We start from the raw sequence: 116,112 nt of genomic DNA, 5'->3' as shown, positions 1-116,112 counted from the left end.
TGCAGTCAAGTCATAGAAGTGTCAAATGTCTCTTGTACAACCGTCGTGACCGCGATTCTTTTAATATAGTCTGCTTTAGCAGAATAGTGGTCAAAAAGTTAACCGGGTGGCGCTGAGACAACGTTATTACCTCTGACTGCACATTTCTTTAGACTAAGGTGATTAAGTTAAAATTAATTTTGGAACGCTTTTCAATTGACTTTCAGCAGAAAACTACCACCAATTGAGTTCAGCTGCTTAAAATTGTGACTTAAAAACATAGGATTACAAAAACTACTAAGTCGAACGCGAAAATTGCTTCAAAAAGTCAAAAGAGTCAATCAAACTTTTTGGATAAACAAGACACACCATTACAAAATGATTCAATCTTTATTCGTGAGTAATTTGTTATGTTTTTGCAACATATCAACTGTTATCAAAAACTAGCCAATCATGTCTTAAAGTATAGTTTGAGAAATCCTAGAGCAATTGAAGCTCAAATCCATAGAAGGTTGTGACCGAGGCTGAGTTCAAGTTGCTGAAGAATTTTCAAGTTATTTTTATAATTTTAAAGACTAAAAATTCCCTGCAAAATGTCGCACAATAGGGTGTTTTGCTGATAAATTGTAATTCATTTTGAGAGAACATCGCGCTAATAAAACCACGCGTATTTACATTGTTATTTTTCCCCGTTGAAATGCACACCCCTATTTCAAACGGACCGCAATTCGATCTTTGCATCAATCGTTGCGGTGCAGGTTTCCATCTTGGTTGGATCGGAGAGAAATTTTTTCCATTGAAACAAGGCATCTCAAGCAAATTCAAAAAGCTTTATAGTGTTATGCATTTGAAATTTTTGTTTCAAGAAAATGGCTGAGTCGTTCTCTCAATTTATGCAAAGCAATAACTTGTAGTCTTTGAATAAGTATTGATAACTCTATGAACATTCATAAAGAGTACCCCCGCAGTTGGTTTTTCGACTAAAATCGTCTTCAATCTATGAGATTTTCAAAAAAAACCTCAAGATCTCAAAATGTGAGGTATTAACTTCATAAAGGTTTCGTTTCTCATAAAATTAGGTCGAAGAAATGACTCTTTTTGAGTCTCTAAGAAAGTAGAGACATAAACCGATTAATGTGGGAGGAATTGCTCTCGAAAGACAGGCGGATGGAAAAATATTTGACCGCACCGGGATTCGAACCATTGACCTCCCGCTTTATAGCTATATGCTCTATCACCTGTGCTATTTGGCACTATACCAACTAGTTGCAAGATATCATGGTCTTATTAATGATAACCCCAAAAAGTTTCTCGCAGATACATAAATTTTGGGCGAAACCGGCTTAACGGGAAAAACCATCCATGTATAAATTTCCTCCACTTCAAAAGGGGTCAGAGGTCATGGCGACTTATCAGACTATACCATCAGCGAATCATCAGTTGAAAAGGAGAATAAAATTTGAATTAAACCCTCGATCAATCAGTGGCAGGTAGTACAATAGCACCAGAGGTTACAATTATTAAACGGATTCAAACAAGTAATGTTTCTTTTTGTCTACACACACGTAACTATACACAGTATCTATTTTTTGATTGTGGGCTATGCTGCATTGCCATTTTGTATATAAGCTACTAATTCACAACTGAACAATGAATTGGAAAACATCTAAAATGAAGCTCGGCTCTTGTTTTCTCTTCACAAATACTATCAAAAATTATCAATCTATTTTGGTACTTCCAATTAATGCCAAAGTTTGTTTTGAAAGCAAATCTCAATCAATTTTCACGACTTTTGCACTGTTGTTTTAACTTGGCACAGTTTGAACAGTTGAAAAGTTCCAGCTTAAGCTTAACTGCCGTAAGAAGAGATATAAATGCTGCAATAGATCAATTTTGTAGAACGAGACTTGAAAAAAAATTGCAACCTATATTAGCTTCGGAATATCTGAATTGTCATTCAATTCTAGAACCGAAAGCTCTATATTTGAATATTGAACAAAATATTCTCATCTTTTGAAAACAATCATACTTTTCATTACTTTCAGGAGTTTTTCACAGTTTTCAACTTATAGAACAAGATCTCCCAACAAGACATAGAGCTCCAAGTTTATAACATAACCGACTAAACGACTAGTGCGAGCTCCAATGAATTGCAGCCTGCTCCAGTCGGGGGAGTCTAAATGGGACTAATAAGTTCAATATTGGGCTTCAAATAACCACTTTATAGATTAACATATACCACTGTTAAGATTTAAAGTGAAAAATGGCACCAGTTGAGTTCAGCTGCTTGAAATTGTGATTGAGAGAGAATTTTAGACCACGCGAAACACAAAAGGTTCAGGGCGTAAAAGTCACTAGAAAAGTCAAAACTGACAAGCGAAAATTTTGCATAAAAAAGACACACACGTTTACAATTATTGCTATGAACTTCGTTCAAGAGCAATTAAACATTCTATTCCTTTCTCCGTGGATCTTGCATCAAGTAATCGGGCTCACGCACCCTCTTGTCAGGACACGAGATTCCGTTAAATTGTATCATATACTGAAAGAGCTGCCCACATAGTTTTTTTTGTGAATTTTTGGCTTTATCAGCAAATACTATCGCAGAGGCTTCCGTTCTTTTTCGGTATAAATTTTAGTTTTGCTACGTATGGTGTTTTAACATTAAATTTTAAAAGTTACCACCAATTTTTGTTCAACCGATTGATCTAGAAACATCATCAGGGAAGCTTATCGGTTCTGAGCTAATATCGAATAATTGTAACTTTTTAGTATTTGCGTAACCATATCGGACCAGGAATAAGCGAGAACCGAGCTATTTTCCAAACATTCCTCTGATTTTGCACTTCATTTTGTAAGCAGCTATGTTCTTTTTCGATTTAACAACAAAATATTTGCAGTGACTATCGAATATAGTTGATCGTTTATGCATCTAAACTGGTTTGTTGTGTATATTTGAATATATTGGTTTTAAGAGAGATTCTATTTATAGAAAGTAAACGTCATTCAAACAAAACATCAAATTTTCTCCAAATTCATTACTAAGCGCTTGCAATTTTGCTGAATTGTAAGCGTTTTTAAGAAAAGCTGACAATTTTCACAGAAATGACGAAAATCTTCGGCGAAATAGAAAAGCAGCTTATAAATATGACCAAATTTCATTCTCCATTCACAAATTTTTACTCTTTCCTTAAATTCACATTCAACTTTCAGCGTTTGGCTTTATTTAGCAAACAACTGCAATAGTTTCTGCCTCAAACACACAGATTGTCACTTCTAACTTGTTGATATTTAGAAAAATATATTTTGAGTTTTTCGTACAATTTCAATCTGATCAAGAATGGCCTTAGACGACTCCGATCTTCAACCACTTGTAATTGACAACGGAACCGGAATGGTCAAAGCCGGTTTTGCGGGCGACGAAGCCCCGAGAGCTGTTTTCCCATCAATCGTGGCCCGGCCTAAATACAACATGATAATGCCTGGCATGGGCTACAAAGACAGCTACATCGGCGACGAAGCCCAGCATCGAAAAGGCATTCTGTCTCTGAAGTACCCAATCGAGCATGGAATCGTGACTAACTGGGACGATATGGAAAAAATTTGGCATCACACTTTTTTCAATGAGTTGAGAGTAGCCCCTGAGGAGCATCCTGTGTTGCTGACCGAGGCTCCCTTGAACCCGAAAGCCAACAGGGAAAAGATGACGCAGATCATGTTTGAGACATTCTGTGTTCCAGCGATGTATGTCGGAGTCCAAGCAGTTTTGTCACTGTACGCCTCTGGCAGGACAACTGGGTGTGTTCTGGACATTGGAGACGGGGTGTCACATACAGTCCCAATCTACGAAGGGTATTCATTGCCGCATGCAATTCAACGCATGGATCTTGCTGGTCGAGACTTGACAGATTACCTGGCTCGAATTTTGACAGAACGAGGCTACAACTTTGTTACCAGTGCCGAACGCGAGATTGTCCGGGACATCAAAGAGAAGCTTTGCTATGTCGCTGCCGACTTCGACTCAGAGTTGAGTCAAGCTCAGACATCGAGCAAAGTTGAGAAAGATTACGAATTGCCCGATGGTTCTGTGATCACGATTGGCGATGAGCGATTCCGATGCCCTGAAGCTCTGTTCAAACCCCAACTTCTCGGACGAGAAGCTGGACAAGGAGTTGACCAGATGACATACAATTCCATCCAGAAATGTGATCTGGACATCAGAAGAGATCTCTTCACAAATATGGTGCTTTCTGGCGGAACCACTATGTTTCCAGGACTTGCGGGTCGGCTGTCAAACGAACTCCTATCTCTGAATGGAGAGAGGGCGAGGGTGAAAGTGATTGCACCCGATGAGAGGAAGTACAGCGTGTGGGTTGGAGGCTCAATTTTGGCATCGCTGACGTCATTTGAGCAGATGTGGATTTCAAAGGACGAGTACGACGAAGGTGGATCTGACATTGTCCACCGCAAATGTTTTTGAACTCTGACGTGATTTTTTTTATTTCTTAGCAATGGTTGATTTCATCATAATCTGTAGTTTAGTTTTTTAAAAATAGATTTTTAATTCAGATTTTCTGTACAAACTTTTTATTTGAGAAAGGAAGACGGTGTTGCAAACGTGTTTATGTAGTAGACAACCCAAAACTTGAACTCCCTACACAATTGGGAAAAGCTAACCGGAATTATGGAAAATTTCTAATTTTACAGAAGCGTTTTTAGTTTAAAATTACATGGTAATGTTGAGAGAAAACAACCACAGATATAAAATGAGTATGAGATAATCGTGACATGAAATTCTAGAAAATATAATTATCGGAATTTCACCCCAGTTAAAATTAGTCCTGTGCCGGAACAAACGGAAAAGATCCAGGGTTTCCGTCCAGGGTCAGTTTTCACAGTAGCTGCGCCTGTTTTGACCCCCATATCATATGACAACTCTTAAAAGTAGCTCAAATCAACAGCAAACTGTTTCAATTTAATTGTTGAAATTGATCTTATACATGAAGATGCACATTCCAGTTCAAATTAGAGCATTGTTGTGCAATTTATGACATTTTAATATAGTCAAGAAGGCTCCTGCGTCCGAGTGCACAGAATGATATAACACGCTTTTTCTCTTATAAAGACGGGTCTTAACGAAAACACTCTCGTCCACAATCTAAGATTTTCTGTCGAATCAACAGCATCTCTTTGAAAGACAAAAAAAGTTAATCGCTTTTCCCAATTAAGTTTTACACAAAATTGAGATCAAGCATCTGCAAATGACAATTGCATTGGAATTCTTGCAAGGTTAATCAGAACTAAAAACAGAGTTAGGATGCATGAACAAACATCAAACAATACAGACTCCTTCATGATAATGTACACATTAAATCGAATCTGATAAAAGTTAAGTACAGGTGAAAAAAAAACAAATTTTACCATTTGAAGCACACAGTCGCAAAAATCCGAATACTAAGCTGACAAGATTATGCAACGAATCTAAATAAAATAAATATTTTGAAATTATTTTGATTTTAAGAAATATTTCGTTAGACGTAGAAAAACTAGCGGACGGGTTTCCTTCAGGAAAACCTGTAATATTTGGCACTATATTCAGACATCGATTTGTTATTTTAGTGCTTTGGATTGAACAAAAGAGTACTTAATTTTAGTAGAGTTTCATTTTTGTTCATGTTATTGATCTGATAGTTCACATATCAATTTAGTGTTATGTTTATCGCGCTGTGAAACACTTGTTCATAATCAATAATTATATTTAGTTTTTTCTCCCACTTTTGTTTCGAGTCAAATCGGCCATAATAATCTTATTCCTGCTACTCCATTTCATATCTGTAGTTAAAATTCCAGCACTCTCGATTCTCTCCAAATTAGAAGACAGGGTTCAAGCATGCGTACTCGATGGCAAGATGACAACGCTAATATAATAAAGTTTGTCATATCCCAGTTAGCATCACACAAACGCACTCCGAAGGCGGAGTATTCACCTGGTCCTCAATTCAAGTGCGAAAGAAGGAGAGTGCAATTGAATATTGCACTTTTAGCTTGTCCGTCAACTATACCGCCGGCCGTCCGTTGTAGCAAAATTTTTCATTAGTAGAAACCCTTGCTATGGATTAGACCTACTGATTACAACTGGAGCTTCGGCATCTCATGGCGAAAGTTTTCATTCGCACACAAAACATTAATTTCGATCGCTATATTTTTTCCTGGAAAAATAAATAAAGATCGAATTGATCAAACTGTTCTAATGTGAGTTAAATGAAGACTCCGAAAATGATGGAGTTCTGGGTATATACTCAGAAAGGAGATATTAGATCCCAGGCGTGCACTTAATTTAGCAAAAAAGAAACTCAAGGAGAAAATTAATTACAGATGTCTTCACACAGTCGTGAACCAGAAGGCATGCTGTTTCAGTTCAACGACCACAGTGCAGTTCGAACCAACTACAGAATTACAGCAGCACTACTGCATGCATTGTGAACGACAACAATAAATTGCTATACCTGTTGTATCACTTGTTCTATAACAGCAAACAAAATTTATCACAAAGGGAAAACAAGTCATAGTTCTGTAGTTAGAAACAATATCTCAAGAGCCTGCAGAAAAGCACCAATTAATTCTTCTAAGAGACTATATATTAACCTCAATGAAATGGAGCCAGATACAACAGCTAAAAATTCCGTAAACTTCCTGCATAGTTTACTTTGAATTAAAAATTAAAGTGAAAGATGAATTAGCCAAACTTTTGGGATGACTTATTCAAAACTTGAACACTGCGCAGAGAAAAAAATTGTACGCAGTTTTGTAATTACCGACAAAAACGACCAATCCACAAAATTAGCTCTCAATTCAACAATTCAAAAGAAATAAACCAATATATAAACAACTACCAAATTCAAAACATCGACACCTTTGTTGATGTTGAGACTACGCTTAACTACTTAACAAATCAATTCAAAGTTGAACCATGCACTGAAGTTAGAATAGCACGACAAACGAAATTTAATGCTACATTCTATCGAAGCCAAGATGGTTTGTGCACTTTGTCAACACTTATTTTTAATAACTATAATTACTAAGTGATCATCATACATGAAGTGAAACTCAAACTCGAACAACCTCAATACCAGCAAACCATCAATGACACATATTCTTGAATTACGAAATCGAGCCTATTATTGCAACAAATTGAGCTCAAATGGTGTACGAGATACCGAATTTGGTATACGAACGACGGAGTTTACAAGAGACCAGTAGTGAAGCTCGCCCCAGTACTACATGGAAAAGATGTTTTCGCGATGGGAAACAGGGTCGGCGATGTGGCGGCTGAGCTTACTAACTCAATAACCAAATTGAATAGCGCTTCAAGGGCATTTTAAGCATTAAAGCTAGAATAGCATGAATAGCGAAATTTAAAGCTACATTCTGCTGAAGCCATACGGATTTCTTCAACATTTTTTTTTAGCAACGATTATTAGTACACAATCGTCATACATGAAGTTAAACTGAAACTCAAAACCGAACTACGCTATTATTGCCACGTATTCAAGTGTTCCCAATCTCACAAATTTAGCTCAAACGGAGAAAAAGATACCGAACTTGGCAAGCCAGATTCGATGAATTTTGCGATCTCCATACCGATTCAGAGAGTGCAGGGCAGCGTATAAGGTAGGTATCGCGAAACCCGAGCTCAGTTTTTTCCAAGAACCTTAAAAAATAGTTATCTCTATCCAATCAACAGTTCAGAATTGACATGTACAGCTGTATAAATAGCTTGAAAACTATCAAAATCAGTTAGCTGTGAACAGTTGAAATTCACGACTTTGGTTATATTAACCTGACATAGAGTGCGTATTCACCCACAATGTCTTGAGCGATAAGTTCTTTGCTATCGTGTCTTGTTTCTCTAGATCATCTTAGTTATTGTATAATTTAACTTAACCTAGAATTGTGAAAAGAGACAAAAGTTTGATATTATCCTTTTTTTCCTTTGAGCAGCAAAGTTCCTAAGTATAGAGAAAATTTGTGCAAAGCATAAAGTAAGTTTCATAACTACACTAATTGCGTTACTGAGCAACTGAGTGGGCTGAAAAGCCCAAAGTTCAATTTTTATTGCATTTGTTAGCTTTGATTATTGCGAAAAGTTCTCCGAAATTATTTATGATCTTTTCTGCTAGCGCCCCCGCTTAGTATGACACCCCCATTTATAAATGTTTAAACATATTGTTAAAGCTAAATAATCTTATACGTTAACACATATGAACAACATGCATTTACTACAAGCTAGCACAGCTATTGTTTTATAGTATTACGTATTCAACGAAAATTTGTTGCACAACGTAAGAATTAAAATAAAATTACTGTATTAGATCATTTTTGGTGTTATCGGCTGCGATAAGGTCTTGATTTTTTAAAAAGTTTTTAAGGAAACTATTCCCAAAAGTGCCTTCAATCTACCTAGACACTCTTGTTTCAATGAAAAACAGTTATCGCCGTTACAATTCGCGAATACTTAGATATTGGGGTATGCAAACTTTACGGCTATGTAGGGCTGGGGGGCGCTAGCAGAAAAGATCCAACATTTACACATTGGAAGTAAAACTGATTGCCCGAAGCAGCAGCTAGGAAAATTATCTTGAGCTGGTTGTAGGGATTTTGCAATTTCAATTTATATTTTGAGCTAATAAAATATTTCAAGCACAATTTCATTATCATTTTGAATTTTTTATTATTCTGAGAGAAATAAATTCGTTGAAAAGCAAAGCTGAACGGTTAGTTAATGAGAGTGAATGAGTGTTAAGCAATTCAACGGCAATTTATAGTATAGCGGATATTACTGTTCAGGATAGTTAACAAAAAAAGTTTTAACATGACAGATTTGAAACTGCTGAAACGAACGGGGCAGTGTAAAGTTTTCCTAGCCTTTGATTGGAGAGCAGCCGTTACATTTGGCCCACCGACACGGAGAGTGGAAAAAAATTGCTGTCCAATCTAATGAAGAGAGTGCCAAAGGCACCAAATAACCAAACTCAAATGAATAAACAGCAAAAAAGCAGTGAAGCTAATAGAAAAGTGCAATTCAAATAAGAAATTGAAGTGCTAGCCCTGCTTAAAAGAAAGAAGCAAAGCAAAAGCGAACAGAAACCAGGCACTTCATGCTTAACCAACTGATTGTTTACATTAACCGTACAGTATCAGCCAGTTAAAATCCCATAAGACAAGAAGCTTCAAGATTTAGTGGAAACACTAAACGAAGGCTTGGCAACAAAATAATTGAAGATTCAGAACGATCCAACATTTTAGAAAATCTCTATCAACAAACTGTTCGCCTTCTGGAGAAAGAAATACCCAAGCAACTGCAGCGTCGAAACAAGATTGTACCCTACACTGGAGATTTTTTGAAGAACATCTAGAAGAAGGGAGTTGAGAGCGAATTTGAACTATAACTGGCTTGCGTATATAAGCAAAAGCGCGCAACCAGCAATGAATGCAGAGCAAAGCAATCAAAATTCAAACAGTGAACGATTGCGAGATTAACAACAACTATCGAAAGGGTAACCCAGTCGTTCAAACAGTACCAATTGGAGCAACATCAGACGGCGAAGATACAGAGGACGTTTCGAAAAGATCTTCAGCAGAGCAAAAACGCGGATGACGAAATTCAATATCAGATTCGTAACCAAGTTGAGTCAAGAACAGGCACTGTTTAAAAGGAGAACACTTGAGATGGAAAAGCAAACGAAGGAGCTCGAATCCAAGCATCAACTACTGGAGGAAGAGCGTGAGCTAGAGTGCTGAGCGGAGAGCGCAAACAGCATTAGAAAATGAAGATGTTCGTACCCAATCAACCAGACGGAGAAGCTTCCCCTGTGCTGGTTCACGATAAAAAAAGGGTTTATTCAGGTAGTAGTAATATACCGAAGCTTAAATTGAACAACTTTGATTGAAATCATCTCAAAAGGCATGAGTGGTCTAGTATGTACAGTGGACCAACGACCAATGCCAGGCTCAGAGAAGATGAGCTATCTAAGGACTCTACTCACAGGCACGGCCAAGTCAGCTCTCTCTGGAATGGGCTATTCTGGACAGTTCTACGATGCTGCATGGTGCATTCTGGAGAGGAAATTTGTAAGGCCTCATGTGATCATCGACGCAAAGCTCGAGAGTCTCCGCAAGGCAAGTCAAGTGAATTCGATCAACTCGCCAGGTCTGATCAATTCCTCAGTTATTGTTTTTAACTTTGCAAACTTGCTCAAAGAGTACAAACAATGGATGGTCTGTAATCAAGCTCGACACTGTATTTGTTATCAGATAAACTACTTCAAGTTTCCAAAGAGAAGAGGTGGTTCTATGTTGATGGTAAAGATGAAGACTGGCTTGATCTTAATACTTTTGAAAAATGGCTATGTAGAATGGCATTCGTTCTTGAGAAGATTTCAGCTTTCAAGGGAGAGTATAAGGAGGAAGACAATTGAGCACAAACAGAGACAAACGGGTCTCGAAGACATCAAACTTCAGCGCAAGTTCAAATGTGAAAGAAACGAAGCAAATGCAAAGTGATCACTGTCCACTAGCTGATGATTTGAAACTGCCAACTATTCAGAAACATGAGCATGAATGACCGGTTGGCAGCACTGAGCAAGCAACGCTTATGTTACGGATGTCCGGGCAAAATAAATGCAATCAAAGATTGTAAATTCAAAGCTTGAGGTATCAATGAATGTAGCAAGAAGCACAACATATTGCTGCACTCTGAATACCGAATGGATGATGACAATCAGGCAGTCAACTGAAATGCAGCAACAATCAACTATGGTAACGAAGTTACGAGTTTTTTTCAGATAGTTCCCGTCTCAATAAAAGTTGGTGAAAAACGCAAAACATATGTTTTCCTCGATAGTGGATCAATGGTTTCATTCATCGACCAATGTCTGCAAGAGAAGTTCCGAGCTCAAGTCACAGATGTTACGCTCAACATAGCTAGCATACACGGAACAAAGGATCTGAGGACAGAAAGGGTTCCTCTCAAGATATAAGGAGTACATTCAAAGCTGCATTCAATCGAAGCGTTTTCACACTTGTCAATCTCACTGAGATACACAAACTATAACTACAACAAGCTGAAGCAAAGCTTCAATCACTCAAGTTTTCTACCCAGCAAAAACTTCAACTTGGTGGAAATTGGCATCATCCTTACTCCAGATCCTAATTAGCTACAACGCCCATTGGACAACAAGATAGGAACAAGAAGTGAACTTTCGCCGTTCTAAAAAAGCTTAGATGGGCGGCCAGTAATGCCACGAGGGACAAAAGGAGACCAAATTTTTGTCATTTCACCTTCAGAGAAGATGTGACTGTGGTTGAGAATATCCAACCTTGTTGGAACATCAAAGCCTATGCTTCCGAAGTAAACGTCGTCGGTCAGTCAAAGAAGGAACTGCAGGCACAAAAGATGCTAGAGAATACGACAAAAATTACAGGCGAGAGATACGAAGTAGCAATGCTGTGGAGTGACCCACGACCAAATGTACGAAACAACTAAAGCTCAACCTTAGTTCAGCTTTACTCAATGGAGCGGAGAATCCAAAGGGACCCAAAACTGAAAAGTTTGTATCAATAATCAATAGATACAGTTGTAGAAAAGATTTTGGACAAGTCCAAATTAAAAGGCACCTTCGGGAAAGAGTGTACTGGCCTTAACATCCAGTGCAAACCCGAACAAGTCTGGCAAAGTAAGACGTGTTTGTAATGCAGCATCAAAGTACAAAGAAGAATGCCTAAGTTTTTTTTAACTTCAAGAATTGTCGCAACTTCTTATTACGTTCGTCTAATTTTTTCCAAATTTTTATTTTGCCAAAAGGTTCTTTCTCTTGGCACTGGCTTCGTGATTAGATTATATCTTTACACGATTGTAGAGAAACCAAGAAGCTTTAAGGAATCTTCAGCACTTTTGCTAATTTCTATTTCAAATTTTGCTCTTTTTCCTGAATCTGCCTGCATTTGGTATATCAAACGAATTCGTTTTTTATTTAGAATTCTTTTGCCCGTTTTCATTTAAATTGTTGATAGAGAGCCTTGAATTTCAACACTTTTTTCCCATAAGTATATACAATTTATATGCAATTTTTTTGATATTTATCTCAATTATTGAAAGTACGGTTGTCTGTTCGGCTCGTTACGTTCAATTGGACAACAGGTCAAGTTGAGGAGTATTTATTTTTCAATTCAAATCTTGGGACTAAATTCCAGGACTTGTCCTGTTTTGTTTTAAAAACTCAACAAACTTGATCATTATTGGTGTGTTGCTTTTCTTAAGATCTGTTCAAATATTTGCTTCATTTTTGGAATCACATTGAAGTAGTTAATTTTGTGACACCGAATCAAGACAAAAAATTTTAACTCTGATCTTAAAGTAGAGTGAGAAAAAAGTACTTGAAGGAGAAATCGTTTTCTGGATTGTGTCATTTTGTTTAGCTATGGCAATTTTTTGAATTTTGTTAGAAGCCTATTTCATCAAAATGCCTTTTCAAATAAAGTCAATGCCAAATCCAGCTGTCGTCACCAGTCAAATTTCTTCCAATTGTAATGCAGAACTTGTGCTGCTATTATAACCCAAAGTATTGGGTTTGTATAGATAAGCTGTCTTTTTTTAACATCTGTTCACCCTTTTTCAGCTTTTTCACGTCAAGGAGAAGTTAGTGTAGTGTTTTAAGCACTTAAGCACGCAGGAATAGTCAATTGAGCGAAAAAGTCAGTAGCCGATGTTTTTCAAAGTACCTTTAAAGTGGTGCAACAAATTCGTATTTGAACAAAATTTAGGTTTTTGGAGGCCAACTTTCTTTTCAACGGTCGCCAATTCGACTTCTGTTTATAATGTTTAATTTTCTATTGAGTGCAATTAATTTGATACATATGTATTTGAATTGTGCTTGTTTTCATTTACTTGATTTCATCAATGCGTAGCTGATGTTTTTTATGACTTCACAAGATTTGTGGTCATAAAATGTTGGTGATTGTTTGATTTTGCCCTCTTTATCATTGGTGTTGTCTTTTCACTCAGTATCATTAGTGACAGTTTTCATTGGTTGCTAATCAGAATAAATGAACCTCATTACTGGATCATGTTATGGTTAGTGGTTTTCATGACTGAAAATAATTGTCCTCAATTTTTTTTGATAGTTTCTGTTTTCAGTATTTGTTTCAATATTTGTGTTGTAATTTTTCTTCTCTTACCATTTAACCTCAATAGGGACAAGTCAATTAAGCAAAAAAGTGGTCTTATCACTTAATGTTGTGTTACCACTTAATATCATCAGTGACAGATTTCATTGGCTGCTAATGACGATTGTGTGAATCTAAGAAGTAGCTTGTGTTCATTGGAGTCATTTTTAAGACTTTAATTTTTCTCTTCACTTTGTCTTTAAAAATAAGTATTCTTACTGGCCTTTTAGTGCGGCACAATTTTGGCCATTATATTGGCTCCAAGTTTAACCATTTTCTTCCATAACTGAGATATCGTATGTTTAGGAAAAAATTAGGTGAAGTTGTGAACCTTGCCTGCATTTGGAGTGCTATTGTCCCATTTTCAGCCATAAGAACTGCTGATATGTTTTTATGACTTCTAAAGTTTTATGATACGCTATGGTTGAAGATTTTGTCATGCAGCTATCAAGTTCATTTAGTTGGATGCTATTGGCTTTCAATAATGCTCTCAATTGTGCCACTTTCTTTGTTGCGTTTTTGCTTTGTCTGTTGAAGTTCCCCAGAACCTTGATGTACTGTGCACTCATTCTAAGGATGCATAGAGTCAAATTCTAAAAAAAATTTATTTAAGTGGTTCTTAAAACAGTAAATCTTAGAATGAACATTTAAATGTTTTTATTTTGTTATCTTTGCGCATAAAGGGTCGTCGATTTTGTTGACTGTCCTAGTTTGATATTGCCGTAGGACAATATTCGTGTGGCTATTAGTTAATTCAATTCTTTGAATTGTTTTCGAGGTTTTTTTCCTTCTTTGTTGTTTGATTTCGTCGTGCAGGTTGTGGTTACGACCATTTGATATCATGTTCCCTTCAAAAATGAGCTGCTCGTTCATTCATTCATTCATTCATTCACTCATTCATTCATTCATGCATTCATTCAGTCTTTTAACTGTGTTATGTGTGATATCAAATTTTGCACTTATAGTTTTATAGGTGCAATTTTTTTTGCGTATTTTTGAACGAACTTTGGTTTACACATTACTTTCAAATTGCCTTTCAGCACTCTCAAATTGACTATAAATACTTGTTTGACCAATTAAGAGGTCAAATGAGGGCAATTCAATCTATTTAAAAGTTAGTTTGAAGACAGTTTCTAAAAACAGGACTTAAGTCTATATTACGTCAAGACATGTTGTTTACTTTTAAAATTTTTGGTCTGTATCTTTTCATTGGTTTTTGAAGTTCCAGCTCTACAAAATTGTCGAAACTATTTACTTGCACTCTGTCAGCTATGATAACATTTTTGAGTGGGAAAACAACTTTTGTAACACAAATGAGGCTCCCTTGTTGTTATCATATTTATATAATGTTTACATATTGCAAAGCAAACGATGTGTTTCTGAAAGGCTTTTTTCTCCCCAAATATGCGCTCTTTGAATTTCAATACGGGAACGCATTTAAGAATAATTTGGCTTCTTCGAAGAGCAGCTGCGGACTACAACATTATTTTAAATTTAGCCATGGAATATTAAAGTTTTTTGCACACTCTCCTAAAAAATTTTTTCTGCAGAGTGACAAACATTATTGTGTTTTCGAAGTCGATTAGTTTTGTATAATAAATCAAATCATTCTGCAAAACTGGCACCTGTTATCCAGCACAAGTTTACTATTTTTGGCACTTGTTTTTTTAAATTTGTGCTGGATAACAGGTGTCACTTTTGCAGAATGATTTGATTTATGATACAAAACTAGCCGACTTCGAAAGCACAATAATGTTTGTCACTCTGCAGAAAAATTTTTTTAGGAGAGTGTGCAAAAAACTTCAATATTCCATGGCTAAATTTAAAATAATGTTGTAGCCCGCAGCTGCTCTTCGAAGAAGCCAAATTATTCTTAAATGCGTTCCCGTATTGAAATTCAAAGAGTGCATATTTAGGGAGAAAAAGAAGCCTTTCAGAAACACATCTGCTTTGCAATATGTAAACATTATAGACATTAGTAGACTTTTTGCTGAAATACTATAGCAATTTATTGTGTTCTTGACGGTTTTGATTTTGCCTTCATCAGATTTTGCCTGTCTCTTAAAAAATTAAAGATTTGTGACTAAAAAGTTTACGTATTGTTATCTTGATGGTTTACGTAAGAATTTTGGATCAATATAAAACTGTTTTCAATGTCTTCTGTTCACGGGCAGCCCATTGTTGTCATGATCAGTAGCAAAGGTGTCGATAAAGTTCTATCTGGACAATCGACAACAAACCTACTCGAAAAAAGAAAAACATCGAATGCGAGTTATTCACCTCGCCTTGTTTTAATTAAAATTTTATCCCGATTTTAGGGTGAAATTACTTCTGTGCACTGTCCCCTCAAACGCATACTAAAAATCCAAAACAATCCTTTGCTGGAGCCCTTGCGGAATAGAAGTAATGGAAAAACTCCAGAGAGCACGCACCACGTCCTTATAAATTTGCTTCCCAAATTCTAAGGGACGGCAAAAATAACAAACGCGGCTTGGCTAATTAAAACATATGGCTCCAAACTTATTAACGTGCAACTAGCTTTTGAAACAGTGCAGAAAAAACAATGTCTAAAATTATAAAACATACAAAAAAACGAAATAATTTTTTTTAATAAACAAATTGATCAAATTGAGTCAAATTCTAAAAATTTAAACATATTTAGAGATATATTTAAGTTTTTAGGACAGTTGGTTACATGCAAACTTTAATTAGAAATACAATGGCTATGGACTCACATTGATTTGCTTCCTGGATCTGGGTGTAAAGTATAATGAAATGCACACAACGCATAAATTGGCATTTTCATTTGTTCAAATTGATAGCTTTAAAATCTCATTTGAGAAATTTAAAAGCACAAAATTGCTTTCAAATTAAACAAATCTATAGAACACATTTTATGCATAAGTTTGAGATTTTTTTCAAACAACTTAAATTTTGACGTATTGTTGTTTTAAACGGAGACAATGTTACAAACAAAAAATATCCTGAGTGGGATAGATCAAGTATGAGCTATTTTTTTTTAAATTGATCAAAAATTTGGCCAAATTGACTCAAGTACCCGGGTTACCGCTCATACAATTTTCTTTGAGTTCGTACTAAGTCATAAATGATTTGCACGAAATCTTGGTAGTCATACAAGGATCATTTAAGATTTCAGAGAAATCATACAGGGATGGTACACAAAAATTCAAAGCCTAAAAACTAATTTTCATTTTCTATGAAGTTGAAAAAAAATATATAAATAAAATTGCTTCAGATCAAATCAAAACTTTAGTTATATATTTGGACTTACTGTTATTTAGTGCCAAACTTTGAAAACGATATTGTACGTTAGGGTCTTTTGGCGCATCACTAAGTGATACCGGGGAATCACAGGTGATTGCTTACAGAATAAAAATTTTTAAAAAATTAATGGTGCAAAATTTATGAAAAATAGATATATGATTCTTGGTATTCATACCAGGATCATATTTGGGATTTCATTGGTTTTCTACAGGTATCGTGTTTAGTCCTAAACCTATCTTTACCCAATTCTACATTTCTCAAACAGCGAAAGCTGTTATTTATTGTCGTTCTTGAAGGCAACAGAACAGCCAAAACGCATCAATTGGTTTCTGGGAATAGTAGTTGAGTAAAAATGTCGAATACTTACATGAAGTTTTATTTTTTTGGACTGGCATAAAGACACCAGCTCCAAAAAAATTGGGACTCTCATCCGCTAGGGATTCGCTAGATTTTACAAATCAAACCGTCCAAAAAAGTTACTGAAAGCCAAGGATATAAATTTAAGCCTCATGGCAGTTTTTTTTAGCTTGGTCACTCGGAATTACATTTCACGCTCTGAAGACGAGACTTTTCCAGGTTTTACAATCTTACTTGACATAATGACATATCTTCCCTACTCTACCAGAGGCTCTGCACAAATTCATCAACAAAAGAAGCAAGTCAGTCCCAATCTCTCACCTGAGTATTTATTTAACTCTCACTCACGAATTGCAAAACCAGATTAAGATCAGACTCAATTTTTCTCAAATTGGCTGAGAATAAATATAATAATGATATCCGTTGATAGAACAAAATAAAGGCAGTAGGTGTATATATGAAAATATAAGTAAAAGTTAAGATCAAGAAAGTAGAAAGAATATAAATGGGGAATAAAAATGAACCAGTAAATATCATTTTCTATACAATTTCAGCAATAAAATTGTATGATCTAAGACTAAATCTAATTTTTACTTGTTTAGTGAAAGCGCGATATGACAGAAGCAGCTAATAGCGTAAAACAGTTTACAGCGCACAATAAACCTAAGTTTGATTACTACTTTTTAGCAAAATTTTATCAAAAAGGGGAACAATAAAACCATCTTCAAGACAGTTTTCCTGGATTGAGAAACTTTGCTGCACACATCTTCATTTTACAATCAATTTAGCTAATAGGCACCAGTTATTGATAATACTTAGCGAACATTTTTGGACCAATAAATTGCCACGTTAGAAAAATTGTGCACTTGGGAAGAGTAAAGCATCAAACAATGATATATACACAACTGTTAACAAGGTTACTCAATTTGCTCTAAAACGATACCTCACGGGGGTTATTACATAACAGTTATCCCTTTGGCAGCTAACCCAAATATGTTAATGAACTAGTTGCTTAAATGATCAGCAACAGAAGAGGTTTTTGATAACATGTTTATGTTTTATCAATATTTCTTGAACACATATTCTGAACTGTAGAACTAAATAATGTTTATACATTTAATTGAGACAATAAAATCTACCTTCACTTAAAGCACAATTCGATTCGGCTCTTCCCCCCCCCCCCTCAGGAAAACTTTCTGGTTTCTTACGTCTGTTTGAACTTTTTTGAACTGCTTGAAACTTTGCTTGATTCCACGTTGCTAATGTTTTGCTTAGACTAAAAAGAGAATCGAGATTATCCATAAAAAATTACAAAATTCCATTTATAACAACGTACAACATCATTTACTTATGCTCTTCGGGACTCAGGGGCAATTTTTAATGCGACTATCTCTAGGATTTTTGGCTGTCATGACTTCTTTCTCAAAATTATACTGGCTTGCCTAGCCTCTTCCGCCGTCAGATTAGTTACACGGGAATTACTCATTATTCTCGCAAAGATGAAAAAAATCGACAGAAGCCTTCTTTTCAGCCGCGGCAGTTTTGAGAAATCTCACAGATATTAATGAACATATTAAGTAGAGCAAAGTTTGTTTCAGAGCAATTGAGGGAGGCCTTTCTCCTTGGTCAGTCCTGTGAAAACCTTTGAGGTCAATGTTTCAATCTCTAAGGATAATTCCTGAATGGAACTCTTTCCTCCCACACACAGCAAAAATTTTGATTCCGATAACAACTTTTGAACAAACTAATGCTTGTGTTTGCACTGATAATGGTTTGTATCGGTTATCAGGAGAAGGGACCGTCCATTACAATTTAAATTTACCACTATAAAGGAAAGGTGTTGAATGAATGAATGAATTGAAAATATTCAGCAAGTCAATCAAAATAATCCAATAAGAAAAACTTCCTGGAGGAATTACCAAAGCGAAGTACTGTTCATTAAAAGGTAACCTAGGAAGAGCTCAAAGGAGAATTTAGCTAGATTAAACGAATCTAGCTAAACTATCCTTTAACGATTAAACGTGTGAAAATAAAATAGCGACAATCTACTGTGGCAAAGGCATTAAAAGTATGACAAAGAATCTTATGAGCAGGAACAGAGTACTTCATGTTCTGACCTGATAACTATCCTTGAGAGCAAATTAAACAAAAATAGTAGCGACTGATGTAAATTTGTGATCTGAAGCAACAGTATTAAACAATGAATTATTAGTGCCAATGATCAAAAGCATCAGAATTGAATGTTTTTGCGGTACATAATCGATATTAATGATTCATAGTTCAAAACTGTTGCTTCAGATTACGAATATACTCGAATTGACGATACGATAATTGTTATTCACATCGGGCAATGGAAATATCAGGAAAAAAATTGATGGTTATCCATCTGTCAAGATATATTAATAGCTTAGTTATTATTAAATTCATATGTTAATTCATCCAAATAAACAAATGCCGCGGATCATACAATGCTTCGGGATGGCCAAATACAAGCACCTAAGGTGAAACTGTAGCAGTAAAACTTAATCTCGCGTACAGACTTAATTATAAGACAGATTAACAAATCTAACAGTTTTCAGCACCCGTGGGCTAAATTAATTATTGCGCATTCTATATTTCAAAGCCTCGGATCTTTTCGTAGTGATAATATGCTATTCCTTACCTCCATAGTAGTGGCATGCATACAATTCTCGTATGTGATATGAACTAGGACAACTTCGGAATTGTAACAGGACATTACGAAAAGATCGACAATAACTTATAATTGCCGTTGCTCAGAAAAATTTAGTTCAATTGAGTTCGAATAGTGGTCTGTTCAAGATCCTCCGCCTGTTGTAACTCATTCGGTGGCAAAATATCAGAATTGCGCATAGGTGCATTCGTTGTAGCACTGAAGTTGAACAAGATATTTTCCGCAGTTTCTAAAATGAAAAAAATATGCTCAATTGATCAGATTTGAACTACTGTTTTGTCAAAACCCAAAAATCAGTCGAATGCAGCCAATTTGACAATTAGCCGACTCAACGTAAATCATATCCATTCAAAACATGACCGACTAATATCGGACTAATTGCTGTCAAACGACCCGTAAGCGGCTGATTTCGGAAACAGCCAACTGGTGCTTAGGGAAGCTATCATTAGATTGTGCATCAGGGGGGATCTCGGAAGGGGGAGTGAGTAAATGGTGGGGGGGGGGGTCCAAGAATTACCTTTCACATCATGAATTTGTTTCGTCAAATTTTGGTGAATCGCATGCCTGGAGACTAGTAAGGTTGAGCTCGAGATCTGCTCAGCAACTTAAGCTTTTCAGGATTTACCTGTTTATCGGGTTTTTGACGACGAGAAGCAAAAAGGGTGAGACGAAAAATTGCATAAACAATACCACACAAAAACGAAGGTCTACCAACCATGTACACTGTCTCCTGCTGCAGTTCACTTCATGTCTTAAATGAAAACTAAAACCTCGATAGATTTTTTAGGTTAAACTAATAAAATCACTTAAATTCTTCTATCTAAGTGTTCGGCTTTTCTGTGAAACGTCTGCCCTCAGGAGCTTTGGTGCACCGTATATTTTGACAAGTGAAGCTCTACAACAACAGCACTGGGACTTAACGCCCTTCGAACACGAAGTGTAGTAATAATCAGAGGGAAAAACTAAGAAAAGCACCTAAAAAAACAGCCATTAGAACAACGGAAATGACTCCAAGAGACATGAAATATTGATTCTTAATTTACCTTACCTAAATCAGAAATATGAAATAAGAGCAAAAAACTTAAAATAACAACAACATCGGCGTTAGATCGCCGGGAAAAATCCATGTAAGACTCCCTTGAACTTCGTTCCAATTGAGACAATCAAAAAACATAAACCGAATAGCGCCGGACAAACTGCTGTCGAACGACAGGCGAGGCAATTTAATTTAATTCAGAATAGCCTATAGTGTTTTTACGGGAGCAAATAAACTCCACTCAGATTCAAACCCCAATCTCCAGCGTTGTAGACTGATACTTTTGCCACTCGGCAATCACGGCCTTCTCGCTTACCTAGCAATCGCTTTTCTGAAACAAATTTAAATTGTGAGCTAGAGCAATTTAGGTCACGCAAAAATCAAAGGAGAAAAAGTCAAAGTTCAACTCAGGAAAAAACTTATTTCAGTTAAAAAAAACCGGTAGAATACCAATACTCCTCTTCGAATCGCAACAAGGTACCAACAAAAACGAACATTGTTTGAAAGCTCTTGGCCCTCAAAAAAAAATTACGTCAAAATTGAGCAAGCATAACTAATTTACCTTAGCTGCATTACTATGACATACAAAAAAAATTACTTCAAGCAAACTCACTAACATGCATAGAATAATAAACTTATGAATCGCTACGTTTGGTTGAATTACACCCTTAGCTATACTTCTTTTAGAAAACAATAGGGAATCTTTCGCCCAGTTTTTGATTTGCTGAGTAACTCGTATCTGCAGATCTGAAAACCCCCTCAAACAGATTGTTCGAGAATATTTATTTTGTGGTATGAAAGATAGTATATCTAAGGAAACTAAAAGATTGAAAGGATCAAAAATTGTCAGTATTTGAGAAGTTTGATACCATTACGTAAATAAATCAAAAACTTTTGGAACAGCTGAGTGCTCTGGTGCCTTAATCTGAGGTAATTAGGAACATTAAAGTTCATAATCAACATTCTAATAAATGAAAGAAATTCCATTTTGATATAAACATCAGGTAGTTCATTGGTCGGCGTCACCTTTAAACAACATAAAGCTTAATTGCTCCAAACTAATTTAGTCGGAAAAAACTATATGCTCAGAAACTTTTAATGCCAAAATATATATTCCAGTCACATTTGAAACAATTTCATGTTAATGAAAGCGCATAATATAAACGCTAGTGTTGAAAAACAGAAAACAGTTCTTCAGGGCAATTAGAGTTCCAACATGGACACGGATGCTAATATCTGAGCGAACATTAGTACAGGGATGACCATTGAAGATGGAGTCATCTTTCAAGCCACGACAAACAACAACTGCAGAGTACAGCGCTAAATTTTGAGAAAATGCCAATCACTTCTCTAAGGAAAGGATGCTCTGAGTACTTCAAAAAACTGAAACTAAACACAAAGCTGCTCATGTAGTCACTTTCGATGCAAACTCGTCCCCAATGAATTTAAAGACGCAACGTCTAAGAAAATCCCAAAAACTGACGTCCTTTCGCTAAAAACTTCCAAGCATTTGTTGTTTGCTATGAGGAATAGCAATGAGCCAACACCGTTCAAATCTCTCAAGCTTTCAGCTAACACAAAAGTTAGTCTGTCATCAAGAAGCTCGATTTCCACTTTTTGCAATGAGCATTTTTGGTTCCAACTGAGAATAGGTGCACGGTATCAATGCGCAGGGTCTAGTTGGTACAATTTCATGCCAAAGTCTGAATTTTTCAAGGAAGTCAGCGAGAAGCGAAACCCCAATTTTAAGTTATTGTGATAGTGTCGAAAATTTTTGCACTCCAAAAATTTATAATTCTGCAGGGCTTCATCATATCGATTGTCTAAAATTTCAACAATTCTTGTCAGGAGTTATTTTTCCAGGCCACACCAATTGCAGAAAAGCGTAGGACTCTTCCTTGCTGCCGAGGAAACTGTATAAAAATACGCTTTTGGCAAATTTTCTTGGCTCTCATTGATTGAGTGCTTAAAACCCCGATAGTAGTAACCAGAAATCTTGCTGCTCAAAACAAATCATTGCTCAGAAAGCAGGTCAACTTTTATTTCTCACAATTGTCAAAACGAAATAAGTTTCTTCGGTGGTTCAATTGCTTAAATTTTTAATCGCTTTCAAGCGTCAGGCGCTTGATTGGCTAGAGGAAAAGACTCTGATATGAAGGTTACTCCATATGTTAATTTAATGTTTTGTTCTGCAACCTTTTGGTTACGACCAAAAGATTGGGATCAAAACGCCAAAGAAACACATGCCGTAACCTTTAAATTTTCAAATGACAATGATGAACAACTTTGATTTCCAGGTCGTCTTGGAGAACATTTGCTTTCACAAATGCAACACGGCTCAAAACATATGTCTACCATCAAAAGTTTTGCATTATCGGTCATTTGAAATTTTTGATGCCTTTCGCTCTACCTCTGCCTACCTTACTATTACCTCATATCCCCGGCATAGCAATTTTTTGCCGTTCTCGCATCCCGAACATCCACCAGAACAACTCCGCAATACATGGTATGCTGTTGTTCAATTACATGAATTGCCACAGCGCCACTATTCAGAGCACCAAGTTGCTAGTTAGAAAACTCCTATTTTGTACCACTCATAAATTCAGCGAGAGCGCCTTTAAGCAGCAACACAGAGGGTGTTTGACAATGCTAAATAAAAGGAGAAGCAGCGAAATTTTTTATCGCGGAAAACTATGAAGACATTGAGGAAAAAATTTTTTGTGATTGTTTTTTGAACGACATTTTTTCTCACATCGTGAAACTGTCTTCAAAAACCTGTCTACATTCATTATGAGACCCGTTACAGTTCTAAGCAAAGATTGATCGGTTTCTTTTCAATTTACGTTTTTGGGATATACAGGATAAATGATAAGAGGTTCTTCAAATTCAAATACATATCTTTCGTCATTCTCTTTTTGAAAAATCAAGTTTCGGCTGGAGGACAGTGACATACACTGTTTGTTTAAACTCAACTTGTTTGAATGATGAAAGTATCTTTTTCCTGTTTCTCCTGACAGGTCATTCCTGATTGTTCATTAATGGAAAAACTGCTGCAATGATAATTGCACAGCTCTATGCCAATCAGCTGAAGTCTTAGATGATCTACTCACTTCCAGCTACGCAAAAAGATCATTTTCTGTCAGAACCTGGTCAATATGCTAAAAGTATTAATCGGAGTCCAACTGCAACACAATTTCAATCTTATCGGAAAATAACAGTTTTTCATCAATGGCAGCTTTTTGAATTGAATTTGAAGACAGAGTGAGCAATTCATTGTCTAAGGTGTCCTCTTGGACTTCGCAAATTGTTGCCAAGAAATCAAATGAGAGCACCATCATAATTCGCCGCCTAATTGACGCTGATCCAAAATTTGTGGAAGAAAGCTTCCATCGACCTTCATTCTGCAACAGGCTAACTCTAAAAGTCCTTAATTAGGTCGAGGTTTGTTGCTTCACAGGGTTACTACCATGTATAAATTCGGCCAACGCGTTTTGTGCGCCATCTGAAAGCGCAAGAAATTCAGATATCGTTACAAGCTAAGGAAAAACGCTCATACAGTAACCATGGCAAAGACCTGTTGGCAACTAGTGCAACATGTTGGGACAAGTGATGGAATGAAGCTTCCGAAATTGGAAATTTAGTCCGTGATATATAATAGGATTTTTCGCTTTCGACAAATTCTTTTTGGCTGTAGAGAACGCACATTAACACTACCACCATTAGAATTTATCACTAGAATTATAGCTCAACGTCCCATGTTGACCTGGTTTTTGAGACAGAGAACAGTTACTGTCGCTTATCAAGCAAAGGATAACTGACAGAGAATGGATTACCAAATTCATTGGAAGGACTCATGCCGAGATATCCGGACACGTTATCTCTAAAATCAGAAAAAGTTAAAGAAAACATCGCGCTGAGCCTGTTTCCGCCATAAGCAATATGTTCTAGCCTGATGGATGTCACTTTTCAATATCACTACTTTTGAAATCTCAGCCCTAAATGAATTTGAACGCCAATCATGTCTAGCTCTTGAGACAAAGAACAATCACTGTCGTTTCACGAGCAAATGACAACAGCAGGATGATTTCTAAGCTCATTGGACGGACTCGTACCAGGACAACCAGACACATTAACTAAAATCAGATAACGTTACAGAAGAACATCGCACTGTTCATTTTTCCTCTCTCAGTTTGAGCTTGATGGATGACACTCCTCAATGTCACTACTTTGAACGCCTATCATGTCTGCAAGCTTGCTGCTGCATTTTTTTGTCTTTTCTGAATTCAGTTTATTCTCGCTACTGAAATCCACCTTTCTTGTCATCGGACATACCGTACCGTCTGGTGTTCTTTATTTAAAGACATTTTATCAATGTCGTTCCTTGATAAATTATATTATAATAGACTCGGTTAACGTTTGTTGCTTCAACCCATTATTTCAGACAAATAAGCTATCTTTTCCATTTTGAGCAGGGCCCCAATTTGGACAACAATGTCTTTAGTTTCAACAGAAGCAGATAAACTTAATTTCAATATTTCTCCCCGAAAAAGATTTCTGCGTTCCTAGTGTTTATTAGTTGAAAGTCAGTTTTCCAGGCATTAACGACATTATAAATCAGAGAAGTACGCTACCAGAGGTTAACAGAGCTCAATGGTAAGCAAAATAATTTGACATCTAAACATCGAAATCGAATCTAAACATCGGATCTAAACTATACATTCAATCAGACCACTAAATCAAAGACAAGAACAGCAAAAATCCTGGAGATTGAATACTGTACTCGTTTGAGAGTATATTTCTATGAAACTCAGTATTTGTTAAACGAGAGTCAGTTAAGTGGTCTTACTTTGCAGAACTGCACAAAGGAACTGGGATAGACAGACAAGTTCATCAACAGCAACTGGTGTTGCAGAGCCAAACAAACTAGAGGTTTAGGGAAATATTTGCCTTAAATCAGCAAACGATCCATCTATTTGAACACCGAGAGCTGGACTGCTCCTTCATTCGAGTGGCGAAGTTTGCGGTCTGTGCAAACCTGAATGAGGATGCCAACGAAAGTACATTCATTAAGGACGTACATAGATTAATGTTTCCCTTGAATTTTTTTTAAAAGCTTTAATTTGTATTTCGATTCGCCTGTGCAGTTTTGACTGTCTAGTTAAGGCATAGAGGTAAATTACACGCTAGATGAATGGTTTTTCGCTATGTTTCAATCCGATGAATATGATAGTTTTCAAACCAGATGACGAGTACATTACTCTGAATTGATTTCTCGTCTTTGTGGTCTTCAATCATAAAAACACGACCAGCACATTTTATTTCAAAATTTGTTTACAGAAAATTCTGGGATAAAAGCAAGGCAGCGCTGCTGACCACTACGGAGTTCCCTTGCCTCAATCTATACCATAGCCATCAAAAGGACAATTTTCTGCTGTTTACCAGATCCAATTTCAAGTGTTAGGAACTGTGGACTAGAGATCAAAACTCCTTTAAAAGGCATAATTGAGAGTTGAGAGATCTCAGAGAACCAAACTAGTAAAAGCAAGGATCCACGAAAAGACTTAGAATTACTGTTCAATTTTCTGTTTAATAAAATTGCTGTTTAATATTTGAAAGCATTTAATTCATTAATTGCATTTCACAAGAAGATGTCAATCGAGTCTTGAATCGTTCCTTCGTGGCCTTTTTAGTTTCATCATGCAGCAAAACACAATTCTGGGCATAGGAGCCAAAATACAATGGCATTAAAGAGAGACAAAGATTGAAACACATTTCTGTTTATTACGTTCCTTAAATCGAATGCTAAATTAAGGTCAAAACAACTTAAAACAAAATGGCAGTTATTAGGCCCCAGGAGGAGTTCTCAGAGACTCCGGGGCTGAATGGTCCCGTTTACAAGTAAACCCATCACTTGACACCGGCGTGAATTAGGCTAAGTCCTCGCCCTGAAACAAATTTGAAGAAAAACGTTCAGATTGAGCAAAAAATTGACTATCGTGTAACAAAGATGTTTCGTCGAATCGAAGATCTTAAGTGATATTGATGTACGTTGACCGCTTTTCTTGACCCACAACTTAAGAATGGATCATCTGATGCTACAGGGCCTCAGTGCTAAAGCGGGCAAAGAAACGACCAATTTACAGAGCAATTACTTAAATAACTGCTATAAATTCATCTTAGCAGCTATTAAAACAAGCACTAAAACAAACGAAGAAAATCAAGAGAAATAAAAAAAAGCAGGTAGGTAAAGAAAACCCAACTTAGGTAACAGAATGCGCACGTTGTGATTCTCTGCAAGCGCTTAGAATTTATGTCCTCATAAAGTTAACATTCAAGGCAGAAAGTTGCAATCGCAACGTTCCATAAAACAAAAAGATATATCGGACAAAAGAGCTACACAGAAAAAGATACGTAGGTCTGTCAGACTTGATCATGGTACAGACATATGTGGCAATGACAAAAAACATTCAGATCTCAAGCTTTAAACGGTTTTTGGGAGCTTAAACGTGCAATTTAGTGATAGAAAGTGCAGGGAACAGCTTCGGTTTGATTCGAAACGATTTCCATGGATTCCGTTGAACTGCGTCAATTATGTATTATATATATATATATATATATATATATATCCACTACATATGTATTATACATAAATATATATTTGAAATGAATCTAAAAGTGGAAGGCAGAACCCCTCATTTCTTACTACTATACTGGTAAAATAGCGGAGAAACAGACTTGTAAACCGCAGAATATGCAAACAGAAAAAATGGAGCTGAGTTGAAGAAAGTACCGGTTCATTCACTCCTTTTTTCTCGAAAAGTAAATATGAACAACCTTTATTATTTAGGAGTCCTCTATTGGCCTTGAAAGGGTTAACAATGACCTCAAGTGACCTGGATCACAATTTCAATCAGAGTGGACTGTCATTCATGATTTGAAAAACGTATTACGCAAGCCAGCTTAAAAACTAACTGCAAACTAATTCAACTAATGACATTACGCATAGAAAAACTCAATGAATGCCATGAAACTGCTTTCGAGGTTTGCAGCGTGAAATGTAAATCAAAAAATAACCGGTAGACCAAGACAATAGCAACAGTCACCATCAATTCACAGCGTCGTAGCTATAATTACCCTAAAGACAAAGCTGCTTCTAACTGCTTGGCCACATTTTTGCAATAGCCTCTCATCGCTTTTGAGACAGCGGATGATGACAAGATACGTTTGAAAATTTTGTAGCGTGAACAGACGATGTCATCAGGCAGTTGCCAAAAAGATTTCAACGCATTCAAAAGAATAAAATGGCCAGATGGAACTTATATTTTCAAGGAAAAAAACACAGGGGAAAATCAAACAGGCAGAATATTAAAACATACCAGGGGTGTGGCTCATAGGCCTGACACATGTTGGGGCTGGGGCTACATCCAGTTGCACGGCGATTTGACTAGGTGGATTAAATCCCCGATCTGTAGAGGGTTGCACGTAGCTGCGCTCAATCTGCACGTAGTCATCGTCATATGGAAATTGACTGTCATCAACATGACTTTCTCCCTCCTCGCCGTCTATACGAGTTGCGATGACATTTCTGTTATCCCGAGAGTGACTTGGATTGACTGTGATTGAGTCATACAGGTTAGGGGGATTATTGTTAGGTGTCTGATCACTCCCACTGTTACTTCCTCCGCCAGCGTATTGTACTTGCTCTATGTCTATTGGCTGCATAGGAATGTCAACGTTTTGGGTGCCGAAGTTATTTGGCCGCGTGTCAGAAAAGCACCAAAAAGTTTTTTTGATGGAATCCCTGACACCTGGTACATGGCGCAATCGTTTCCTCAATAAACTGACCAGGAAAATACAGACGAATATGGCGACGATTATGATCAGAAAAATCATAATTGGTGTCGAAATTGTGAAACTAAATACCCCTGCCGTTTTAGGAGGCGTTTTCGCGCTTTCGCCTGACAACTCGCTCGCATTTGCTTCTTGAGTTACTGCCATATTCGTTTCAAGAAGATTTTTCTCAGGCTCATACTTGTTAGTGATATTAAGATACTTGCATTGATTCTCTCCAATTTTTCCTTCAATATTTACAGTCGATATGTCATTTTTCATAGCACTTGGAATTACAAATGGCTTGCTTTCTGCACCTCCGCAACTCAGATAACTGTGTGACCAAACTTGGACTTTCTTAGAGAGGTCAACGTTTGTAAGAGGTAAAAGAATTTGCATTCTGGGCAAATAATTGCGGTGACTACCACCGAAGGAGACGTCTGCAGTAAGAAAAAAGTCTTCACTTTTCTTCGTCTTTGTCGAAAAGTAATTCACTCTAAACAAGATTTGTTTGGTCGTGTGAATAGTCTTGGATGGTGAATGCAAGCTTGCTTCTAAGTATTTGATGTCAGTTCCGTCTAGCTGTATAATTTTGAGATAGGATGCGTTGATTTGAGTCTGGCAATTGTAGTCAAAAAAATTTGTGTCTAAGTAGTGTTCGTAGAATTTACCCTCTGGATTGTCGTAGAGCACTGAAACAAAAATAAAATTTTAAAAGATAAATCAACGCCATTCGATTGATCGGCCATAATTCACAAGTGCTTTTTAGAGAATAAACTAATGCATGTTTTTACGCTAACATGAGTGTAGCCTGTGTATTTTTCCAGGAGATACCTACCAATTAATTAACATACACCACGATGAATGTGTATACAAATCAGTTACAGTTGATATTTTACAAGGGAAAACGCAACAGAGTCCACCGATTCTCTTTAATTGGACGCATACTTGTAAAACACCGTCAAACAGGTGAGATGCTTTAAAACACAAGTGTGATTGAAAGACAACAAACAAACAACAATCATTAAATTGTTCCCATCCCAATTAGAGGAGCTTTATGTTCACCTGGTGTTTTTTGTTTCAATCCGAGTTTTGACCGACCGATTTATTTGACGTAGAAAGGCATGTTGTATTATTAGAAAGCCCATCGAGCATAAAAATGCAAATTAAAAAAAATGTCTCAAATTTCGTTGTTTTCTAGGAGTCTTTTGAACATTGGCTTTTACAGTAATTTTGTTCACTTTCAACGTTATTTTGGACCAAATTTGTATATTTTTGCCCAATTATCTTAACACTACCGACAATTTCGTGTTGTTAATATCCACTCGAGTCATCAGAGAGGCTTTTTTTTATCAGTCTCATTGTCGTTCTTACAACAGAAAGGATTTGCATTATATTGATGAGCCTTCTTTTTTTTAAAAGATCGTCACTTTAAAAGCATGATCAACCCTTTATTATTTTGACTTTTTCCTATCTCTGCTTGATTTTGGTAGATATTTAAGCCTAGGATGTGGATGAGCGGTGTCGGAACATTATGTTAAACCGCACATTACCGAGTCTTCTTGTTATGGAAAAGTGCCAATGTGATAACATATTCTGAAATTGAGATAGTATCGAAAGAAACACTGTACCAAATAACATTAATTACCATTGGACTAAAAATCGAATTAAAAAGCACTAATGACAGCGCTTCATTTGTATATTTCGTTCAATTCAGTTCATAATTCAACCTTGATCGCCTTCGTTCTAGACTGCTTAGCTCACCAGACCTGAACAGATGAATAAAACTAGCATAAAAGACAGTCTCAAAAATTATTTACCACCAAAACTGTCAAAAGAAAAAACTACTTCTAAAATCGTTTTCAACTTCTTTCAAGACAGAGAAAAACTATTACGCACACAAATTAATTGGGAAATTGGATTATGGTTGCCTTTAAATAACTGCAAGTAATCGGAATTCTGCCAGTAGATAGATTGCTTCAAAACCCAATCTCAGAAATTGTTTGTTGTTTTTGGTAGCCAATTTAATTGCGATCAGTAGTTTCAATTCCCTAAGTAACATTTGAGGCTTCGGGGTTATTTCCTGAATTTTCAAACCTACATTGTAAGGCCACAGTTTTTTATTTCACGTATATTCTGTTCCAATTATTGTGGTCTAAAATACCTGTCAAGGCTACTAATTATTAATTTCGGGCTATTAAGAATTATTGAATATTATTTATATATTGTCTCTTGAAGAATATGCAGAGACAAAAATCCGGGTTGGAGCCAGGGAACTGGAATATTTGATGGCAATTAAATTAGCCATAAAAAAAAAGAAACATTAAAAACTCATTAATTGAAATTGGAATTGAAAGCAATCAATTAATCGGCAGAATTCAAATTAATGGCAACGATAAACCGTATCAGTATGCTGCCTCGTTCTCTTCCTTGTTCTTTAGATACAGATCAAAAAGAAACGTTATATTTATTCAACTTTGAGATCGCTTTGAGATAAATCGCTTCAATGATTCGTGGGAAAATTAAAATTTCCGGGGTCAAGTCGTAAATTTCAGCAATTCACGGTATTAATTAAATTTCTACCAATCAATTAATTGTTTGTCCCCTAAAACCGATCATTTTTCCAATTCCCTAAAAGTAAATTAGAAGAAAGCCCCTCTCCTAAAACTGTAGATCGTCAACTCGTGGGCGGAAAGGCAACTATATCAGCCTGAAGCGTTGATAAAAACCAGTATATCTATATTTTTATATCTATGTAATATAATACATATATAAAAATAAATAAAGGTTCGTTTCAACGCTTCTTTTGAAGGCCTCCGTCGCAAGGAGAGTTCGCCAGGAAGGCAGAGCATGGAGCAAAACATGAGCTTGAAACAACTATCCTGATATACGTGATCACGTCGAATACCGCCAGTCTGTGTATGGCTTTTAATGAAGACTGACCAGATCCTACAGCACATGATAAGATTGACAGAAGATGGTCTTCTCAACTTTAATTATCTGCTGCTAAAAATTCAGCTTCTTGATGGACTCGTGATATTAGTACGAATCCGGTATGCGTCTTGGGCAAAACCTATTACACCGATAAAATGATTCCACACCAAAGGACGTCCTGTTGAAAAGTGATTCGAAGACGTCATTCCTTGTCAAATCTAGTCAATCGTGGTCATCACTAGTGGCAATTTACTTGCGAAGCTTTTACATTACAAAGTCAGGAGACAGGCCCTGGACACATAATCGCAAACCTCGCCGAGTCGCTTGGTGAAAGCGTCAAGGATGCCATTGTGCCCTATATTCGTATATCCGCCTTTTAGGCAAAAAAGCAAGCGCTACATTAAAAAATTCTCTACATATCCATGTCGATGGCTGTTTTACGGTATCTCATGCACCTCGAAGGGCAACTCTATCTCTATCAGAAATTTAAATAGGTTGAATAGGACTGAATTGATATCTTTTCAATGAAAGCGCGTTTAGCCATCAAGATGGTTCTTTTCCATAGACAAATGTAAAGAACGGGCTTCGTTTTAATTGAAAATGATTCAACACCAATTTTTCAGTTTTCTTTCTGCTGTTCTGAAGGATTTTTTCCTGGTGAAACTCTGCATTTACAGCATTATCATCCAATAACGGCTCATATAAATACAGATCTTTGATATTAAATTGCTCGGTCTTAATAAACGCTGGCCATCTTCTGTAACCGAAAAAAAAAAGAAAACCATCCGGTATTAATGAATGCCAGAAGGATGGCTGAACATTGAAGGGATAGTTTTTCGCAATTATGCTTTTGCCTCCCATAGCAGAGTGCCGAAAAGACAATTTATGTTGTACACTCCTAAAAATATTTACAGATTTTGAAGTTCACAACTTCGAATATTTAACGAGTTTGTTCAGCATGCTAGAAAAATTCATGGCTTCACTTTCCTGAAATCATTAGCCTAATTGTGATTAGCCTAATTGTTGTGATAAACTTATTAAATAGATATATTTGATAAGTTTATCACGCGTAATTTCAGAGTATTTTGAATTTCTACTTCTGAATGGTCTTCATTGTGGGCGCCAGCTGTTTACGAAATGCCATCAACGCTGCTCCCTACGGGCTGAAGACGTTCCTGCGGCGATTCTGTTTCGCAGTTCCTGGACTGAGCCTCAACCCCTAGTCACGTAAGCCCCTTAAAAGACTGCAATATCTTCTGAAAGATACATTATCCAAAAATTCAACATTGTTATCTGGCACGATATAATTAACAATACTCTCACGAAACATCCTTCAAACAATAATCACGCTTGTCGCATTGACAAGTTGTTGAGTTTCATCGAACAATTCAAACCTCGACTAGCTGCTATTGTTTACACCGCGAGATCCTCGGCACCTAACATACTGGAGCAATTGAGGAATTCCAAGTAGTGACCATCGACGTCAGGAAACGTTTGCTTTCCACTCGAAAACGGAAAGATATTTCTATTGTTGAAGACATTCGCCGTGTCCATCCACCAGCTTACTTGGAATTGAAATTTCTTTCAACTATCCTAAAGAACTCGAAAGACCTTCGTTGCTTAGCCCGAGGAGGCGTGGTTATCGGAAACACCCATCTTCCAAGAAAAGAAACAAGGCACAAGTAGAAAGTCAGACAACGAAGACATCAAGTTAGTTCATTGTTTTGTTTCTGTGTTGGGTTTTCTGCGTCCTTGAGACTTAAGTGTTTCGAGGGCAACGAGATGGCGACTTCGGGACTTTGAAATGCATCCGAGATCCAACTCCATTAGGGACCCATGCGGTTATTGCGCACCGCAGGCCAAAGATGATGGACATGGAGCTCTACAATGCCATAGGTGTGACTTCTGGTTCCACAAAATGTACTTCTGTTCCAGCAGCCCTGTTAACTTACTTGAAAAAAGTTCAAGGATTGGTTTGGCTTTATGAGTCTTGTGAATCGCCAGCTAAAGAAGCACTCTCCATGTCATCTCCCAAACTTGACGAACTCCGGAAACTTCGTGAAAGCGTTGACGAGCAGAAGAAGAATTTCGTATCCGTTAACGAGATCAAACGTGAATTGACGGAGATAAAGTCCTTGGTCAATTCGTCTTCATCAGAGGTCAACATCAAAGTTGAACTGTCGAAACACAAGCCTCACCCACCTGAACCGCCTGCGGTGACGCCAAAACTTCTCGAAAACTCCGTTTCCGACCGCTCAATACTAGTATTTGGGATCAACAAACATGAGCCTTCGAAGTTGAAGTCTTCTCAAGACTAGAAAAAGACCTTTCTACAGCTAAAAATTTTATTCAAAAAGTACATCCGTCCATTTAGTCCATCAGAGACGTCCAACGAATTGGCAAGTTCATTCCCGATCATAGGCTCAGACCAATGGTAGTAACTTTCCAAAGTAAATGGGACAAACGGATGGCCCCGTCGAAATCTTATATCCTGAAGAACACCAAGTTCTTTCTGAAACCAAAGCTAACTCCGGAAAAACGAGCCCTGGAGAAACATCTGCTCAATTTGCGTTCCAAGCTATCAAATCTAGGCATCCCCAAACACAAGATAAAAATTTTGAACTTCAAACTTTGTCATCGGAACACTGTTTTGGACCACTCCAAAGCCCCAGATGTTCTAACAAAGCAAATTAGAGACAATTGACTAGCTAATGACTTTACGTTTTTCTTCCGAACTGTCGAGGAATGCTATCGCTAGAAAAACGAGCTGACATCGCAGCCCTACTGCATAAACACCAACAACACTTTGCTTTTCTCACCGAGACATGGCTAGATACGACGCTTGGAAACAGTGACTTGTCAGCTTGGGGATCGTCTTCAGTTGTTGGAAGACAAGACCGCATACAAGGTCGACATGGCGGGACTCTGATTTTGCAGAACACCTCCAACACATCAGTTGCGGAGTTCCTTGGCAATCCTGTCATAAGCAACGTCGACGTTTGTACTTCAGCCTTGATCAAAGTTGACGATCGTCTCCTCTTCATTTTGGTCTACCTGCCCCCACAAGGTAGTCAATATGGGGTCACAACTACATCCTTGGATAGAGTTTTGCATCATGGCTCGACATTTCTGCTGAGTTTTAATGAAAACATTGCATTTAAATACCGCCATATATGCCTTCTTGCTGATTTTCCGGCTGTTTTGACTGCCACGTCATTCCACTCACTCGGTTCTCAGATATACACAAAGTCCTCGCCCTCCTCTATAAGAATCCGAAATTATGCTTTTACTGAGCCAGGCATTGTCACTTTTTGATCACTATGGCAAAGTTACACCTTCTTCAACAATCCTTCTGCGGACACGGTCGCCGATTTCTATCACCATCTGCATGTTAGTGTCAAACAGTCTTTTCGGAGCGTAACCAGAAGAAGGGCGTCCTGCCAACCTACTACTCATCCCATAGTATGCATAATTTTAATGAACTGGCAACTAGCAAGAGAAAGTATCATTCTGGTCATGATGTCGTGCGGAACCTTGAAAAATCTTTGGAATTGGACACGGTGCTCTACATATCTGGGAAAGTTATTTCCAACCTGGATTCTTGCTTCAAACTCATCGAAAGCTTCAAGGATAAAAGTCTTCCACATCGAATGTTTTCCGATACATCGAAACTCGGTTCTTGGATTCACGTTGCAAATGATTTCAATGATTTATTTGCTTCGAATTTCAACACGAACTCGTACGAAACAAGGATACCAGATGACAGCCAAAGTCTTATTTTCTTCAATGATTTCTGTGGTACATTTAGCGACTTCGACACTCTTCAAGTAATTCTAAACAGCACCACTTGCACTTATGAGACCCATGATAACTTCCCGAATGGACTATTGAAGAATTGCTCTGGTCTTTTTGAAACGTTGTTCAGGATCGTCTTCAATTGCGTAATCCTGAACTGTCAATTCCCCGAAATATGGAAACCTTCATTTATTAAACCTATTAACATAGGAGCTTTCCGGAACGACATCACCAATTACCGTCCAAGTATTCTGCTGCCGAAGGTCTCATTGATATTCGAAAAATTAGTCCACAAGTTTCTTATTGATCTACCCAAGAATAAAATTTATCAGAGACAGTATGGTTTCTACGATTTGTCAGCTGCTAGAATACGTCAACTACCTCTATCTCAAAAAGGGAGACAAACTATTCTCAATATAATGCGATTACGAGAAAGCCTTCGATCATGTGCCACATTCCGTTCTACTAGTGAAACTCCGAAAAATTGGTCTGGACTCGAATTTTGTTTCCTTCTTTGAAAGTTACCTTCTCGGAAGATTTCAAGCAGTACGAAACAACGGGTTTTCTTCGATGCACACAAGAGTATTGAGTGGCGTAGCCCGGGGTTCAGTACTTGGTCTTTTTATCAGCGACCTGCCGTGTGTTCTTCTGGACAGTATTATGTGGTTATTTGCTGATGGCGCGAAACTAGTTTTCAACTCCCTGAATTTCAATGATGATCTTGTACAATTTTGCAATTGGAATCAAGCAAACGGGATGTTAGTCAACGCGAAAAAGAGCCTATGTATTTCTTTTGGGACTGTCGAGCCCATGTTAGAGTACACCAACATCACAATTCCACAAGAGTGCGTGAAGGATCTCGGAGTTTATGGCAACAGAAAGTTAAAATGGAACACGCACACTCAATGTAAAGTCACCAACAGCCGCAGAGCTCTCTACAAGCTTAAAAATACTATACCTTGGAGCACTACATCACAAGTACAAGCTCTACGTCGCCTAAGTTGTTCCAATATTCCACTATGGTTCTCAAATCCGTTGCTTTTCAATTGCAGACCTCAGGGCTTCCGAGAATATCCAAGAAAAGTGTTTGAGATAGTTTTACGGGAGTTCTAGGAACTCGTTGGACACTTCTCACACAAATGAAATCCTACCGATGGCCTTTCGATTCCAAGTTGAGGACTGCCGATTGTTCATTCTCTTGGCCCAAAGGAAGCTATTGAGCAACTTCTGTGATAATGTTGAAGTTTTATCTCTGGGTGTGACGAGAAGACGGACAAACAAGTTCAAACTCAAACGTTAAGTAGCCCCTGAATCTTTCTACGAACGGTCCATCAACATGATCAACTTTTTCTATTGTCATGGGATAATCGATTATGACTACTTCAAGATCAACAAAATTGTTGAACATTTTGAATCCATCATCTCATGTTTCAATCCCTGTTTTCGATGCTCATGGTTTGTTTGTTGAAATTGTCCCACTTGTACGAGCTTTGTAAATGTTAAATAGTAGAAATTAATTTCTTTGACTTTTAGTTATTGGCCCATAATCGGGAATTAAGTCTTTCTCTCTCGCTCTCTCTTGCAACAAAAATTAACTGAACCCAAAAAACGATGTCCCTTAATAACATTAACATCCAATGTCGCTAAACTTTATTGGCCTTCTGGGCAAATTTCTACCTAAAGGAAATTAGATTGAATATATCTTGTACTATTGTTTGATTCAAGGCTGTCAGCTACAGTACTGTCATCTGCTTACCCAGGTCACCTGGATTACTTTTTATCAATAAAAAAGTCTTCGAGTTTGTGACAGCTGTATAAATCTGCGGAAAAATCATTCTGATGTTCTATGGAGCAAGATCTCTCTTAAGGCTTTTAAATTCGTTCTTGGCATCAATCAGATAGCACGATCCTCAAGAAATCGACAGTGGAGTGCATGAATAGCATGTTTCATGCCACTCTTCTGTCTGAGGCACAGCTATACAATTCCCATCCCACTAATTGGAGATCTTGTTCAACGCACTGATCTATACTATTACCGACAACTGTTTTGAAGACCTCGCCAATGCCAGTTGATCAAACCCTGTGCATTTCTCGAGTGCAATCAGATCACAGGAAACATAAGAATTCAATAATGTAGTTTTTCGGCGGCAATTCCCAATGCATGTTTTGGACAGGGTTTTGCTTGAGGAGGGATTGCATGATGTCAAAAATCGTCACCATTCCCCCGCATCAAGACCAGATAGACCACCATTTGTTTCCATTGCGGCCCATTGCGCCTTTTACATAATCTGAAATGGATCTTAATGCATCCGCTATCTTACCCGTCTCTATTTTTGCCGCACCCCTTCTCGTTTACTATTTAATTTTCGTAAACGCTAATACCTTTGCCTCATTGAGCAGGTCCTCTATAAATTGGAAACATAACCGACTTACGTCGGGCGGATTGTTCTCAAACGCCCGGTGAGCGGTTGGGTTCGGCCAGCTTAATTGAAATGGCGTGAGGTCCATGAACGCAGCGTGGGAGGGGTACACCGCGGTACTGATGGGGGAGGGAGGGCAGCGGTGGGTCATCGGCTGCACGTGGTCACGTCCTTGACCTAAACGATGTGTAGGTGTGAGGTTTACGGGGTGAAGCGAAGGGGGGTGCTGTGGCAGAGGGGTGAAGTGGAGGGGGTAAAACTCTCAGAACCGTTCTCACGCCATGAGTGGACGTCTCCAAAACCGTTTCTGTGAATCACATACTTTAAGACAAGAGAACTGAGAGGGTCCAAGAAAACTTAATGTCCTCTGGGCGCTACCTGTTTATCCCGTTTTTCAGGACGAAAAGTCAGATAAAAATCGGTCAAGAGAAAAATCGCATAAAAAAGACCACAGGGCTAATATAAATGCTATAAACTTCATTTGAGAGCAATTAATCGAGAGCAATTAATCTGTTAATCCTTAAGTTGTCGCGGAAAGACAAAATTAAACTCAAGACTTGCATCACATTGCTAAAGCATAGATCCTTTATAATGCTTATTACCAGGGATTTGGAAAAATTAATTGGCTAGACAAAAAGAGGAGCAATTAATTAATTTAATTGGCAAAATATAAAAATCAATTATTGCAATTATTGATCAATTAAATTTGATGTTCCATCAATTATTTTTTTCGTAGATTTAGAAATAATTTTGCCTTGGTGTACCCGAAAATGAACGCAAATGTTTATATCAGAATTATTCAATTTCTAATCAACGACAAAAACTTTTTTAACACCCAAATCTATCAAATAACATGCGATCTCAGACAGAAGTGTGATCTGGGAATTTTTTCTCTGGTGGCGGGTTTGCGACCTGGCAAAATACTGCTTCAATTTTCGCCAATTATTGGGCAATTAATTGGGTCAATCCAATCAATTATTGCAATTAAAATAGGGTAACCAATCAATTATTGCAATCAATTAATTGCCAATTAATGCAATTACAATTAATTTTTCCAAATCCCTGCTTATTACATACCATTGCATCTAACGCATTCGGTTGTGCTGCTGATGTAGAGAGAGCACAGCTGGGCGACATCTTGCGCAATGGCATTACCAATTATGCCGGCCAACAGTACAATAAATTTACCGATGCAGGACTGCTTCATTGTTGCAGCAATATAAAGATATTCAGACCAGATCAATTAATCATAACAACCGTCAAGTCATGACCTGAAATATGAACACAAAATTAGCTCTTGTGAAATATCAGCCGGCTTGTTGACTTCAAGTGGCAATAGCGACAAGAAACAGACTGCGGAAGTCCAAAGACAATTCGGGCAGCGATTCAAAACCTGCATACATAAACAAACATACATTCAACCGTCAGAGAAGACAAGCTACAAAAAGAAACACACCAAAAGCGAACGTAGCAAATTACTTCGGGAACGGTTCAGCTTCCCTTCCTACAATTTTGCTGTTGCGGAATTTACGAGTCTTTCCCATTATAGCCCCCCTTAGTAGTCAGCTAACCAATAGCCCCCCAAAATGGAAGCATAACCTAATGGGGGGCTATAAATTCACGGGAATCTATAATGGGAGACGCGAACTTCCTATGTCAAGAGCGTACCCTAGCACGCTCCAGCCAAGAGAAATACTATTACGATTCTCAGGACACAACCTACTTACATAGCCTGTACATTGAATTTTAGAAGGCCTTTGACAAGGCATCTTTAATGGTTTTGGGGCATAAAGATTCGAGGGGGTTGAAAACTTTGACATCGAAAAAGTCCTAGAGGATTGAGTTTCCCAGAGTCTATTCGCCTTGATGTTCAGTAGAGCGTCCAGTCAGAAGTCAAGTCAGGGCCTCAGTTCTTCGGAGTTATCTTCACGGCAGACACCAAAAAGTAAGAATAAGAAACGTCACCTGGAGTGCCCAAAAGATCGTCATTTACCCACTTTTTTACTTTTTTAGTATACAACAAACAATCGACTAACGTCGGGCGAATTGCTCTCAAACGACCTTCGAGCGTTAGGCTTCGTCAGTAGCTAGCCACGGTTTAGTGAGGCTAATTTAGGTTAATTGAAGGGGCGTAAGGCGAGCGCAGCGGTGGTGGTGTAGGATCATTTTCTAAGAATCACCTTTCACACCATAAGTATGTTATTATATTATTATTATTATATTATTATTATTATTATAGGTTTACGCACCATTTACAAACTCAAAAGTGCTTTCGAAACCAAATATTAAATAAAAAATTTTCAGTTTATTACGATAGTCAAACTCATGGGGTATTAGTTTCATTTCAAATGGCAACTTATTCCATTCGAACGGAACAGCAAAACTGAATGAATTTCGCCCAAATGCAGTTGTGACATGAGGAACCTTCAAATTGTACGTAAATTGGCATCTAGTCACCGTATCATTTCTGAAAACTAAGGCGCCAAGATACATCGGAATTTTCCACGGATGGTGAACTAAACGGTGACCAAAAAGTAGAATTTTGTAGAGGACACAGTTTCATGGGTATCCAATGAAGCTCTTTGATATAATTTGCCGTTGGTGAACCAGAAGATAGCCTTAAATTGAGACATGCTGAGTTCATCATTAGCTAAAATTTCTGTATATTATACACAAGTAGTCCATAGTACAGTGAGTTGCAGAGAGAATATTTACCCGAACTACCTCGATCAACGCCTTTCTGTCGAATTTACCTCTGATAGAATAGATTTTTGGCTGGAAATAATAACCTCTACGTCACAGAGAGTTAACTTGTTTCGTATATGAAAGTCTGGAATCTATGTTGAATCCCAACAAAGTAACATTGTAAGAACAATTGACGTCGGTTGGAAGTTCAATATCGCTATTTAAACTATTCGTTCTACTAATGAACACGTACTCAGTTTTATGGAAATCAATCTGAGCTTAGCACCACTGAATCAATTTTGCAGCGTCGTAAGTGTCAAATCAGAAGCCCCCTCATTTATCGAAGCATGATAAGCAAAAAAGATAACGGAGTCATCGGAACAAAAATGATAATGGACATCAAGACGTTCATACAGAACTTCCAGAGGAACGAGATAGCAAGAAAGTAGAACGGGACCTAGAACAGATCCTTGAGGAACACCCGTTTTTATAGTTCTTAGCATCGAATATTCACCTTCAATCAACACTTTTTGAGCTCTACTACTCAGATAACTATTTAAAAAGCTAAGCAGTTTATTCTTGAAACCCAAATTTGTTTCAAGAATTGAAAGAAGTAATTCATGATCGAGAGTGTCAAAGACAGCTAATAGTTCAATTCCAATATAAAAAGTACTTTTTGTCCTATGTAGAATGACGAGCAAATCATTTGTCACATTACGAGGGCTCTTTCTGAGGAAAAAAATTATTTTAGGCACTTTGGGATTTGCTGAAGAGACTATTCTTTTATTCTTTTAAAGGTTATTGACCATTTCCATAAAAAAACCGCCCGTTCTAATATTTTTGAATTGTAACTTATGTTTGAGTTAGGTCGATAACTTGAAACATCTTCATTCTCAGAATATGCTTTCTTCAAGTGGGGCATAACAATTGCCATAGTAAAGGACTGAGGGAAAAAATTCGCCTTCAGCAAAAGATTATGAAGTTCCAGGAGGCTCAGAAAACAGTAATCTGGAAATGATTTTACAAGATGTGTTGGAGTGGTGACTAGAGTAGATGTACTGTTTGACAACAAAGAAATCAAATCTCTAAATCAATTCATCGACAACTCAGTGAACGAATTAATTGAATTAAATTCAGTTATCAGAATTTTAGGACGTGTCGCATTTGGAATCGATGCAATAATGCTTTCCACTTTAGATATGAAGAACTTGTTGAAGAGGTTTGCAATCTGTTTCATGTTTTCATATTTTTTGGAGCTGTTTTACATCTTGATACAGAAGCAATTTTAAGGGGGCACACTTTTTACGGCTACAATTTTCCATCACACGCATTCTCAATGTATAATCTAGGCTCCTCTAATAATTTTAAAATTTACATAGGGGTAACGTTTTCATATTCAGATTTTAGTACAGATGTTTTCGACTTTCTGTATTTACGCTGTGCTTTTTTGTTCTTTCGTTCCAAACTCAAAAGCTCTTCGTCAAACTTGGGCATTGCTGTTTTGTAAATGTTTTTAATTTGAATGACATCAAGGTATCCAAAATTTTCTACTCAAACTTTAGGTACATATCCCATGCCTCATCAATACTTGAGACAACATCAACCTTTAAGCACCGCTTCAATAACTTAATAAATCCTTCAGAGTCAAAAGTCTTCCAATTTTTATACATCAAATGGTCATGGCGTTGAGATTTGCGTTGTTTTACACTGCTGAGCGACAAGCAAATAAACGAATGGTCCGAACAAGTAATGAAGGTATTCGATTTAACATAAGTTGAAATATTGTTTGACGCTATAACTTGGTCATCACTTCTATGCGTTTCCTCGTAGATGTACTGAGTCAGGCCGAAATCTTCAAAAAATGAGTTCAACATTTTTGATGCATCGTTTTTTACTTTCAGTAAAATGTTAAAATCACCCAGCAGAACAAATTTGTTGAATTGTGGCTTTTTTATTTTTTAAAAAACTTGATCAATCAAAGATTTGACATGCAATACAAGTAGTTGATAAACAGTGATTACTGAAAAACTGGTAGCCCCAACAGTGAAAGAGGCGTAACAGCTTTATAAAAAATCTCAGGTAAATTAATCAAAACATTCCAAATGGAGATCATATCTGTAAAAGAGACAAACTCTACCTCCTATTTCATTAAACCGGGAACAACGTTGCTTTCGAAAAAAAAATTGTCGTCTTATTTGTTCGTAATCCACGATTCTATAATTACTTCCCTACTAATAGCATTTACTTCCAAGAGGGCAATTACATCTTTCGTTTTGTTCCTGACAGAGCGTACATTATGTAGACAAATGTTTAATTCTGTAGAACTTTGTTTCGTCGGTCTTTGTTTTAATGGATGAGTAGTCAATTTCGATCCATTTTTTAGCCAATCACGGGTGTCTTCATTCAGGCAAAATTTTAGGGTAAAGTTTTCAGGGCAGAAATCAGGTAACTCAACTTTCTCCTCATCAAACTTAAATACACAATGCAAAGCCTTCAGGTGAGCTTCTGATTTCGGAGTTTAGCGAAAAAGAAGTAGTCGAACTTTCTTTTTGGCACAGTACTCCTCCATTTCTGTTGCTCTTATGTTCTGACTCAATCGACCTACATATAAATGACGACGCTTCGGTGACTTTTTGACACCCTTGATGACTGCTGGATTGGTGTTCGTTCCCGTGTTTACCTCCTTAGTTAATCTTCATCTTCTCTGTACAGTTTCAAATTCATAATCATCCGCCTTTTTATTATTGTTTACTGTCGCTTTGTGATAAATGGATGATCTGTCGTTTCCATTTCATGCCGGGTTCAGTTTTTGCAGCTTTTAGAAAATGTAATTCTGATTTAATTATCAATGCTATCAAATTGCGTAGCATTGTCACCTCGCAGATCTAAGAATCAACACAATCGAGCTTTTTCTCAACGACTGTAATTCTGTCCAGCGCAAACTTTTTGATCATTCCCTTGTTTTTTGCGGTACTTGAAATTTCCTAACAAGCAAAGTGAACATATATTTGCTTACATTTGACACAAAAGCCACTCATTTGTACATTGCAAGGCTCGTTACAAATATTGCAGAGAAGTTCGGGCGTTGGCGACGGTGGTGGTGGTACCATTGTAACTTGTGATAAAAGGCAGACTAAGGGACGTGGCCGCTAGGGGCCTAAACTAATTAGCCAAGCAAATGTGGAGAACACTCAGACCTTATTGTTGGACTGTGAAAATTTTTAAGATGGCCAATAATGTAAGGAAAACAACCAAGCAGATGCGGAGAACTCTCTCGCCAAATGCTTGTTACCAAATATTGAATCGTATATAGTTCTTGTATAATTTTTCAGCCGGAATCTGAAATCCCGGTAACTGGGGCTCTCCAAACGCAGTCCGGCATTTGATACCACAATAAATAGCAACAATCAAGAGCTGAAACAGAATGAAATAGCCTCCCAAGTGCACTCGGACACAATTTAATAGGTTTATCACAACAATTAGGCTTAAGCAATTAGCAAGTACAAGAAAAGTTCACACCTTAAGTGAAAGCAAAGTTGTTTGTTTCAGAAACCAAATTAACCTCAAAATGAAAGACAGGTACCTCCGCCACTCTGATGTAGAAAAGATCTTGGCGTCATGGTTTCGAGGAATCTGAAATGGTCTTCTCAGGATAAGAGACGAGCCTGTAAGGTACTCAAGGGTTTCAAATGATCAAACAGAATGTTTCAGTTTAAACAAGTTGGCTGTCGAAAAACAGTTGTATCTTAGTTACGTAGTTCCTATAATCTTTTACGGTAATTTCTCTGTGGAAACCATCTAAAGGTGACCTGAAGCTGATGGATAAAATTCAACACAGAGCGACTGCGTAGATTCTTGAAACAAGTCAAGTGGACTACAAACAATGACTCACTGGGCAGCAACTTCTCCTTCTCTCCTTTTATCACAAATTCCATGTTGTTTTAGTGTTCTTGGACATTGTGAATGAAAGGTACAATATCGACTTGACGCATTACGTGCAACAAGTCGGAAAGGTAAAGTAGTGTACCCTAAAAACATCAAGACATTCATAGCGAGAGGTTTGTCAAACCGCAAACAAGAGAGTGATTTCTGGCTGCGAGCCACCAAATTGGCCAAAATTCCTGGCTGCTCAACTTGGCACTAATATCGATGAGTTAGAAGTCAGCAAAACCAAGGAGACGCTGATGAATATTTTCTATAAATTTTTCAGTTACAAATACGACTCCAGATGGCATGGGGAGTTATATGTGGTTGTTCCAGCTGCAGTAATATTATAAGACTCCACTTTGACTGAATTTGCTTAGAGATTTGAACTTCCCATAGACTTGACACTAATTAGGTATTTATTTTTATTAGTCTTTAAAACAGTTTTTGTTAATCGCATACTTGAAGACTAGTTGGCTGAACGACTCTAAGAAAACTTTATGCAAACTAGTTGCTACCTCCCTTTTCAGAAGACGAAAGTCAAATAGGTCAGAGAAAAATTCGGCCAAATAAAAAGTTGCATAAGAGAGACAAACAAGATTAATATATTTGTCATAATTTGCTTTTGAGAGCAATTAACAATGATTTTCTAAAACGTGTTTGTTTAGTCATTTATGATAAAAAGATTTCTACTATAGCTCATGGTTAACGAGGATCGGAGACAATGACATTACGCCACATAACAGCAGTTGAAGTGCGGCCTCAACAAAGATATATATATATATATATATATAATAAAATATATATATATATATATATATATATATATATGTGTGTATATATGTATTTATATATATATATATATATATATATATATATATATATATTGATCTATATATATATATATATATAAAAATTTGTATATATTTATATATATATATATATATATATTTATAAATTGATATATATATATATATATATATGTATATATATGTATATATATATATATATATATATATATATATATATATATATATATATAGAGAGAGAGAGAGAGAGAGATAGCATGATTGAGAGAGAGAGAATTCAAAACGTGAGTGAGAAAGAGAAGGAAATAAACTCTAACTGGAAGAGAGAGAGAGAGAGAGACCGGAAAATTTTGGGACAAGGTGGGATGCGATTCTGCAACTTCTAGTTTTTTGTTTTTGTTAAAAAAATTTTGTTGGGCAGAAATGGTGGTTAAACTCTGAAAAGGACAAAAAAATTGAAGAAGTATTGGAAGCAAATTAAAATTTTATCAAAAAAATAAGATAATAATATCTTAAGAACCAATTTATTGGGTCCAGAGACTATTCAGCATCACTGAAGTCTTGTTGGCCAGTAATAATTCAAAAAAAAAATTGAAAAATTTGGAAACATTATCAAATTTAAACAAAAATCTCGCTAAAATACAAGATAATATTATCTAAAGATTCATTTCATCGTGTCCAAAGACTATCCAGTATCCCTGTTTCAAGCCTGAAATGGTCTAATTTGCTCATAAATAATCATACACTTGGATCATGATAAAACTTTACAATAATTCAAAAACCTTACATAAAACCAAAAAAATTTTATCCAAAAAAACTAAAACTGCAGTCAATCCATTAACACTAGAAACTATGTAGCATTTTTTTATAAAACCGTGGAGGAGGTCTCAGGGCCCTTGATGACGGACAAAATTCAAAAATGTGAAAAAAATTGCAAATGTTTTAAAAAATTGTTTTTGTCCTGATATTAAAATCTTGAAAAACTTTCTTTTACGTCTATAAACTATTCAGTAACATATCAAGATCTCGATGAATTCTCGTGGCTCTCTGTGGCTCTTGAGACGCCTAAACATGACAAAATAATTCAAACACTAAACAAATTGCAGGTTCTATTTAAAAAAATTGCAAAAACTTAAAATATTAAGAAGTTAACGATTAATCCCTGACCAAACAAAAACTTTGCAATAGCTTATTAATAAAATCTAACTGAAGTTTTCAGACCATTGAGGGAAAAAATAATGGGATGCGACTCTGCAACTTCTATTTTTCTATCTTTGTTATTAAATAAACCATATAGAAGAAACTGAAAGGGACTAAACTAAAATCAATATTTTTCAACTTTGCAGTAAAATAAATTCAAAAATATCTTTTGTCTCAGAGGTTTTGTCAAATATTCCATCTCCAAGACTTAAAATTTTTGTTGGCCAGAAATGGTGGTTAAACTCAGAAAAGGCCAAAAATTGGGCAAAATTTTGGAAGCAATTTCAGACTTTAGCAAAACCTTGCTAAAGTACAAGATAATAATATCTAAAGATTCACTAAGTCAAAAATTAAAAGCAGTTTGCCCAATGAGACATCAAACTCTCACAGCGAGAGGTTTGTCAAACCGCAAACAAGAGAGTGATTTCTGGCTGCACTTGTATCGGTGAGTTAGAAATCAGCAAAGCCAAGGAGACGCAGATGAACATCTTCAAATCTTTCTGTTACAATTAAGACTCCGAATGACTTGGAGAATTATCTATGGTTTTTCCAGCTTCAGCAATACTATAGATCTCGTCTTTAATTGAAACTGCTGAGGAATTTAAAACTCCCCTGGACTTGACACTAAAAACTATTTTATTTTTTTAGTCTCCAAAACAATTTCTGTTTTTTGCATATTTGGAGACTAGTGGGCAGAGAACTTTTTGCAAATTGGTCGCTACCTCTTTATCCCTTTCCATAAGATGAAAGTCAAATGGGTCAGAAAAGAGTCGGCCAAGCGAAAAAATGCATGAAAGGGACAAACATGATTAATATATTTGCTACGAATTGCCTTTGAGAGCTATTAACAATGATTTTCTGAAAAGTGTTTTGTAAGTCATTTATGATAAAAACTTTTCTACTCTAACTCATTTGTAATGAGAATCAGAGATGATGACATTACGTCACATAACAGCAGCTGAAGTGCGCCATCAACAAAGAGAGAGAGAAAGAGAGAGAGAGACAGAGAGAGAGAGAGAGAGAGAGAGAGAGAGAGAGAGAGAGAAAGAAATAGAAGGTAAGAAAAAGAGGGAGAGAGAGAGAGAGAGAAAAATAAAACGTAAACAAAAAGGAGAAGGAACGAAACCCTAACCGACAAAAGAGAAAGTGAGACAAGATCATATTCATGATGAGATGCAACTCTGCAACTTCTAGTTTTCTAGCTTTGTTGGTAAATAAATCATATAGAAGAAACTGAAAAAGGCATAATTAAAAACAAAAGTTCTCAACTTCGCGGTGAAAAAAGTTCAAAATAATTTTTGGTCTCAAAACTTTTGTCAAGTAACCCATCTCCAAGACCTAAAAGTCTTGTTGGCCGTAATAATTTAAAAAATGTTGGAAAAATTTGAAAACAATATCAAATTTAAACAAAAATCTCGCTAAAATACGAGAAAAAATTATCTAAAGACTCACTTCATTGTGTCCAAAGACTATCCAGTATCCCTGTTTCAAACCTGGAACAGTCTAATTGGCTCGTAAAGATCCATACACTCGGATCATGATAAAAATTTTACAAAAATTCGAAAAATTTTTTGGACAAAATTCAAAAACATGAAAAAAGTTGCAAATGTTTTAGAAAGTTGCCTAAAGTTGTGATTTTAAATTCCTGAAAAACATTATTTTGCATCTATAAATTGTGCAGCAAACTTTTTTCAAACTGTCGAGGAGTTTCCGGGATCTGGAGCCCAGAGAAATCTAAAAACTGACAACAAAAATCAAAAACCTAATAAAAATGCAAGTTTTATAAATAAGAAAGTACTAAAACTTGTTATATTAAAAAATTAACAATAAATCCCTGACCATTAATCTTTTTCCAGTAGCTTATTATCAAAACCAAACGATAGTTTTTTGACCCTTAAAAGTCAAAAACTGAAAAAAATGGCAAAAATTGTCAAAAAACGCTAAAGTTTGTGAAGTTAAAATCTTGCAAGACATTCTACTAAATCTAAAATTTAAACAGTAACCTTTTTTCATACCCTAGAGGAGAATTTTTGAGGATGGGTCTGGAAATTTCCGATTGAAGAAAAATAAATGTCAAAAAAATTGAAAAAAATATCAGGTTCTGTCGAAAAATGCTAAAATTCGTGATGTTAAAATGTTGAAAGCATTCTTTTCCCACTAAAAACTATGCCGCAACCTATTATTAAAAAATGGAGGAGTTTCTTTGACACCTAGGGCTAAAAAAATCAAAAAATGTCAAAAAACTATCAAGAATTTTGAAAATATTGCGCAAAAAAGCATATATTTGCGTGTTTCACTCAATTTTGCGTGTTGAAACGGCTTTCACTCCATAAGTTTAAGTCTCTTAAACAGTTTCGGTGAATCGCATGATCTCAGATTAGTCAACTGAAACGCTCTATGAGTGCTTAAAGCCCGCTGGGCGCTACCTGTTTATCCCGTTTCTGAGGACAAAAAGTCAAAAGCGTTTGACGAAAAATCAGTCAAGCGAAAGATCGCATAAAAAGAAAGACCGAGATGACTAATATAACCGCTAAAAATTTCGTTTGAGAGCAATTAGTGACCATCCTGACTGTGTCATGCCATTTAACTAAGGATACGCTAACAGTTTCAAAATCATCGGAACAAATTCTCTGACACCCGCAATTGACTTTAGAAAAATTTTGCAGTAGTGTGAGAATTACTACACATCTTTAAATCACAGCAAACGGCTAAAAGGCGAGCAAAATATGAATTTTTAGGAATACAGTACTGGATTGAAAAATAGGATATGAGATCTGGGCTTTCTTGTATTGGATAATTTTTCTTCTAGATAAAATTCCAAAAATCGATAGCAAAAGGCACTCAAAGCCCTCCTCACGTTGAAGCGAATTTTATCAAACACTACTTTCTTGAATGAGGGAAACGCATTCAGTAGATATATAGTGCCAGCTATTAGGTATGCATCTTTACTGTGGAAGCTTAACAAGTATGAACCTATTGTACTCAAAAGCGGCCAACGCAAAGCAGTTAGATAGCTTCTCGGCACCATTAGTCTTAGCTACAGAACTGCTCTGTTGACACTTTGCGTCCTACCAATATCACTTCAACAAGACTTTCGTGTGATTCTTCTATTTGATAAAATACTGCGTGGTAGCGTTCACATAGACGTTTATATTAAATATCACAATCCAGGATGTGGGTTGCACACGTGCACAAAGAACGCGAAAATTTACTTGTGACGGCTTTTGCCTAATTGTTATGCTGAACCTTAACTTTGTGCTCTTAAATTGCTTCGGTTGTTTAATGATTCTCGTAAGGCTCACTGAAATAGAAAAAAGATGAGTCAAACGAGATGGGTCACAATTGAAACAACTCGGCAACCGATTCGGGCAAGAAAGAGGAGGGCAGCAACCCTCCTGTGGAGTTTACTGGCCCCCAGGTTGTCGAAAATGACTGCAAAATCTGGACAATCATCTGCGTGAGGACAATAGTTCCCAAAAATTCCTTCATAAAACCCTTCTTATGTGGTTTTTGTGTTATTAAGGAACTGACAAAATCGTTGCTCTGGTGTGGATGACCTGTCTTCTGTAATAAAGGCTGACAGCATTATCAAATGCGGGCACAGGAAAAATGTGCATATCTTTGGTGTTGATGAGAAGCAGGTGCGGATGTATTCGTAAAAATGGTGAGTGTAGCTGTGAAGACCAGTGTCGTAATCACTTCAATTGCTGTTTGTAAATGTCATCACTTACCAAGTGGATTTATAGGCCTAAAGCCGATAATTGCCAAGTTTATCAGCCGTGATACTAAACAACAGCTGGTGAAGAAAAAGTATAAATTAAAAACCATTAATTTTCGGTAATTACGACAAAACCCTAATCCGTGCCAAGATAGCTATTGAATTGAGGACGAAGGAAATTGCTGTAATGTTTTCATTGTTAATGTGAAAATTATTGCCGTTATGCGGGACAATGAAAATTTTGGATTCGAAAGTCTGTATAAGATCCAAAAGTTGGATAGTGAGCCATCTTCTGAAATGTATGTAAGAGAGTGTAAAAAAATTGCTTTTCGAAACCTAGGGATATGTGACGCATCAATTTTTGCATTGACGTTTCTCTTGCGTGCTGAAACACATTTGAACCGCTGTTTTGACGTCGAGTAAAATAGGGGCTCTGAAACTAAATAAAAAAATTCATAAAAATTTTGGAGAAATTTAAACAAAATTTACGCGTTGCTCGTATTAATTTCCAAAACGTATAAAAAAAGTAAGCGGTTGAAGTCCTTTGTTAATGGCATGGGAAATAATGCCATTGTGGGTATGTCAGAAAGTTTGAAGACGGCAGACGATAAATCGTATGTATGGAGTGTAGCTCCAAATTTTTGCAAACTACATTCATTATGTGATAGAAGTGCTATAAACTCAAAAAAAATAATAGGGTGTTGGATTTTTTTTGTGCCGTTTAAATTTGCTCCAACGGAACCTCAGGATTTAACACTGTTTGATTAATCAAAATACCCACCATTGTTGGTTGAATGATTGTGAATTCTTCCAAACAACTGCAGGTCTAAAATGCTTTTGGATATAACATACAACCCTCTTTAGTTATATCAAAATAAATTCCTTGATCAATTTCTGACCAATACAGACAATTCATCTTGCAAATCCATTCGCCTCATAAGTTCCCGCTCATAATATGCAGTCATAGGTTCTAACCCAGAGTTTCATTAGCTATTGCAAACGTTTCTACGCGTGTATGTAAGACAACCAGAAATCACCTTGATTACCCTTGAACGGAAAGTGTTGCCAAAGATAGAGGCTTTGTATTTGACAGTCATTCAAAAACCTACCACTTTGATTCTGTATTTTTTTTACTCGAGTGACCCTTGCAAACAAAAGAGCACCATATTAAAAAGATTCGATAGGAAAAAATATAAATCCTGTTTCGCAAAGCATTGGCAGATATGCCATGTTTCAATGTGTTTGAGTGCTCAAATCCCAATGAAATGTTTAACATGTTTGTTTATCCTGTATCAAGTGCAGTGAAAAAGCATGCACCGCTTAAGAACGCATTTTTTTGAAAAACTCCAAAACTGATCAAAGAAACGTGGTTTGACGAGGAATGCAAAAAATTACTGCGTGAACGTCAAACAGCGTAACAATGTTTTATTTCGAATTCATCGCCACAAAATTGATACCAATACAGTAGGCTTCAAAAAAAACTGTCCAATGAACTGAATGAAAAACACGAGAAGCTCTCCTGCATTTGTTTCTGTCCATTGTTACTGCGAAATATCGCTTGGGCTTTATCAATAATGTTATGGGGGTAACTAAGCTAGCTGTATATTTTAATGAAGTAAAAAATTCGTTAAGTGATATGTTTGTTGGCAAAAAAATTGCCGAATATTTTATCTTTGTATTCTCAAATCTAGAGTAACAATTTTGTAAGAAAATTAAAGCAACACAATGTTTCCATGTTGGCGGCTGGTCATTTGATTTTTGGCCAATATCAGAAAAAAGTTGTTTTGATGTCATCAGAGAGCTAAATCCCAACAAACCCACTGATTGCTGTAAAGCATGCGCTTATGCTAGTAAGACATCGAAGACTCTGTTGTCCTAACTCGATCATTAATTTTTTAAAGTATCAGAAAAAAATTGCTCAAAGAAATCATATAAAAATTATTTTGAGAGTAAGAAAATCTGACCTGTTGTTTATCAGCATACCTATTTTGTTTTTCATTGAATCCGTCCAATTGAAAGTGATAAAAGTAATATTGTTCATGCCGTTTTAATCGATTTATCTAAGGCTTCCACCAATTAATAACTAACACTCCAAATCCTTTTGAGAAAATTTTAATCTCTAAAATTTTCACCATCTGCATAACAGTTCAACAAGTTTGTGTTAAGTAAGTTGTATCGAATGGATTGCGCTAAAAATAGGTCCTCCCCATTGGAATGTTTTAGGACCACATCGCTTCAATTTATATATAAATGACCTACCGCAGCAATTAAGTGAAAGTGGTAATCTTTTGCATTATGCAGATGAATGTTTATTGTTTTATAGTCACAAAACGTCCTATAATGCTTGCAAGTCTTTCCAAAAACAACCTTAAAAGTTCGGAAAATTACTTTTGTATCAATGGTGTAAACTTGAATGCCAAAAATTAATTTTCTTACATTCGCGCGCAAAAGTGATAACAGGCTCAATAATTCTGAGACTGTAGTTGTTGGAACAGCAATAAAAAAAATCAAACCAGTGTAAACACTTTGGTGTTACTAAAGAGAGTCAGTCACCTTCTGTTTCAAACGCAAGTGAAAAAAGTTTTGAAAAATATGGCTGTTGGCATCAAAATCATTGAAACTGTACAACATAGATTTCCCATCACATTATTATACATGCTTTTTCATGCAATTGTCTTTGGTCATTTAGAGTAATTGAATTGGGCTTTCAAATGTGTAATTTTTGTTCTTGTATCAAGTCGGCAAATGACTTTAGAAAACAAAAATTAAAATCGATGTAAAACAGCTGATCAAGTTGAAACTCATTACTTCCAAAACATTAGAAAGATGAAAAAAACATTTCATTACCAGCCTCAATTATCTACCGACAGCAAAAAGATTATGAAGCGCGCTAACCAAGTAAACTTTATAGGGAATATTCTATCTGTTTCTTCCTCCAAATCATTATTTAATCATTTATCGTTGAAGTGGAACTCACTTTGTACCTGAGAGATAAAAGTTTGAAAGTATTCAAAATTCGACCGAAAAATTTTTGATAGAAGTGTCAACAGTGGTTCCTATCCAAAAAGTTAGCACATGGCATAACTTCGGCATCAAATGACCTGTGACGAGTTAATTTTCAATAAAAAACTATTTGTGTTTTTACATAAATTATATACACTTATTGTACTTTTACCAAAAGCTAACTCTATAAACTAATATAGTGTTATCCCTCTCAATGAAAAAGTGCTAATATGATTTCCGGACCAGAGCAATTTAACGAGCTAATATCTGCAATGATTTTCTCAGTTGTGACATCATCTTTGATGAGTAATATAAGAAGAAGCATCAACATCTCGACCAGTAGTTTTTCAAACAGAATTACGAAGAAAAAGAGTCCTGCACATGGCTAGTAATATATAGATGTTCAAACTGCAAAGAGTTGAATGAAATAGAATTAATAAACTGAGACAAAAATTGATATATATATGTACATTTTTAACACCCAGATATAGCTATTGTTTGTCCAGAAGCCTTTATCATCTCTATTATTATTATTATTGTTATTATTATTATTATTATTATTATTATTATTATTATTATTATTATTATTATTATTATTATTATTATTATTATTATTATTATTATTAATATTGAAAACAGAAAAAAACTTTTGTTACATTAATCAAAAAATAATATACATGTGATGATACATATCAAACATTTATAACGCTCTGCTTCAATAAATTTAGAAAAAACGCTGAATTCAGTTTTTTAGCGCTTTTAGAAATAGTTATAAAACGACAAACAAAAAACATTTTAAGATAACATCTATCGATAGCTATTACGCGAAATTTTAATATCAAATAGGTCAGTACTGAACATGACAACAATCCGAGACACATTAAAGTGCATGGCAACTGTGGCAACATTTTAACGCATTTGAGAAAAAATGTTGTACATTTTTCTTGTTTTGATGTCTTTGTTTCTTTGCTAAAATTTTTTTTGTTGTCTCTAAAATTTTCACCATCTGCATAACAGTTCAACAAGTTTGTGTTAAGGAAGTTGTATCGAATGGATTGCGCTAAAAATAGGTCCTCCCAATTGGAATGTTTTAGGACCACATGGCTTCAACTTATATATAAATGACCTACCACAGCAATTAAGTGAAAGTGGTAATCTTTTGCTTTATGCAGATGAATGTTTATTGTTTTATAGTCACAAAACGTCCTATAATGCTTGCAAGTCTTTCCAAAAACAACCTTAAAAGTTCGGAAAATTACTTTTGTATCAATGGTGTAAACTTGAATGCCAAAAATTAATTTTCTTACATTCGCGCGCAAAAGTGATAACAGGCTCAATAAATCTGAGACTGTAGTTGTTGGAACAGCAATAAAAAAATCAAACCAGTGTAAACACTTTGGTGTTACTAAAGAGAGTCAGTCACCTTCTGTTTCAAACGCAAGTGAAAAAAGTTTTGAAAAATATGGCTGTTGGCATCAAAATCATTGAAACTGTACAACATAGATTTCCCATCACACTATTATACATGCTTTTTCATGCAATTGTCTTTGGTCATTTAGAGTAATTGAATTGGGCTTTCAAATGTGTAATTTTTGTTCTTGTATCAAGTCGGCAAATGACTTTAGAAAACAAAAATTAAAATCGATGTTTACATAAATTATATACACTTATTGTACTTTTACCAAAAGCTAACTCTATAAACTAATATAGTGTTATCCCTCTCTATGAAAAAGTGCTAATATGATTTCCGGACCAGAGCAATTTAACGAGCAAATATCTGCAATGATTTTCTCAGTTGTGACATCATCTTTGATGAGTAATATAAGAAGAAGCATCAACATCTCGACCAGTAGTTTTTCAAACAGAATTACGAAGAAAAAGTGTCCTGCACATGGCTAGTAATATATAGATGTTCAAACTGCAAAGAGGTGAATGAAATGGAATTAATAAACTGAGACAAAAATTGACATATATATGTACATTTTTAACACCCAGATATAGCTATTGTTTGTCCAGAAGCCTTTATCATCTCTATTATTATTATTATTGTTATTATTATTATTATTATTATTATTATTATTATTATTATTATTATTATTATTATTGAAAACAGAAAAAAACTTTTGTTACATTAATCAAAAAATAATATACATGTGATGATACATATCAAACATTTATAACGCTCTGCTTCAATAAATTTAGAAAAAACGCTGAATTCAGTTTTTTAGCGCTTTTAGAAATAATTATAAAACGACAAACAAAAAACATTTTAAGATAACATCTATCGATAGCTATTACGCGAAATTTTAATATCAAATAGGTCAGTACTGAACATGACAACAATCCGAGACACATTAAAGTGCATGGCAACTGTGGCAACATTTGAACGCATTTGAGAAAAAATGTTGTACATTTTTCTTGTTTTGATGTCTTTGTTTCTTTGCTAAAATTTTTTTGTTGTCTTCAAAATCTGATCTTTAGATCTAAATCAAAAAGTTGCAACCGCGATTAAAGATACTATATTCAAGAAATGAAGTTTTTGGTTAAGGTCGCAAAAGTAGGTTTTTTTCTGATTCACTGTATTTTCGTACTGGGACAGCTGTTGTCTGTATTTGTGGGTAACCTTCTATTTATCAATTTGCAAAAGAAAAATTGATTTGTTGTCTAGAATCTGTCTGATAGGAAGGATGTTATACTGAATTTTTTCATCAAAGCAATGATCATAATTTTGTCTGCAGAATGCGGCTTTTCTTGCCCAGTTGAGTTGTTTTTGGAGAGTTTTTCTTCGTTTTTGGAAAAACTGATTGAAAGAACAGCAGAATAGTGCAGGTGAAAGATTTTAAGAGCATTGAGTAAAAGCAATTTTTATTGGGCAAAGGAGTTCTAATTGAATACATAGGTTCTATAGCACAGGCCAGTTTTCTCAAAATATTTTTGTTCTCATCTTCATAAGACAGTGTTTGGTCTAGATAAACTTCATGCTACTTGACTTGTTGTTTGACAACATTTTTTTGGAGAAAATATCTGTTTTTTGAGCCATTGAATCTATGTTTTGGTTCTTTTATTAACTTTTTTTTTCAGAATGTGGTATACACGGTTTTAGCTGCATCAAGCGTGAGTGCGTTATGTTCAAAATAATAGTGACGTCCGATTAAGTTATTTGAAGTGATTTATTTGCTTATGTTTGGCTGGTACTAGCGCAAAACAATAAAGTAGCATCTGGGTACTGATCTATTGTTCAATTGTCAGATATTCTTTTTCAAAATCTTTGACATAGGCGTTAAAATTAGGAAACATATAATTGTACCGAGTGGAACTCCCCTGTAAAGTTTGAGGCAATCAAAATCCGAGTTCTGAATGAATAGTTTTCTGGAGGCAATGAGTGGGAAAACTCAAAAACATTTGGTGGGAGCAATCACTTAATCCTTCTAAATTGAGCTTTAAGATTATAATTTTACCAATTCCAACGCCTTGGGGTGCGTTGCTTACGAAATCATTTTTCAAGATAATAAAAATCTTTTGCACAGTATGCTAGGACGTCAATTGTGGAATACTTTGCAGGGAAACGTTTTCATCTCCAGTGCAATTTCAACAAAATTGTCGATTTAAGAAAATTATTGAAACTTATTCAAAGGAAGTTACTAACAGCTAAAGAAGGCGAGCGATTGTAAGAACTAAATTTTTGTCTCTTGCAGGCTCAATTGTGGTATAAATGTCTTACAATAGTAGTCTCCTCTTTATTTAACTACGGTTGCTTTCGATGCTGTTTTTGACGGTGGCGTGGCACCGGAGAACAAGATATACGTATGCAGATTAGGGAACTTTGCAGCAGTGGGAAGGTAACCTTGCTTTTTTGATGACTTTGGAGGCAAAAAGGTTTGCTCCTCCACTGCATGAGAAATCCAGTTGGTTGAATAAAGGTGTCACTATGTCTCAGATCCGTTTTTCATAGTTCAGTTTTTAGTCTGTCTGCTCGTGGAGTGTACAAGCCTCTGTGGTACATTTTGGTCAGATTTTTTGCAAACGGGTTCAAACATTCCTCTTCAGAAACGTATATAAAATTTTGTTTTCCCCTAGGCCATTTGTGTGGTGTCGAATTGAGCAACATTTTTGGTGGAGGTCTTTTGGTTAGCGAAGGGTTCAAATTTCAAAGTCTGAAGAGATGGTTCAATCTCTAAACCATCTCATACATCACCAAAACGATTGGCGATAGAATAGCGGAAGTCGTCAAAACTGACATAAGGGTAGCCAGCCTTCGGACAATGTAGAGCATGCGCAAATGAAGAAACCTCTCCGCAAGCAAACTTTGAGGGGGCCGTATTCTGTAACCATCCATATTTAAGTGCATTTTCATCTCAAAATTTTAAAACTTTTATCTCTTCACTGGCAATGTATATAGAAGCTAGCTCCTTTTTCCGAGGCTAAATTTCTATTTGTATTTCTAATTGTTGTATCGCTCAACAATGCAGCGGTCGGTTTAGATCTCCGGTATTCGCAACTCTTTTGAGATTTTAGCAGGATATTGAGTCAACCTTTGCGTACAGCTGGGGAGAGTTGCCTTCTTTATTTATGGTTGAGTAGACCAGAGGACCTAGTATTGATTGTATGACCTGGCTCCTAATTATCTTATCCAACCTTTTGAAAAGAATATGGGAGTAGGTTATGGTTCTATTTATAAAAGACAGCTCATGTTGCACAGAATTGGTAAACGCTTTGGAGACTTTTTAGTGAGATTTTTGAATGTTTACCTAATTGTTTCAGGAAGTTCTTGTTCTTAATTTTTTTTCTGTTCTAGAAATTGAGGGAAGAAAAATTTGTTTCGATATCCGAGACAAAGACTCGGTGTCTCGTGTAGTTTCTCGTCGCATTTATCGAACTATTTGTTTTCAGGCGTTATTACGGTTTTTTGTTAAAACGAAAAAGTGGCAGTTTATAAAACTGTATCCGAGGTATCATATACTTTCGGAAGCGAAAATCTCAGCTTGTTAATTCACCCCGAAGATCCCATCAACTGCAGATCTTTTTTGGCCTATGTTTGTGCAGTCAATGTGGCGGTTGAGAGGCCTAATTTTTTTCCAGGCATTGCTATGGCAAGCAGTTCAAGCTGAGTTATGCCTTCTTCTGATTTTGACGTCAGATTTATATTTAAAAATATCTATACTTTTTTAAAGATTTTAGAAGCGCTACGTGCGAAAAAGGGCAAAATTTTTGTGTACTATGATGGCAATTCCGCAGTTTAAGGGTCTCAGTAGGCTTGACAGAACTGCTCAGCAAATTTGAATACTTTTCAATTCTTACCGATTATGTAAAGGGTTTACTTATAACTGATTTAACTGAAAGTTTGTGGTTCTTGTGTGGCCATCAGCAGTGGCTGGATACATATACCATTGAACAAGTTCCCGAGTGGCTCTAAGGCTCTTAGGGGCGACGTTTATGACGGGATCCCTCAGAGCGTAAGTAATGGCCACTTTGCTCTACGAAGATACAGCCCTATCTTTTGTGAAGATCTTTCCAAAATGAACAGGTGTACTGATTTCTTTCCTTTTATTTGCTTTTGTTGTTAGTTAGTATAGTACACAATCCCGTACCACTTGTAACATAGGATTTTAACCGTCGCAACAATGCGATTAATGTTTTTCTGATTAATTTGTTAATGATGTCTTCAAACGTCAGGTTTCTTACCAGTAGATACTTTATGTAGAGGAAACTCCTGGCGAAGCACAGATAGCTGTAGACTAATGTTGTTGCGATCGAGTGATTTCTCGAAAGGGTTTCTTTCTTTACATTTTTTCAGTTTATGTCTAACCAAATTACAAGAATAAATCAGGCATCTTATTTTGAAGTGCAAAGCAGAACGAAAAATACTGAAAAGCTATCTTGCTAATCAGTATGAACAAACAATTTTTCATATAGCGGGAACGTTTTTACACAATGAGCAAATAAAAGCATTTACAAAGATGAATGAAATAAGTCTCTCAATTTAGAGAGTAAAATAGAGACTAAATTAAGACATCGAATAAGATTTACTCTACCAAATATAGATCACGCATGACAAACAACTCTATTGTCTCCCTATGTGCCAATTATCGTAGAGCAGCAAAAGGGCTGAATCACTTTTAAAAATTTTCCAAGCTTCTTGACAAATGTTTCTCTGCTAATCAATAGTTTTGGTCAATTGAAGCCTGATGGCGAGTGGGCGATTTGATAGTTATTAAAGATTCATGTCTTTTTTCTTACAAATCTAGTTAACGCAAGAGGATGACGGTAAAAAGAGCTCTTTCACACATTTTCTAACTTTTCCGAGCCAAAAAACGCAAAATTTTATACGATTGGCGTTGAATGCGTGTTGAATGCGCTTGAGCGAATATCTTACGAAAATTCAATGCATTCAACGCCAATCTTATATATTTTGCGTTGACTTTAGCGTAGGTCTTAATTAAATTCTACGCATTCACAGCAAATCTTTAAAAAATTTGCGCTGAATTTAGCGTAGACTTTACATATTTTGCGCAGAATTTAGCCTTGATCTTACATAATATTTTTGTGTAGTTTAGCGTTGATCTAACAAATATTTGAACTCCTGAAATAATAATACAGGGATCTTCAATTTGTTCACCTGTTTTTAGGAAGAGAACAATGGTTTTTCCCATTATAGCCAATGGCCGAGGTTAATTATAGTTTTAGCCCACCCCCCCCTCCCCCCGGGTCGAGGAAAAATCGGAAATATATGTAAGATAAGCGGTGAAAAATTGTTTCGTACACAATTTTGCGGTGAAATGCGGTGAAGCTATGTGATTTCACCGATAGAGTAAGCGGTGAACTTACAAAAATTTGCCACATTTCACCGCTTAAAACAAATTACCGGCCTCACACGGATTCAAGCATCTCACCTCCTGTATGTCACCCACTTCTTCTTCCACTGCCCCACCTCTCACTAAACACTAGCATAATTGATTTGAATTTAAATCAAGTTCACTCTACTATTTGTAAATCATTCGCGTTGAATTTTTGTAAGATTAGGGGTGAAATTACAAATGTTAGCGGTGAAATGTGGCGATTTTTTGTAAGTTCACCGCTTATCTTACATAACTTGGACACTTTTGCACAGCGGTGATTTTATGTTAATTTCACCGCTAATTTCAGCGGTGAAATTTTGTAATTTCACCGCTAACAGGCAATAAAGTTTTTTTCACCGCATTCACCGCTTGATTTACTTAATTTCACCGAATTCACCCCTTATATTACAAAATTTTCCGCATTCACCGCAATCTTACAAAGTTTTGCGTTGAATGGTGGTGACACTTCGACCCCCCCCCCCCCCCAGTAATATACCATAATGTAAGCAAAATATACTACAACGGAGGCTAAATTTTGTGCGTATAAATTTGTGTGAGTGTGTGTGTGTGTGTTTTCGTGTGTGTGCAGCCTTTCAAATTTACCACTTGACATAAAATTCCGTCTGTAGTGATATTCGACAAGTGACCCTTTCGTCTCAACTATTAGTAGTTGTCGATTATTTTTTTGCAATCCGACTTGTATACATCTATACATAAAAAATTTTTGTTTTTTGTTTTTCCTAATAATATCAGATGTTGCTAAAGAGGCCTAAACAACGTCTCACAATTTACATTATTCAATGTTCTAAAATTTGCCGCGTAATAATTTTTCTCTCACTTGAAATAGGCATTTCTTATATCACAAAATTATAAACCATAATTTTCCCTTTCATTTCCCTTTTATTACCATCTAAAAGTTTAATACTGGACAAGCAATAAATGTTATATTATTGTTGAAATCATTATTTATGTAAATTTTGTTGACTTAGCATCACCGCCTCAGTGGTTTACTAAAACACGCGAAATTTTGCATCAATACAATTAAATTTAAACTGATTCAGCAAAAGTTTTGCTTGCTAATTTTTTTGCCTGGCACATAATTTAACTCCCGCTATTTATCGCAATGAAATTATGATAAACTTTTTATACCAGACACAATTGAACTGAAAAAATTGCACAGCAAATGTGAAGTATATTTAACAATGCATAGATTTAAGTTTATTTTCATTGTTCTGTCTATTTTTGCTCCGGCTTTATGGAGTTTTTATTCATCAAGAAATGCCAAATTTGTGAATCGAATATCGGTTGAGCAGCCAAGATATTTAGTCCCCAAACTCGGAAAGCCTTTGTAAGTTTCCATTTGGTCATTTTTAGAGCGTCGAACAGTCAAAGGAATGTAAACTCATTAATTAATGTGCACTAATTAATTTGGATGTTTGTTTGCTCAATTCCTGTGCAAACGCACGTCAGCAAAAATCATACATTGATAACTATTAGCATGAAAGAGAGAGTCAAAATCATTTGCAACAAAAATCTGATATTTCAGAAAACTTTTGGATTAAACTAACTGTTGAATGTGTTTGAACAAAAACTGTGCCAAAAGTAACAAAAAAACTTCAATGCTTTGTAAAAAAATTGTCGATAATGACTTCTTTATTAGAATTTTATTCAGTCTTATAACGCTAAAAAAAAAGTTATGCCTTAAAATAGGATCTTTTCTGTTTTTACTACTGGTAAATTATATAGGCTTATTACTGGTAATATTTGATAAATCAAAGAATTTAGAACAATTAAGTGTCAGATGTTTTAATTGCAAATATTTGCAGTAGTTGTAAAAGCCACAAAACAACAACTGCAATAGTGATTTTGAGATTTCAAAAAAAATAATAGTTTTTGTTTTTTATATAATCCGTAATGAAAACAATCAGTACAAACAAAAAATTGTCTCTAAAAGTGTTTAATCAAAATAAATAAACTGAAGAATTCATATGAAAATAACCATTAGGAAGGACTAGGAAAGACAATTTGATTAATAAATGGTTTTGGATCTAGTCTTTGATCTTTTTCGGAATGTAGATTTAAAAAGAATGTCAAAATCTCATAGACAATTTCTTTTATGTTCACTTATTTGTTTATTTATTATCAAACCCACCCAAAAAGGTATCAAAATATTTACATCATTTCTAAAAATTTAGGTTTTCTTCGTAAAAAAGTTGGCCGGTTTGCAATCTTAAAATTCAAAACAGTAATCATATTATGAAATTGGCGCTGCAGAACAAACGTGTTCAGGAATTGATTCAATTTTTTGTTTTTACATGGAAAATTTTTAAAGTAAATCTAAAATTTTTTAACCGCAAAACATATTTGATGCGTAAAAGTCATGTTCCATCAAAATGGGGTTTTCAAATTGTCGCCTATTGTGAAATGAAGGACACTATTTGTGCTTTAAGAAGTATACTATGGGTTATTTCATTTATAACTTTTTTTTACGACTACAGATAAATAAATACAAGTTATTTTGTGAAAAGTTAATCAAACAAAATTGAATTGACGGTGCAACTCTATGACTACAAAAGTGGACAGCATTTGTTTTAAGTAGCTGCAAAGCATTAAGCTAAGAGTAGCTAAAATGCTGTACTAGCTAAATTTTTGTTTTGTAATGCTAGGCTCAAATGCAGTCTGTGACTCAAATAATGCTCATAATTTCATTTGAAAAAAAATCTGTTCATCTTTTATAACTGCTCAATAAATGTTAAGTAGAGTCATTTATTTTGATTTTTAGCAATGAGATTTAAGTTGAAATGTATGATCTCAGCAAAATGATTCAACTTGCTCTGAAAATGATTTTCATGATTTCCCCCAATTATTTTTATTGACATATGAGGCTGCGTTAGATGAAATTAAGGTCATTGTGGAATAGCTACAGAGCTATATAAAAGACCGTTGTTGCAAGAGGAACAAACTATTACCATCTTTTTGTTATATAAAACAATTATTTCTTTTTTCAAAGAATTAGATGTTTTAATAAAAAAATGTAATACAAAACATATCGGTATCTTTATTAACTGAACTGTTAACTGAACGATTAACTGAACTGTTTCTGGTTTTACTTTGAGGAGCCTTTAGCGGCCGATTTTGCTAATTTCGTAGGCAGCTACCATGTTTTATTTTGAAGATATTGATACTAATTTTACTATCTGAACTTGACTGATAATTTTGCTTTTTTTGTTAAGAAAGTTATAAGAACAAAATTGCGTTATAAAAAGTTTTCCTTTTACCGTATCTTTTGTATGAAAGAAACAGATGGTTGATTTAAACCAAAAAAACTACTTGACAGATTGCTTCAATAGAAAAAATTTAGCTCGAATAAATAGACAAAATCTTTTTTTAAACTCTAGAAGTATGTTTATCTCCTATCTAGTTTCTATGTAATAAGCAGAGTAGTTGTAATGAAGGAAGAAATAAACAAAAATGAAAGAAATTTTTCTTCAGAATGCCTTTTGGAATTCAAAAGGAACATTAACTTTAGCATTTCAACAAGCTTGAATAAATTTTGACCTCCTTTAATCACCTCCTTTAAATTTTTAAAATCATATATTAAAAAATTCTGATGATTGAACTAATTGATATACTTGAAGAAAACGATCGTAGAGTTATGCATAGTCCAGTAGCCGAAGAAAACTGATTACGAATAAAAATTACGACAAAAACTATTGTCTGTTTTTCTTCAATACTTTTAATTTTTTTTGTCTTGTAGGCATTGTCATATAGAAATTCACTTGATAATCCTAACAAGCAAACCGCAACAGATGATGGAGACTTATGATTTAACAATCTTGATTTCGTTTTTTATCAATGTGTCGAATGAAAAGATTTTGCATGAATGTTCCTGTTCTTCGTTTTATACTGAAGAACATATTCCTGTAGATAAGTTTTTTCTAACGGTCACATTTTTGATGCTTTGGTGTTTAGAATTTTTCTATTTTTTTAAAAGCAATCATCAGATTTTTTAACCGAATACCTTTTATTTCAATATAATTTATCAAATTTAATTTTAAAAAAGAAGAAAAACGGTCTGGATAGCTATAAATTGTCGATTGTCATCTGTTTTTGAAAGAAGAGAAGAATGATTTTTACATGTTTTAGTGACACTCATTAAAAATCCAAAGTAAATTTATTGTTTTTGTTTCAATTTTGAGTGCACTTTTGTGACAAGTACAATTTAAAGTTCCCAACAAAATTTTTCAGGAAGCATGCAAATCTTCATTATAGTAGACAGGCATTGATTATCTGTTTCATGTAGCGCAAAATAGATTATGTTTAGACACTTTGTGCATAACATAGTGGATAATTATATACTTTATACATTAATTGTCAGTTGACGGGTTGGAACATTGTGTACAAACTAACCCTAAAATTTCTCTTTGTTATTCTGGAAAACAATTGCTATATGAAAGGTTTTCGTCTTTGCCGTCTTCTAGGAGGAGTACTCTAAGAAGAGTACAAAGAATGGAAAGTAAATCGCAACTTGGTTATTTTAATTAAGAGTGAAATTTTTGACTACATCAACATTGACATTTGGTACGAGTGATATGTCTGTTCGGGTTTAGGCTTCAAGATTCTTGTAGGAAGATAAAGAGGGGTCTCGATCTGCATAAAGAAAGGCCTATTGAATATTTTCATGAAATATGTTAATTTTCCTACTTTCAAATCGAAGTTACTATCAAAACTCAAGTATAGAGACGCAACTTACTGTCGGAAAAACACAATACATTACTTTAAGTCCCCAAAAACTAGAAACAGCTAAACAGCAACACGCTGTTTTCAGGAACCAGAATGTTTTCAAGAAAAAAAGAAATCTCAAAAATTTGAATAAAAACTGCTTATAGACAAAAAACAGAAGTTATTTTGTGATGTTCATATGAAAACTTTTGTCTTGTCGATATCTGTCCATTTGCTTGCTCGCTCTTTGATTTTTTCATTTAATAGAAATAGAAGTTTTGAAATAGTTATTTTGAGTGCTGCTGTGTTGAGATGTTTTGATTGATAAGTTCTTGATTCAACAGAGCAGTTTCAACTGTTTTTCTCGAAGCTACAAAAAACGTTTCTTAATGAAATCACTCAATTTCGCCTATTTAAAAATTGGTCTAACGCACTTAGAAAAACACATTTGATGTTTTATTGATTAGTGCCAGACTTCGTTTCTACTCGGATTTGCCTCGTCTCAACTCTATCGAGTTCACTGGAGGTAATAGTTAGAGAACTACTTTTGCATTTACGAATTAATTATACACAGTTCGTACATAGTTCTCTAATTAATAGCCACACAGCGATAGTTGGGGCTATTATTGGCCTTCTCTTGGTTTTTACAATTCAAATAATATTAATTGTATTGGGGCAGTGTCTTTTTTTAAGATCTGTTCACACATTTTATTTTTTTTGAAGTCAAACTGAAGTAGCGATTTTGGTCACGCCGCAAAAAGAAACGGAGCGAAATAGTGAGTGGTTTTGCGGCGTGAATTTTTTAATGTCTGATTTTTAAGTAGAGTGAGAAAACGTTGTTTGAACAAAAATTCGATTTCTCACTAGTGATTTTTTGTTCACATGTGGCAATTTCATTTTGATGTTTACTGTTTTTTAAATTTTTTGGATCGGATTTTTTTATAAATGGTTTTCCCAGTTTACCCATAGTCCCTACTAGGTCTAGTATATTGTATAATCAGTGAAAATTCTTTGAATTGGTCGTCAGGATCCGTCCTGCTATGTTTTTGTTGCGACCATATGACGTCATAACCACTTCAAATCTGCTTTTTGTTCGTTCGTTCATGCAATTTCAACTGCATTGCGTGCGTGGCGTCATTTTTCATTCTTATTGGAGCGAGTTTTTTGTCCATTCGCGTGATTAAGTTTTTGGTCACACGTGTCTTACCTCACTCTCAAAAATGACTTCCTCACTTTGAAATTGACTTTACCTTAATTCGAGGAGATAAAGCCAACTGAATGTGTGTCACTCTAATTGAAGCTTTTTTGAGAGCAGCTAATAGAGGCAGCAAAAACTTTTGCAGATTTTTAATCAAAATATACTTCAATGAAAAGACGAATTTTTTGGTCTGTCTTTTTACTGTTTTTTTTTGAGACGGCAGATCTACAAAGCTATTGCGGCTACTTTCTGGCAACCTGCCAGCTATGTTTTTACATGTAGGTAAGTTCTAAAATACTGTCTCATCAGTTTTTAAGGACTGCCCCACATAACTCTATTTAAAAAAGTACTACGAAAATTTAGAGCTTTGATTAGTTTGATCACACAGCCTAGTGGAAACAAAACATTTGTTCCCTCTGAAATAGTTCTGTTCTGTACTAACTCGTACCAATAACAATGGAACAACTATCGTTTACATTCACGACCAATCCCACCTCAAAAAAACTTGGGTTTATTGTTTAACAGGATAATAATTCTGACGTACATGCGGAGCGGTTCAACCCTTTTGGGCGAAGTTTTCAAACAACACAAAGATGTACTCTACCTATTCGAACCCTTCAGAGTGGCGGAGAAAAGTGGAGAATCCGATTCAGAAAGCAAGGAGAAAAAATTGAATTGGCTACATAGGTTCTTGAAATGCAATTTTAACGACGTTTTCAAATGGAGCAAAGATCCGCTGATTGCCAAGAAGAAAGGGGGTTTGTCATTAGAAAAGGTGAGATTAGGGCACAAAGAGTTGCCGGGTTTAGATCTGAAATTATGAAGACTTTATAATTCTAGTAGGGCAAAGCGGGGGGGGGGGGCTTTACTGATCTAGTTAAAGTCAAGGTAAAGTCTACTCATGGGTCTCTTTATGGAAAATTAAGGTCGAATTCTGTTCATAAAGTCCTGAAAGAGCTCTGTTTAAAAAGCTTTGAAAAAATTGACTTAGACAGCAGTAGTCTTGACAATTGAAAGGGCTTGATTGTATATCTTCTATGTCAAATTTCAAGATTTTTCAACAAGCTTCGCAGGAAACTGTTCTTTTATTCCTCTACGCTATTCGGTTAATGTATTTTGAATTTGTCCAAGCAAAAATGAATCTGAAACAAATCATATCATTTTGTTCAAAGTGTTAGAATTGATGAAGTTATGATATTGACAGGTTGCAACTGTTGAACCCCCTGAACAAACATTTTCTTTCCATAATCTTGTGTAATCCAATTAATGAGCGTTAAATTGATCATCTGAGTAGCTTTTTAAGCGCTAACTAACCTTTCGAATGAAGGTGCAATCATATCAATCATGGATAGGTATCACCAAATAAGGAATGGGGCAGGGAGTTTAAAAAATCTGTGTTCACTTAAAACATTTCTTTAGAGTTCATTTCCTTTGATCGACGATGATCACAAAAAGCAACTGGTGAATTTGACTCAACTGACTCGGAAATGCCAGCACCCTCACACCCTTTTTGTGATGAAAACCATCCGAATGCACCTGGGTGATTTGAGACAGTTCCTTACCACCAACACAGGTAAAAATGATCAGCAATTTATTAGATTTAAAAACAAAAAATTCTTGAAGAATTCTTGAGGTTCCAGGCACAACCGTTCTCCAATCAGATCATTTTGGGTTCCCTGTCTAGTGGTCGTTTTAGGTTAATGGTGTTATTATTCAAATAAAAAGCATGTGGACAATTGTCGCACGAAAGTCTGGCACGTCTTTCATAGGAGAATGCTCACATAGTCAGAACAATAAAACAAAGTAACTGTATCGTAATTGACAGTGGATATCGTTCTGAAAAAAAAACAGTTTCAATACAGGCCTAAGTTCTAATTCGGTAATTTATGAAATAATCTTTATTCCAATTGCAATTAATGAGAGATGAAAAATGAAATTGACTGCCTCCACCACAACAGCACTTCACTAATGATCATGATTATGATTGCTCAAAGTGCTTTAAAATTGATGTCTTAGATTTTCTATTTGAAATTAGGATTCTCTTCCTGCAGTTGGAAAAAATTGAGGACAGTGGATTACAAACGAAAGACAAAGAGGTTTTTATTAATAGCCGCACAGCGATAGCTGGAGCTATTATTGGCCTTCTCTTGGTTTTTTTACAATTCAAAGAATTTGAATTGTATTGGGGCGCTGTCTTTTTTTTTAAAATCTGTTCACACATTTTCATGATTTTTGAAGTCAAATTGGAGTAGTGATTTTGGTCACGCCGAAACGGGAAGCGGGGCAAAAAAGCGAGTGGTTTTGCGGCGTGAAATTTTTTCGCTCTTATTTAACTAGTGGTTATTTTGTTTACATGCGGCAATTTCACTTTGATTTATACTGTTTTTTCTATTTTTTGTATCGAATTTTATTCTAGTGCTATTTACAAATATATTCATAGTTCATTACAGGCCTAGGTTTTGTTTGAACCAAATTTCCATTTCTCGCTAGTGGTTTTTTTGTTCACATGCGGCATTTTGACATTGATCTTCTGTTTTTTTTTTAAAATTTTTTTGATCTAATTTTTTTTAAAATAGTTTTCTCAATTCACTCATAGTCCCTTCTAGATCTAGTTTTTTTGTTTAGTCAATGAAAATTCTTTTGAATCGTACGTCAGGACTTGTCCTGCTTTGTTTTTTTATTTCGTCGTCATGATTTTTGTTACGACCATATGACGTCACAGCCACTTTTTGTTCATTCGTTCATGCAATTTCAACTGAATTGCATGCGTGACCTCATTTTTCGCTCTTAGTGGAGCGAGTTTTTTGTTCATTCGCGTGATTAAATTTTTGGTCACACTTGACTTACCTCACTCTCAAAAATGACTTCCTCACTTTGAAATTGACTTCTATTTACCTTAATTCAAAGAGATAAGGTCTAATGGGTGTGTGTCACTCTAAATGAAGGTTATTAGAGAGCAGCTAATAGAGGCAGCAATAACTTATACAGGTTTTTAAACAAAATATAACAGATCAGCCCTCGAAGAATAGACGAATTTTTTTGGTCTGTCTTTTTTACTGTTTTTTTAGACTGCCGATCTACGAATCTATTGCGGCTATATTCTGGCAATCTGCCAGCTATGTTTTATATTTTCTCGAAGCTAAGAAAATTTCAGCTCTATGAAGTTACTCAATTCAACACACGATCGAATGAGGATATGAGTTGGAAAAGTGTTCCTCACAATCTAATCAAACTACCGAATGTCACCAATATCAAAAATTTTTGTTTGGAACCTATAATTTAGCCCCCATCCAATTTGTAAAGTATGTACCATCACTCTCTCATGATCATAAAATGAAAATTTGTGATGTGGTCTCTCTCATCTCTGAAACCTATCTCTAGTTTACAACCGATGAAAATAAAATTTCACATCTGACCAATTGCTGACACTTGCACTTTTTCAAATGACATTCTGAAGTGTTATAAAACTGTTATAAAACGATACAGATTTTTCAAAGAGGCTGCCCTATTTCAGTGGTTAAAAATATGCAAATTCAAAGCTCAATTTGAACCATTGATAAATTTTATGTAGAAGGGGGAATATGCTTCGCATCGTTAGAGATCTCACTAAGAGTACATAACATCTGTTAGTAGTACATGCTAGAGTCATGCACCTAATACAGGGGGGGGGGGGACATTTTGAAATTTCAAACTCAGAAATACTGCGCCCTCATAATTAAAGCTAAAAGGTCCTTTGCGCGCGATGAGTACATGAAAGGGACATCATGCAATTGAGAAAATCAATCGTATTTGAGTTACAATGGGGAAGCGAGCTCTGAAAATGTGATCATTTTCCTGTTTTACACGTTAACAAACAGTAGCCCAGAATTGATTCAAAAAACCAGAATGACAAACCGCGTTGTAAGAGATGAAATTGATGGGGGTATTACAAACTTAGTTTTCGATGATGGAAACCGAGAGAGACCTCCATGGCGCTGCTGTTCCAATACTGTGGTCCCTCGATCAGAGATCATATTTTTTGTTCAAGTGAGTATTATAGTGCTCATGATTAGTCTTTGTTTCGCCATGCTTTTCTTGATATCGGAAAGTTGTGAGGAGAAGTCAATTTGGATCGCGCTGCTTTCAAGTCTAGTTGGTTATATTTTGCCAAACCCTAAACTATGAATAAAGTCATTCTTACAAACGATAGAATCTTCATGGCAGTTGTAGGCCCGAGTGGTTCTGGGAAAACCGACCTAATATTCAGTATGTTGCAAAGTTCGTCGTTTTACCCAAAATTTCCCAAAATTTATTACTTCTACAAAGAGTTCCAGGATACATTTACAGCTATGCAACGTAAAATACAACAAATTGAGTTCATCAAGTATTCTGGATTGGATATAACAAAGAAACTTTCAGATTGTCTGCTCGTTTATGATGACTCATGCGAGGAAATTTTTAACGACAAAGAGTTCGTAAAAATTGCAACGTCAGGAAAACACAGAAAACTTCATGTGATCTACGTCAAACACAACTTATTCCAACAGAGTAAATGGTCGCGGACAATTGATCTAAACACAACTCATATAGTTTTATTCAAATCATTGCGTGACATTCAACAAATAGAATACCTCGGAAAACAGTTAAACTGTCTCCAATTACTCAAGGACGCATACAAATTAGCAACAGCTCAACCCTATGGACATTTAATCATTGACCTGGATCCTAAAACAAGTCAAGGCTTACGATTTTCTTCTCAACTCATTGGTCCCGAACCATCAATATTCTATATTCCTTCGGAGGAAGCTGTTATTACACCAATTACGAATGAAAAAGAGACATTTGCTTATGCTGAAGCGTTGGTGCGTTAACAGCAACCCCAAAGCGAAAAGCAAGAGAATTTTTCTAGCCCAAGATATTGAATTCATTTGGTTCCTAAGCGACTGCGTAATGAACGTGCTCTCTGGTGTTGTCCCAATCAACAAGAAAGAACTACAACAATTTGAACCTCAACTACGACAACTTTCTGAAAAATATTTTAGTGCTCTAGAAAGAAGTAAATTATTCCAGACAACGAGAGGGCATTCTCTGATTCAACTAATTGCCAGACCTTGTCTAGAATATCTACAGAAAAATGCCAACTGAGGAATTTGTGCTCATTCCTCGCAACATGTTTACAACTGAACAACCCCAAGTTTCGCAAATATTAAACAATCCATTAACAAAAAACAAGTCGAAACAACTATCGCTTCTACAGAGAACTTCAAAACAAGAGCCACCAGAAGCGGTCATACAGCAGAACACAGAGCAACAGACAGATGACGTCATGGTTTCGGATGAAGAAGAAAAGCAACAAAGTATCCCAGACAACACTAAACGGAAAGAGTTTGATGAAATCAGTCAGAGTGTGATCGATGATATAGACTTTCTCGATAAAGACAAATTTGGAAAAGCAAAAATAATTTTGAAGAAAATCAACGGATCACGCATTATTTCACTGGACTTTGAAGGTAAAATCCTGATTAATGGAAGGAGCACCGACATTCCAGCATCAACTTTCCTCTACGCATTACAACGAACATCATCAAAACTTTTGCCTGACGATTATCAAGTACTGAATTATTTGAACCTTGCGCCACATCTCACTTGTAATACTTACGCAAAGAAGTTCATAAAAATTCCGAAAGAGAAAAAACTACGTCAGTTTCCAGATGGAGCAGCCAGTGAACAGAAACCTGCTATCGAGAGAGAAGAAAAAACAGAGACAGCTAGCTTTGATGAGGAAGGCTTCGCAGACGCGGAAGAAGAAATTAAAACGCCAACAGGCTGGAAAAATCCATTCAGCGGAAATCAAAAAACTAAATAATGTTTACACGAAAGGAAAAGCAGCATTTGGAAGTGTTGCTAACATAAAAGAGGAAAGCGGCTTTTCCCACAAAAAAATTGAAAAATTCCTTCAATCGAAGAACTCATACACTAAATATCGTCAATTCCGGAAAAGTTTTCCACGATTGAAGGTAGTTGCTTACAGAATAAACGAAATCTGGTCCATGGATGTAGCCTATATGGACAAAATAGCCAAGCACAACAATGGAGTCAAATACCTATTGATTGCAGTTGACGTTTTATCACGCTATTTACGTGATCAACCTCTCAGAACGATGTATTCAAAGGATTGCGTTGATGCCTTCAAACAAATGATAAAGACGAAACAACCAGAGAAAGTGTGGACAGACAAAGGCACCGAATTCAAGGGCGAGTTCAAAACATTCTGTGAAAACAAAAAGATTCATTTGTATACAACCGAAAACGAAACCAAATCGGCGTTTGCGGAAAGAAATATTCGATCACTTAAAAACATTATATACAGATACTTGGAAGAAAAATGGACTTGGAACTATATAAAGGAGCTTCCCAATTTCGTAAATATCATTAACAGTCGTGTTAACCGCGTCACAAAGTTAGCCCCAAATAAAGTTTTCAAAAAACAGGAACCATTTTTAATTTCGATTGCTTTGAACAACAATAAATATAAACCACGCTTCGAAGAGGGGGACCTGGTACGAATAGCGAAACCAGACGATACCTTCAGAAAAGGTTATGCTCAGAATTATACAGACGAAGTTTTCACAGTACTACGATTGGCTACAACAAGTCCACCTACCTACAATCTGATTGACGCGAACAACGTTAAAATCCTGGGGAAATTTTACGAACCGGAATTAGTACAAGTTAATGTGTTAAACACTGAAGAGGAGCAATGATTTCTAACAGCAATGAGTTTACAATTGACTTGTTATCAAATTCATCAATGGACGTTTTCAATGAAAATACTATGGCAGCATTTCGGAACCAATTATCACAACCAATACACTTACAGGGAGAATGGCAAGTAGCATTGACTTCTCTATCTTTTCCATCAAACATCAATAACGTCAACTCTGGAGAAATAGTTGTTTACAAGAATTCAATTACCGATCCAAATGAGTCGATTAATCGATCAGGACAACTCAGAAAAATTCGCACTGGTATTTACAACAGCTGGGAAGATCTAGTCTCGGAGATTGTTCGCATTGCAAGACTAAAACAGTTCGATCGTAAGTTCGACAAGATAACGCAAAAGTTTGTGTTAACATTTGGGGAAAATGAAGGATTGTCATTTCAAGACAATGAAATTCCCAGCATTCTTCGTTTCAAGGGGACCCCGGACCCTGCACACAATGGTTTTGTTCACATTGGTTACAAGACAAACTTGGAAAATGGGGCTCCGAACACTCCTAACAGACATTTTGGTATTTTCCCCGTTGATATTACATGTGGCTCGCAGCTTATTTTTGTGTACCTTGATATTATTGAGTATCAACATGTGGGTGACTCACGTGCACCCATTCTCAAAATCATTGAATCGGAGAGACGTCTGAGAAACGGTAGCCTCAACACAGTAGCACCTATTCACCATAAAACCTATACAAACTTGGACTACAAGCGTTTACTTTCAAACAATATCCAGAGCATCAAAGTTGAGCTGAGAAATGAAACTGGGAAATTGATCCCTTTCACTGGAATTGGTAAATTTGTTATAAGTCTCAAATTCCAGAGAACACGCTAACTGATGGAAGCCTATTATAATAATCAAGCATCCAATTCAATGCCCCATTTCTCAGGACATTATAGACAAAGAGGAAGTGGATTCGGCGCATTAGCTGCTGGCATTGGTCGTGTTGCATTACCCCTAGCCCGACAACTTATTTGGCCAGCAGCAAAAACAATTGGAAGAGAATTGCTAGTGCAAGGTGCACCAGAGTTATTAGAATTTGCAACAAAAAAGAAATCAGCGAAGCAAGCTCTGAAAAGTACAGTTGCAAAAACAGCGAGAAAACAAATCGGAGGAGCACTTCAACGAGGACGAAAAGCAATCTATCGAAGGAGGTCGAAGAACAAAGCATACAAAAAGCAGTCTCCATCAAAGAAAAATATCATTTCGCGAAAAACGAAGCCACAGAGAAGTCGATCAGATTTCTTCTCAAAAGTAAAAAATGCGTACTAACATTGTTATTCCCACAGAGGCAACACATAGCTCATTGGACTTGTTCGAGAAACCTCCCCTTCTTGTAACATTTGATCAATCGTTCGAGCAAAAAACAGGACCTTTGTACTCGCCCACTGGATCTTCGTTAGAGTTTGAAATAGTCGGTGACAGAAATAACTTCATCGACCTACAGAAAATTTATCTGGAAATCAAATTTCGAGTTGTTCGAAATAATGGAAACGATTTACGCTTCACCACGGGAGATGCCAACAACAGTGACACGCCACATCTGGTCAATAACGCCTTACATTCGCTTTTCGCCGATTGCACAGTGTCAGCAAACGGCATCAAAATTTCTTCTGCGAATGGTCACTACGCACACAAAAGTTTCATTGAAACAGAATTTTCTCATGGATCGGACGCAAAAAAAACTTGGTTGAAATGTCAGGGATATGAATATGAAGCAGACCCAACAGGCGTCCCAGCCGCTACAATCACAGCTCGACAAGAAACTGTGAGAAGATCAGCTCAACTCACTATGTACGGAAAAATTGCTACCGATTTCTTTTCATGCGAGAAGCATCTAACGAGTGGAGTAACGCTGCGAGTTTCTTTCAGACGATCACAGGATGACTTTACGATTGTGAGCGAAGACGGAGCTAAACACTATAAAATCAAAATCGATGAAGCAAATTTGTTCGTACGAAAAATGACAGTCTCAGATAACGTTCTGGGTGCAATCGAAAAAACACTACTCAAGACACCTGCAATGTACCGCTATAATGAAGTGATTTCAAAAGCTTTCCTAGCAACAGCTGGGCAACAGAGCTGGAAGCAAGAGGACATTTTCACGAAAGAACCCATTCGTAGACTGATAGTTGCAATGTGTCGCGGCGATGCGTTCATCGGTACCAATACGCTCAATCCGTTTTCATACAGGAAGTTTGACTTGAATGAGATAATAAATTACCGTAATGGTTTCGCCACAGCTGGTACACCAATGTCAACAACCGATAATAAACGACTATACTACAATTCAATGGCTGCACTAGCTTATGTAGAAAATGGTCACGGAATATCTCTATCCGACTTCCCCCATCACTATATTATGGTGTTTGATCTCACCAGTACTCAAGAAGCCACTCAAGATTTTATTCATCCCGAGTTAACAAACTCTTCATTATCTGTGGAACTCAAGTTCGGTGCAGCGTTGCCGCGCAATATTGAAATTTTATTTCTCGGGGAGAAATGTTCAACAGTTTATATCGATTCTTCGAGAAACGTTTCCAAAAACGCTCTTCCTATAATCTAATGGATGAGGATAAAATATTTAAATTGACCCAACAAAGCGGGCACTTGATGTTCAAATTCAACGGTGTTTATGCAGCTGACAATTTCCCCTTGAACATGCCAACCAATTCATTTGCCATCGTAAATGCTTCGCCAGCATCTTCACCTGGATCTCATTGGGTTGTGCTGGGAAAGAGATATGGCTACCCAATAACTTACTTTGCCGACCCACTGGCATTACCCATTTATTCATATAAACACATAACAGACCGATTTCGACAAAGCACTACTGATAGCATAAAAGTAGACCTTATGGAAGACCGACGTGACTCAAACAAACCCTTGCAAAGCGAAAACTCTCAAATGTGTGGACTTTACTGTATTTATATAGCTCATTATTTTCTCAATGATGGTTTCCCATTCATTCCCAATATAAATGAAGTTCAGCTCATATCATTCATTAAACATATGAAGTGAATATTCTAGAATTTCCGTTTTACTTCAAGAATGTTTGATGACTCATTAGATATTGAACCTTGGATTAGAAGAGGAAACATTTATAGCTTGTAAACAAATTCAAATGTTTGTCTAGACTTTGGAATGTTAGTTGGACAAATAACTAAGATTACCGCATCATGACATCAACTCGACTAGACATGAGTAAATAAACAACTTTTTCGCATCTGATTGGTTGAGCAAGCCTCACTAAATCTGGTCCCGGGGACGTGAAACTTATTCATTGCTTTCTGCCTTTCCTCTTACAATCAGTTGATAAACATTTTTCTTATTATTGAACAAAAACACTCAGATCGTTTACTTCTAACATCAGATTCGCAACGGTTTTCATTGAAATGCCTCAAGTCAAGTGTGATATTTGTCAAAAACATTTGGCTGACAAAAGAAGCCTTCGACGTCATCGAAAGAGCATTCATAAAATCTATCCGCAAAGTAATTCTTTCGAATGCAACGACTGTGGTTTTTCTACAAAAAGTCTCTACGAACTAACTGGTCATATGACAGTTCAGCATGATGCTCCGAACCCCCGCTACTGCTTGTACTGTAACATATGCTTCCCATTCGACCCTGATTACCTGGATCACATGAATACAGTTCATGGTTTGCCAGCTTGGAACATTGACGTGGAAAACCTACCACATTCGGGAATTTTGCCGACAGAACGCGCTTTTGGCGACACTCTGAGAACCTTCGAGATTAATGTTGACGCACATGACTTCAACCTCTTCCATATTATGCAAGTCAAGAGACAAGAAATTGAAAACATCGTTCATATGAGCGTTCAACAGCATCCGCAAAAAGTACAATTCAGTTCGACAATACAATTGACGAAACCAGCTAAAGATGATGATGAAGAACCGTCCAGCCAGCCAGATAAAATCTCAGTACATGTACAGTAGAAAATGGAGCGGGTTGATTTTGGGGGCCTTGCTGATAAAACTTTCCACGCAATGGTAGAGCAGATGCTTCTATCTTTGAATAACTTTGCTTCGCACGGTAGCGGTTGGACGTTAGATCAGATTGTCAACATAGAAGTCCGACTAGCAAAAGCTAAGCCAATAACCGCATCTTCATATTTGGCACTTCCCGCTAAGCTAGCAAACACCATGGCCTTGCTAAACATACGAAACAGGGAAGATGAAAACTGCTTCCTCTACTGCTTCACAGCTGCATACCATTTTAAATATGGTCCCCGACTTGTCCCTGCCGGTGCATCCTCACGCAGAATAACCAGTCCGGCAACATATGGACCAACTAACCCAATCGCAAAACAAGCAAATGGAGTGTTCAGCATGCCAATGGGCTTCCATCAGATGACAAAATTTGAGGACCTCAACGATGTTCGCGTCAACGTGTTTCGTTAAGAAAAACTTGAAATTGCTGACCCAAAAGAAGTAAAAGCTGATAAAGATCATGAGAGAAAAACAAACTGTTTGAACAAAAAAGCTTTAACACAAACAAGACTCAGTAGATCAAAACTGTTTCAGCTATGCTGATAGTGGATTAACACCATTCCGGGTATCGAAAAAACTCAACTGCGACTTCAACTTGGATTTGCTTCTACTAAGTGACGGTCAAATGCATCATTACGTTTTGATACGCAATTTGCGGAGTCTGGTGCACAGAGTGCGAGAGCGGGTATTGAGGACTGATAACCATCTATGTCGAAATTGCTTCCACATTTGCTCCTCTAAAGAGCGGTATGACAAACACATTGGTTTCTGTCAACAAAACAGGCCAGCAGTTGTCAGAATGCCTCAGGAATGTACCTTCAAATATAAGAAAATCCAATCAAGGTGGTTCGCGCCAATAGTTGGGTTTTTCGATTTGGAATCGATCATTGAATCAGTCTCTGGGTGTGGTAACAATCCGAAACAAGCAGAAACAAGGGTAATAGAAATTCACAAGCCTTGCAGCTACGCATTGTTATTTGTTGCTCAAGATGAGGTAGAGCCTTTTCATTTCGAATGTGTGAGCGGTCTAAATGTAATGTCACAGTTCGTGGCATCTCTTGAACAATTAGCTAGGAAAATATACAGCGTGAAGCAACGAAACAGATACTTCTCTGCTGAAGCCCCCATTGCCCGAGAAGATGTGACAGATTGTTGGATATGTGAGGAAACGCTGGAAAACACTGTGGAAAATCCCACTGTGCTCGACCACTGTCATTTCACCGGTCAGTTTCTCGGATGGGCACACAACAATTGCAACATCAATCGGAAATTTCTCAATTACACGCCTCTGTTTGCTCACAATCTTTCCAACTATGATCTTCATCATGTCATTCTTGCTCTTCAAGGAAGCAACATGCGGAACACTATTTCAATCATTCCAAGCACTGATGAGAAATTCATAGCCTTGGAAATTGGAGTCCTGATTAAAATGCGTCCTAATAAGAACGGAGTTGACAAACCAGTGTATGAGCATATAAGACTGCTCGACTCCTTCCGATTTATGCACTCATCGTTAGACGCTCTCGTCAAAAATCTTCCAGCAAACGAGTTCATCCATCTCGAAAACTACTTCAGCGACTGGCCAAAATCTTCTGTAGACATGTTAAAGCAGAAAGGGCACTTCCCTTACAACTACATCGAAAGTTTTTCAAAGCTAGGAGAGGCTCGATTACCACCAAGAGAAAAGTGGACAAACAGTCTTCAACAGTACGATGTGAGCGTAACAGAGGATGAATACAAGCACGCGCTAACCGTTTTTGAAACCTTCAAATGTAAAACAATTGGCGAGTATTATAACCTGTACCTGAAAATGGACGTCTTTCTCTTGGCTTCAGTCGTACTATGCTTCCGCAAGGTATGCTACCAGACTTACGGACTTGACTGTTGTCAGTATTATACAGCCTCAAATCTATCAGGTGATGCTATGCTGAAAATATGCAAAGCACCCCTTGAGCTTCTAACAGAGAGAGAGAGAGCAATTGGATATGGTTGAGGGGCTCATTCGTGGTGGAGTTAGCTCCATTTATAATAAGAGACTCGCAGTTGCCAACAACAAATATCTTCCGAACTTTGATCCGAAGCAGCCTTCAACATTCATAGTTATGATTGACGCAAACAACCTGTATGGGGGAATAATGGAAAAATTTCCTTTGCCTCTCAACGACTTTGAATTCACAGACCAAAAATGGGAGCCTGAAATTGAGCCCCAATTTATCCAGAAAGTGCTTGACACTTCAGATGAAAGCAGCGTTGGGTACATAGTAGAAGTCGACTTGTCTTATCCAGATGAGCTTCATGATCTACACTCAGATTTTCCCCTAGCGCCAATGAAACAAAAAGTTGAATCATGCTGGCTAGGCGATTATCAAGAAGAACTCCTATGTGATATGAAAATGAACGCGCCTCCCTCAACCAATAAACTGATTCAGACGCTATTTCCAAAAAAAAATTACATATTACATTATCAAACGCTGAAGCTATATGTACAGTTAGGAATGAAAGTAGAAAAGCTACATCGAGCGCTAGCTTTTAATCAGTCGAAGTGGTTGGCTCCTTATGTGAAACTCAACACACAGAAACGGAAGGAAGCAAAAAACAAATTCGAAGAGAATTTTTACAAACTAATGGTGAACAGCGCGTTCGGTAAAACTTGTGAAGGGAAAAGAAACCGCATTAAATTGAAACTGGTCCGCAGTGAGGAAGAAGCTCTCAAGTGGACTAGCGTTCCAGAGCTCAAGTCGTTCAAAATCATTGGAGAAGATCTTGCAACTGTAAGCTTGAATCAAACAGAAATTGTGTGGGACAAACCAACAATTGTTGGTGCATGCATTCTGGATCTAGCCAAGAAATTCATGTTCGACTTTCACTACAATACCATGAAAAAGCACTTCATTTGTAACTTGTTGTATTCGGACACCGACTCCTTTGTCTATGAAATCAGGTCGAACGATTTCTATGCCGACTTGCAGAAAAAACCAGCTATCAAGGACCTCTTCGATTTCTCCAACCTTCCCGCGGAACATGAGCTATACGACGGCAGCAATGCACGAGTAACTTTAAAGTTTAAAGATGAAATGGGAGGCAAACTCATCTCGGAATTTGTGGGGCTCAAAACAAAACTTTACTCCATCAAACTCTCAGATGGTAAGTATGACCAGTAATAAATTGTTTTCGCATTGAAAATCAGGAAACAAGGTTAAAAGTGTTGAAAAACAAGACTCATTAAACAAAAAGCTAAAACAAAACTTTTTCAGGATTCTCGAAGCAATCAGCAAAGGGTGTCACCAGAGATGCTAGGAGGAATATGACCCATGAGCTGTACAAACAAGTGCTTACTGGTGGCGATACGGTCCGACTTGTCAACACCAGAATTGCTTCTAGCAAACATCAGTTGATGACAGTTGTTTGCAACAAGAAATCGTTGTCCGGATATGATGACAAACGTTACATTATGCATGATAAAGTCACTACTCTACCATATGGCCATCATGCGTTGCGAGAGGAAATGTTTATGCGTAATATGATCTGTGATCCTGATTGGGGTTCGAGCGATAAAGAAGAGACCAATGTACACTTTGCAGAATCGACTATGGAGCAGAGTCCACCAGTGACTCCGCACACACAGCTACAGGAATCTTGGTCACCTTCTGATCCAGGTTTCAACCAGCGTGCGTACAGCGACGATGAGATTGAAGCGGACATTGCAGATTTGGCAAATCTGACTGAACAAGTGATTGAGGACGAAATTGAAAGATGTTCCTTTATAGACGATCAGGCTGCTGAATCAGGTTCGTCGCCTAGTCTTCTAGATCTAAGACCCGTATCCCCCATTCATGTTTCTACTAGCTCTTCAACACAAGAGCAACCCTTCAACCATCCCGGACCCTCAAAAAGGACGAAAAAGTGCCCAAAACGAACGCTGGAGCTGATATCAGACAAAGAATCTATCAGTGTAGATAGAATAAAGAAATGGAGAGTAGTACAAATTGACACTGATAGTGACGACAATTAATTTCTGTGAAATAACTCTGCTTTAGTTTTCGTGACTTGTGTTTTGTTTTCCCCGTTTGATGGAAATAAAAAATCTTTCCAACTCGAGTTATAGAAAAATTGTACTGTATAAGTCTTTTAAAAGGTCCCGCATAGGCAGTTGATTATTTAATATCTGAGTCATTTTTGTCCTCAGTACCTTCAATCCATTGTATAAGTCTTTTAAAAGCTCCCATATAAGCAGTTGATCAATTTATATCTAAGTCAATTTTATCCTCAGTACATTCAATCCATAGTATGAGTCTTTTAAAAGCTCCCCCATAAGCAGTTGATCAATTTATATCTAAGTCATTTTCATCCTCAGTACCTTCAATACATAGTATAAGTCTTTTAAAAGCTCCCATATAAGCAGCTGATCAATTTATATCTAAGTCATTTTTATCCTCAGTACCTTCAATCCATAGTATAAGTCTTTTAAAAGCTCCCATACTAGTAGCTGATCAATTAATAACTAAGTCTTTTTTAACCTCAGTGCCTTCAATCCATAGTATAAGTCTTTTAAAAGCTCCCATATAAGCAGTTGATCAATTTATATCTAAGTCAATTTTATCCTCAGTACCTTCAATCCATAGTATAAGTCTTTTAAAAGCTCCCCCATGAGCAGTTGATCAATTTATATCTAAGTCTTTTTTATCCTCAGTACCTTCAATCCATAGTATAAGTCTTTTAAAAGCTCCCCCATAAGCGGTTGATCAATTTATATCTAAGTCATTTTCATCCTCAGTACCTTCAATCCATAGTATAAGTCTTTTAAAAGCTCCCATATAAGCAGCTGATCAATTAATAACTAAGTCTTTTTTAACCTCAGTGCCTTCAATCCATAGTATAAGTCTTTTAAAAGCTCCCATACTAGTAGTTGATCAATTTATATCTAAGTCATTTTTATCCTCAGTACCTTCAATCCATAGTATAAGTCTTTTAAAAGCTCCCCCATAAGCAGTTGATCAATTAATAACTAAGTCATTTTTGTCCTCAGTACCTTCAAACCATAGTATAAGTCTTTTAAAAGCTCCCATACTAGTAGCTGATCAATTAATAACTAAGTCTTTTTGAACCTCAGTGCCTTCAATCCATATTATAAGTCTTTTAAAAGCTCCCATATAAGCAGTTGATCAATTTATATCTAAGTCATTTTTATCCTCAGTACCTTCAATCCATAGTATGAGTATTTTAAAAGCTCCCCCATAAGCAGTTGATCAATTTATATCTAAGTCTTTTTTATCCTCAGTACCTTCAATCCATAGTATAAGTCTTTTAAAAGCTCCCCCATAAGCGGTTGATCAATTTATATCTAAGTCATTTTCATCCTCAGTACCTTCAATCCATAGTATAAGTCTTTTAAAAGCTCCCATATAAGCAGCTGATCAATTAATAACAAAGTCTTTTTTAACCTCAGTGCCTTCAATCCATAGTATAAGTCTTTTAAAAGCTCCCATACTAGTAGCTGATCAATTTATATCTAAGTCATTTTTATCCTCAGTACCTTCAATCCATAGTATAAGTCTTTTAAAAGCTCCCCCATAAGCAGTTGATCAATTAATAACTAAGTCATTTTTGTCCTCAGTACCTTCAATCCATAGTATAAGTCTTTTAAAAGCTCCCCCATAAGCAGTTGATCAATTAATAACTAAGTCTTTTTTGTCCTCAGTACCTTCAATCCATAGGATAAGTCTTTGAAAAGCTCACCCATAAGCGGTTGATCAATTAATAACTAAGTCATTTTTGTCCTCAGTACCTTCAATCCATTGTATAAGTCTTTTAAAAGCTCCCCCATAAGCAGTTGATCAATTTATATCAAAGTCATTTTCATCCTCAGTACCTTCAATCCATAGTATAAGTCTTTTAAAAGCTCCCATATAAGCAGTTGATCAATTTATATCTAAGTCAATTTTATCCTCAGTACCTTCAATCCATAGTATAAGTCTTTTAAAAGCTCCCATACTAGTAGCTGATCAATTTATATCTAAGTCATTTTTATCCTCAGTACCTTCAATCCATAGTATAAGTCTTTTAAAAGCTCCCCCATAAGCAGTTGATCAATTAATAACTAAGTCATTTTTGTCCTCAGTACCTTCAATCCATAGTATAAGTCTTTTAAAAGCTCCCCCATAAGCAGTTGATCAATTAATAACTAAGTCTTTTTTGTCCTCAGTACCTTCAATCCATAGTATATGTCTTTTAAAAGCTCCCATATAAGCAGCTGATCAATTAATAACAAAGTCTTTTTTAACCTCAGTGCCTTCAATCCATAGTATAAGTCTTTTAAAAGCTCCCATATAAGCAGCTGATCAATTTATATCTAAGTCATTTTTATCCTCAGTACCTTCAATCCATAGTATAAGTCTTTTAAAAGCTCCCATACTAGTAGCTGATCAATTAATAACTAAGTCTTTTTTAACCTCAGTGCCTTCAATCCATAGTATAAGTCTTTTAAAAGCTCCCATATAAGCAGTTGATCAATTTATATCTAAGTCAATTTTATCCTCAGTACCTTCAATCCATAGTATAAGTCTTTTAAAAGCTCCCCCATGAGCAGTTGATCAATTTATATCTAAGTCTTTTTTATCCTCAGTACCTTCAATCCATAGTATAAGTCTTTTAAAAGCTCCCCCATAAGCGGTTGATCAATTTATATCTAAGTCATTTTCATCCTCAGTACCTTCAATCCATAGTATAAGTCTTTTAAAAGCTCCCATATAAGCAGCTGATCAATTAATAACTAAGTCTTTTTTAACCTCAAGGCCTTCAATCCATATTATAAGTCTTTTAAAAGCTCCCATATAAGCAGTTGATCAATTTATATCTAAGTCATTTTTATCCTCAGTACCTTCAATCCATAGTATGAGTATTTTAAAAGCTCCCCCATAAGCAGTTGATCAATTTATATCTAAGTCTTTTTTATCCTCAGTACCTTCAATCCATAGTATAAGTCTTTTAAAAGCTCCCCCATAAGCGGTTGATCAATTTATATCTAAGTCATTTTCATCCTCAGTACCTTCAATCCATAGTATAAGTCTTTTAAAAGCTCCCATATAAGCAGCTGATCAATTAATAACAAAGTCTTTTTTAACCTCAGTGCCTTCAATCCATAGTATAAGTCTTTTAAAAGCTCCCATACTAGTAGCTGATCAATTTATATCTAAGTCATTTTTATCCTCAGTACCTTCAATCCATAGTATAAGTCTTTTAAAAGCTCCCCCATAAGCAGTTGATCAATTAATAACTAAGTCATTTTTGTCCTCAGTACCTTCAATCCATAGTATAAGTCTTTTAAAAGCTCCCATATAAGCAGTTGATCAATTTATATCTAAGTCAATTTTATCCTCAGTACCTTCAATCCATAGTATAAGTCTTTTAAAAGCTCCCCCATAAGCAGTTGATCAATTTATATCTAAGTCATTTTCATCCTCAGTACCTTCAATCCATAGTATAAGTCTTTTAAAAGCTCCCATATAAGCAGTTGATCAATTTACATCTAAGTCAATTTTATCCTCAGTACCTTCAATCCATAGTATAAGTCTTTTAAAAGCTCCCCCATAAGCGGTTGATCAATTAATAACTAAGTCATTTTTGTCCTCATTACCTTCAATCCATTGTATAAGTCTTTTAAAAGCTCCCCCATAAGCAGTTGATCAATTTATATCTAAGTCATTTTCATCCTCAGTACCTTCAATCCATAGTATAAGTCTTTTAAAAGCTCCCATATAAGCAGTTGATCAATTTTTATCTAAGTCAATTTTATCCTCAGTACCTTCAATCCATAGTATAAGTCTTTTAAAAGCTCCCCCATAAGCAGTTGATCAATTTATATCTAAGTCATTTTTATCCTCAGTGCCTTCAATCTATAGTATAAGCGTTTAAAAAGCTTCCGCGCTATCAGATGAAAATGAAAAAAGTAGCTGATGTATATATTACCAAACAAAAATTCCTCTTTGTCTCGAAAAAATTAGGAATATGTTCATAGTTACCTCCGTAGATCATCTGTGTCGATTGTAGCAATCTGTCATAATCTACCCTACAACTGATCTAAGTGTCTAAGTGAACTCAGTGAGTGTTTGTGAATGGTGGTGCGTGTTAAAAGTTTGTGAACTGGTGCCGTCTAATTTTCGCAATGGGGTTTCTCTAAACCAGCAAGGTCCGCTTCTCAATCATTGGGGTTGCCAAAGTTAAGAAGGCAAGGAGTTTACTGACGTCAAGCGAGTACAGTTCCTGCTACTCTTCAGACTGTTTATCTCAATGCTTTGTACTCCAGACAAGATATTAAAATTAATTCCCAATATATAGAATTTATCAACAAACAAAAATATAAAGGTGAGCAACATCAGAAATTGGTGATTAACTAAAATGTCATGAGACAAAGAGGAGAGTTTTGAAATAAAAAACCCAAAAACTGGTCAAAAAGTAAAAATTAAAAGGACTAACTGAATTATTCCTTTTCTGTAGTCGGTTTCCAACTGGCTCTCCTCGTTGCTCTCCACCTTGCTCTCCGCTTTGTACTCCCTTTTGCTCTCCACACTACTTTGTTCAGCCAGAAAAATGTCACCAATACCCTTAATATGTACAAGTTAAAACTCGCTTAGGTAACCAGCAGGTAGCTTAGGATCCAATACACAAGTTATTTTTCACCAATACCCCTGATATGTACAAGTTAAAACTCGCTTAGGTATCCACTAGGTAGCTAAGGATCCAATACACAAGTTATTTTTCACCAATACCCCTGATATGTACAAGTTAAAACTCGCTTAGGTATCCACTAGGTAGCTAAGGATCCAATACACAAGTTATTTTTCACCAATACTCTTGATATGTACAAGTTAAAACTCGCTGGGGTAACCAGTAGATAGCTTAGGATCCAATACACAAGTTATTTTTCACCAATACTTTTTATATGTGCAAGTTAAAACTCGCTTAGGTAACCACTAGGTAGCTTAGGATCCAATACAAGTTAATTTTCACCAATACTCTTTCGATGTACAAGTTAAAACCTCCTTAGGTAACCAGTAGGTAGCTTAAGATCCAATACACAAGTTATTTTTCACCAATACCCCTGATATGTACAAGTTAAAACTCGCTTAGGTAACCAGCAGTTGGCTTAGGATCCAACACACAAGTTATTTTTCACCAATACTCTTTATATGTGCAAGTTAAAACTCGCTTAGGTAACCACTAGGTAGCTTAGGATCCAATGCACAAGTTATTTTTCACCAATACTCTTTATATGTGCAAGTTAAAACTCGCTTAGGTAACCACTAGGTAGCTTAGGATCCAAGGCACAAGTTATTTTTCACCAATACTCTTTCGATGTACAAGTTAAAACCTCCTTAGGTAACCAGTAGGTAGCTTAAGATCCAATACACAAGTTATTTTTTACCAATACTTTTGATATTTACAAGTTAAAACCTCCTTAGGTAACCATGGTTATATTTTTTAAAAAAGTAATTGTAGAAGTCAAACAAAATATGTAAACACCTGAAGATCAAAATAACAAACGAATGAAGTAAATTTCCGAGCATTATTTGTAATGTTACAAAAGCAGAACACATAGAAGCATTCCTTCAAAGCAGCTATTTTATGTTTTTGAGAAGTCTTAAAGCTTCTTCTTTAGCCAGACGTGTCTTCAAGTAGGTCCGTCTGTGGTTCGACCGTCGCCGGTTTTTATTGCTTTGTACCACTATGCGATCAAATGCTGCACGATATGCGTCCCTCTTCTCAATTGCTCTGTCGAAGCAATCTTTCAATTGCCACATTTGATCATTCAGACGTTGAACATGAAACTGCGCTTCAGTGTTTTGTTGCTTCACTCTATCAAGCTCTTTCTGCAATTCGATGATAGTCCTTTCATAGCCCAGAACGCAAGCAAAGCACTCTCCACTTGGATCCGACAAATCATTTACACTATTGAGCCCACATGGTTCATCTGAGTTCGATTCTTTGACATAAATAAAGTACAATTACAGTATGAAGCAGCTAAAATTGTAACAGCCTTACTCAAAAAAGCGCACTGTAAGTCCTGTTTATACTTACACTGTGACCATTTTCGATATTAGAACGGCTTGAAAACTTAGAACGCAAAGAAAAGCAGAATGACCATACAAAATGTACAACTCACGTTTGTCTGAATCCACAGCTGCGAATCTATCAGCTGATGAAGACGAAACGTCGGATTGTCCATTCCCATTCTTCATAGTTGCCATGATTTCACCTAGTCGTACTATGATCAAGCAGTTGACAAAGTGTTATAGTTTTCCCAAAAATTCAAAAGCCGTGTTCAGATCGAATTTCTGTATGTTCTGTCTTCTCTTGTGGTTTTTCATGTCTGCTAACGTTTCACCAATTAGGATGTCTATTGAAATACCTTAGAAAAATTTTGTACAATTTCTCTCAAAACTTTCAAAAAATTTGTCAACTTCTTGATAGCTCTGGAGCGAACGTAGAATCCTCTTAAAAATGAAAGTTTTCGGGTGAGATTACCGTCACCGTAACAACAATTTTGAAAGAATGAAACAGGAACAATGAGCAAAACTTAAATTGCTGTTCAACTTTAATAGGCATAATTAATGTGCCCGGTTTTATCGTCTGGCAGGTGTCTTTGGATTGGATAAAAATTGCTTTGATGTTGTCCTGGAAACTGTACATTAAACAAAATCCAAATAAACAAATTTTGAAATTATTCTGTCCAGGTAAAAAATATTTATGAGCGTTTTCTCTGAAACAAAAGAAAAACTGAATACAAAATTTGTCCTGACATTCTTAGTCAGTTGAGAGAGAGTAATTATTAATCTAAAAATGCGTACTTTAATAATACGCTTTTGTTTTAAAGTAAACAGAATTATTATAACCACGCTGTACTGTCTAGCTTCTTACAGACTACACGCTTGCTATTGTAAAGTGAACTAAATGAAGTATTGTCTCAAGTAGCCTACTAAGGCTACATCTACTATTGGTCGAATATGAATATGAGGATACAATTGTGTAAAGTTATCACATATGTACTAACAACCCATTTAGCTTGTAAAACTAAGCTTACATTGAAGCTTACATTAAAGCTTACATAAAACTAAGATTGTATACACCTTTGGTCCAATGGTATGAGATCCGCTTCCCACGCACTAGACCCGGGTTCGAATCCCACCCATGGCAGAAGTTTTTGGAAATGTCCCCCCCCCCCCCTGTATTAGGTGCATGACTCTAGCATGTACTACTTCTGTTGTGGTCCCTTCTAATTTTCCGAACTGAAAAACGGGATACTCAGGTATAGCTCGGAGGGAATCCGGTGGCTGAGCAGCCATTCTAGAGCAGTATACGCTTTAATAGTCTCAATTTTGTGGAAACTTCTAACCAAAAATAAGAATTAAAATATGATAACTGCTCGATATTTGATAGCCAAAATCTAGTGATTAGAGTGTCCGATCACAATGAAGCCAATCCTTATTGGCCCTTCGGATGAAAGATCTTGTAAAATATAGGAAACAATTTATATTACAATGCTTTTTTTGATTCATGAAATGATTTTTTAATAATTTAAGAACAAAAACTTAACCGACTAGCGTCGCGCGAATCAAGCTCAAACGACCGGTTGGCTTTGGTTCGTAGACAGTAGACAGTTGGGGCTTAGGAATGCTATCATTAGTTTTTGGAGGGCGGAGGGGGGTGGGTGTTATTCAAGCGTGGGGGGGGATGTAAAGCGATGTGGTTGGGGTATGGTTGAGAGGACTGGACAACAAGGGGTCAGTGGGGAGAGCGTAACTGATGGGGTCACAATTTTAAGAACAAGAGCCACCCTTCACAATATAAAAATGTCACCTCAAAACAGTATCTGTGAATTACATACTTAAGGATTAGTAAGGTGTAGGGATCAGAGGGAACTTATCAGCCACTTAATGCTCTCCAAGCTTGAAATGTTTATACCGTTTTTGAGGACGAAAAGTTAAAAATGTTAGACGAAAAATTGATCAAGCAAACAATTGCACAGTAAGATCACAGAACTAGTATAACTGCTGAAAATTTTATTGGAGAGCAATAAATAATTGCGACGAACTTGGTTTGGGAGAGATAGTAGTTCCATTTAGCTACAAAAAAACAGTCCAAATCAGCGCATAGATATACCAAAAATGTTCATTTTAGTTGTTCGAATATAATTAAAACAATGAAAACAACAACGATAGAACTATAGAGAATCTGGGCTCTTAAAAAGTTTTCTAACAACACCCAGCATATTTTCCATTCTACATGAAATTTGTCAATCGTTCAAAATGTGCACTGAAGATGCATATTTTCAACCACTGAATTTCAGCAGCATCATTGAAAAAATGTGTATCATTCAGGTTGTAGCATTTCAGAATAGCACCTTCAAAAAATTTAGTGTCAGCATTTCAGCCCATGGGAATTTTCAAATTCATCGGTTCGAAAGTGGAAATGTGTTTTGGAGATGGGAGGCAATATCATAATATTTGAATAATGAGGGAACGATGGTACGTAGTTTTTAACCTAAATCGTCCGATATTAATCGGTTATTTGTTATATCTGAAGTTAAAAAATTTAGCAAAAGTTAACATTTTCATTGACATAAGCCACAAATTATCACAAAAAATCAATGCATGTCTTAAAGGATAACATTTTAAATTAATTGCATAGCTTAATTTAAACAATTCGAATTTTCTACTCACAAGCATATAAATATCACTATGTCACGGACTTGTCATTCCTTAATTTTTGGTTAGATAACTTGGGCCAAGTAATTCACCAACTTTTGAAATTTTTATCAAAATTTTCATGAGACAATGGGTTTCCAAGTTTTACTTCTCCTCTGATTCCTATGCTGTTATTGGAACGTAATATTTCAGGGAATGCACTTTTAGGTATATTTTTTAGAGATTGAAAAATGTGTGCTGTTGATTCACTGTTTTTCCCTTGTTAGACAACTCATAGAATATTCTATTGCACTGGTATTGGTTCTGTTTTTAGATGTCCCCTGTTTTGATATCTGGATAATTGATGAATAAGCTAACATTTTAAATTTTTTCTTTCACGTTTATTGGTGTAAGAGAATGAAAAAAAGAAAAACAAAAGGAATTTTTTCAAAAATGTTGCATTAAATTTCCAATGAAACCTGCCAGTAACGAGACTACAAGACAATACAAACAACAAACTCAGAAAGGGAAGACAACCATAAATTACGAACAATATTCAATGTTCGTTTTTAAAAAGTACTCAATAAATAAACCAAAGCCTAAATTACATAGATTGATAACAAATCAAGATAAACCCTACTTCTTTAGAAAAAAACTGAGATTAGGTAACAAATAAACAAAAAAAAAGAAACTGGGAAAAGTAAAAATAAAAATGTGATATGAATTTTCAAAACAAATGACTTCAAAATCAAGAAATTATTAGGTAACAATTAAAATCTTGCCGTACGCTCAACTATATCTCCATTGGAAGCAATCGAGAGCTCAATTTGTTCTAAAGTTCCTCATAGGATTGCATAAAAACGGAAAAAAATGATCAAAATTTCACTTTATTTTTTGATAAAGCTTCTTTGAAGCCGTTGAATCTATAATCTATTCTCTAAAAAAAATTGTTCAGCTGTTGTTTTTTGCGCCATCAATATATTATTTTATCTCTCACGGTTGCTTTCAGTGTGACAAGACAACACGATAAAGTTTCAAAAACGGGTAATTGTCAAAAATAAAAAAAAAATGTTGAAACACGCAGTATCAAAAACATAAAAACCCCGTACTTAAAAAAGCAGCAAAGCCAACTTAACTTTATTGCCATGGAGGAAGTTACCATTTCTTCTTACTGAGACGAAGCAATCTTATGACAGAAACAAGATTTAAAAAAGTAACAAATTTCTCATTTTTAATCCTTCTTTATTTGAAAACAATTGTTTATGAAAACCAAAGCAACCAAAGCTTTCAAGAAAAAAATTTAGATTTGATTAATTTTCATTTTTTAGGAAGCCAATTTCAGTTGAATTTAGTGAGATATTTTCGACTACAATTTCCCAACACTGCAGAACTCATAGTTTCAAAAAAGGTTTTAGGTGATTAAATTTTTGAAGCCATGAAAACCATGAGCTATTCAGTGAAATTATAATTCATGCTCATTGAGCTTCACTTGCATGTAGATGAGATTTGCCGTTAAGTAATCTTGGATTTGAAATCAATCCTGTTAGCAACTGACATTGAAAATTGTATATACAAAGACAATGCTTCAATGCAATCGTTTTTGGATTTGACTATTCCAAAATGGATACACAAAATTGTAGTTGAGAAACTAAAATAAACAAACACTAAACAAAAATTACTCCTTGCTAAAACTCTTGAGTTTTTTACCCTGAGGGCCAATTGTGATACAGTTCAAAATATTCATTTACTCAAGGAGAGGCCTCGAAAGAGTTCTATTTACCACTAAAGGTAAATAAACTAGAGAAATTTGATAAATGTTTAAAAAAACTCAAAATTGTAAAATTTGAATTTTTAAGTTTTGCAGAAAAAAATTCAAAATAGTTTTTTGTCATGGAGTTTTTTCAGGTAACATATCTGCAAATCAAAAAAATTCGTTCGCCAGCAACGATCGTCAACTCAGAGAATGACCAAAAATTTCAAAGAATTTAAAAATAATTCAAAAATTTAACAACATCTTGCTAAAACTCGTCATTTTAAAATCTTTAGAACCATTTAATTGTATCTAGTGATTATCCAGTATCCCTATTTTAAGCCTTAAATAGTTTCACTGGCTCACAATGATCGATAAATTTGGAACACGCTAAAAAATTTCAGAAAATTTGAAAAAAAAATTATCAAAATTTTGCAAAATTTCTTGCTATCAAAAAATTTTAGAACCCTTCCATAGGCCCTAGCAACCAAACAGTAACATATTATCAAACCCTAAAGGAAATTGCTTGGCGCTGAGGCAAAAAAAACTGAACAAATCACAAATTTTTAAGAATAATTGAAAATTGCAAATTTTATCAAAAAGTTATTAATTGTTGTAAAATTAAAAGGTCAGAATATCTTTTGTTGCCACCAAAAACTATGCAGTAATCTATTATCAAAGAAAATTTTTTGAAGCTTGAGAAACCTGAAAGATTACACAAATTATTGAAAAACTTGAAAAAAGTGCAAGTTTTATCGAATAAAATGGCTATAATTTGTGATGTTAAAGTTTTAAAAACCATTCCATGGCAACTCAAAATTTTCTTGTTAGCTATTATTGAACCCTAGAGGAGGTTCTATAGTTCCTGGTGCTTCGAAAACATAAACAATAAAAAATGTTAAAAAATTTGAAAAAAAGCATGTGTTATCGAAAAACTGATAATATTCGTGATGTCAAAATGTTGAAAACCATTCCATTACCACAAGTAACTATGCAGTAACCTATTGTAACTATGACGCAACCCACTAGAGGAGATTGCTTGCCACTGAAGGCCAAAAAAACTAAAAAAAAAAAACTAAACAATTTTTCAAAAACTTGAATAAACTGTAATTTTTTGTAAAAAATTGCGTGTTTATGTTTGGAGTACCAAAACATATAGCTCTTAAAATGGTTATAAAAAGTAATTGCGTCTCTCCTGCACCTCTATCAACGTCTACAAACCTCATTTTTAGACTGGTCCAACAAAAATTCGAAAAACGACGAAGAAACGCGAAAAATTGCAAAAGCGACGAAAAACGACGAAAAAACGCGAAAATATCTTGGGCTCAAAAACTCCCAAAAATGACCTTTAAACATTGAATTGCGGCCTGCTGAGTAAATTCACCACTCTAAGCACTTGAAGGACATCTAAACACCACTGTGAGCCTGTAATGAAAATTGATTCCCTTCATTTAACTGTTTATCTTGTTTTGGATGCTCAAAGTCATGAAAAAGAGGTGTGAAAACCCCTTACAAAAAAGACATAGCAGGACAAGTCCTGGCGTAAAAGTCAAACAATTTTCTTTGAATAAGCAAAAAAATAGACCTAAACATGACTATGAGTGAATTGGGAAAACTATTTCTAAAAAGAATCAGATAAAAAGATTTTTAAAAAATCAATGTCAAAATGCCACATGTGAACAAAAAGACCACTAGCGAGAAATGGAAATTTGGTTCAAACAAAACCTAGGCCTGTAATGAACTATGAATATATTTGTAAATAGCACTAGAATAAAATTCGATACAAAAAATAGAAAAAACAGTATAAATCAAAGTGAAATTGCCGCATGTAAACAAAATAACCACTAGTTAAATAAGAGCGAAAAAATTTCACGCCGCAAAACCACTCGCTTTTTTGCCCCGCTTCCCGTTTCGGCGTGACCAAAATCACTACTCCAATTTGACTTCAAAAATCATGAAAAAGTATGAAGAGATCTTAAGAAATACAGCTAAATACAGATCTCTTGAAATACACTTCAAATTCGTTGAATTGTAAAAAGACAGAGCACCAAAACAATCCAATTCATGGATTGTAAAAAGTTGATCTCAAAACCGAAAAATTTACATCCAAATCCAAACTTCTTTTAATTTGAAAACCATGATGATTTAATTATATCCGTGATATCGCTTCAGGGTTATTAAAGACCGGAAATATTAAAAATAAAAGCATAATGGGGGAAGCATTAAAAAAATAATTAAAAAGACGAAAATGTGAACAAAATCAGTGTGAAAAATGAAATTTTTCGCAAAAACGTAAGCCCCGATGAGTCCTCGAAAAAATGCATAGTTTCATAATTTAAACTCTACACTGGACGGGCTTTCTAGTGATACCACTCAAAGCTCTCCACGATAAATATTTCGATTGGACAAAATAGACTGAACAAAAAAAAAACAGTCGAGCATTTAGCTTCCCCCCCCCACTCCCTCTGGGAGGGTCGGACCAATGAAAAACTTTGGGCTGTCACCGATGCAGTCAATATTTAAAAATACATCAAAATTTGAGTCCAAAACTGCAAGTTTAGGTTATTTTTTGCTTCAAAATCTTACTCATTTTTCTACTCTGTATTTTGTGAGACATTGAGCTGAGTCTGACAATAACAGCCGTGAGAAAATTATGAGCAAGCACACGTTGAGCTTCCTTAGGTTTTTCTTGTAACCAAAGCGCAGTTTGAAAAAGAAGACTTCTATTCCGGCTTCATCAAGTTATCAACCCTTATCGTTCACCAAGGCAAATCTTATATTTGCGTTTTGTCTTTCAGATCCGATAACCAGCTGTGAAATATGCTCAATTGTGCTAGAGATCAAATGCCCAAATTGACAGAATTTTCAGCGCCTTACTTTAAAAAATCAGCCTCCTTCAGTGCATTTTAACATAAATTTCAGAAAGTTCCTCGACCCGGTTTTGTCTGACAAGATTTTAACTAGTGGTCAGGGTTGTTTGGATTGTTTAGGAGTGAAGTTGATACATCTGATTCGGGATCCGAGGGCAGTCGAGTTGTCTAGGAGGAACATGCCGCACAGTGCGCAGAGGGGCATACTGGGCACAGATAGAGTATGTGACAGGGTCTGGCAAGATGTTCAAGAAAGTTAGTTCTAACAATTTTGTTTGAGGCCGGAAAAGTACAAAAGTTCAAATTTGATCAAAACGTTTAAAAAACCAAATATACCGAAGGGGTTGCAGAGAACTGAGATATCAACGATACCTAAAATAATTATCTCTCTTTATCTCTCGTTCAAATTTAAAATTCACAAATTGCTTTATTAGCAGTCTATTATTTAGATTTTGTGTTTTGTATTCTCTATTAATATTTAGTTTTTGAGGTCCATTTATTGAAAATATCTCAAACTCCAGCTGGAGGGTGAGACAAAACTCAGTTGATTTTCAGAAAAATTGTCTTTATTTCCAGTTATTGCTTTTTGCTTTGTTTAGTAATATTGTGAATATTCTTCAGGCGACAAATTTGTACAAGAATTTGGATCTGACCGGATATTGCGACTGACATACGATGAAATCATTCTGGACCAGATTAATGTTATCAAAAAGCTCCACTTATTTGCTAATATTCAACTGTACGATTCAACGCTTGATAAATTTTTTCACTTGACTCACGCTGACAGGAAAATTGGGGGTGGATTTAGACCAACATCGGCTAGAAATGCGTCTTACAACCTGAACAGGTGGAAAAATGAACTTCCCAAGGAAGTTATTGATAATATGGAAAGTACAGAAAGTTGTAAACAGTTAATTGAAACAATCGGTGAAAGAACGAAGCATTTGCGAGATTATTAATGGTTATGACAATGTTATAAACTATTATTATTGGTATTATATGATATCAGTGTGACATGCTACTTATAATTCAAACCTTTTAAAAATTTGTGTTATAAACTTTAGCTAGACGTTGAAAGCGTTGAAAGACGACTTTAGCTTAAGAACATTGAAAAAAGTTTTTGATCTTTGAGTGTAAAACGATGAAATGGGTAATTTTTTACGACCGGAGCTTGAGTAATATAATAAAGTATTAAAATGAGTGCTACATTACAGGTCTTTCTAGGGCACATTTTAACTTAATGATTAGACAATAGCATCTAGTCTAGACTAGCTAGTGAGACTAGTTCAAGTACATAAAAGCAGTTGCTCTAGATATGGAGATCAGTCTTGTACTTTGTAGGAAAATGAGGTCACTTGATAATGCCCAACTATCACGTAAACTATCAAATGTCAATACCCAGGTAGAAGTACTCGTTCACAGTCACACATCACAATACCAATCCGGGCCTTTTTTACTATGAAAATAACCAGGCACTCCGAAAAGAGCTAAGATACTGTCTTTGGTTTGATCAAAGATTTGGTGCGTTCATCTTCTCATTCAAATGTCCAGATAGAAGGACGCGTCAAGACGACAGATACAAACTTAAGCGCGTTCAAATTATGAAAAACTGGGAATGATTAAAAAAGACAGCTCGAGGGCAAGAAGGTGGCTCGTCTATATCGTTGGAATAAATCTTTGGGAAAAATTGGCTATTCTGCGAAACAGACTTTAGCTCGACCATGGCGCGTTTATGTTTTGGTTACAAAAATTCCTCGCCTGTGTACGTTAGAAGGGGTGTAGGAAAAAGTCCCGACAAAACCCCCGTATTAAAGTTGAATTCCGGTCGCGATAATTTGTCCGGTTGTGATAGATTTATATCAACTCCCACGGGCCAGTAAGGCACATGGCCAAATGCGCAATAGTCAAGTGAGGGTTTATTTCTGTTGCGGCATTTTTCCTTGAGGTTTTTTCCTACTTAATCTTAAACGTTTTTTTTTCCATGGGTTATTCCGAAGCCGCGTTAGAACACACCGATCACCACATTACTCAGGTCGCTCAATAGAAAACTGCGTTATAAATGCGTACGAGCAAAGACCTCAACGTGGGTGGCTCAAAGAAGATAAGGAAAACCCTGGCTATGAGAGAATTTTTGTTTTAATTTTATAATCGTTATATAATTTTTAATCAATGCTCGTAGGAGGACGCCGGTAGAGCCGAACGGGCGCAGAGCAGAATGGCATAAAATGAGATTTAAAGCCGAATCTTTCCCGTGCTCTGATGGGTTGATCTTAAACTCGTGCTTTAACGGCAATTTTTTGAGAAAAATGTATTTACAAAATAGCGCAACGAAGGTCTACCCGTGGTCGCAAGTCTGGCCATAGTCCGTAAATTGACTGATTTATTTTGCCATTTGTTACATTTATTTTATCCAATCTATACTAATCAGACTATTTGGAGAATCAAATTTAGGCATTCGGCTCTGATTCTCATTTTTTCTCGTTCAGCTCTGAGCGCGTTTGATTCTAAATCCTAGCTCCTAACAAATCTTATCTTAGTTTTTTGTTAATGTGAAGTGACTTTTTTCTGCGTAAATTCATCATTCACCGGGAAAATCTTGGTTCACAACCGATAATTGTTATTAATATCAGTTCAGTTTGAATCATCAATCGAACTCCACTCGCTATTATCTTGGAAAAATCTTTGAGTTATTTGTCCTTTATTCGCTCCCAATTTTTTCATACCACTGATTTCCGATCAATAAGATGAGAAATAAAATTTTGAGCTCCCCTCCCCTTGGGTTAAAACAAGCTTCGTTGGCAATGTCAAAAACTATAAATGGATCACATGACGGCAGAGTTTTAAGAGTTTGGAAGAATAAGTGAAGAGTTTTATAGGCACTGTTTTGAGTTAGTTAGATCAAATGTAAGCAAAAGTTCATGCTACAAAAAATGAATTCAGGTAGTTGATCAAAATGGCTACAGATTAAATGAGTTGAATGCAAAAATTGGTGCTCGTCCTACAAAGGGAGTTTTGCGATTGCAACTAGGTGTCCTTAGCAGCTGAAATGAATATAAACAATAAATTTCGAGATAACTTTGATATAAAATCGAAAAATAGGTAACAATTGACGAACTCTTAATCAAAGCACATATAGGCAAATGGTTATGACAATGTTATAAACTATTATTATTGGTATTATATGATATCAGTGTGACATGCTACTTATAATTCAAACCTTTTTAAAATTTGTGTTATAAACTTTAGCTAGACGTTGAAAGCGTTGAAAGACGACTTTAGTTTAAGAACATTGAAAAAAGTTTTGGATCTTTGCGTGTAAAACGATGAATTGGGTAATTTTTTACGACCGGAGCTTGAGTAATATAATAAAGTATTAAAATGAGTGCTACATTACAGGTCTTTCTAGGGCACATTTTAACTTAATGATTAGACAATAGCATCTAGTCTAGACTAGCTAGTGAGACTAGTTCAAGTACATAAAAGCAGTTGCTCTAGATATGGAGATCAGTCCTATACTTCGTAAAAAAAATGAGGTCACTTGATAATGCCCAACTATCACGTAAACTATCAAATGTCAATACCCAGGTAGAAGTACTCGTTCACAGTCACACATCACAATACCAATCCGGGCCTTTTTTACTATGAAAATAACCAGGCACTCCGAAAAGAGCTAAGATACTGTCTTTGGTTTGATCAAAGATTTGGTGCGTTCATCTTCTCATTCAAATGTCCAGATAGAAAGACGCGTCAAGACGACAGATACAAACTTAAGCGCGTTCAAATTATGAAAAACTGGGAATGATTAAAACAGACAGCTCGAGGGCAAGAAGGTGGCTCGTCTATATCGTTGGAATAAATCTTTGGCTATTCTGCGAAACAGACTTTAGCTCGACCATGGCGCGTTTATGTTTTGGTTACAAAAATTCCTCGCCTGTGTACGTTAGAAGGGGTGTAGGAAAAAGTCCCGACAAAACCCCCGTATTAAAGTTGAATTCCGGTCGCGATAATTTGTCCGGTTGTGATAGATTTATATCAACTCCCACGGGCCAGTAAGGCACATGGCCAAATGCGCAATAGTCAAGTGAGGGTTTATTTCTGTTGCGGCATTTTTCCTTGAGGTTTTTTCCTACTTAATCTTAAACGTTTTTTTTTCCATGGGTTATTCCGAAGCCGCGTTAGAACACACCGATCACCACATTACTCAGGTCGCTCAATAGAAAACTGCGTTATAAATGCGTACGAGCAAAGACCTCAACGTGGGTGGCTCAAAGAAGATAAGGAAAACCCTGGCTATGAGAGAATTTTTGTTTTAATTTTATAATCGTTATATAATTTTTAATCAATGCTCGTAGGAGGACGCCGGTAGAGCCGAACGGGCGCAGAGCAGAATGGCATAAAATGAGATTTAAAGCCGAATCTTTCCCGTGCTCTGATGGGTTGATCTTAAACTCGTGCTTTAACGGCAATTTTTTGAGAAAAATGTATTTACAAAATAGCGCAACGAAGGTCTACCCGTGGTCGCAAGTCTGGCCATAGTCCGTAAATTGACTGATTTATTTTGCCATTTGTTACATTTATTTTATCCAATTTATACCAATCAGACTATTTGGAGAATCAAATTTAGGCATTCGGCTCCGATTCTCATTTTTTCTCGTTCAGCTCTGAGCGCGTTTGATTCTAAATCCTAGCTCCTAACAAATCTTATCTTAGTTTTTTGTTAATGTGAAGTGACTTTTTTCTGCGTAAATTCATCATTCACCGGGAAAATCTTGGTTCACAACCGATAATTGTTATTAATATCAGTTCAGTTTGAATCATCAATCGAACTCCACTCGCTATTATCTTGGAAAAATCTTTGAGTTATTTGTCCTTTATTCGCTCCCAATTTTTTCATACCACTGATTTCCGATCAATAAGATGAGAAATAAAATTTTGAGCTCCCCTCCCCTTGGGTTAAAACAAGCTTCGTTGGCGATGTCAAAAACTATAAATGGATCACATGACGGCAGAGTTTTAAGAGTTTGGAAGAATAAGTGAAGAGTTTTATAGGCACTGTTTGGAGTTAGTTAGATCAAATGTAAGCGAAAGTTCATGCTACAAAAAATGAATTCAGGTAGTTGATCAAAATGGCTACAGATTAAATGAGTTGAATGCAAAAATTGGTGCTCGTCCTACAAAGGGAGTTTTGCGATTGCAACTAGGTGTCCTTAGCAGCTGAAATGAATAAAAACAATAAATTTCGAGATAATTTTGATATAAAATCGAAAAATAGGTAACAATTGACGAACTCTTAATCAAAGCACATATAGGCAAAACATTAAAAAACATATCTTTTGATTATATTTCTTATAAAACCTGAATAAGTACGCAATATTCCATATTTATGCTGCAAGTTTTTAGCAAGTAAGATACAAACTTTATGACAATTTGGAATATATAAAACACAATTACTCAAAAATTTTTGAGTTTTTTGAAATACCTCATGCGGGACTTCTTATCAGTTTCTCCAAACAACCAGAAATCTAATCTGTTAATTTAAAAATAACAATGTAAATAAGATAAAATAATTAGTTTTTAAGTTAACTCTGTGGCTTTCTGCGTCCGGAGAAAAGTTTAGCAAATTGCATCACAGATTTCATCTGTAGTGTTTGGGTTTTCTTCACAGATTGATATGTCTAATCTTAGGTGATAGCACGTGGAAAAGTTAATGCTCAAAAAAGTGCTCTCCCTGTCGTGAAAAAATTGGAATATTCACTCCATTATCATTGTTCTATACCTATGTTTTTCACTTGAAAAACAGAAAAATTTGCAAAGCTAATTTCCTTGTGCATTGTCTAGACCTTCTGGAAGAGCAACAGACAAAAAGTTGACAAAAAGAACACATAAATGCAAAGTTTAAAAATGTGCAAATATATAAAGATGCACTCTTATCAAGCACAAAACAAACAAATCTAACAATTTTACCAATCAACGATTCTTCCTGATAATTTAGAATGAAATTGTTGCTTAATCGCTTTATATTTTGCTGAATTTTCTTGTGAGTATTTTCTGATTTCATTCGAAGATATCATGTAGTCTATCATAGCTTGAAATATTGAGCCTAGTTGCTGGACATAATTACTTTTTGTTTCCAAATTTTGTTTCCTTTGATCATTTGGTAGATAATGAAAATATTTATTGTGATTATTATTTATCGTGTTTTGGACGACAGAGAAATGAAATTCTTCTGTATGCAGCTTAAAAGTTTACTGACAAAATTGCTAACAATTTAGACATTTTTACCTTTTTTGGACGGTAATTAAATGTTCGGTAAAAACGTTTTTTCTAGGCAAAATTTGCGATTGATAATAAGGCATGCTGTTTTTCAAATTGTAAGTTATGCATTCTTAGCAAAAAGAATATCATAAGAAAGCTCTCAATCTGTAGACTTGTTGGTTATCATTTTGTTATGAACTTCCTTCGAATTTTCAAACGCTCGTTCGATTCCCATCACGGCAAAATTACTTTGAGAAGAGTAGCACTACATTGAAGGCTACCAAATATTTTTTGTTTTCTTTTTCGATTCTGACTTTCAAATTAAACATCCCAGAAAAGACCCCAAAGTGGGCAGAATGATGGCAGCTAAAACTTTTTTCATCCCTCCCCTACCGCAAAGAACACACACAAACACACACACACACACACACACACACACACACACACACACACACACACACACACACACGCACACACACACCACACATAGCCAGGTAAAATTCTACGCTGCAATGTAGACCATGTTACAGAATGTTTACCTTATTAATTTTCTTACAGAATTAAGTGGGGAAAAGGAGTTGATTTCAACCCGGGTCGAGAAAAAAATGCAAAAATAGGTAAGATAAGCGGTGAAAAGTTATTTTTTTCACCGCAAATTTCGTACATAATTTTGCGGTGAAATGCGGTGAATGCGGTGAAATTATGTAAGCTCACCGCTAGGCTAAGCGGTGATCTTACAAAAATTCACCACAATTTACCGCTAAAATATGTAATTTCATCGCCCATACAAGAGTCCGAGCCTCTCACCTCCTGCATGTCATCCACTTCTTCTTCCACTGCGCCATCTCTCACTAAATTCTATTATTTTTTGTTTGAATATAAATCGAATTCACTCTACTTTCTGCAAAACATGCGCGGTGAATTTTTGTAAGATTTGCAATTTTTAGCGGTGAAATTACATATTTTAGCGGTGAAATGTGGTGAATTTTTGTACGTTCACCGCTTATTCTAGTGGTGAAATTACACAAGTTCACCGCTTAGAAAAAAGTGTCAAAAAGATGTAAGATTAAGGGGTAGTTTTAGTGGGAAGGCAAATCTAACAATTCCTCCCACACTCACCATAAATTTCACCGCATTCTTTGCTGATCTCAAACATCTTTAACAATTTTTTTCTAAACGGTGAATTTATGTAAGTTCACCACTAAGTTGAGCGGTGAATTTATGTAATTTCGCCGCATTCACCGCTTATCTTACATAATTTGGACACTTTTTTCGAAGCGGTGAATTTATGTAATTTCACCGCTAAATTCAGCGGTTAAATTATGTAATTTCAGCGCTACCAGGCGATAAAGTTTTTTTTCACCGCTTTCACCGCCTGATTTATGTAATTTCACCGCATTCACCGCTTATCTTACAAAATTTCCGCATTAACTGCTTATCTTACATAATTTTGCGTTGAATGGTGGTGACACCTCGACCCGGGAATCAGTCTACTTTGGCCGATCAATACATCTATTGTCGTGAGTAAAGAATTGTATCATTGGAAAATCCGTGTATTGAAGAATATTTATTAAAAAACTTTTGTTCGAATTTCGTCGTAATGAGCCAACCGGGATATAAACTTTTAGCGAACATTGTCTGATTTTCACTATTTCTGTTCACTTTATAGTTATCGCTTTGCAAAAATGTTTCAATTGCGTTCAAAGTCAAACACTGGCATAAATATTGTGACAATGAGACTGGGCTGTTGAGTCTTTCGATATTATAATTCCCGCAAAATTCTGACCAATTAATCTGATAATCAAGGTTTTATTCAGAAAAACCAGCAACACATCATCTATTTTCTTTAAAACCGATAAAATGTCTCAAGAGCAGTGTTCTCAAACAAAATTTGTTCAGACAATCTTCAAACAAGTTCGAGAGCTTGTTGGACATTTTGAATCTGGAAAAATTATATTGAACATTTTTTTGCTAACTTAAGTAGATTTACACAATTTCTGACTTAGGGATATTACTGACTTTATATGTCCGGAACCTAGGGGGTTTTGATTATAATTGGTGTTGCCTTTTTCTAAAATTGTTTCACATTTTTCGAATTTCATACTTTCATAGCGTGATTAAATTTAAATAAAGATTTTGATCACACTCGAAGTAAAAAGGCAACAAACTCTAGTTGAAGTGAAGAGAGAAACACCTGTCTTTGAAAGTTTTTGGCTTTCAGAGAGGTTTTCTCAATGTGCAAAGGTTTAATTTCAGTCTTTTCCGTTTTCTCTTGTTATTCGCTTGTGAAAAAATGCAACTTTTGGTATCCAGCTGATTTTTGGAATGGGCCACTGTTAATTTCCTATGATTCTGACATTGTGTTTTTACAAAATTTTTATGAATATATTTTTGTGGGTTTTGTCGTTTTTTCTGTTTTCTTTTATCATCTTCAGTCTTCATAATTTCAGGCCTCACGGACTTTATAAGATTTTTTTATTCCTAGCAGTATCTATTCTTTGTTTTCAGATTATGATTCATGGTTTTCATGATTTTGTCAGGTTGTGTGGTCATAAATTGTTGAGTTTTAGATGTCATTGTTGTTCCCAATGTATAAATCTTTAGCCGATTAATTGAAGGGTCCCAATGGTTTTCCAATGAGATAAATTTAACATGCAAAACAACTTAGGCTAATAATTTACGGCTTTTTAGGTTCCAAAGTTAATATTTTTACAAAAATAATAAAATTTTCTGATTTGCCTCCAATTTGTAGAGATTTTCATCAAATTACAGGTTACTTTCAATGATAAAAAATTAACTGTCTTAGAACGGAACAAACACGAACATTTTTTTTGTTTTGGCTATTATACAACAGTTTTTCTATTTCAATACTGGTTGCTGAAAAAATTTGAATGTCAGTCTTGTCATTATTGTTGGTTGTTTGTTGTCTCAAAAAACAGCGCTTAATCTCAGAAAACAGATTCCAAGATCTGTATGATGTTTTTATGTAAGTAGCAGTGTTTTTTAGTTTTTACTGCATGTTATTTACGTAAATGTTCTACTTTTGAACATATTTGGTGATCTTTTTTAACTGGTCTAACTCATAAGCCTTGATAATCTGTTTCTTTTTGCTTCTAGTGTATTTGGGGGGCAAATTTGCCATATCATAACTCTTAATCTTAAAAAAAACTCAATTCGTTTGACAAACAAATATATGTTATATTTAATTTGAAGTCACCATTTTTCAATATAACTATTGAATTCTGTCAATTTCCACAAAATGACGTTTGGTTACCTTGTTTCTCTTTTTTTCAACAAAACTGATATGTAATTTTTGTTTCAACGCGGTTTCAACTTCACTTGTGTACTTGTTGTTATTTATAGTCCTTGATGATTTAATTGTAGATTTTTTTCTTAGTTCAATTTGAATTTTTTTCTGCTTTATAAATTTCAACCGCAAGAAATAGTTAAAGGTTTTTCTGTAGTTCTGAATTCTATTGGATTCGAAGCCCCGCGGTTTGAGAATCAGTTTTCAGTTTTTAAGAGCAGTCTATTGTTTGTCATTTTTGCTGTTTTTATACTTTCTCATCAGAACTGAACATTTTTGCTTCGATGCACGTTGTGAACTTCGTCTGCTTGATGTGATCAATTGTTTTTGCAGTAACTGAAGTTTCATTTTTTTCAATTGTTTTTCACTTATTAAGGGTCATATTTCATTGTTGATAATCAAAGCCCGAGGTTGTTAAATGAGTAAAAAATTTTGCTAATTTTCTGCGCTGTATTTCAGAACAACTCAAGTATTTTTTAATAAAAGTACCTCCTCGTCTTCGTGGTATGTCACCGTCATCTGAACAAGCTCAAAAAAAAGAAAGAAACATTCTATTTGGTTAAATTCGCCACTCAGAAGCTGATTTAGTGAGCGTCGCCTCATTTGTTATCTTATTCAATATGAGAAAAGCGCTAAATTGTGTTATTAATTTTTCTGAGCAGCATTTCTACCTCATTCAGTAAAAGTTTAAAATTTTTCTGCGCCCAATTCCAAAGTCTAAACCAATACTGTACCTTCTGGTCAAAATATAATTGAATTTCATTTAGGACAGGACTGACATGCTCTCGAACCAAGCTAAATTCAATCTATCATTTGGTTCTTATTTCGTGTAACGATTTTCTGTTTTTGATATAAGTTTTGAAAAAAAAAACAAATTTTTTGAGTAGAAGAAAATACTGGTTGATTTAAATAATTTGTCACTCTAATAAAGCATTTCTTAATTGAATTATAGCTAAAACTATTTACTACGATACCTTTTTTTCCATCAACTTATGTAGTTTTTTTAGAATATTAAATATTTTGTTCTTTTTCATATGCCTTGTGCTTATTTTAACTTTCATCAACATGTTGAAAATGATTGTTGACATTTTTATCACAAAATATTTTCTGCTTTTTTCTGCTTTCTTTGTGTATTTTTGAGTTAAAACAGTCATTTGCCTATCTGAAATTCAAAAACGGCTATTGGCGTAAGACTATTCGTTATCCAATTATTAGGCAATTCATTTTTATTAGTTAAATTGTATAGAATTTGAATTAAGATTCCTTTTGTTGTTTGCTATAAAGACGTGATTACTTGATAAAATTGCATATTTTTCATTTGAGAAATTGTATTATGCTGATTTTTTAACTTCCTAAAAATAATTTGGTTAAATCAGTTTCTATCTATGCTACTGCCTACTATGTTAGAAAATGATTCTCACTGGTAGACGCGCCTGTCCATAAATGCAAATCCATCAGGTATCCTTGCGACACCGATACTCTATTTTGTTTTGAAAGTTTCTTATCTCTACGCCATTTGCAGATAGTTTAGCCAAAAATTTCGATGGGTGGGGTCGGAATATTTTATGCAAACAGAGATAATCGATATTCTGTGTGCAATTCAAATATATAACTTTTGTATAACTATATAAATTTTTCTTAGCAAAAAGCTTATTGACAAATTAATATGGCCTAATGCATGGACCAAAAAGACTTTTTTAGTCTTCGAAATTATCAGATGACTTTCAAAAATTATCAGATGATCTTATGTTTGTCAATATATATGTGTACTTATAGACAGAACTTGTAGATTGTAAAATTTAGTTTTTTGTGTTTGATTACATGCAGCCAATTCTAATAGACCCTGAAATCTTTTTTAAACAGAATCTTTTCAAAAACTTTTGTTATTTGGCATTTAAGTGAAGACAAACAAGGTTGTCAGTTATAATATGGAATTGTTCTCTGAGCTTTTTCTGTTTTATATCTCAAATAAAAGTTCCAGATAGCTTTTGTGAAAATTAATGACATAAATTATGTTCGACATTATTTTGAAAGAAAAAATTCAGTTGTTTCTTTTTTCTACTCTGATAACTTTGATTGACTTATATGAAATATATAGTTGCGGTCCCACATTTTTTATACTCAGAAAAAAAATGGTTTCGCTTCTTTGGCAGAAACACCCAGATAATCTCTTTATCAAAGATACTAGCAGATGCGTGTACTCTACAGAATATAACCTTTCCAAACAGCAGTTGAAATAACACAAAAATTTTTTAATATTTCTTAGGAGCAGGACAATAGGCAGCCCGGTTACACACTCATGATATCGAATTCTGCTACATATTTTCAAAATCCAAACAAAATTTTGGATGTTTCGAGAGATGCGTTACATTTTCGAGGATATTAGAAAAATATTGCGCGGTTTTTCAAATTACTTAATAATCAGGGGTTTTTCCAAATAGAGGAAAATACTCAAAATTCTGCCCGAAACCAGTCAATAAAGCGATTTGGCAGTGTTTCTGAAAGAGAAAGACATCTACAATTATAGATACCGTAATACCTCCTCGCTGATTAAATTATCGGGTTATCTGTTGTTACTTTTCTTCTGTTTTCATGTAGATGATTCACATTTTAAAATTTTTTGAAGTTGCGAATTCCGTTTTAGCATTGCATGCAAAAATATGTCTGAAGAAAGTCGATTACACCAGTGTTTCCAATTTTTGACAAATTTTCTGGCAAAAGCGCTTTTTTAACTACTTCTAAGGGTAATTTTATCCGATCTTTAAAAACACTTCTCAGATCTTAGAATGTAAAAATTCTCTTTCATCAAAAAAAGATGCAACAACCTTACATGAGCAATTTTAATGCAAATTTAAGCCATTTTTAATGTTCCATTAAGCGCCAATTTTGTGTAAGATCCGATGAGGGGAAATTTTATCATTACGAAGATGTTACAAGATCGCACACGATAAAATTTTTTGATAACTCTAATTAGTATCAGTTCTTACAGGATAAAAATTCAAAGATAACTGGGGATATGCTACTTAGGCATCAAAAATCTTAAAATATGTTTGTCCATATAAAACCGCGCAATCAGAGAAAATTTTTCATCACTTTTTTTTGCTTCCGAGCTAATCGCGGAGGACAAAAAGAAAAACAAAAACCATTTCATTTTTGTAATAAAGCTAGTAAGATCTAAAAAAACAAATTTAGATCAATCAAACTCTATCAAAATCTGTGCAATCGGTTGGAAAAAAGCTACTTATCGTTCCCCAATATTGCCACTCAAAACTGTCATTTTATATTCAATTTATTTCATTTTCATTGCAATTTTCAGACAAAGGTATAAGAATTAGAAGACCTTTCATTATACGGTTTGGGTTTTCGTTGAAATTGAATAAACACCTTCGGCAAAATTTATTTTGCACTATCTTGCAAAATTTCATCGTTTAATTTTCGGGTGCTAGAGAACAATAACTTTACAATTAGACGATCATATGACAGTGTTCTTTGTAATTTTTGAGCAGCTAGACTTAATTTTGTTTGAACGTGATCATGCAATATTTCTCCTGCTCAAAGCAGTTCTTGTCCTTTCTTGCCGAGAAACAAACACAAATTTCTCTCAATCACGTTGTGAAATTTTTATTTATTCAACAATGTAGTCGGCATTTTATTACCCACAAAATTAACGCATAAATGATAGTTCGTGATTTCAACAAACAAGATTTCACAATTTTAACACAACTTTCTGGTGACAAACGTGAAACAATTCTTAGTCATGTGGCGTGGTCTACAAATCAGAGAGATTTATCATAGATTTGTTAGTCTTTTTGAAGTTCTATTTGAAGTCTTTTCCGGTCAATCTTTGAGGAATTTACCCATAATTTGGTTAAAAGTCAAAGCCATGGTAATGATGTTCGCCTTTTCGACATTTTTTAAATTACTGCTTTGTAAAGGCCGATAATAATCAAAAGACCGTGGACTGACTTTTGGAAAACACTGGTTGATCTATGAAAAGACTGTGGGTTGATATATGAAACGATTGGATAACCTTTATGGTGTCTTTTACAATGTTGTTCGGGTTCATGATGTCATGATAAAATAAAGTTAACATCTCGACCGGGTTAAAAAACTCGGCTATCATGTGCTCAAAAACGCCGCACTCTAAATTTCCCGACCAGGGCAGAAATAGATTGTGATTTGAGATAATCAGAGCTCAAATCGTTATGATATCTAAACCAGGCAAAGTAGCGCACTTGAAATCTAATATACTTTGTGCATGGCATGGTTACTTCTTCCAAAAATGCAATCTTCAATCCTGACATAGTAAGCTCTTTTCGCAGACAACTTCATCTCAACGAAAGGAAGAAAAAAAGTTTGCGTCATTTTGGAACGTTTACCTATTCGAGATAATATCTTTTGAAGGCTCAAAACAGAATTTTGGGAAATCGGATATAATGATCCTTGTCAACTGCGAATAGTCTTCTAGCAGGATAAATCGACTTGCAAATTTTTCCACCAAAATTTTGCAAGATAAACCATTCGTCTTGAAAACATGCAAATAACTGTGCATGCTCAAACGGTTTTGATCAACTTTATGATCAAATTTTGGCAATCAAAATGATCGCAGATTAAAACCGATAAAATATCAATTTTGCAGGGAAAAAATGATGCGAAGCTGAAAAAGTTGAAGTTGTTCGGTAATAAAGTACATATCAACAGTAATTTTGTTTCAAAAATATCTCTTGAAACACAAAAACATATCTCCGAGAGAGCTGAAATTGACCGAAACAAACATGCTAGATAACAATTTGTTTTGAAAGATCATGCAAGATATTGACAAGAATATCGCAAAATCTTGCAATCTAGCCATCTGCTCATGAGATCGATGAGGAAATAATAAAAAAAAGTTATTGGCTTCCATTGATGTCATTCGAAAATAATTAGGCATCTAAAGTCTGGGTGTGACTGAGTATCCCCGTGTAGTTTAGTCTCTCTAAAAATTGCAGCATTTATAAGGAGTAACAACAAGCAGTTATGAGTATTGTGTAGCTGAGACCCGCCCAAAGTTAGGTAAAATAGGAAAAAAGCAAGTTTGACAAAAAAATCTGAAAGTTGGTTGTTGTTGATAAGTTTTATTGAATAAAAGTTCTTCTAAAAAAGACAAAGAACATAAAAACTTGCCGTATAAGCTTTTTATTAAGAATATCTGAAGTGCAATTATGCATTATTTTAAGCAAGTATCTTTAGAGTTTTCCGCACAGAGTGAAATCTATTCTTCTCAAAGCATTAAAAATAGAAATTTTGAAGTACTTTACCAGCGGAACTATTACAAACAGTATTTGAACAGTTTTTAGCTTCATGGAAAAGATAAGATAAGGATAAAAAATTTACATATCTTGGAAAAAAAGAAGAAAAAGTATGCGTTTTATTACCTTTGGGATGGTGAAAACATGATAAAATTTTCTCAAAAACAGCAGTTTTAAGCATCAACACTAATTATTCTACCCTTTTAATGCGATCCATTGTAAAGACAGTTTCCAATCTGATAGATTTTTTTTCATCTGACCAGTTAAACTTCCGTTCTCAAAAACAAGATAAGAAGTTGAAGCCCGGAGGGCAATCAATCGCTGACCGTTTCTCATGGAGTCTCACTTTTTCTAGACTCTCATGATGCTGTTTAATTATGCGTTTGAACTGCACTTGAACCCCCCACTTGAAACCATTACTTTTCGCAATTCTTCAATGACGGTTTGGGAGGCCTATTTTTTTCAGATCGTCTCGGACAATTGTTCTCCAGTTTTTTCGTTTTTCTCCAGGAGGTCTTTTCCAATTCTCGCCTCTCTCAAACTCGAATACTGCGTTGGGAATATCAGATTGTTTCATGCGTAGACATGCCCCATTCATTTCTTTTGGCGTTTTTTATGATCAAGGGAATCAGGTAACATGGTGTTGCTTCTCAGATTTGTGAACTCATCAACACACTCTAGTTCTTCGCCGTATAAATAGAATTTCAGGTATTCTTCTTTGAAGCAGAATTTAGTTTTTACATCGTTCAGTTGTAGGCCGACACGTGATGCCTTGTGAAATCAAGATCTGCTATCATCATGTCGTCTAGAGTAATACCTAAAAAATTATTTCAAAGCGCTTGTTCCATTATCCCGTTAACAGTAAGATTAAGCAAAAATGGGGAAAGGTGGATCCTTGCCTAACTCTCCTGGCAATTTTAAATTTGCGTGACATTGTATTATATACCCAACCTTGACTGTAGGTTTCAGAGTACATTGCGTTTAAAACATTTAAAGCTTTTTAGGCAAGTCAGAGATTTTTGCAGATGTTCCAAATGCAATTCTGATGGATGCTGTCGAAAGCCGCTTGATATCTATAAAGATTAGATTAGTTATTCTCTTAAATTATTTGCGCTGCTCCAGGATCTGCCAAATTGCAAGTATTTGTTCTCTACATCCTTTGTTTGACTTGAAACTGGCTTGATTAGGTTGTCACCAGTATAAGGGTTCCAATCTCTTTTTCGTAACCACTTCGATTATCTTAAGAGCAGTAGCTAGAAGGGAGATACCTCTGTAATTCCAGCAATTGGTTTTTCAACCATTTTGGTTAAAGGAATTTCTACTGCGGCTTTCCATTTGTATGGCATCGATTTGATAGACCATATACTTTGAAGGAGTTGGGTTGTGTTCCGTGTAATTGCATTGCCTCCTTCAAGATACAGCTCGGGATGAATGGTGTCCAATCCGGCGGCTTTGTTTCTTTTTAGTTTACTTATGGCTTTTTTACTTCCCAGGTTGTCGGAGGATCAATGCAAAACTCTGAGTGTAGTTAGGACAATTCGCCAGTTATCATGGTAACCGCTGGTAGTGGGCGGCTCGAGAAACGCTCGAAATTGTTTGCCTATTGTTCAATTCTCTTTTTTGTGTCCTAAACTGTGTGGCCGTTAGCATTCATTATCGTTTCACTGATGCATGCCCATTTACCAGCTAACTGTTTGACAACTGAGAAAACTTTTTGGGTTGCGGTTTTCATCTGTTTTAATCATCTCTTGCTCGAGATTGTTGTAGTAAGCAGTGTTGTCTCTTCGAACTGCTTTTCAAATCATTTTTCGTAAATCAACCTTTTTGACCAATTGCAAGCACGGGCACGTTGCTTAATGAGGTCAATGGTAGCCTTGCTGATTCATGGGTTCCTTCTCTTTTCGGTTTTTCCTAAATACTGTTCTGCTCCTTCGTGAAGGATTGTCTTCAGCTTTGACCACTGTGCCTCGACGACCTTACCATCGCGGCTTCCCTCTGCTGTCTCAAATGTCTCTTGTAGCATATCTTTCAATTTCTCAGCTACATTAGGCTTGCGCAGGGATCCTGAGTTGCATCTAACAGCTTTCGCCTTTTTGGGGTACGTTTTAGGTTTTAAATTGATATCTGAAATAACTGGTTTATGGTCTGTGTCTGTACAGATGAGGGAAATAGCAACAAGAACAGCATGTAGTCTCATGTAGCTTAATCTGGGTCCATATGCTTTCCTTTTGATTACATTGTTTGTCATTCTTGAATGGATACATATCGCAACTCAGTGAACTCCTTGTCTCTCTTAACCAGAGACAAACATTTTTGTATCGAGGCTCACCAGAGGAATCTCGAAGTCTCTCTGTTGTGTCACCTGCTATCCTCAATTTTTGTAGATACACAATGTTGATTCGATGATTTTTCAGATTGTCGGCGAACTGGTGTCTTGCTTCAGCTTTCAACAATGCACGGATGTTCCATGTTGCGATGCGGCAACCAGTTTTTGCAATTATATGAGTTTTCATCCCAACAGTCACCCGCGTCTACCCTCTCCACCTGCTTGCACTCAGCAAGTTATACCCTCAACGCCAACCTTCCACTGATCCACTCATCCACTCAATTGCATATAAAACGGCTTCCTAAGCTGCAGCGGGCTACAGACGAAGCCAACTGCTCGCCAGTCGTGTGAGAATATCTTGCCTGACTTCAGTTGATTTTGATCTTTTTTTGAATTACACAGCACTGAGATTAGCAGACCTATTATCTATGCAGTATGGTTAGATAATTCCTTAGTGTTACGTATTATCTTAGCAAATGCTATCAAATTTGTAAGAAAAATTTTTTTGATTTTCAGGAAAAAAAAATTATTTGAAAAACTGCCCGAAAAGAAATAAATGAGTTTCCAAAGGAGCTGGGTTCGTTTTTCTGAAGAGCTGTTATAGCTTTGAGCACTCTATTTGTGCACTAGTTAAGGAAGAAAATCAGATAAAGCGGACATAATTTCAATTTCTGCTGGTTTCTCCTATACCAAAACATTGTTTCGAACTTTTGTGTTGTTCCAGGAGTGTTATTCTGAAACGCGTCATGATTTAGAAGAACTTCTAAGCCAGATCGTTGAAATTGAACAACAGTTGTAAAAAAACATTCATTCACTGTTTTCTCACATTTCTCTACATTTTTTTTCAGCAGTTTATTCTACTTTTAGAAACGCAATCAGAAAACAATTGACAACCGTCACGATGCCTAAATTTTTTGTTTATCGAGACCTTTCTGAACAGGATTTGTAGTTAATATACAGCTCGGTCTGGGTGAATCTAACCATTTTCATTAAAGACACGCATTTTTTCCAGATTTATAATATTAGTATGCTATACTTTTAACAAATTTTTTCAAACTCAGTTTGGTTCAGTTAGCATTTTTAGCAAACCGCTCCAACAAACAGTAAACTCGCAGTCGATTATTGCCATGTTGGCTCAATCTCAAGCTTGCTCTCAGACGATTGATTTTGACTCCTTATGAAAAATGGTTTCGACTGTAAGTGTTAGCGAACTTTGTTGAGAAATAAGTGGTACTTAAGTTGGTACTAGCCTCTTACTTTGGTTAATGTATTTATATTCTTTTTATTTGATGTATAGATATTCATCTAATTGCCCTTCATTTCAGTGTTCTCTCAAATTTTGTTATTTTGCGCCGCAAGTTCCTAACCTTAGTTTCTAACAGAAACAGTCAACCAAAAATTTGAGTGTTTTTGAATTACCAACGCGCAATTGCAAGCAGAATTCTTTCCGGGGAACGCCCTCGGAATATCTGCTACCAGAAATGTGTTTCACTGCTAGACCTCCTTTTCTGAACTAATGGTCGAAGAAATCTAACACGGAAGTTTCTACGCGAGGACACATACGGCCGTTTTGAGAGAAAACTGTGTGCAACGTTGGAAACCTGATTCATCTGACCCCACAAGACTACATTTGATCGTTTTTTCTATTTTGGAGAATACAAAGAGGAGGGGAGGCAGTTGGGCAATTCTAAACTCTTCTCAAAACATTAGCCGAAAACTGTAATTTTGATAGTTGCAAACTCCTCTATGATACGGTGCAGCCAAAGAAAGTCACTCAACATAGCAATCGGTGTGGAAATAGGATAGCCAAAATCAGCAACGAACAAATTCTTCAAACATGAATAGCGAAGGCTTGATGCAAACAGACATACGATTTTTCTCGCGCCAACCAACAAGGCAAACAGCGTCAAAATCCATAAAAAAGTTACCGCCCAAACAACGAAATCCGAAATTCTGGTCAGAATTGGAATGCAAACCAATATCAACCGTGCCCAGCTGTCGGCAGAAAAGGCAATCATTGCGCACTACAAAATCATTTCGACAAGAAATGTAGATAGAAATCTAACAACAACAACACTTCTTCTTTTTGGGCCAGTAAACTTGAAAATATTGCTGAAACAGAAGGTTCCGTTAAAAAAGTTCTAAGTTACCGTGAAAATATTGATTCAAACTACAAATGATATCATTGTAGCAATAGTAGCCCTAGTAGATCGAAAAAACTAGTCCCCTAAATTCAACTCTCAAATGAGAAATGGATAACTGTTCTCTATTACTTCTCACCGATATTGCGTGTTCAATATTAAATTTTTAACTCGCGAGCAACATAATATTAGACTGTGAAAACAAAATTTGTCAAAGAAAGAAAATTACACGAGTTTATAACGTTCATCAATGTACAGTGCAAAACATAAAGGAGCATGAAAACCCTAGTTCAGTATAAAGATTGAACAATTGATGAAGCTCGTTCTGTGACCGTGGTTGATGGATTGACTCTTATAATCAAAACACAATATTTTTTTAGTTATTCAGGAATTCGAATGACACAAGAGCCCTACAAAAATTTACAATAAACTAAGTTAAAAAACAATGACCTATCAGAAACGAAATTGCAATTGAATTTACGTATCGGCACTAACTAAACGTACCGGGAAATTAAGAAATCACTTACAAAAATCTATTTTTTGTAAATATTTTACTGCCAATCGTCAAAAAAGACAAAAAGTCTCGATTGACCTTCAGTCAAAATGAAACTGAATTAGAGAAGCTACATAGCAAAAGACACTTTGAAAAACCGAACAGTTGTTACAATCAAAACTGTAATTCACCCAATAGTCCCTATAGGCAAAAACGACCAAACTATTAAACTTGCTCTAGACTGCAACATAATTAGTATATCGATCTACAAAACAGGTATCAAATGCAAAGTATAGATTTGCTTATCCAAAGCAATTCTCAACAATTGAATTAAACCGCATTGCAGAATACGGCATATTTCTCATTCATTGATTTGCAGTACGCGTTTAGCCAATAGAGTTTACCTACTGACGCGGCCCACCAATGCAATTTCAATGCAGTTTCATAGTTACGACAAGCACGTTTGTTTCAAAACGGGTTTTTACGATCTATCAGATATTCCAATTAGAAAGAGAAAAAGAATTAGAAAAAGCTCTATTTATATATATATATATATATATATATATATATATGTATATATGTATATATATATAGTATATATATATATATATATATATATATATATGTATATATGTATAAATATAGTGTATATATATATATATATATATATATATATATATATACATGTATACGCTCATTGGAGGAAAACTAAATTATTGCTTTCTGGACGACACACTGACTGTAAGCAAAATAAATTACGAAGACCACATCAATCTAGTTTAAAAGTCTCTGCAAATTGGATGACAGAAACCTGCCAATTGATCTTATTAAATGTCATTTTCCAAAAACTGAGTTGCAATGGATTAATTCAATGGATTACTATAAGAAACAAATCACTATGTCAAACTAGAATGATGCCCTATCAAAAGACCGATGCAATACAAAGATTAAAAGCCCCTACGACGTTGAAAAAAACTCTTTAATGGAATCTGTCCAAGGCTATAGCAAATTCATTTCAAACCTTTCTCAACACTGCTTCCGCTACAGACCACTTATGAAAAATAATTTGAAGCTTATTTGGACAGAAGCACACGAAAAATATTTTTTAAAAAATGAAAAAATCTGGGAGGCGACTGAAAAGAATCAATTTAACCGCAATTTTGAAACACAAATTACATGCGAAGCGTCAGGAAAAGGACTAGGAACAGCATTAGCGCAGCTAACTTGTGATGGTTGGCGTACATATGCATCTGCATAGAAATTTCGGAATTCTGTAGAGGAAAAGCATAGCGTGAATGAACTCGAGCTATTGGGAGTTGGTTTGTCGGATGAACACTTTAAAAACTTTAATTCTTAAATGTTTTTGCAAAACCATTTGAATTTTTTGCAGATCATAGAGCGCTACTTTCAATTATGCGTGATCATTGTTCAAACAGATAATATAACGTCCTTTTAACGAGGAAGGTAGATCTCCTTTTACACATAACCATTCCATTTTATTATTATTCAATTACTCGGATCAAAAATGGGACCAGTAGATTATATTTCTATTAAACCTCAACAAGAAGCAGTCAAAATCTCAACAAATGATAAGCAATTCGTCATTTTTAGTTAGTACAAAAAACGCCAAATTACAGTAATTTGGCACCACCAATGCAAGCTAAAGAAACAGACGCTATTATTTTGCAAAGAGATGTGAGAAATGCCATTTACTTGAGATGCAAAACAAGGCTCGAAAAATATCAGAAAAATTGACGCAAACCGAGAAAAATGCGTGTTCCAAAAATTGCTTTATTCCAAAAGATACTCTTACAAGTTTAAGCCCACTCATTAACAAATCGCTTTCCGCGCACAAAAGCATTTCAAAACAATTAGTTCCGTTGTGTTTTTAAATTCAAACCGTTGCAAAAAAATTACTAACAGAGTTAGCATTGCCGAATTCAGATGATGAAATCTTTCAAACAATGAAACAAAATACACTTTGGAAATTGCGCTCCCAAGAGGAAGCAGCTCCATCAACATGACACACAAAGAAAGCCGCAAACATTCACTACACCTGCAACAGACGTTTAGCAGCTCCGCAAACGCAACGCCAGGCATCCATTTCTACATTGACGCTCTTAAATTCTCTCTGTCAAAACTTTTAACGTTTACAGTATTGGCCAGCGTAATTTCTAAGGAAGCAGTACTAAAGGAAATTTGCAATTGCGTAGTGACAAACAATGATTAGAGACGCAGGAAATTTTTGACGCACATCCATTTCGTCTGGATGGATTTGGATGTACGGAGTGGATGTCTCTCAGTGGACGACAAGATAGACCATTCAAAATGGAAAAAAATAAAAACCATTTAGAGTTCCTAATCAAGAGATTCTAATCTATTTAGGAGGAACTTCACTTAGCAAAAGATTAAGAATTGGTTTTTCTTAAATGCATTGAGATTTTTGTGAATTTCCGACAGAAGAATTATTTTATTGGCTAATGCAAAAACATACAATAAATTGTACAAAATTATGCCTTACTCCATGGCGTTCACGAGCAATTAGAGTGAATCAAGCATGGTGTCAAATTGGGCTAAAATTGAAGACA

The 116,112-nt window shown here is 35.7% G+C and overlaps 3 protein-coding genes across 3 annotated transcripts; 2 read left to right on the top strand and 1 right to left on the bottom strand.

The window, feature by feature from the left end:
• The first annotated feature begins 3,004 nt into the window (after positions 1-3,004).
• LOC142354633 (actin-3-like) lies at positions 3,005-4,534 on the top strand. The gene has a single exon (XM_075406967.1). The coding sequence runs from the start codon at positions 3,320-3,322 to the stop codon at positions 4,457-4,459; it is 1,140 nt and encodes a 379-aa protein (XP_075263082.1). The 5' UTR covers positions 3,005-3,319; the 3' UTR covers positions 4,460-4,534.
• A 14,591-nt stretch (positions 4,535-19,125) lies between these two features.
• LOC142354561 (uncharacterized) lies at positions 19,126-38,843 on the bottom strand. Its single transcript, XM_075406883.1, has 3 exons — positions 38,630-38,843; positions 27,950-29,095; positions 19,126-19,766 (listed from the first exon to the last, which is right to left on the bottom strand). The coding sequence occupies exons 1-3, from the start codon at positions 38,757-38,759 to the stop codon at positions 19,630-19,632; spliced, it is 1,413 nt and encodes a 470-aa protein (XP_075262998.1). The 5' UTR covers positions 38,760-38,843; the 3' UTR covers positions 19,126-19,629.
• Positions 38,844-60,723: 21,880 nt separating this feature from the next.
• On the top strand, positions 60,724-94,730 carry LOC142354311 (carbohydrate sulfotransferase 5-like). Its single transcript, XM_075406579.1, has 5 exons — positions 60,724-61,075; positions 66,173-66,422; positions 67,067-67,220; positions 93,835-93,969; positions 94,336-94,730. The coding sequence occupies exons 1-5, from the start codon at positions 60,930-60,932 to the stop codon at positions 94,671-94,673; spliced, it is 1,023 nt and encodes a 340-aa protein (XP_075262694.1). The 5' UTR covers positions 60,724-60,929; the 3' UTR covers positions 94,674-94,730.
• Positions 94,731-116,112: the final 21,382 nt, after the last annotated feature.

This window comes from Convolutriloba macropyga, chromosome 15, assembly GCF_964194025.1.
Source record: "Convolutriloba macropyga chromosome 15, txConMacr16.3, whole genome shotgun sequence".
NCBI classification, from domain to species: Eukaryota; Metazoa; Xenacoelomorpha; order Acoela; family Convolutidae; genus Convolutriloba; species Convolutriloba macropyga.
The sequence above is the reverse complement of the archived record's forward strand: the minus strand, read 5'-3'. Positions and strand labels throughout refer to the sequence as shown.

Excerpts from the sequence above, each read along its gene's own strand:
- LOC142354311 (XM_075406579.1), top strand. The coding sequence starts at position 60,930 with ATGCATAGATTTAAGTTTATTTTCATTGTTCTGTCTATTTTTGCTCCG. Across the intron at positions 67,221-93,834 it reads GTTCCTTACCACCAACACAG|GAGTGAAGTTGATACATCTG; the intron begins GTAAAAATGATC and ends TGGATTGTTTAG. Across the intron at positions 93,970-94,335 it reads CTGGCAAGATGTTCAAGAAA|GCGACAAATTTGTACAAGAA; the intron begins GTTAGTTCTAAC and ends AATATTCTTCAG.
- LOC142354633 (XM_075406967.1), top strand. The coding sequence starts at position 3,320 with ATGGCCTTAGACGACTCCGATCTTCAACCACTTGTAATTGACAACGGA.
- LOC142354561 (XM_075406883.1), bottom strand. The coding sequence starts at position 38,759 with ATGAAGCAGTCCTGCATCGGTAAATTTATTGTACTGTTGGCCGGCATA. Across the intron at positions 29,096-38,629 it reads CGAATGCGTTAGATGCAATG|TGCTCTACGACAATCCAGAG; the intron begins GTATGTAATAAG and ends TTTTTGTTTCAG. Across the intron at positions 19,767-27,949 it reads GCCTATGAGCCACACCCCTG|AAACTGCGGAAAATATCTTG; the intron begins GTATGTTTTAAT and ends TTTTCATTTTAG.